This window comes from Electrophorus electricus, chromosome 6, assembly GCF_013358815.1.
Source record: "Electrophorus electricus isolate fEleEle1 chromosome 6, fEleEle1.pri, whole genome shotgun sequence".
NCBI lineage: Eukaryota > Metazoa > Chordata > Actinopteri > Gymnotiformes > Gymnotidae > Electrophorus > Electrophorus electricus.
The window spans coordinates 4204868-4333361 of record NC_049540.1 but is presented as its reverse complement, the minus strand read 5'-3'; the positions used below and the strand labels follow the sequence as shown (position 1 = coordinate 4333361).

The window sequence follows — 128494 nt, the reverse complement described above, 5'->3', positions numbered from 1 at the left end:
ACAGGGCTCAAGAACTGCTAATGGCTGTTCTTTCTCCATGCCAGTCACAGGTTACTGGGAACTTCAAGTTTGCACGTTGCTAGCCAAGATAGAGCATAGATTTAAATCTACTTTAAATAAATCTAAAGACAAATTACTAACAACTAACATGTCAACCAAATTAGACAATTCTCAAATATTTTTTTGTAGTAGTAAAACATAGATTATGTAGAGATTCTATATAGTTTCTATAATTCAGAATATATAAAATGTATGCATAGACAAATAGATTATGTATTCTGAATATTCCACCTGCTCGGCAACTACCTAAGAAATCCTTAGATGCTCCTCATCCTTGTCCTCACACCCTCTGCTCCTCAATCGGCCATAATATCCTATTAATGAACACTCTAAATTCAAAGTCAGCCGCTCATTTTCGTGGGTGGTGGCAGAGTTAAGGGGGGGAATTGGCCCGTCTTTATTAATACTCAGATGAATGAGAGAAGCCGGAGGCCAAGGGCGGACCACCCCTCAACCAGCCGGGGAATTTTATGTACGATTTCTGCACTCCCTTCTGCCTATGTGTGTCACTTCTCTTAAGAAACGCAGTTTTAGGGGTCACAGCCGTTTTCTTCTGCGGTGGCGCTGGCTGTCAGCGCCGGCTTCTCCTTCTCCTTCAGTGCTGGCTTTCCTTTTACGCCCTGTCAGATCTGATTGAGATGGACACTTTCTCATGGCCTTTTAATCAGGGGTGATAATGGGCTCATTATGGATCATGGAACTGCTGTTTACTGTTGGGGAAACTGGTAGCTTAGTCCGACGGGCTGCCTGATGTCTGCATATGAGTGGCTGGAATGAGCTTACCGTCATGCCGAGAGGTGATATCACTGTTGGTCACTATGATAATCTTCTAATACAGTACTTTTCCTCAACAGTCTCTGTCATCTGTGATTGCTATGCCTACCAAAATTATCATGGATTTACCAAAACAGAAAAAAACTGAACTGAACTGAAAAAAAAAAAATTTAATGTGGGTTTCAACTTAATTTATCAAGAAAGTATATAAATGAATTGCTAATTGCTGCTTTCTGACAAAGAACCTAACGGGGCAAATCTTTACACACACACACACACACACACACACACTCCTTATCCTCATCCGGCATTGTCCCTGTCACTCTCCCTGGGGGAGCAGGGGCTGTTCTCCCTGCAGCGGTGGCGTGAAGGAGGGGAAGAGCAGCTCCCTTATCTGACCCATCTCCAGAGTGCAGTATCAGCTCTGTACAACACACACACACACACACACACACACACACCCTGAGCACCATCCTGCCAGTCAGCACAGACCAGCGACACAATCTGTGTTTGGTGAATCAGCTCTCATTCACCGCCCCCCCCCACACACACACACACAGTCTCTGTCCCTCTTCTCTCTCTGCCTCTGCTCTCTTTCTCACTCTCTGGCAGGAAGCCCCCAGAGAAGCCTCAGGGTCTGCAGCTAATCAATGCCGTGCAAATAGTTTTATTGACATGACAAATGTTACATCTGCATTGCCAGGGAAGATTTGGACAAACTGTGTACCTAGGGCGAGAATGCCAGAATATAACTGCTTCGGTGAGAGCTGTCTAAAGAAGTTTGGCTTTTGGGGTGGGGGGTGTGTGTGATGTCACCAAATGGCAGAGGATCTCTTAGTCATTGCCTGGTATTCTGTGTAACCATGAGAGTTTAGAAACATACCTGCGACTAGCAACTTAGGAGAGATCTACTAGCAGTACGCCTCTCATAAGTTACTCTCCTGGGACTGTGGTGTGCCTATGCAGTTTAACTCGAACAGCAAAAGGTTTCTGTTTGTAATACCGCTGATGTGAACTTCTCCCAAGTCTGCACAGCCTCTAAGTTCCACATCTTGGAGAAAGATGGCTTCCTTGTTTGGTGTTTCTGCAAGTCGGTCTCGACTTTCTCAATAGGAGACTTGAGATCGATCTGCGCCAACATGCGTAGTGGTCAGTTCTATACCACTATATGACATTATATGACTGAAACAAAAGTGAACCGATCGAGGGGCCCTCTTTCGTGGAGCCAGTGCGTCTGTAACTATGCATCTGTATTTGAAGGGCACAAATTGAGCTTCCGAGCTTTGCGTCTGTGTGTGTGTGTGTGTGTGTGTGTCTGGGGTTCCAGTTCCTGCCTCTTCTGTTGCCTCTCCAGAGTGTGAGTGCTGAATCGAGGAGTGATGTGCGGGCAGACAAGGCGTTTGCCACTCATCTGAAGTGCCCCCTCTCCGATCTTTCATTTGTATGTGTATGTGTGTGTGTGTGCGCACATGTGTGTATATGTGTGTTAGCAGGAACTTGTTGCACCTGTCTTGGTCTTGGATTCAGTCTGTTAAGGTGCAGTAAGGACTTAGTCCTATATCAAATGTTGTAAAGCAATTATAGAGTTGGATCTGTCCTCTTTTGACCTGTTATCACTGTACATTTAGTAATAATGAGTCAAAGTCAGTATACATTGTACATCTGTAACGATGAGCGGTAAGGAGGCGGACGCATGTGCGGAGAAGAGCGAGATTTATTATTGGCAAATCCAAAATCAGAGTCCTTAGGGCGATCCATATAGCCTATACAGAGCGTACGAGGATACATTATCAAGCGAACAAAAAACACGAAGGCAAACAGGGGAAGCAGGATATAACAGAGGCTAGGAAACACGAAGGCTATGATAACAAAACAGGCTAACAAACGAAGGCTTGGAAACAGACCAGCTTTCAAACATCCAGACATTAAACCAAACACACCTAATACAAAGGCAACCATCAAACAAACAATGATCAGCCCAGACACAGGGCACACGACAGGGTTTAAATACATTAACATAAGGTAGAAACGAAGGACAGGTGTGGAAAATCAAACGAGGGGCGGAGAAAATGAAACTATGGCATGGAACTAAAATACACAAGACAGGGAAAACACGGAAGCTGGGAGGAACTATCGTGACAACATCAGTGAAGTTCTGTGTTAACAGTAAGTCTGATACATCCATGGTCATGTCTGTTATATATACTGGTTATCCTATGCATTACGTGTCTGTCCTGTGTCTTTCTCTTCATCTCTCTTCCTCATCATTCATGTTGCAAATGCACTCTGATGGTCTGGAATAATTCAATTAACAAATGACCATCCATATTTGATTAAGGCCTTAATAATCGCTGGCCCCGGCCAGATAACTTTCGATAACTGCCCTGTAAAAGATAATTCACTTTTGAAAGTAATTACACAGTGCTATTAGGGTACCAGTGATAGACTTCTACCATTCATTTGTAAGCAATTTGTAGAATCTTTAACTATAAGTTACTTTAGCTTATGAGATTAAGCCCCCCTCCACCAGATAAATGGTGATTTAATTAACACTGTATTAACTTCTTGTTTCAGTACATGAATATATTTATATGAATGTCTGTATGGATAGTTCTATTGTGAGAATTCTTTTGATGGGCCTACACCCATCAAGAAATTATGGATATTATTTAGAATGAATATTTATTCAGAGATGTCCACATAATATCTAATGTTTATATTTTTGCCATTCTACGATCTGCTCAGAACAAATATGAGAGGAACGACCAGAACACTCTTCCGTTTCAGCACTCCTCTGTCATGACTTTAGTAGCTCACTAGTGCTAATCCAGGGAACATTCAACACTGGAGGCCCAAGAACGTCAGAGAAAAACTGGAGATGGCCATGTGGCTGACAGCCGTGGTGCCCGGCAGAGCCTGTGTCACTCAGCCCGTCTCTTCTGGGGCCGTGAGTCTTGGGAGCTCGGTGGGACACCCGAGCTGCTGTGGACCGGCAGAGTCGGGCTGGTCGAGTTTCCCCCTCTGCACGTTCCAGTCCCACACCGAGAGACTGGAGCACCCAAACAAAGCCCTTGGTCGGCTGGGGTCCAGTCGGAGGATCAGCTGGGCTATTAACACTAGCCCTGGCTCTCCTCACACCTCCACCCTGGCATAGCTGGGCTGCCACTTGCTCTGCACCTACCCCATCATATTTTCTACATAATGTGTGGTTCTAATGCTATTTTTTTCCACCCATTAGATGCAATATTTATTTTAATTGGAGAAGACAATAGATCTTGCCAACAAGGAAACATGCAAAATGCTGTCAGTATATTCCAATATCTAAGTAAAATCATTTTAATATATATTTAATATGTTATATTTTTGTATGATTCTGTACATATTAACCTCTGGGATTTATTATGTGATGCTTTTTTTTTCCTGAATGGGAATCAGTGATTATCATCGATTATGTCTTTTATAGGAAGAAAATTGAGTGGTTTGGGTGTTCCTTTCTCTGTGATTATTAGGAGCTTGACATGAACTCCCACTGGCATGAGCAGCAGTCTGCCTCTCTCAGTGACTGTGCAGTAGTCCTATTAGTGCCCAGAGTGATCAGACGGTTCCGGATCCTCGAGGATCAAGGTGCAACTGCGTTGACGTTCCCTCTCAAACTGGCCAGTTAATGATGGACAGCTACGCAATTGTTCCGTTAGGCTTCTTCACCCATGCATCATAACAGATTAGGACATTACCTCCTGAAAGGGCTGGAGATGCTGTGGGGATAGGTCCCGAGAAAGGACATGTCCTGGATGAGCGTGTGCAGGTGTTCACTTGTGTCTCAGATACTTTGGTTTAAGTGTGCATGATGAACCTTTAAAATGCTGACTGCATCTTTTAAAAAAAAAACCTCCCTCCCCCAGACTTCCCCACCCCCTGAGCATCCGAGCATGCTCCAGTCTCAGTCGTTTTGCTCCTGACCCAAGCGACTGTACTTGGCTCACTGAACCATGCCTGTTTGAGGTGAATGGAGGTGGAGGGTTGGGGGGTTCAACATTAGGCAACTTGATTTCCCCATCATCCTTTCGATGAGAGCAAGAGCCAGAGTGAGAGAAAGAGAGAGAGTGTGTGTGTGTGTGTGTGTGTGTGTGTGTGTGTGTGAGAGAGAGAGAGAGAGAGCTGGGGCAAGAGAGACACTGTCAAGGGAGTGGGAGGAAAGGCACTGATATCACTTGTCATAGTGACTCAGATGACATGAAAGCAATGTCCAGTGTGGTAGATAAGGCTGTTGATGAATGACTCGAAGGAGGCTCACTGGCCAGCTGAGGGCCCATGCACTTCCAAAAGGAGTGGGAGAGGAGCAGGAGAGGAGTGGGAGGCAGAATTTGGGGGTCTGGGAGATGGGGGAGGCATGGAGGGATGGAAATGAAAAAAGCCACTGAAGTGTTGGGAAATACACTTCGGTGTGTATTTGTTCATCTGTGTGTGTGTGTGTGTGTGTGTGTGTGTGTGTGTGTGTGTGTGTGTGTGTGTGTGTGTGTGTGTGTGTATGATAAAGTTATATATTTGTTATTACAAGAAAATGAAATAAAAACAATATGGCTCATTGACATAATCTTCAAAAATTATATGGCAACCTAATGATACAAATAAATGTTTGTAATAATCCCACTATATAAAAAATGAAGCATAAAAGTACTTCAAAAATAACATTTCAGCTCTAAACTTCATTGTCTCCTCACATTCTCGCTTTCAAGTTTGAGTGTGCTTATACAGGTGCAAGTATGTTTATGCATATGCATATGTGTGTATAAGTGTGAGTGTGTGTCTGTGCATGCCAGCGTGAGTTTATGCTAATGGCCTTGAGGGGGCATTCTGGGAGGGTGGGGTAGTGGCTCTCCTAACGGCTTTTTGAATGAGATGAATGGCTTACAGATGGCCCACTCAATATATTGAAATGAGACATGCAAAGACAGGGCGGGGCATACGCAAGAAGGGGGCTGGCCCAGCAGCTGGGCACCTGTCTGTCTTGCGTCAGACATACGCAAGCACATAATACACAAACACCACACGCACACAGTCACAACCTAATGGCATAATACATAAGAACCTGCAGCCAAATATCAACCAGCAAACAGAAGCACATAATCGGTCTATTAACCCAACAAGCTGCTGTGTGCAGGCCAGAGTCTTTAGCTTGTGTTTAGCTCTGTGTAGTCTTGCAGTGGTTAATGCTAGTCAGTGCAGACAGCCGTTTTATGAAACAAACAGCTACTGCAGACCACTGCAGTACAGTGCAGGTAACCAGTCCATATCTGATATTATGAAACGTTGGTTGCTGACTTTGCGGTGTTGAAGTCACAGTTCACTTAGCAAACAGCTACCACTGAACTTGCCATTTGTATATTAAACCTGTTTGAGGACAAAAATGTCATTTTCATTCTTTCTTATAGGCTTTCTGTCTTTATCATTCAAAAATTGGAGCACACGGAGTCTGGCTGCCCAGGTGAACCTCCTCTGCTGTCATTGGCGAGGTCACCTTCTGAGGTCAAAGGTCAGGCAAGGGTCAGGGCAGGGGTTAGAGGTCAGAGAGTGGCCGTCGATGAGGGGAATGGAAGGGGTATCCTTGCAGGGTTGAGACAGTGAACTGCTCACTTTGCCATCAGGGTGATAGATGCATTCTGTCGGGTGCCGTGCCCCTGACCCTGTACCTGTGCCCAGCTCAGACCAGAAAAAAATGAATGACGGGCAGATGATGAGACCATGTGCAGGGGGAGGTGAAGCTCAAACATGGATAGAGACTTTCTCCTTCTGTCCTTTTTAATAATGGGATGGAAGCCATCCCTCTCTCTTTCTCTCTCTTTCTCTCTCTTTCTTTCTCTTGTCTGTCATCTTGGCCTTGCTTATCTTCTGTGGGCACCTTCTTTCGCGCACACACACAAACATGAATGCACATACACACACTTTCTCCTGTCAGAAAGTTTTTTTTGTTTGTTTTTATTAATATAAGGACACACTGTCTTTGCTAGGTTCCATAAATGTGATAAAACCTTTTGGAATAGAGTACAAGATTTAAGAAGAATAAAATAATAATTGTAATAGTAATAGAAAGGTGGTAGTAATAGTAAATGTAATAATACTTTTAACAGTTAACAAAACCTGTTATTGCACAGCCTTTGAATTTGTACAGTTTGTGATTTTATGGCAGCCTTCTGTGGGTTTTATATTCATCTTTTCAAAATTCCTGTCCAACTCATGAGTGGAATAATCCACGTAATCCGTTCGTATGCTGTTAACGCATTCCAGCCCTCTGATATTCAATCAGTGTAGATTATATTTACCCAAGGTCCAGGATCTCCATTCATGGGATGAAAAACATCCCAAATGTGATTATGGAGATGAGGGATTAGCACAGAGATGAGTCGAGGGTAATGCATGGTAATGACCTGACAGGAATATGCCGTCCCCCTCATTAGCATATCTTAAAGAGCAGACAGGTGTGGCAGGGCAGAGCGCAAAAAGGAAGACCAGCGGACAGTGATAAGAGGCTGTAGGGCTTCAGCATGCCAGTGGATGCTGGTGATAATATGGACATGATCTCCCACTCACACACTCCCTCCCCCCTTCTCTCTCTCTCCTTCCCTCTCTCTCTCTGTCACTCTCTCTGTTTTTTGTTCCTCTTCCTTCTTATCTCCCAGGGGCACACATGTACACACAGGCACGCTCAGAAACACACACACACACACACACACATGCACGTGCATGCACATGCATGCACGCACGCTCACTGGGAACACTGGTGACATTCATCATTGATTATAAAGATACACACACACACACGTGCACGTGCACACACATTCAGAATATGATGTACTGCGTTGGTAGTTCAACAGTGCTGTGTAGAAACTGGTGAGGGAAACAGATAAATCACAGCATGAGTATTATGTTACAGTTTCTCTGTCTCACACACAAACACACACACATGCACATAGACCCATGAATATCCCTTGCACATAATGCATCATTTTATCTGCTTCCGACACTTTCTGTCAATTTGCTGGCCACAGACCGGTCTTATTTGGCAAGCCTGGTTGCCCAGGAGTTTATGCCACGGCATATACGATCATTATATCGACTGACAGCGTGGCCCGAAACGCTCCAATCGACTCACTTTCAGGCCATCATCAGTATGAATCACAACACTGGAGGCTCCTTATAGGAACACCAGTCCTTTATTATGGCAATTGATCAGTATAAACGTATGCTATTTGCAACTTATAGCCGAATCATTACAGACCCCCCTGTGCGTTTGTTTCACAGGTTAGAACTCACTTGGCCGGGGCTATTAAGTAGATGAGTGACATTTGACATTTCTTATGACATCAGACCACAAACATGTGCTATCTGGGCGTTACTTATTGGCAAGTGTTTCCTTAGGTTCCTTATTAACATTCTATCATCCTAGAAGCTAATAAACGTTAAGGGGCAGTTAGCATTGATAACAAAGAACGTCGGCTGATGAGCCCGTCTGTATGAGCACGTTTTGGGCAAACGCCCACTTTAATGAACACATACGTGTCTCCTTTATGCTGGCTGCCAAACTGCACCTGAGGAACTGCCAAAGCCCTGGAGAACTTTACTTGACTCACAGACCCCTGACGGGTGATCAAAAGGGGGGAAGCTTTCGGGCCACCTTGCTCACTCCCACTGCTGACTGCCTGCGTGGCCCCCACCCCAGGGGCCACCGTATCAATAGTGGCACTGGTATTGGGGGTTAATCGGGCGTGAGACGGCCCAGCTTGCATAAGGTCTGGGCGGAGGGGAAGCCTTTGTGTGGGCCCCATCTGGGGGCTCTGCTGGGGGCCAGGGCGACGGACCGTTGGCCCCCGGCACATGTCGCGTGTTGTGGGTGTGAGAGTGGACAGTGGTGGGGGCCAGCTGATAAACCCCCAGCCAGCGGCGAGGGGAGATGCTTAGTTCCTCCTTTAAGTGGCTGCTTTTTTGCTCTATTTTTGACTAATCTGATTACAGCTACAATTTTGTATAATGTTATTTTCCAGTTATTTTGCTATGCATTAAAATCAAATAATCACCTGGTAAAGCAAGTAGAGCAAAGTGCTAGCAGCACCAAGGTCATGGTACTGATTCTCAGAGAACACACAAACCATCATACTGATATATGGAAGACACTCTGCATAAAATCCTGTACCTAATGCTGAAAATGTCAAAGCAACCAACACTGTTGAAAAGCCTTCAGCCACCAATTACTAATAGATCACCACAACATATGTTGTGTTCCATTCTAGAATAATAATGCTAGTAATTATATTGCTTAAATGCTAATGAAGCGTAACTTTTAACTTGGTCTTGTGCCATTTTTACCACATAAATCCTAATGCTCTTCCCATCACTAAAGTGATTGAGCTAGAGGTTGAGCTGTAATACACTTGACCCCTCCAACAAAAGACTGTTTTCATTGTGTGATGCTGCCTACAGTATAGTATGTGCACTTCAGAGAATGTGGGATTTTTTTGGGGGGGGGGGTTGCAGGCTGACCAAGGTCCACGGCGCTCTGACTTCATGTGCTGTGCTACGGACCATTACAGCAGGAATGAGGTTGGCTGATTCCTCGGTCACTCTCTCTCACCTGCTCTCCACACTGGGATAGTGGGGGATGGCAGAAGAGAGAGAAAGAGAAAGGGCAGGGGCTATCTCTGCCATGGAGGTCACGACCCCTCGGTGAATGGCTCTTATCGCTGCTGCTGCTCCTGGCTGTGGGAGGTGGGAGCTGGACAGTGGTGGCTCTGATCTGGTCTGAGTACAACTCTGAATGCCGTTTATGTTCCATTGCCTTTATGGATGGGGAATTGATGAGTGACGAGTAACGGGGAGGGTGTGTAAAGGTTCGGTAGGTAAAGTGGGGGTGTGTAGCCTGAGGCACATGCATCTTTGAGCTCACACACACATACACACACACACACACACACAAACACACACACACACACAGATGCACTTGTGATGACTGTTAGCCTTACACAAAGCAACTCAGCTGGCCGCCACTCCCTGCTTCACAAAGGTCTGACCTCCGTATCCATGCACGTGTGTATGTGTGGGTGCGCACACACATGTGCACGTGTGTGTCTCTGGTGCCCCTCCTCCGCACAGTCTGCCAGTCTGTTCCCATTCTTCGCCAACTGCTCGGAGGCAGGGCTCTGCTCCAGGGTCCCAGGTCCACACTCAGGCCTCCCGGTCAATTAAATTCAGATTGAGAATAAATGATCTGCAAATTATGTCCCAATAAGTAGAGTGTAGTTAGAGACTAGCCAGTCACAGTCAGAGGAGGCCACGTCTGCTACCACACTCTCTGCGGGCTTCAAGGGGTGGATGTGAAATGGGTGTAGAGGCCAGTGTCTGAGATGGCTCATGATTCGTTGGTGCGATTGGTTGTTGAGCAGCTTCCTTGTTTCTGTCAAAATATGTTAGTATACTGATTATGTTTACTCTCTCTTTCTCTCTCTCACTCTTTAATGTGGAAGGTGAATTAGCTTTGTGATAGTGTTCATTTGGCAGCATTTTTTTCATACTACCTCACAATGTGTGTGTGACCATGCGGATAGAGAGAGTGTGAGCGAGAGTGAGAGAGAGAGAGAGAGAGAGAGAGAGAGAGAGAGAGAGAGAGTGAAAGGCATGTAACGGCTCTTGTCCCTGAAGGTTTGATGACACTAAAGAGGTACATGGGGGGCAGAGGGGTGGGATGGGGGGTGGATACGAGGGGTGCACCTCCTCCTGCACCATTCTGTTCTTTTACAACGCGACAAAATAGGCTTTTAATTTCACCCTGTGTCTGGCCCGCCTGCAACTCTGCATGCATCAATCTCCATCATCAACATGCTCTAGGCGCTAGCTCCCTCGGGATCTCTCTCTCTCTCCTTTCTCTCTCCCTCTATCTGTCTCTCTTTCATTCGCTTTCACTCCCTCACTCCTGTCACTGAACTGAGGCGGGCCTGGGCTCAGTGGGATTGTTCCGTAAAGAGGTTTTGGTTTGTTTGTTCTTTTGTTTCCGCCGGAATTCCAGTTCCCGTTCCTGCTCTCACCGCTTGCTGGTTGGCAACACAGAGCTCCAGAATGGTGCACAAGCGCTGGCACAAGCTGCCGCCGAACGGACCTTAAGATGCGGCGCTGACCGTGGGCACGTGACGAACGAGGTGTGGGCCGTGAGTGGCCTGAAGGCAGCCCGAGAGGGAGCCTGACAATGGACGTTCCGGCTGAGTCTCCCGCCCTTAACATGGCCACGCCCCCACTCGCATGGCCACGCCCCCCTCTCCCCCACATGGCGGGACAACACATGAAGATGTTGAGAATTCCAAACCAGGAGATACTAAATACTGAAATACTAAAGTGCATTTAAGTATGAAAGCAGTGCTGAAGCTCACAGTTATCTGGGGTCTTCCTGCAATTCTTCTCTCCTGCGGAGAGAGCGTAGTGCGGGAACAGGTGGGCAAACGCGAGCTGCATTCACTCCATTTCACCCTGCAGAGGTTTGCTCTGGAAATAACCACAACATTTTGGCTCAAAAACACAGTGTGGGAGCAGTCCTGAAAAGAGCGACCATCGGCGGCATCAGTGTTCCAGCTGCCCTGCAGAAGATGGTGGGGGTTGTTTGCCCTTAGACAGACCCTGAGCTGACTAACAAGCAGCCACTCGAACAAGACGTGGTAAGAGAGTGATGGATGCTTGTTTGATGCCTGAGGCTAGAACCGAACACCTTCATCCTCTTGTGCTCTTCAGTCTCCTCTTCCTCAAAGGTTCCGTGGTATTCTTCAGGGCTTACTTGACACATAGTTGTGTGTCTCTCTCTTTCTCTGTCTCTCTAATTCACTCACTGCCACGCATTAATTCACTCACTGCCACGTTTACAAACCTTATAACAGTAAATCTAACCTATGATCATAGTAATACCATATAGCTGACATGCAGAAAACTAGTTATATGGAACAGTACCTAATTTAAATATGCATTTGGAGGTGTATGACTCATCACAAAAGTAATTGTGGACAATGGACTGTCTATTAATTAGACCTTAAACCAAATTACACATGCACACACACGCCCACCCAATGCTGAATGGTTTATTTGGCAAATGATAATCAATTGTGTTTTCCACAAATGAGATCGGTCCCGCTGGGTTCTCATCTCATCTCGTTAAGACCAATTAGCAGCAATTAACACGTGTTAATGAGCTGAAGGGAGATCCAAAAACAAACAGTAGGAAGCTTCCGTTTGATTACTGCCCGCTGAATAAGCGCTGCGCGGGCACAGCACGACATAACGCATTTGCAGAACTGAGCGATGTATGTACGAGTAATGTATATGGGAAATCCGCAAGGAGGGTCGCGGTGTCTGTCGAAGCTAGCTAGGCTGCGTGACCTTGCTAATGAGTCTTCCGTCCTAACAAGGATGCTTTGAAGTGGAATCAGATGTTAGGTGTATGGCTGGAATAAATACATATTTAGCAGTAACAGTCGGTGAGAAACAAAAGCATGAGGAGACAGTAGCCAACTCGGGTTTTAGTGCGCTAGGCCTCTGCAAAGAGAGCGCGCGCGCCTGTGTGTGTGTGTGTGTGTGTGAGTGAGTGAGTGAGCGAGAGCGAGATTGTAACTCACACCATTTATTTACATCCACTCAAGCGCAAAAGACATAATGAAGTGCCACCATCCGTGTTGTATTCTCTGTCTCTTTGTATGTCTACGTGCTCCACAGCCCAACCGCGAGCCCTGCTTACGCATTAGCCGTACATTTCATCCGGTCCACGGACCGCGAACATAAAAGCGCGTGACTGGCGCGGGTGAGCCATCACTCTCCGGGCGAAAATACAGCGTCGCCTTTCACCTGATCTATGGGCTATAAAATGAACTACGTCCTTCGGCGCTGCGATGAAGCCAAAGTGGACCAGATTGGCAAACTAATATTTCACACCGTGTGCCCCACTCGTGAACTCTTTTTTTTTTGTCCATTATAATATCTTATGTGAAATCTCTGTGCTATGCAAACATGTTTAGAACTGAATAGTTTTTGCTAGACGCATTTGTGTGCCGTGACACCCGTATGTTCATTACAACACTGCAAGAGAAATCTTAGGTTTTTTAGTAAATAATAAATTAGTATTCTGTAGTAGATCTCACTCATATTAGAGACATATTTGTGTATTTAAATTAAACTTACAATCCTTCATAAATTAAGTTCAGAACTCCTGTTCAAAAGGCTGTTCTGATAAAAATATTTTTTACGTCTCTGAGTGCTTTAATTTCCCGAACGTTAAGCACATATGAGCAGTCTAAATTGCCATTGTTTGACTGTTTTTGTAACACGAATGAGCTATTTTAATGTGGTTGAGGTTCCTAACCCTTGGTTTGTCATATCTGCGACAAACAGGGCCGATGCCAGTTGTAGGTTTCCTATTCTGTGGCGCAGAAAATTCGCTATCTCGCTGTTCCCAGCACCGCAGATTTATCCCTGTGCGCTGCCTATTGCGCGATAACATCGCCCGGCCGGGGAGTGTCTATCACCAGACTATATTACAATCATTAGTGATACTTGCTCTCCCTCCCGTAGTGTGGAATAATCGCGCTGAGGCGTTCATCTGCCGTGGAAACTATCGCACTTTACTTTTCCCACGAGATGAGCGTAGCCCATGTCATAATTTAGAATATCCTTTAAGATCGACTGGGTTAAATTAATATGCAAAGGGAACACACTTTCTTGATCGCTTTACTGGCATATTCTGCACCTTTCATTTCTCTCTTATTCTACTTACATAAAACATATTTCAGCTATGAAAATAATAATCTTATATATAATTTTGAGTGTATTAAGGTAAAAAAAAATGCAGTTGATTGTGCAGTAGGCCAAATCCTAATGTTTACATGAAAATATATGTATGATAAAATACGTCTTCTTCTCGTTCTCAAATGTGTCTAACCATTAATTCTTAAATGAAGCCTAAGTAATAAACCATTAAGCTTTAGTGTATTAACAGCACTCTCTTTTGTCCGACGTAAGCATATTTTCTGCTTATTTGGTCATTTGGTCCTAATATAGCTCGCTTTTATAGACCCTAAAAAAGTTGTATAATTTATAACGTGTTAAAGGCGAATGCGACTAAAATATATATTGTCTTCCGACTAAAAGTAGTGGATCACCGTTACCAACAGAATAATAGAACCCGATAGATGCCAGCCGGTGCAAATCATTTAATAGCCTAAACAGCCACCTCTTCGATCGCCAGCTTTCCAGGAAACGCCGTATTTTTGTTCATGGATTTTTTAACATTTATCTCTACATATCCGTTTTTTCAAAATAAGATTAGTTTAATCACAGTGGCACAGATCAAAATGAACTGAAAAGGACGATCCTAAAACAAGCAACATATAATGAGCCCAGCCTCTTCCCGTAACTCCTGAACGTAGGCTACTAAAAGGTAACGCCAAAGGGATAACGTTGTCGTCTGGAGGACTCAACACTGATTGGTTCTGATCCAGCATGACGTCATTTCGTCGAGGGGATAGGGATTGTGGCACCTCACCCGCTAACCAACGCGTGCCAGTTATTGACGCTTGGCCACGGACTGTGGCGTATGTTATACTTATAAGTCAGCTGAAGAAATGTTATAGGTTTCATGACCCGGGAATATTCAGTGGTTTTGGTTGAAATGATCGGCTGTCACTTTGCCATCCACCAAAGTACGCCTAGAGTTGAGCACGTTCATTTCACATTTGCATTTTGTATTTTGGAGATTTGGTGCGACCTCTTCAACTCAAAGCGATTTTTGTAATTCAAGATAAATTACAAATAGAGAATCTGAAGAATAGCAAACATACAAAACTATATAAATATGTTTATTATTTTACATTTTCTTACGACCAGTATGTTTTGTATCAGTCTGTCTAATCGGAACAGTTTTACGTCGGCGGTGTTTGCAAATTCATTTTGATGGAAGAGGACTTGGAATGCTACGACGGATTCGACTCTCGTGCTTCTCGAGGACACCTGACTTCCCTGGACTGAAGAATCGAACAATTAGACTGCGAACCATTTTTTCTACGCATTAAAGCAGTTATTTGCCTCTCTGCAAGGACGTCGACGTGGTGCCTCGGGTTTAAAATGATCCACTGTGCTGGATGCGACAGGCCTATACTGGACCGCTTTCTTCTTAACGTGTTGGATAGAGCGTGGCATGCCAAATGCGTTCAGTGCTGTGACTGTAAATGCAATTTAACAGAAAAGTGTTTTTCCAGAGAGGGAAGACTGTATTGCAAAACAGACTTTTTAAGGTAAGCTTTCAAACTTTGAGAGGGAGTAACGCTCCCAAACACATGCGAACATTTTAATTCGTCTGTGTGAATTAAAATGATGTTTTAATGCTGTAACGAATAAACAGACAAGCACACAAAATAATAACGGCGTACAATCTAAAAGCAGGTCCGGTTCTTTTTATCAGTCGTCATATGAACATGTAGACTAGTTTATTCAGAAGACATCCTGCGCTGAATTAAAAGCTACGGTACAAATGTATTTTTCATTAGCGTGTGCAATAAGATGATATTATTTAAAAGACTTATCAACTTGTTCCGAGGCATTAGCGGAATAGCTTTCTCTTTGTTTACAAGGTATGACTGTCAGGCAGACCCCGGGATGAGACTTACGGCGATACCTGGCGGGAGATTCCCCCGCCTCGACTCAATCTCCCCGCTCACACGCATTTGTTTGCCAAAGCGCGAGGGAAACTGTGATAAGTGGATTAGAATTATAAATCAGCTTGAAGAGGAATCCCGCAGACAGTGCAATCGCAGACATCCAGTCCACACGCATTTGTTCTAAATAAAAAATAAATACTAAGTGCGCTTTGGGGTGTGTATTTTAAAGGATTTTTTAGGTAAATCCTTAAGAACAATAGGGAATTTTCCGGATACCCAAATGACAATAAATATGTCTCATTAAATAGGTCTCAATATATTATGAATATTTGTAAATAAACTGGGGCTACATTTTAGTCATAGGCCAAGGCAAATAAAAATGAGTGTAATTCAATAAATGGGTAAATACATTAACTCAAAGTGTTAGGCCTATATCCCGTGCACTCTTCTGCGAATTTAAAACTACATAGAATCAAAACGAATGTGAATTTATAAACTGATAAAAATAAGCCGGGTTTACTGAAGACATCAGTTCAAGAAAATCGTTTTTCTGTAAGTGTAGGTTTTTAAAACGACATAGTAACTGATCAGTGAAACATCATAATGTTTAGTGCAAGTTATGTCAATTAAAATTTTTCTTGTACTTATAGTCATTCGACAGTAAGATACTGATAACGACAATTTAATTCATTCCTTGTGCAGACGGTATGGCACCAAGTGCGGAGGCTGCGCTCAAGTCATCTCCCCAAACGATCTAGTTCGCAAAGCAAGAAGTAAAGTCTTTCACCTGAACTGTTTCACATGTATCATGTGTAACAAGCAACTGTCCACCGGCGAAGAACTCTACATACTGGATGAGTATAAATTCGTTTGCAAAGAGGATTACCTGAGCAACAACAACGGGAAAGACACGAACCTTCTCTCAAGTGCGTAGACTGTGGCATTACAATGCATATATAGCAAGTTTTAGCTTTAGTCTTTTTTAAGCAAATCGAAACGTTTTTTTGCCAGTAAGGTATATTAGTTTATTTCTGTACAACTTTAAAAGCACTTTCGGACCACCAAATTTATTAGCACTTTTTAATTAAATTAATGTTAACACTTATTGTTGGCAAAATTTAATTTTTGTTAATAATATAAATATTGAAATACGCTATCGAAATACTATTGACTTTCATTTTTTTTAATGCTTTTTAAAATGTTCTATTTAACAGTAACAACGTGCAGTGACCCGAGCTTATCTCCAGATTCTCAAGACCCCCATGAAGACTGTAAGGATTCTGAAACGGGCCACCTCTCCGATAAAGAGACTTGCGGCAACGAAAACGACGAGCAGAATTTGGGGGCCAAGCGTCGCGGTCCACGAACCACGATTAAAGCAAAGCAACTGGAGACGCTCAAGGCAGCTTTTGCTGCGACCCCGAAGCCCACGAGACACATACGAGAACAACTCGCGCAGGAAACAGGCCTCAATATGCGGGTCATTCAGGCAGGTCAAATTTACGCAGACGATTCGTAATTTGAAAGGAATGAAAACACCCTTCCATTAAAAAAACTGTTGAGGAATTACCGCTATTTGGACTATCTGGTTTCAAAATGATTTTCATAGTCTCGATTTATGAGACGCTGATTAGGTATATTATATTCACTGGAACGTCACGTGAGATGAATATCTTAAATAGCATCTCGGAATTGCTTTTAGTCGCCAATAAATTCGCCACTTTATTCCAATGTGAGAACTCATACACAATACAATGATTTAATAATATCAATAGTACTGCCTGGGGAAAAAAGGCAAAAACAAGATGACCCATGGCTATAGCGAATGCGACATTTAAATATTATTAGGGTCAGTTTAAGGGAGCAGTGAAGGTTCCCTTCTCTAGCTCCCAAAACTGCTTTACTCCGGCCTAAAAGAACAAACAATGCCTACATCCAGTTTTTTTCTTCCTAAAATGCAAAGACAAATCTCGATTTTGAAAAAAACTGTAAAAATCTTGTTTATAATTTAGGCTACCAACCACTATTTCCAGCAGTAACGTAAAGGAAGAAAGTATGTCTATTCGTCAAATAAATGGATTCGTCTAACTCATAATACCATAGAAGCTAATTAGACGATGGGGTTAATTTATTTGCTTTCAAATTTGTGAGTTCTCATTTGGTTGGTTTATTTTTATTTATCGTTTCTTCTGATCAGGTGTGGTTCCAGAATCGGCGCTCTAAGGAAAGGCGAATGAAACAGCTGAGCGCTTTAGGGGCCAGAAGGCACGTGTTTTTCCGCAGTCCGAGAAGAATGAGGGCGCTGGGGGATCGCATGGAGCCTGGAGAATTAATGGCAAACGGCCACTTTTCCTATTACGGAGGTGAGCTAATGTTTGATTACACTGTCCATAAGGAGGAAATAAGTGCACTGAATAATATATGCGTCATCGGTTCAAGCAGCGGCCTTTGTTAAACTAATTAGGCCTAATGCATTAATTTAATATTAGCGTCATTTCCAAATTACATTTGTGCTGTGAGATATTTTAAGTTAAGGAACACTAATTATTGCTTTCATACTCATTTTGTTTTCAAATTAAATAAATAGGCCTATTTCGATTTTTATTGATTATTATTTTTGTCGTATTACTTTTGTCGCATAATTCTAAAGGTCCATAATTCTTAAGGCTATTAAAGCGATTTCTTAAAGTTGTTTATATATATATATATATATATATATATATATATATATATATATATATATATATATATATATATATATATATATATATATGCACACACACACACACACACACACACTTACCTTTTTTAAGCAGATTTTCTATTTTCTAAATATTTAGAATGTTTATGTTTTATTGAAATGCAATCATCAGCAATCAAAGAACTTTAGCTACAACAAATATATTTTGTGGGCTACATTTATGCCAAGTCAAAAGTACATCTTGATACCTTATCTTCAACCACAACTGTCTCCATATCTCTAGATTATCAAGGTGAATTCTATGGACCAGGAAGCAACTATGACTACTTCCCCCAGGGCCCTCCATCCTCCCAGGCCCAGACTCCTGGGGACCTGGGCTATGTGTCCTCCTCTGGGCCGGCGGGCACCCCTCTGGGGAGCATGGACCATCATCATACGGCACACCATCCCTCCAGCGAGGGCCAGTGCTTCGGGGAAATGGTATCCCAGCGTCCAGGTGACACCCCCAGCCCGGAGCCTGGTGCCCCTGCCTCCGTTCATGGCATCTCTGCGGACATGGTTGGCCCGATGGGCCCCTTCACCTCCGTGAACGCCCTCGGTGGCAATGGCTATAGCAGCCAGCTCTCACAGCCGTCCTCAGAAATGAGCGAAGGGGCTGTGTGGTAGCCCAGCGATTGCACGAGGACAGCCCTGTGGTAGCCAGGGCATTGACACGAGGACAGCCGTGTGGTAGCCCAGGTGTGTACACGAGGACAGCCGTGCTGTAGCCCGGGCGATTGCAGGAGGACATCCATGTGGTAGCCCGGGCATTTGCACGAGGACAGCCAGGCCACGAGCTGCCACCCAACAGACTCAGGTTTAAGACAGCCTGGAAATGAACCCTTTTCGGTTGTGGTCTTAATATGGATATTTCAATGAGTTAATCTATCTATGTATTTATCTATTTATTTATTCCTTTTTGAATCTATTTATTTAATGTATCTATTTATGTCAACAAATACAAGCTGGCCATGTATCCACTACTTTCATTGGTTTACTGCTAATTTATATTTGTGTAATTAAGAAATGAATGTCAAAAACATGCTATGATTGACTTATGCCAGTGGTATTGATTGTCGAGGCATGTAGTAGATGGGGAATATTCTCAACAGCTCTCTGGAGTAATCGCTAACTGTCTTTATGTTTATAATGTATCAGTTTTTTCTACGTATCATAATCAACCGTCTTGAACTTCTTTGCATCTTAAGGCCTTGTCATATAGACACTTAAATGAAATCCCTCATACTCACTGGAGTGTGCAGAAACCTCTCCCCACTGAGTCTCATAGTTTGCCTTCCAAAGGGAAACTTAAAATATAGTACTTAACCCTTTATTTGAAATAAGACACTAACTTGAATTTTGTGTTTGTAGGCTACATACTGAAAGTTTCCCAGCAGTGATCTGTAGTGAACAAAGAGCAGTCAGTTGTTTACGACTATTTCCTTCAGGGGTTTGGATATCAGTATTATTAAACAAAAAACAAAAAAACACGGTGCAGATACAGAAAGTGTTATTTTCCCTGCCCTGAAGCAAACAACCAAACTTTTGTATTCATTCTTTTTAGTTGTGATCTGTTGTACTAATTTGTATGATATTGTGTTTGCACAAAGAATAAAGAAAATGAAAACAGAAGTGTGCATGAGTTTAAGTGTTTGAAATTGGTACCATGAATGCAGTAAATATTCATTTAAATATGTTTACATATTATTTACATCTCTAAGAAATACAAATATCCAGAATTCTATTAAACATTTTTGAACATAACTACATTTCTAATAAAAGCAGCCTATTCTGCACCCACGTGATGTATTTTGGTGTACGGAAGTTTATTTTAACTCGCAGCCATTCAATTCTTTATTTTAGTTCAACTCTTTTCAAATCTTCAAAATTTTCACTAGAATGTCTAAACGCTAGATAATGCACTCAGATTTTTGGGGTAATTATTTGATTAACTATTAGCTATTTACTACACGTAGGCCTTCAAGAGGATATCAAAATCAGTGCTCACGTCCAATACCCACGTGTTATGTAGTCATATGCATAATAAGTCATTTACTGAATTCAAAATCTGAATCTTTTCAGTAATTGGAAATAAAAAGGAGCTATTAAATTGCAATATGTTTGAATAAGTTTTCTCCATCCATCTTGCTTTTAGCTAAACCTAGGCGATGATGATTTTCTTTGGTATCTCTGTCAACGGACTCAACCAAGACTATTGCACATGCAAATGTGTTTTTGTTTCTGTTCGACTAAATGGAGTCATGTTTTGTTCATGTTCTTAGTCTCCAAAATGAACGGACAAGCACCTTTCACCTGAGACTACTGCCCAGTTAAGCCCCATCTCCTACATCTACTGCCCAGTTAAGCCCCATCTCCTACATCTACTGCCCAGTTAAGCCCATCTCCTACATCTACTGCCCAGTTAAGCCCATCTCTTACATCTACTGCCCAGTTAAACTCATCTCCTACATCTACTACCCAGTTAAACTCATCTCCTACATCTACTGCCCAGTTAAGCCCCATCTCCTACATCTACTGCCCAGTTAAGCCCATCTCTTACATCTACTGCCCAGTTAAACTCATCTCCTACATCTACTACCCAGTTAAACTCATCTCCTACATCTACTGCCCAGTTAAACTCATCTCCTACATCTACTACCCAGTTAAACTCATCTCCTACATCTACTGCCCAGTTAAACTCATCTCCTACATCTACTACCCAGTTAAACTCATCTCCTACATCTAGTTCCCAGTTAAACTCATCGCCTACATCGTGCAACATTCCGCGTGTCTGAGCGCCAGGTCGCACGTAGATGACGTAGCGAGAGCGCTCGGACAGCGTGGGGAGAAACATGTCTGCTTCGATATCGCAGCAGCTTTCCGATTTGTTGAATCCCTTGCCAAATTTCGTAGATCCTGAGGACGACCAAGATGAAGGTATCATTGTCTGCCACTTTAATGGCAGTTGTGTTGTGGCTAAACGAAGCATACTATTTAGATATAAACTGCATAGCCGGCATGCCTTCACCCTGGGAACACGAAGCCAACATTAGTCGATAACTTCAGCGATGTTTAAGAGGCATGGCTAGATATCTAAAGATTGTTTGTCAGCATGTAACACATTTCAAGGTCTGTAGCTATGTTCGCTTTTATGTGTAATGATCTATTTCTGTTTTATACCACAAGGATTAGTTACACCATCTCGCTAACAGCTTTAATACCTAGCTGTGGCTAGCGTTAAGTATCATAAGTTAAAAGTCGAACTTATTCCTGCTCGCTTGAAAACACAATCGCTGTGCGATGATTTCTGGAGTAACCGGTTAGACATCGAAACTGCTAACTGTGTATATAGGCTTTGTTTCTTCACGGTGACTGATTCGTTATGGTTGTGGCATGTAATGCACTGATGCCGTACCGCTTCTGCCTTTGTAGAGACCAAAGCTAGAGTCATAGACCGTTTTGACGAAGACGATGAAGAAGAGGACCTGCCGTGCGCTGGTCTGCGGAAGCGCACCACAGCTTTACTGGAGGACACGGACACGCGCTATCGTGGCCAGCGGACGTCGCGCAGAGATCTACGGAAAGAAATGGACGCTTCCTGTATGTAAAACACTGATGATCATGTCTCCTAATATTTGGAAAATTGATTCCTGATTGATTTTATTCTTTTTTTTTTCTGAAATGATTGCTTGACTGATGTTACAGCTGAGGAAGATGATGAGGGTGATGAGGAAGAAGATAGTAATAATGGAGATGTGAATAAAGAAGTGGGAGATGAGGAAGAAGATGAAGGTGATGATAATAGTGGGGAAGAGGAGGAAGACCTTAACAGCGATGACATTTCACAAATATCTCACTCAGTCTCCAAAATGAAAGCAAGTGACATGATCCTCCCTAAAGTAACGGACTTCCACAAACTCACTGAAGGCATGGATGACCTGGGAGAGAGTGAGGATGAGGAGAACGGTGACACGGATGAAGAAGGAGACAGTGAAGAAGGCTCAGAAGAGGAAAATGGCACTGAGGGTGAGGTGGATGAAGACGACTCTGGAGCTTTGATGACATTTTCAAAGGAGAAAGTGGATGAAGAGGTGAAAAAGGGGGAAGCAGTGAGAAATCAGCTTGGTATGTGTCTAAAGCAACTTATTGTGCTTTAAACAATTAAATAAATGTATTCTGCTCCCTGTTAGCAAAAATTACACTTTGTTTTTGTCCTGTCTTTTTAACAACTATATCGCTGTCTGTCAGGAGGCTAGTGTTTTTTTAATGTGTTCTTGCTCATCCCTTTACAGCTCTTTGGGACCTGTTACTTGAAGGACGAATCAAAATGCAGAAAGCCCTTCTGATGGCCAATCAGCTTCCACAGCCAGACACCTTCCCAGAGTTCAAGAGCAAGGGTGGGCCAGAGTATGCCGGAGCATTACAGAACAGTGAGTGGAATGGATGTTTCAGCTTATGAAAGCGTGAAACTTTAGGCCATTTTCTTGTTAGATTTGCTTTCTCTTTGATTGCTTACAGTACTGCAAGTTGGACTAATATGGAAAAAGATGTCAGTAGTAGCCAGTATCTTGGCTATAAGCTGTGTAGTGTATAAAATATATTTTCAAAACAGAGTTAGGTACCCAGTGATTAGCTGTGGTCCCCAGGTGACAATATCTGGACAGTGAATTTTGGGAAAGCGTGACTGTGATCCACGGAGATGATGATGATGGTATATTTTTCCCTTAGCAAATCAAATGGTCATGTCAGATGTTGAGGTGGAATTTACTGCCTTTTTTCTTTCATGTGTGGCACTCACAGCCAATCAGATTTGCTCCCTTCTTGACTACTTCCCTTTTGTGGTAAAGTATTATTGGACCTATTTATTATTACCAGACTTGCAACACATGGTACCCGTCCTCCTGATAATTGTTTTTTAGTAAACACTGTGAACTCTTTATGTTCATCAAACCATTCCTGAGCAGTTTGTCCTCATGATGTGAAAGAAAATGTGATAGATCAAACTAGTCCATGTGCTATCCTTGATGCATGATCCAGTTCTGCTGCTCCCGTAGCCATTGTAAGCAATTTGGCAGCGGACAGGAGTTAGCATGGGCCTTCTGACCAGTCTGTGGCTACACAGCCCCGTACACAGCAAGATCCCATGCGCTGTGTTCTGGCATCTTCTATCAAAGCATTTTAGCAGTCTGTGCTACAGTAGCTCTTCTGTGGGATCAGGCCAGATGGATTAGCCTTCATTTCACATGGGTATCGTTGAGCCTTGGGCACCCGTGACCCTGTTGCTTGTCTATCCGTTGTCCTTCCTCGGGGCGATTTTGGTAGGTACTAACCACTGCATGCACAACCCCTGACGGTCTAGAGATGCTGTGAACCACTCGTCTAGCCATCATGGCCCTTGTCAGAGTCACTCAGATCTTAGGCATGCCGTTTTTCCTGCTTTCAAATCATCAACTTCAAGAACTGACTGTCCACTTGCTGCCTAATATATCCCAGCCCTTGACAGGCGCCACTGTAACGAGACGCTCAGTGGCATGTGTTTCACCTGTATAAATTGCATAAACATTTTTTGGTGTCTGCAATGTCAGCACAGTAATTTTTGCCTTGTTTTTGAATCCAGCTCTCCGGAGTAATGGAGAGGAAACCGCCGCAGGGTCTCCAGATGCGATTGCTCACTGTCATCTTGCGGTACTCTCAGTCCGGGACCGGTGGGTTTCAGGAGCCCCAAAAGCCCCCCTGTTACCTTTACGATCAGAGGCCTCACTCACAGGATTCTTTTGGCTATGGGCAATTAATACATTTGTATGCCTCCTTTCTTAGCACAGCGCCCTGCTTTCCGAAAGCGCCTGCTTCTCATTTGCATATTTATTGCCTGACTCTTCGCGCTGGCGAATGATTGATGCGGGGCCGTCCTCCTGAATTGTGAGCAGCACATCGCTATGGGAGAGAGGGCGGCGGCTTTTGCCGGGCTCCGTGTACTTTTGATTAGCGCTGAAGATGATGGGATCTGTGCGAGCCCCCCCCCCCCCCCCCCCCCCCCCCCTTCTCCCCCTCTTTCTCTCTCCCTCCATAATAATGGATTACAGGATTTTTTTTTCTTTTTTTCCTCTGGATTTAAGATGTGAATTAATAACCACTGGCATATGGACAAGCGAAAGCCTGTGTGGCAGGTTTGTTTGTGCAGATCTTCGAGGCGTGGCTGAGGGGGATGAATTGTCACTTCATGGCCACAGAGGGAGGCTTGCTAGATAGGCTCGAATATTTCTTTACCACCCCCCACCCCAACCCCAGACCCCTCCGTACGTGATCTCGGCTGCGAGTGTGCAGGCGAACGTCTTTAGCCTCTTGTCCATCCCCATCTCCTTCAGGTCACAAGGCCCTGAAGGCGCTGCAGCGCTCCCTGCTGGAGCTCCAGGACCTGCTGCTGTATCAGAGCCCCGACACCAGAGGCATCGCGCAGGGCAAGAACTGGCCAGGCCACAGGTACCCCACCCCCACCATGCTGGCCCCACCCACCTCAGCTCGCTGTAGGTTTTTCTTGATGGTAGAACACAGGCAGTAATTGAGTTCTGCTGTTTTCCTAAATAAAAGTGTTTATAACCCCATAAATATTTCTGCCTGATAAAAGGTGCTGTTAACTATTGATTAATCTCAGCACGTATAACAGGAGTTCTGTGCAGCTGCTAAGCATAGTTCAGTACATCATTCGAAAAACGTTCCTCATGCAGAAAGGCCAAAGATGACGAGGAGGTTAATAGCAGTGACGAACCGATCGAGGATGACGACGGTCAAGACACGGCCGCGGCTCCGAGCGGACCCCCCAAACGGAAGCTGGACGTGGCGGAATATCCGGACTTCATGGCCAAGCGCTTTGCAGCCTTCCAGCCGTACTGCGATGACACCCTGCAGAAATGGTACGACAAGACGCGGCTCACCACAGGAAAAGCCAAGGTAACGGCAGCCCCGCACCTATCATTCCACATGCCCTGCTGTCTCTCATCTGCTTGGTAACAACTGAAGTATACCGAGGTGTGTGTTTTTTCATACCCTTCTGTTCTTTTTTTCTTCCCCCGTGTTTCTCTCCACACACACACACACACACACACACACACACACACACACACACACACACAGGGCTTTGGGGCGTTTGACAGGAATATCCTGACGCAAGTACAGCAGGTGCTGGCGGATAAGGAGCGTTTACTGAGGCGCACGCAGACACGCCGCTCTGACTACAGAGTTCTGGGAAAAGCACAGGCTGTCCTCAGCGCCCCCACAGACCCTGAGGCAAGACCCCGCCTGGAAAACGCAGGCGCTCACACACTGCTCACACCCACAGCCTAGCGGTCCCACATTTCCTCAGATCTGGGCTTCAGGTGGAGTTCCTCTTCAAAGTCAGCCTGGCTCACCGGCGTCCACATCCCCTGGCGGATAAGTGCATGCACGCTCCCACGCCAGCTGACCTTCACTAATCACGCAGTCTTCTTCAGCGTGTCGGCGTGTCACGGCCCCGGCGCTCTTTCGGCGATGGAGATAATGTCATCGTGGCTTTTTGTTGTGGGGGCATTCTCTGCCTCAGTAGCAATGAGTCCCTTAAAGGATCCTTAAAATGCCAAATGCATTCATAATAAATGAAACTGATTGGACTTATGCAAATGAGATGATGATATATTAATTGTAGGGACCAGTCAGCATGATTGGCATATTACCTCCTAATATTGTTATCTACATTAACACACAATATGTGTACTAGATCAGTTAAATGTGTATATCTGTCGTTCATGTTGTGCCTTTTGTCTCATATAGGCAGCAGACTTGGCCCTCAAAGCTAATGTGCACCTCAAAGATCTGGATGAGGAGATCTTCGATGATGACGACTTCTACCACCAGGTAGGAGGAGAAGCCTAGATGGCCCTTGGCTGCTATTAAGTCCTAGACGTTTTGTTTTCCTGTGTATCTTGATTAAGGTTTACAGTAGAGATGTCTCCATAACTGGCATATGATGCCTACGACATCACGATGAACAGTGACATCCCAGGCGTGGGGGGTGTCTAAGTATTTATAAACTTTCTTTTGCACTTTTTGTCCTTGCAACAACAACAACAAAAAAAAAAAGCGTATATGACCTTTTTTTGTTGTAAAAATCATGTAAACCTGGTGGGGGCAGAGGGTGCAGGCTACGGCAGGGCCAGCCCAGGGGCGGGAGATCCAAGCAGCACCTCTGCTCCCCGTGCGGCCAGATGAAAAGCTAGCGTGCCCGTGTACAGAAACTAAACATGCCTCCATCCTCTCTTCTCCACTCGTTTTCTCCCCGCAGCTCCTCCGGGAACTAATCGAACGCAAGACGAGTGCGGCAGACCCCAATGACCAAGTAGCCATGGGCAGGTGTGTGTGTGTGTGTGTGTGTGTGTGTGCGCGCACTCTGTGGTTGCTGTATCACCACTTACATACACTCTCTCTCTCTCCATAGACAGTGGCTGGCTATCCAGAAGCTTCGCAGTAAGATAAAAAAGAAGGTTGACACCAAAGCCAGCAAAGGCCGAAAAGTCAGGTACGCCACTCCGTTCTTCCCTCACTTACTCATTTACTCTTTCACTCACTCATTTATTCAAATGTGTGCAGGATACTTTGTCTAATGATTGTGAATGACCCTTTGACACTGAATGCAATAATCATTCAGAGTGCCAATAAAACATCACCCGTTCCAGTCTTCACTCGAATCCGTTTAGCTGCCTGCACAGAGAGAGTTGAGTGCAGGTCGTGCTGCAGCTGCGTCTGATCCCACGGTTCTGCCCAGTAACAAACAAACCGCGGCGTGTCTGATGCGGCCGCGCTGCTCTGGGCTGGTCTCCGGTGCCGTAGTAACGCCCATCCTCACGATGGAACGCTGGACTGTCTTGTACTTCAGCCGCTAGTTTCTGTCTCTTCCCACGGCATGTTCGAATTTCTAACGCCATTTAATCTGGCTTGTTTTGGTTTTCAGGTCTGCCAAGGTTTAACGCTGTGTGTGTGTGTGTGTGTGTGTGTGTGTGTGTGTGTGTGTGTGTGTGTGTTTCCGGCAGGTTCCACATTCACAGTAAGTTGGTGAATTTCATGGCTCCCATGGACCACAGCAGCATGGGCGATGAGGCTCGGTGAGTGGTGCAGCTGTCGGCTCACTGGGTGGTTGTGGAGGGTGGAGCAGGCAGGGCGTGGTGGGTGGAGCAGGCAACATGCGGGCGTGGGGTGGGGGGGCAGGCAGCACGCGGGCATTCTGGGCCACGCGTCTAGCACAGCACTGCTGTGCGGTGGGTGGGTGTATAGAGGGATCTCCCCGGAGAGGTCGAGGGGTGTGAGGGAGTGTGTGTGTGTGTTTGTGAGGATGTGTTTGTAGGTGGAGGTATGTGTGCGCATGTGGAGGTGCATGTGTACGCATGTGCGTGCGTGCGTGCGTGCGTGTGTGTTTAATTAATGGTGCTCTGTCTCTCTCTGTCTTTCTTTAGCGCCTGCCTGTCAGCTAACCCTAATCCCCTCTCAAACAGAGCGGAGGCAAATCAAACACCCTCTCCCTCTCTGTAGATATGCATTCATTAACTAACACACACACAGTCACTCGCTCACTCTCTCGCAGTTTTGAGATTTGGGTTTTAATTTGATTTTGCAGACCACAAAGAAAGTAATTGAAGTCCTTTTTTTTTTTTTGGCTTTTCACTTTTGTGGTTTTGTTGCCGTCACTCCGCCGTGACGGACGAAGAGGAAACAATAAAAATGAAACAAACAACCAAGCTGCTGAATCTCTCCAGAACTCAGCCCTCATTTTTCGCTTCTGCGGCCTGACACGCACGACAAGAACCCCGACCCCGAGCGCCTTTGATATGAATACGTTCCTGTGTGTGCGCGTCCTTTGTTTTAGCCGCACTCCTTTCGTTGTCGTCTTTCTGCCCCGAGTGGGTCCATATGGAATGGCTACTGGTGTTGTCACAGTGGGCCTGTCCCAGAGCTGAGCAGACCAGTTGTACCATGTAGGAGGAGACTCCTGATATCCAGTAGAGCTCCCAAAGCCCACCGTGTTGCTCTTAGCAGAGCTCAGAGCAGCACTATAGCCGAGTTCTCATGACGGTCTCACTGGCATCGGGATGCAGGAACCGCAGGAGGAACTCTGGCCGAGCCTGCTGTCTATTGCTCCTGAATGGTTCTCCATGGAAACATGGCTGAGGCGGAAAAATCGGCTCCTCGGGACACGTCAGCGAGGCCGCTGGGGTTGGTTGGCATCTCGGCGGAGAACGGTGAACGGACTCGGCCCGTTCTGTCTGCAGGGGCATGAACGCAACCCCTCCACCCACGGTTTAAGACCAAAAACATGGAGTTGCTTCTTCAGTCTAGACCTCTCTCTCTCTCTCTCTCTCTCTTGCTTTCCCACTTTGCCCGTCTCTCTCCAGGTGCAGCTCTAATCGTAGCAAAGGCCGTTCTCTGGGGCCACGCAGCTCCGCCGGTACGGCGTGGGGGGGCGGGAGGTGGGTAAGGAGCGACTGAGAAGGCAGCGGCGCGAGCTGAGTGATCAGAAGAGGCCAGAGAGTTTCTGAAGAGGCTCTCCTCTCTGTTCCAACGAAGGAAAGAGGTTCTGCAGCCAAGGCAGGCTTTGGCGAGGGTTGTGCTTTCTGCCATACATCCGTCCCAGTGGAGAACCTGGTTCTAGTTCCCAGATATGGGAGGGAAGACACCTTCTCATACCGGTTTGCCTTTGATGCAGATGGGTGGATAGCTGCTTAATGGTGTGTACGTGTGTGTGTGGGGGAGGGTTTTGCCGTTTGAAAAACAGCAACGCGCAGGCTGACCTTCTGCATTCACTCACTCTCCTGCACTCGCTCTCTCTCTCTATTTCATTTACATAGCTATCAGTGAACTACAGTAATAATAATGATGTATGGCAATTGCATCAGCTAGCTGACCACTGACCTTTGCAGGAGTGGGATTCTGGGTGACCTTTTACTCACACTCTCTCTCACTCACACACACACGTCTTTTCTGCCTCTCTCCCTTCACGACACCTTGCTCACACACCCCCCATATCTGAACGGTGGCTGTGTAGCCCCCGACACGCACTGCTGGGCCCATGAATGTTAATGTTGGCGGGGAGGGGAGGTTTACACACACGCACGCTATAGGTATTCCATAGGGACTTGAGATGATGACCGTGCGTTTAGTACTGATGGAGAGAGGTGATTGTTGGAGTAGGGGAGGCTTTGGCTGGGTGTTGAGGTGAAGGGAGTCATGGGGCTAATCCGTTTCTTCTTTCCTTTTTGACTTTTTGATCATAGCGTGCTCTCTCTCTCTCCCTCTCTCTGTATGAGACACTCTCTCTCTCTGTTTGCTGTGCCCTGCTGGAATAAGAATGTATGCATTATATGATAATCAGAGGGTGCTGTAATCCTTGCCACTTGCTGGCGCATTTCAAACAGGGATTGAGGATTAAACGTTCCCCCCTCGCCACTGTCTGATAGCCTGCCCCAAGACCCTCGGGATGTTGCATCCCATCTGTGTGTGTGTGTGTGTGTGTGTGTGTGAGACAGAGACTCAAGAGGAAGCAGCATGTTGGTCTTTGCTGGGGGGGACTGAGAACAGCGTGCAGTTTGAAAAGAATTCTGTGGCCATAGCTTCCTGTATTTAAGAATCAAAGGATTTTGTAACCAGAAAGTCCAGACACATTTAAGAACCGACGCATGGTTTTGCCACACCACGATCACATGATGCAAGGCCTCTGTCATCTGATGGCTTTGTTTTGAACACATTCAGAATGCAGTGAGCTGCAGACGACTGTCAGAGATGTAACAGAATGTTACCGTCCTTTACAGTGTGACAAACATACCATACAACATGGTTCAAACCTACAATAAGAGGTGACATTCTGTTGCCCCCCCGTTTTAAAATGTGTGTGAGAGAGAGAGAGAGAGATATGAAGGTGTGGCATGTTGAGATTAGCCTTTTGAGCTTTGGTCAGTCTTATTCAATACAGCTTGAATTGAAATGAAGTTGGGCCAGATTATGATTGAAAGAGGTGATATCCCAACAAAGCCCTGCTTTCCTTAAATCTGGTTGGCAAATCGGATCAAAAGGTGGGAGGCATTTAGTATTCAAATCTTCAAGTTTCCCTTCTTCTTGTAAAATTGTTGAATACCCTCACTCTCCTGCCCCTGTGATAAAATGCCCCGTGCCGTTTTATTACTGGGTTTATTCTAGGACTGCACGATCAAGATATTGTATTGTGATGAATCTGCTACATACTGAGATTGTAATATTGATCGTCACCTGAAAGGAGACTTGGGTGAAGTTTATTTGACATAGATGTGTTTGAATACCTGTAGTTCACTTTAATGGTTTTACTATATTCATCAGTGAGGACCTGAATCAGAGATTTTAATAGGAGTCTTGTGTGTTGGGCCAGCACACAATCTACTTAATGACACTGTTAAAACTAGATTTCTGTGTTTTTATGCATACTCCTCAATAGAATGCTTGTATTACCATCTCTTGCACCGAAGTACTGCCTTGGTGGTCAGTGAGAACGTACACTATACTGTAGAACGCTGTTGTCATGTAATAGTTAACCTCAGCTTGTAGTCATCTCTCTTCTCTGAACTGTGTTCAGGTCAGAGCTGTACCGCTCTCTATTTGGATCCCAGCTGCTCCACTAAAGGATCCCACGTCAACAGACGGACGAGCGTCCTTGCCGATCCCACGTCAACAGACGGACGAGCGTCCTTGCCGATCCCACGTCAACAGACGGACGAGCGTCCTTGCCGATCCCACGTCAACAGACGGACGAGCGTCCTTGCCGATCCCACGTCAACAGACGGACGAGCGTCCTTGCCGATCCCAAATAATCAACAGACGGACGAGCGTCCTTGCCGATCCCAAATAATCAACAGACGGACGAGCGTCCTTACCGATCCCATAATCAACAGATGAAGTATGCTGACATACTGCAACAGCCAGGACCAGAACGCCACTTTCTGTAAAGACGTGTGTGCAGTGGTTTGGATTCTGATTTTAGGAATATTAGGAATCCAAAATTGTTTTGTATGTTAAAGTTAAATCCAATAATCCATATGCACTTTATTACTAGACAGAACGCCACTTTTGAATGTGTCTGTATTAAAGTACCATTTTGTCGGCCACTGTGGGAGCGCTTAAATCTTTATGGGAAACTGGAACCTGATGAACCAGCCAGAGCAGAGCTGTTCTGTTCCCTTCTCCACACGTGCGGTGAGGCCTCCTTAGATGATGCTGCAGCACTGTGGGAAACCCGTGGCTCCAATGACTCCACCAAAATTACTAGAATACTTATTTGGCAGCAATTATTGGAGGAGGGGGGGAATTCAATTTGGTATCTGGGTTCATCAGCAGGTCCAAATCAGTGACACGCAGGTGCAGAACAAGAGGGACGTGACCCCTCTACACCAGTGTGGCTTAAACTAAAGAACGGATTGTCCTTTTTGTGTAGAGGCATGACGGCCATTTTTTAAAATTGGCTACTCCAAGTATTATTTGACAATTTTCTCCCTCATCTGTCAGTTATAGGGTGTGAGTGGACCACACTATCAATCCACCAGCAACTACCAAAACCAAAAAAAAAAAAAAAAAAAGCAAACAACTCGGATGAGGTTGAACATACTGCTTTTATTCAGTTGCATTACCCACATAAGCACATTCTCCTCTTTTTACGCCGACGTAACCAGTAGCCTGTTCGCTGTAGTGTCTGGCAATGGAAAAGATGGGTCCTGAGGGCTTGCCGCTGATCATGGATCAGAGCAGGTGACCTTTCACACAGTCGGGCAGGCCAGCCAGAGAGGTCTCCCTGTGCTGCTCTACTCCTTCGCACTCCCACTCAGTGCCGTGGTCTGGACCCGACCCCCCACCCCCACCCCATAAGCCCTCTTTCCTACAAATGTTTTTTTCCTTTTCTGTTTTTTTCCCCCTCTCCATTTGTTATAGTCAGCTTCATAAAAATAATGACCCAAGATTTGGTCCTAAACTTGAAGGTCATAGCACACTTGTCAATTATAAGCACATTAGCATAAACTGGAACGTCGTCTTTTAGCCGTAATTACTATTAATAAATTAGGGAGACACATTATCTGTTACAAAAAATAATAGTAATAAATGAACATCTTATTGTGCGTGTAACATCAGCTTCAACATAGAAAAGGAGGGGAAAAAATGGTTTGTGGTAGTGCTACCAAAAGTGAAAAAAAATGGGTGTTAAATTTTTTTGTTAAATGGTATTAAAAGCCACTGCAGGGGGCAGGAAGGTACACTATTATTACAAGGATAGGTAATGATCATGTTGGCTGTAAATGGCATACAGTGTGTGCGTGTCGTTACAACATGCTTAGTAACTGTAAGCTGGAAACTTTTTTCTGATCTGCAGCAACATTTTTTGCCTTGATCCTGGATCAGTTTTCTTTCCATAGCAAGCTTCCCAGCTGTACTCGGCTCAGCACAAAAGACGGCAGTGCGTTCTTCTGCGGGGGTCATGCTTTAAGGGCTAGCTTCAGAAGTGTGCACGGCGTCCTGCGGCCAATAGCAACGTGAAACAGGAAACAAGCCAACCAATCAGTTCACCTCTGACGGGCTTTTTTTCCTTCTGTCTGTGTGTCTATAACGGGAACATGAAACTCGGCTGTCACGCTGTGTCCTGTAACGACTCCTTTTCTCTGTCAGCAAATGACAGTTGCATACAAAATTCATATTGGTCTCATCTATTTTCCTTTCTGAAATTGCACTTACCTAGATTAATAAGTGCAAAGCCCATCACATAATTTATACTCAAGTCTACCCCTTCCCCCCCAAATGTGCACAGTAGTTTACATCTTAAAGTCTCACCACTGAGAGAAAGGTTCCACAGAGGTGTTATATGCAGCTGTTCAGATCAGAATCACTGCCAACAGTCAAGTCCCCTGGCCGTGGGCCGCCACGTTGGCTCCTCTGGCCCAGGTTTCCGCCGGCCGTTCTGTTAGAGAGGGGGCGTCTAGGAGGAGGCGGGCGCGTCCATGGTGGAGAGGATGCGCACCACCTCGGCTCGCTGCGTGGGCGTGATGTGCTGCGTCATGTGCACGATGGAGTCCATGGCGACCTCGGGGTTGGCCTGCACCAGACTTCATTGGGTGGAGGGATGGAAAGAGAGAGAGAAAAAGAGACTTCCACATTACTATAGCTCACTGCACGATTACATTACCACAAGCAGGACCGAGGTTTGTACTGCCCATCACACCCTTGTCTGCTAAACGCCTTTGCTGATCCAGGCCGGTTCAAGCAGTGTGTGTCCAGCATCACCAAGTGTCCAGCACTGGAGCTGGATCCCAATGGGGTGTTGTAAAAGGAAAAGCGGCAGGGATAGGAAAAGGAAAAACAACATGGACCAGAACAGGGACAACCTGACACACATTAAACAAAACCCAATAAAGCTAAATAAATAAAAAGATGAAAACAGTAGTGAATTGAAGTGTGATTTAGAAAGGCAATGGTGAAGTACACACGGGGGCGCAGGCCTTAGCGGGGCATGGTACCTGCGGATCTGCTTCAGAATGTGGTCCCGGCGGATGTACTTAATGTTCTCATCAATGACAGACCTGGCACCTTCCTCATCCATCAGCTGTTTCTCCAACCACTCTACCAGGTCCTCATTACTGTCCCATAAATAAGCCTGAGAGGGGAGCGGTTAAGAAAACCACCAGGTCAAGAAAATGCATTAGCTGGAGCTCCTTAAAACGCACGATTATTCCAAACTAAACAAACCTCTTTCCCTTTTGGAGAGTGCTTGAAAAATCTATTCTAATCTCAATAAAAAAAACAAAACAAAAGACCATAAATAAATAAATTAAATAAACAAACAAACGCCCCCTTGATTAACACTCCATAGATAGAATCCGAGCAGATCTGAAACAAAGCTGGACCTGGGAAGATTTGTCAGTCCTTTAATGGTCCCCCGTGGGGAGGGGGGAGGGGTGGCCCTCGTAGTCCGCGGGAACATTTAACGGCCTTTATTAATCATTTTTAATCCGTTTGCTTTTAATTAAGAAACAGCATGTTGCTTCGCTATCTGTGCGTGGCAGGGAGGAGATTAATGGTGGCTTAAGATGGCCGGTCGTGATCGGCGGCTCGCCTGCTCCGGCCCGCCCTCTGGCGTCTGGCAGCGTGCCAGGACCTCTCGCCGCGTCCCCCGGCGCGTCCCTGTCCGGGGGCCTGGCCGGACACGACGCCGCCCTTTACGGCGGCCTATTAGAGCCCCGTGCAGGACACGTACTCCGGTCGGTTCAATGAAGCGAGCTTAGGAGGACGCAGAGAAGGGAGATAATTTCCTCTCCATCAGCTTCACTAACGTACGTGAAACCCAGACGAGAGCACTTTTTATGCTGCCATTATTTCGCGCAGGGTGATGCTTCTTGATAAAATGCATAGTCTTTTTTAAGGGCATTTAGTTCTGTGCCAGCGCGGAGAGTAGACATCAGACGAAGCCCAAAGAACAGAAGCTTTCCCCGTACTCAAAGCATGTTCAGTTAGCATCGCACACGCACAACTGAATCGCCACTGGCACTCGGGGTTTTTGCGCGCACCTTCACGGCTCCCTCGGCTTCCACGAACCAGCGGCGCAGCATGGCCTGCACCTGGCCGTCCGTCAGCTCACCGTTGGCCTCCTGAATCTTGCGCTTCACCGTGTCCTCCAGCAGGAGGCGCCGTAGGCGCCAGTAGAAGAACTGCCGTGACGTGCGCCACTCCAGCACGTCCTGCGAACGACACACGTGGAGTCAGAGACATGGGAGGCTAGCCTACGGGACAGGAAGTTTCGTCCGCCCGTCAGGTCTGCCTGTGCGTGATCATTCTAGATTTAGTCATGCATTTAGTGACATTAGAAATGATTAGACATTGTTTGGGTTAACCAGATATGACAAGCTGTGTCAACATAACGATAGAATGTAGTGGAACATGGTCGACATGGAGGCTTACGGTGATGACTCCCTTCTCCTGCATGCGTCCTGGTGTGTCGTGGAGGTCGGCAAACTGCACCGCCACCTGATGGTAGATGGGGATCAGGAACTCCTCCCTCTCCTTCAGTTTGGTCTCCAGCTCCTTACGCTCTGTTGGGCTTAGCTCAGGGGTGCCTGGATACGCACGCACACACGCACGCGCACGCACACGCAATCCCGATATCAACAATCTAATATTCGCAGTAGCTGCTGCTGCAGTGTTGTGACTGACATGCCGTCAGTGTGAGAATTGCACTCCAAGCATTAAGAGGCGCTGTGGACTGAGATGACGGCGCCACACCACCAGGCAAGCATCCTCTCGTGTCTTCTGGGCTCTTGGCTCTGGAGCAAGCCACGGGATCGATCCGTGTCGGGGCTGATCATTCCAGCGGCCTGCAGGTCAATGGGGTTGCTCTGGTTTTTCACAGAGCTGACGGGTGAGCGAGTGCGGGGATGAGCGAAAACAAAAGCACCGAGCAGAGCGGAGATGAGATGATATGGACCCGGTGAGAACCTGATTGACATGTGTCTCGAGGGACAGCTGGGCTTGGAGCCAATCCCGAGGAGCTTCGGTGAAGAGGCATCGCACGCACGGACAACCACCGATAACCACCCGTGGTCGTTGAAGGCAGGACGAGAGTGTGTGTTTGTGCTTAAGTGGGAGGAGACAGGAGATTGGCTAAGAGGAAGCTGTAATAACTCTGCCCGGAACGGCCTTCGTTTGCCGTGCTGTGGGAGCTCTCCTAACCATCGGGCCTTCGTCACGCTTGGATTTACTGCACTCATGTCCGGTCTCTGACTCAGCCATGACTAGTGTAAGCCAATCGGAAAAGGTCGATTTGCAACAATACACCATGTGTCCGTCGCACATGCACAGGTGTCTCTCCTGACTCACCCAGTCTTTCAGCCAGGCCCATGTACACAGGGTCCACGCGTCTCATGGTCTTCACCAGGTCCTTCTTGCGGAACTTGATCTCCACTGTGCCCTCTGGCTCCAGCACTCCACCCCTGCACACACCGCAGGTATCAAACAAGACAAAGAAATTCACATGTTACTAGTAAAAAGCCAGCAAAATATTAAAACCATGGCTTTTTCGCATTTATTATGCATTCAGACAAAAATGGACAGATGAATTTTGATGTAGTTCACACCTTTCACACACACACACACACACACACACACACAGTTCTTACCTGCTTTCCTTGTCTGCATACATCTCCATGTGGCGTGGGTTGATGGTGGGGTCAATCACTACCCATGAACCCCCGCGCAGCTCGGCCTGTGGCGGGACGTAGACGAGCACGGGCTGCTGGTACTCCCTCAGCCCGTCCACGATATAGGCGCCGAACTTCAGCACCTGGTCATACATGTCTGCGGGCCAGACGAGCGGTGGGGTGGGGGATTAGGAGGACGGTGGCATGGCTGTGTGGACGCACTGGAGGGGTGACCGAGCCTTTATGCAAGTCAAGCCAGCCTGGGGATTCTTACTTTCTCTTTCTTTAGACGGAAATGGTTTGTGGAGGCTTTGGGTGAGAATTTGTGCAATTGCATGATTAATGATGATTTGTTTTTTTTATTTTATTTTGATCGTCACTGACCCTTCATGCCTCCAGAGAAACCTCTCCAGTTGGCGAACACCATGAGTGGAAGGCCCTCCCGGTTCAGGTCCTTAATGGCCTGGGCAGTCTTAAACGCAGAATCAGGGAACCACACCTGCCCGGCTTGCTGGATGCTCTATAGAGGACAAGCGATAAAGACACACGGGCCATCGGTTTTTGTGCGAGTGTGAGGGTGAGAGAGAGAGATGCTTGCAGAGGTAGAAGTGAGATTGTAAGGCAAGGGGATTTATTGTGATGTCTAAATAATTAACAGCACAGACGTAAAGCAGACAGACAAAGCAGACAAAAAGAACAGGAATAAAAAGACTAAAAAGGACAGAATAAGCACCTTGGGTTATTATAGTCCAGCAAGAGGCGTGGCTAAAGCCCAGCATCCAATCACAGCATAAGCACCCTGGGTTATTATAGTCCAGCAAGAGGCGTGGCTAAAGCCCAGCATCCAATCACAGCATAAGCACCCTGGGTTATTATAGTCCAGCAAGAGGCGTGGCTAAAGCCCAGCATCCAATCACAGCATAAGCACCCTGGGTTATTTTAGTTGAGTCAGAGGGTTATAATAGTTGAGTAAAAGGTGTTAAACTTTTTTCTTAAACTTGCCACCCAATCAAAAGGCCGCAGTAAACAGTGTGATCACGATTCCTGGAGAAATGCTACTAAAATATAAACGGCACTGACACAAGGAAAGCAAGAGAATGAAGTGTGTGAATGAACACACGGTCTGAGTAGGTTTTCCAGCTCACTACGTGGAGAGAGCATCCGACCCTCCCAGCTCCACAGGTCAGCAGAACCGAGCAGCATGCACATGCTGAGGTAGGGCTTTCGCGGGCAGTGTGGGGGTGGGGGGTGGATATATCACCTTGGCCTCCGAGTCCAGATTGGCTGGGTCTGCTGGGATGGACAGCTCCACAGTTCTGGTCTCCACAGCAACCACTCCGGTCGGGATCCCACCCAACCTGAAAGGCAAGCAGGAAAAACGGAGAGAGAGAGAGAGAGAGAGAGAAAAACAATGTTAATAGTGTGTAACAGTATAATAACTGGTGCCAAATAGCATACACACAGGTCCCTGTACACATCGCATGGACTCTAGTCCTGGCAGAAGTGCGCACATTGCACAGAAATCAAACCTCACTAAGCTGCAAAGCCTACAACCAGACGGCATCTGCCAAGAAGCTCCACAGTACGCGACGGCAGAATTAGGGCAGAGCCCCAAAACGTGGGAGTACCATAACGGTACAACCCTGTAGGTAAACGATATGTTACCAAGGCAACGATGTGTAAAAAGGTACATGTGAATTATGATATAAAAGCATTAACACACCCACACACACACCCCCCTTGGCTGTATGTGGAAAGTGTTGTGGGCTCACCTGGCTCTGCCCACTACCACACTCTGTGCCCATGGCTGCATTATCTCCATGAAGGAGCCGTGGTCGAAGAAGCCGCTCACCCACGCCCCCTTGGGGTCTGGAGGTGAAAAGATAGAGGCCGTGTTACAAAGGAGTTATGGAGGTTGGAGCTGAGCTAGAAAGATGCAGTCAGAGAGAGAGAGAGAGAGAGAGAGAGAGAGAGAGAGAGAGAGAGAGAGAGAGAGAGAGAGAGAGAGAGAGAGAGAGAGAGAGAGAGAGAGAGAGAGAGAGAGAGAGAGAGAGAGAGAGAGAGAGAGAGAGAGCATTTTAATTTCTCATTCATTTAGTTAAAATATCAGTTAGTTATTAGATTTTTAAATTTAACATTTTTAATAATTTAACAAACAAACAAACTTGCAAAAAACAAGATAACCCTCTGGCCTCTCCATTAGGTGGCCCTGCTTTTAAGCTGTGCCCAGTAAGCAGACATCCCCTGTACAGTCGAGTGTAAACTGTAATCCACTTTCCTGGCATTCCTGTTGCACGCAGACACAGGCTGACTGCAGCCGAGCCCTGCACCCTGGATAACCCTCAGCCTTTCCTAGCCTCATTTCATTAGTGACCCGCTTTGCCGGTGGCATGTAACTACCATTCACACAAACATTTACAAAAGCTAGTTATGCTATGAACAGGACAGCTCTGTCGTCAGAAATCGTGTCCGTGACGGCATCTTCCATCACCGTTGCCATCGAGTAAATGAGCTCATGCTGGTACGCGCGGTTACTGCTCCATTACGCTGCACCGCTGAGCTCAATTCTGAGGCGAAGCCCCCCCCCCCCAGAACCGCCAACCCCCTCCACCCCAATGTAATTACAGAGATGTGGAATCTGGCCTGTCTCGCGGAACATGGCCCATCCATCGCTGGCTTATCTCCGTGAACCCTTAGCTCAGCGTGGACGGCTTACATTGAGGCTGCAGTGATCTACTGACTCCTCAACTGTGCCACAACCCCACCCCCCATTCTGCTCCTACTCCGCCCACCCTGACCCACCCCAAGGAGTGTCACTGCTTTGGTCCCACTTCAAACCAAAGCACAAATGCTTTCAGAGCAGCTGAAGAAAACTGGTACAGTCCGTCTGTAAAGAGTGCCGGTGAGTAGGTGTGTATGCGCTCACTCTGGCTGGGCCGTCCTGCCAGCATCCACCGGGGGTCGTAGGGCGCTTTGGTTGGCACAAACTCCACTGGCCGGTCGATGGGGTCCTTGGCCGCCAGCAGTGGCACGGGGCTGGATGAGCTCTGAAAGGGAACAGCTCATTGGGGAACAGTTCATCGGGGAACAGCTCATAAGAGGCGTTCCATCAGACCACGGTCTACATTACAACACCGGCTAAACCTGCTACCATACAGCAATCCCCTGATGCAGTTCCAATCTCTTGATGCATGAAGCTTAGATGCATGTCTCACTCAGTGGAGCATCACGCGTGAGAACCATGGAGGGCATGTGGGGCGTGGGGAAGTGTTTACCTTGGGCATGTAGGAGAGCCACTGGAGCAGGGTGTACACACCCTCGAAGTCGTCACACACCGTGGTGTGAGTGACGCCGTTGTTGTGCATGATCTGCACTCCCCCCAGCTGGTTGTTGGAGGTGTAGACCTCGCGGCCGAGCACCTGCAACGGAGCACGAGAGGTCAGGACAGACGGCAGGTCACGGTACGCCCATCTCCGCCCTACAGCGGGGGCACTTCCTGTAGCTCGCTGACCAGCAGAGGGCCTAGAAAGTGCATCTTATGATTGGGTTAAACAGAAGACTGTTGCACTGGGATTTCTGGAAACATTTTTACATTTACACCATTTAGCTGACGCTTTTATCCAAAGCGACTTACAATTATGTGCGAGTACACATGTGAGTACAACTTGCGCAATTGAGGGTTAAGGGTCTTGTTCAGGGGCCCAACAGTGGCAGCTTGGCAGTGGTGGGACTTGAACCAGCAACCTTCCAATTACAAGTACCTTAACCACTGAACTATCACTGCCCCTCGTGGAAACGTTCACAGATCAACAAAAAGGTGCAAATTAGAGCACAAGCAAGTCTACTCTGATGAGCTAAATGAATTGAAAACACCTCAAGTCCGATTTGGAAATATTCATGACCAAATACTAACGTGAGCGATATTCAATTTGCAGCCTAATCGAGTGTACAGGCCATAGTCATCACTGCACTGTGTGAACACGCAGGGAGGGGGAGACGAGCAGGCTGAAATGTCTAACATTTGTGTTGTGCTTAATAGTGTGTTCTCTCTCCAGTCTTCATGTCTGAGAATGAAGAGTAGCTGTTTTATGTACATGTTGCCTTTCAACACAGAGGTGAGTGTGTTTGCGTTTATGTTTGTGTGTGTGTGTGTGTGTGTGTGTGAGTGAGGGAGAGAGAGATGCTGAAGCTGTGTCACAGCTGTCAGTCTCAGTGTTGCCTGCCTGTGGATCAATACCTTCAGTTAGCTGTTGGAGTCTGGGGAGAGCCTGTCCAAGGCTCAGTAAGCATGCGTCTGTGTGTGTGTGTGTGTGTGTGTGTGTGTGTGTGTGTGTGTCACAGACTGGTGAGGAGAACATTAAAACTTCTCTCTGATTGCTGTCTTTTAGCCCATAATGTAGATAACCAATTCACTACATTAAGTTGGCATGGCTACCTTTAAATGTTTGTGTGCATGTGTGTGTGCGTGCGTGCGTGTAGGGCCAGCGCAAGGCCAGTGCACTCAAATTACAGCGCTCTGGTGCTGCAGGATCCACCTCATTAGCAGGCGCCTCTGCTGCAGTGCTGCGGTTTTCGCAGGCTCACTGTTTATCTGGGATACACTATCTGGACGCATGTAGGAGGTGGCGTGCTGCATATTGAAGTATATTGTCTCTGCCTGTCCAGGGTTTATGCTGGACAAGTGGGATTAGTGATCATCTCAGCACTGTTCACAATGGACTGGATTAGGAATTGTCTCCGTTTGTTCAGTGTTATGCTGGACTGAGCACTTGGCATTACGATCTTCTCTGCATATCCAGGATTCATGCTGGACTACACACTTTGAATTAGCCACCAGTGCCTTTAGGTTGAATATCCACTTGTGCACATGTATGCCGACAAATGAACTGAAGCGAAATATTTGCCGTGTGGTTTCTGAATAGCTCGGCTGCACAAGCAATCAAGAGAGCTGATCCAGGTTCAGCTACCTATTTTTGACACAACTGCATACATTGTGATGAAAAATCTAAGAAAACCGATCACAGATCAACAAACTATTCGAAGAGACTTAACCCACAGGATCCCAGGCGCTAGCCATGACATGGCAGACTCCATTAATGGATCCCAGATAAGCTTCTCAGCGAAGCTAAGTCCACAATTGAAAACATAATCCAATATCAAAGTAAAGGTGAAATATGCCTGAACACATGTCAGTGATTTCAACTGGTACATTAAACAAGTAAGGACCGCATAGGTTTTAGTGCGGTGAAGGAACCCAGTAGATACGAGATAAATTATGCAAAATATCTTTTACATTTGTTATGGGTGTGTAAGCACCGGGCACAGTGTATTACCAGCAGAGAGGGAGAAAGCTCCAACATCACCTGCATTAAATAGAAAAGGCTCTTGCCTTGTACGCACCGGGCACAGAGCAGGATAAGAGAGCAAAAATGGGCTGTGACAGAGCGGAACAATTGCTGCAATATTAGGATTTTAACCCCGATGCGGGGGTAGGGGGAAACCGCACGCACGCACGCACAACAGGGACAGCAAGACGGCGCGTGCGAGAGATTTCAGACGAATGACATGGGTGTCCTTTTCCCCAGCCGCAGGCATCAAGCTATTTCTATGCAAATAGCGATGCCACATTCTCCTTCTATTAACTGGACCTGCAGGACTCACGGCGGGAGTGGGGTGGGGGGCTTGCGCTGATCACTGGGACACGAATGATACGAAGCAAAAACACAAAATATGTGCCCTGGTGCGCCATACGCAGCTTTCATCGTAACCAGCTGCTTTCTGGAGCTGCCGTTGGCCGATGGACCCTGAACGTCCGACCTGCCAAACTGCCCGTGTTGGTCTCTTATGGTGGCCCAAAATATGCAAGCACAAAATGTCTCCACACGAAAGAAATTAGGCACGCAAACCCAAACGAACACCAGCCGCCGTCCAACCAAAAAAAACCAAAACAACAATGTGGGGAGGGTGGGGGGAAATAAAGCTTCCTGTCCGATTTGATTGAATAAGTTTCCTGTCCGGCTTGGAATAATCCTGGATGTTCGTGTCAAAATGCAGACACACTAATTGCATAAATTAAATAGCAATCTATCTGGGACATAGATGAGAGAGTCTGAGGCAAAAGAAAGGAGGGGAAAAGCTCAACGCTGTCACCATGCTGCACTCCCACTGAATTTACTGACACAATTAAAACAGGAGCAAATTAAACTGTCCTTATCAACTGAACAGCGGGGAAATTTATGCATGCATGCGCTCTTTCAGAGCAAACAGTTATGAGGCCATTTGGGAGAAGAGTAAATGGGAAAATGATTTTGCCATGTCAATTGCTATGCAGTAGATCCTAGACCATAACCAATTAGCATACATTTTCTAATACGTTTCAGCTGTCTCCCTTACTCTCCAGTGCATCGCAGTGGTGGTTAGAAAGCTTCGACGTATAGACCTGTTTTGCAGTTTCAAATCCATCGGCGGTTACGCGACTCGGACCTCGTCCCTCCCAGCCTGTGATGTGCTTTCCGCTGCTTCACACCACGGAAGCTCCGAGACCGCTACTTAGCTGGAAACGGCTTGGGCCAAGACCAGGGGTGGGTACTCGCACTGACCTTGTTGAGGGCTCCAGCTCCCGTCAGGATGATGTGGGAGTTTTCCACCTGGATGGTCCGCTGGCCAAGGCGCACCAGGTAAGCGCCGATGCCGATAGCTCGGCACGTCACCTGTGTGGCAGCGGGGAGCGCCGTGATGAGCGAACACAAGCTCCATACGTGTTGCATTAATGGCTAATCCCACTCAACTCAAGTATGCCAAAGACTTGATGGCACAGTAAGCAGCACTGAGTGTTGGATGTGAAGCTAAGGCTACCGATGGCCGGTTGAAATTCAAAAAGGATTATGACGATTTACTGTTGAATTTTAGAAAGCGGACATCCCGAGGCAAAAACGTGACGTGCCAGTGCTGTATCGACACAGCACAACTTTCGCTGACCTAACTCTGTGTGTGTGTGTGTCATTTTACCAGATTCATGGTGATGATATTTTCATAAGCCAGTGAGGATTCTCCAGCAATCATCCCAGAGCCCCTCAGATTCTCCACCCCTAAACCTTCCTCCTTCCCAATGATATCTGTGATCTTATACCTACACATGAACACACACACGCCGATTCTTAGTATCATTTATAAACAAGTAGTTTTTTCACAAATAAATAACTCTTTATAAACATGTACTATGCACTACGCCAAGTTACCAAAGCTTATTACACCTAATATGGTCTTCATAAAATAATACATGGAACTAGAAGTGGCAGTTCTACAGCACAGAACCTCACCTAGACTCTCCCTCATCCTCCACGTGCTCACAATGCACAGAGTTCAATGCTGATACCTTTTTGTAGTCCTGAGGTGTGAGGTAGAGGTACTTAAATCCCTGGGAGACAAAAAGCAAATCACAACCCATGAGCGAACCATGGTGTACTCCTAACAAAATAAATAAATCAAAAGTTACAAGGTAGAACAGTGAATTCATCCAGTAATGAGGTGAAGAACACACATAACAGCGGACTGCAGACTAGCTAGTATCGTATTAAGCTGAAAGGCTTGTGTTAAAGTTCTCCTGTAGCTTTTATTCACAGTTAGCTAGCTGAACCTTTTCCTGTTTGCATTTGGCATTTGTGATCCGTGGTTCCGTTAGCGTAAGGAGCGGAGTTCCAATCGGACACTCGGTGCCCCACATGCCCACCTTGTACAGGTCGGCTGGGTCCTGCCAGGCTACGTGGAACATGTGCCGGATCTCCTCGGCCAGGCCGATGCGGGCGCCACTGTTGGCGGCGATGTAGACGCGTGGGATGCCGCTCTCGCGTGCCATCTCCGAAGCCTGCTGGAAGAGCACGTCCTCTTGCGGCCCGAACGAGCCGATCTTGTGTGTGATGTCATTGCTAATGACGATGATCTCACGCCCCGCGGGGTACTCAGGCGTGCGGAGCGTCATGCGCCATGCCACCATGCCGATCTGCAATGCAAATATCACATGACTAAATGATCTCTTTGGAGCCAAACCACATAGGAGTGCCAGTCAGTACATTAAATCAAAGAACATTGACTTTTTTTCAAATTAGCACTATTGGTATTCTCAGTCATTTATTAGAAAATTGTTCTGAGCCAGTACTGAATGATTCTAAGATACTAGAATACACAAATTCTAGGTTGAATCTCCGACTCTAACAAACATGACTCTAAAGCCATCACAACCTCATTGCCCCCAGGCAGGCGATTCATCTGCACCAACTGGCCCTGTGGATCCAACACCAGCTCCGTGAACGTGAGCAGCTCGGAGGGCAGAGGACACTTAGGTAGGTGGGCATACGAGTCCATGGATTGCCACAGTTTCTTCAGGGCCTGCACAAGCAAAGGAAGTGGGTCGTGAACACCACCACTCAACAGCAGAAAAACACACAAAAACCCCAAAAACTCTCATTTAAAAATACATGAGAAATGCGAGTCTCGGACAAAAATGGGCAGCGAGGACAGTGGCCTCCTTGCTGCAAGGTTTTCTGAGGCTGGCGTACCTGGCGGAACATCTCAGGGAAGTCGTAGACGTAGGTGGTACCCAGGCTCTGGGCCTGGAAGCGCTTGGACTGCAGCAGGTCTTTGGTGACGTAGGGCGTGTTGATCAGCATACCGTGCAGAGGGCCCTGCTTGTCGCCGTAGGCCTGGAACATGATCTGGAACAAACAGGGCGGAGTCTTGAAGAAGCGGCACCAACGGAAGGCATGAAGGCACGGTTCCTCCGTTTTTAGTCCCTGCCCTCTCAACAGTAGCGAGGGGCTTCAGCGCTGCGGCACCGAGGGGCTTCCGGGATGCGATTAGTCCGTCATGTATGCATTGGGCAGATACAGGGTCAAAGAAACTCATCTTTTCTGGATGAGGTAGAAGTTGACACATCAGTAGATTTTATTTAGTTTAACAAGGTACAACAAGGTACAGTCTAACCAAGATGAGACTCATGGAATGACATCTCAACAGGATGATGAAACTCCTGCAGAAAAAGAAACATGAAGATGCCCACTCTGACATCGGACCGAGGGACAGTAACTCAGCAACCCCTACTACACCAGGCAATTCTGCACTACATCCTCACATCATTGAATGTGTCAAACTAAAATGGTACCAGCACTGGGCAGTCGCTTGCTGCCACATGTCCATCGTGATATGGCCAAAAGTATTTGGACACCCCTCCTAATTACTGAGTTCAGGTGTTTCAGCTACACCCACTGCCAACAGTTGTATAAAATTAGGCACATAGCCACGCAGTCTCCACAGAGAAACACTGGCAGTAGGCTTTCCAGTGACACCCACAGAGACTTAACTCCATAGCAACATGCATGGTTTTGGAACGGGACGTCCAGCATGTTTATACAGGCGGGATTGTGTGGTGTCCATGTACTTTTGGAGGAACTGGGTTTATTCCAGAGTCTCTACTGGATGCTGGAGGTGTGTGTGTGTGTGTGTGTAGAGGAATGGCATGAGAGATGCACGAGCCCCCACCTGGCGGTCTTTGGGCCCCACCTGTCCCGTGCGGGAGTCGGTGACCTCCTTGTACAGGCTGATGTCCAGGTAGTAGCCGCTCTCATTGGTGAGGAAGAGGCGAATGGGGATCTGCTTGCCCGTGGGGGTCAGGCGGATGTTGATCTTCAGCTCTGCCTGCAGCACGCGCAGCTTCCATAGACGGCTGCCGTAGCGCATCACCATGGAGCGCACGGACTCCTCGATCTGACGCGCACACACATACATACACGTATGCACACACACAGGCAGATGCAGAGACACATAAATAAGAAATACAGAACTCGCGCACACAAAAATACAGTTTAGGTGTGCAACCATTTTGTGATTCACACTTTAAATACTATGTAATTTACTTGAACAAAACAGACCCTCTTGAAAATATAATAGCTACTCGCCATTGCCCTAGGTGCTGCAAAAACTGAATTATGAAAAGAGGGTAGGTTTGTTTGCGTTTGTGTGTGTGTGTGTGTGTGTGTGTGTGTGTGTGTGTGTGTGTGTGTGTGTGTGTCTGACCTTCGAGGGATCCATGATGACGGTGGGAACGAAGTTGAGGAAGATGTGGTTGCAGTCTGTGCGCACCGTGGTGTTGTTGAAGGCCACCTCCAGCTCATCCATGGCCTCCAGCAGGAGGCGCTCTGCCTCATTGTGCAGGTACTCGAACGAAGCCTCCTGCACAACACAGCACAGTCGTCTACATAATAGTTCTACAGAACTCCTAACATACATCAAGTAAACAATTTGTGATGACTTCCCATTAATGTACTGGTGAATATATTTGTTATTGTACTTGAGAAGAACAGCAGTACATATGGCAATTAAAGCAATTACAAAGACACGCACGCACACACACTTCCGTCGCACTCACCTTGGTGACGAGGTCCGAGTGGCGGATAATGGCACGCACGAAGAAGCGGTAGTCAGTAACCTCTGTGCCCACCTCCACACGGGCAGCCCCAAGGTACAGGTGCATCTTGTGGTTGGCGCACGGAATGGCTGTCAGCGCAAAGTTCCGCATGCGGTTCAGCTCCAGCTGGAAGGCTAGGGCAGGCTCCAGGTGGCGATAGATGCGGTCCTCCTCGAACTGGACACACACACACACACACACACACACACACACACACACACACACACACACACACACACACACACACACACACACACACACACACACACACAGTCAATCAAAGCGATTGGATACATTTAACTCTAATCAAAACATGAGGGGAAGGGACAGAATATGAAAACTGGAGCAAAATGGTGAAATTGGTTGTGTTAAAATGTGGAGAGACTACAGGAGCAGAAACTGGCCCCCAGCACTAATAGCAGGCTAGATTTAGTAAATGTAGGTAATCACAGCCAGCTAATGGATGTCATATCTCTCAAATGGGCAAAATAATTAAAAAGTTCATTAAAGTAATGAGCTTTGGTGGAACCATTTTAGAAAACTATCAGGGCCGGGAGAGGAGAGAGAGAACAGTCATTGCTCATGATCGAGGGGCCATCAGAGATGGTACAAATGTTCAACGAACGCGACAGTCTTTTCTCACGTCTTCTAGAGCGTTTTTTCTTTCTGAATGAATGAAGAGCTGCTGTATAGGCCCTTTTGAGAAATATGTACATCACACACACAGTCTTAACCAGATGTTAAGCATGAGAATCTGAGGATGCTTTCGAGTGCTACTTGAACCAAAACAAAACGTTTACTCACCTTGTCTCTTGAACGGAAGGTGAAAAATTTGGGGAACTCCCTCTGTGTGAGTGAGGAGAAAAAAAATAAATAAATAAAATTACAAGCCAATTCAATGCCACGTTCCCCAGAAACACACCAAATTAGCCGGCTTCTCTGACTTTCCTACACATCTCGCGAATGAGCCCGATTTGGGTTCCACTTGTAGCCTGGCGGGAGAGGTCAATATCTGTCACAACACCCGACCCCCACCCACTCCACTTCAGAGGTACTTACATGGAACCTCTGGTCGACCTCACAGTTGACCTGTTTCCTGAAATCCTGTTAGTAATGGCATTGAGAGAGCAAAGGGATGGAGCAGAGAGAGACAGACATGCAATCGAACAGATAGATTTTAGAATTGGTCAGAATCAAGACTGAGCTGAACTCTTGTGGTTTGAATCATTTGTTTCGCAATTGTTGGATTATTTTGGCAAAAGGTCAGACACTGGTCAGAGAAACGAACAGTGAGGGTGTGAGAACACGATAGAACAGCCGCGCGCTCAAATGACGCCGTACCTTCTGCGCCACGAGGAACGTTAGTCTCCGGATGCCATGCTCAAACAGCAGGGATTTCTGAGGGATACAAGGCAGAATTCTGGTCAGAGAAACTCCTTACCCACAAAGCCCCTTTAAAATCGTGTCAGAGAAGACCCATGTGGCAGAGAGGAAGTAGTGGCACCTTAGACTGGGTGAACTCCCGGAACATTGCGGCAAGACCGTCGTCGTCGATGTCGCTGTCGGTCTTGATGGCGATGTTTAGGATGTGGACAGGCTCGTCCTGGATGCTCTGTAAACACACGGAGCACCACACCTCGCTCAACACGGCAGCATGAATCACGGGCGTCACGCTCACAAGTCAGCGAGGCAAGAAGGGCGTCTGACCTTGTTGTCTTCCTCGCCATACAGTACAGGGTTTCCCCCCTCAGGGAAGGAAGGGCTAGTGGGTGGAGAGTCTGAGAAACAGCTTAGCACATCTTTAATGTTCCTGAAGGAAACACACACACACGCAGTAAGTAAAGAATGACACCTGCTATGACCTGTTACATATAAAATTCTTCCAGCGGAACGTAAACGTATCAGACACAAACACACACATATACTATCTTGTATTACTATGTTTTTCAAGTGCCTTGTTGACTCTGATAGTGTAGCCAATTAATCCTACACCTAATCACCAACATGTCAATAATATGGCTCTCATTTAATGTTACTAAACATTTGTTACTCATTATATAGCCACTCACACACACACACACACACACACACACACACACACACGTGCTCACACATACGCACCTGGTGAACTCCTGGAAGGAGCGGAAGGACACCATGGCCCCCGTGCGCTGGCAGGGTGGCGTGAAGGAACTGTCCAGCAGAACATCACTCACGCTGGCCACGTGCATCATGCCATAATGGTTCAGGTTGGATGAGAAGGACATTCTGAGAGCCCAACGCGCGCGCGCGCGCACACACACACACACACACACACACACACACACACACACACACACACACACACACACACACACACACACACACGCGCACAGCCATCAAACCCATACACCTGGCTGGAAGTACAATTGCGCCTGGAGAAGCAGAGGATGCAGTATTGCGTCCAGACAAACTGCTTCAGCTGGGGACGTGGCCGGCCTTAAAGGTTCTCAAAGCTTACTTCTGCCAGTTTGTACAGAGTCAATAAAAAGGTTAATACAAGTAGGTTAAGTTGAGAAGGTATTAAATGCTGAGTTTATCAGAATTTACCCGAGTCAAAATCTCACCCAAGCACACAAAGTCTTTGTAAACTAGTAATTATTTACTAGTAACTATACAGAGGAAAAAAAAACCCCTTCATAACAGAAACAGACAACTCAGATGAGTTAAACTTGAGAAATTCCATCCATGTTTCACCAAAGACCCCCGTCCCAACACCCATTCCTTACCCATTCACGTTACTGTTTTAGTAAACGACTGCCCCGGAGGTTAAAGGAATACTTCACCCAAATAATGAATGCTAACCGCTCCTTGGCAAGTGTTAGCATTCCTGAGTGCAGTGTCCCTTTAAGCCAGACAGACACTGTAAAGTGCTGTAGTCCAGTGGCCAGCTATCATGCTCCCTGACCTCATTCACAGCCAGGTGGCCAGCAACACCAGCCAAGGACGCGTTAGGGTTAACTCTGCTACGGTTAGCTGGGCTAGCTGGAGCCATGGTGTCGTGAGAGGATATTGGCACACGGTCACACTCAGCAGGGAACACTTCACAATTAAACACAATAATTAGACACTTAATTCAAAACCAGCGTGATGTCTAAACCGTATTACGTTGCGCTAAATTAACATGCGCGCACTCTCTCTCTCTCTCAGATTGCGAATGGTGCAATAAGACCTGCTATTGCAAATTAGGTTTGGATTCCTGAAATCAACCTGCTACAGCACCTTCACTTTGAAGAAGTCACACTACAGGTAGGCCAAGCAGCAGCGCAGACAAACCCTGCTCTGGGCATGAAGAGCTTGACCAACAACTGCCAGCTGATTTTTGAATCACAAATGGACCACAAGACCAATCAAAATATTTTCTGTGCACATGTCTAGGCAGTTATTTAGTATTTTGTTCAGAGAATTCTGCTAATCGCACATAAATATTCTGTACATATTACAGCCTAGGCTGCATTAGCACTTAACACATTCAAGTCAACCTAGATGTACCACTACAAGTCTTTGACCCCCCCCCCCCGTCTACTTTCTATCCATACATGTTACTCATTATAGACTGCTAGATATTTGGTGACAGTAGAAAGAATGTGTACTATACCTGTTTAGAGTGGGGATGTTCCCTCTGCAAGCAAACAACATTGATTACTGATTGGTTAGTGTCAGGCCAACAGCGGAAGAGAGCGGTCTTAAACGCTGCATGGTGTGTGGCTGTTTCTTGTGACTGGCAGCTAGATAGCAAAAATGGTAAATATTTAACCATATTCAGTGAGGCAGTATGGTAGGGTGGTGTGGAAGTTTAAAAAAAATAATAAAAATTTAATTTCCTTTTCTGGTTGAAGGAAGAGTGTCAACACTGCTATTTCTGAATGTGAAACAATATAACCTTGATTAAAAAAAAAAAAAAAAAGGCTGATGGAAAAAAGGTGAGATTGCACACCAAGACTTTACCTTAATGCGATTCTTGGATGTTACTAATCCAAGTGATTAAATGTGATTTTCAAACCAGCCAATAAAGTTGCTTGAAAGCATAAAATAATAAATTATTGTTTTTAAAAATTTCCTACACTGTGCAGACAATCTCATAACACGTTCAGATCCCCACACGGCTTTATTTTAAGCTTTGCTAATATTTATTGTTTGTCTATCTTTTTCCTGTTTCTCCTTTATGGTGGATGCTTCCACCATACATTACTGAGAGAAACTGCACTGCGTTTGTACGTGTGAAACATCGCTTTGACACCTCGGTTTACACCCCCACTGTTCAGCACTGAGAAAACAGACCAAACCAATCAAATTCAGCAGCGTTCCGCCCCCCCGCTGTCCAGGTTAGCGGCGCTCTGCTAACAGTGTCCAGCCCACACACACGTGCCTCACTGAAGACCGCTTCTTCCCACACTCGCATGCAACAACAGCATGGGTCACTGGCAGCGCGCGGACAGGCAGAACAGGCGCGCGTGCTCCAGGCAGACGACGGGGCAGTGGATCAAAAACGTTGACAATGTGGCAGGCAAAAAACGAAGACAGGGCTTTGGTTAGTGCTAAAGGGCATCTTAGCAAGTGGAGCGGGTTTGCCTAAAAGATCAATTTTTGGTTTTGTTTCAGGGAAAGTAAATACACTGATGGAGAGAAAGCAAGAAAGGGAGTGGTTAAGCAGGCAGTCAGGGCCAACATGCTGAGCATGCACAATTTCTATTGCCACAATTACTTTTTGTTTATCGATTTTATTGTTTTTGTTTTAGTGCCGTTAAGGTTCAGATGCAAAATCTACCAGAGGCAAAGCTAGACTAGTCTTACTGAATCAAGAGCCTTTAGTTCTGAATCGAACACCACTCTTAAAGTGTTTCCCATTCATTGTAAGAACCCTATTATAAAGACCAGACAATCAGTGGCAGTGACAATTTACATTGTGTAGGTCTACATGTAGAGGAGTTCAGGAGAGAGAGAACATCAGCATGTGTTTCAGAACAATGGAGGAGCTTTCTATTGGAGCTCAGCTTTTATTCATGCAAAGCTGGTGATGAATATTTAAATTCACTGGTCTGTCGCCCATCCCCTTTATGCAAATCCTCCTCCACAGTTCTACTAGCTTGGTGAGGGGGCGGGGGTATGTGTGTGGGGGTGGGATGTGGGCAGTGCTTTGCAGAGACACAGCGATTCCTGGGCACCTGTTGGGATGCGAGGTCGGCAGCATGAACTGGAACTCCACGATGCAGGTGTTGTCCTTCAGCTGCCGGTGCTGGACACTGTTGAGTTCGTACGCAATGTAGGCCCTACGAACATACACCTGGGGGTGCAGAAGGATGGCGTTTTGAGCCAAGGTGTCCTTTCCAGGATTTCAGGGACACACCCACCCCAGGATCCCCACCCTTACCTCCAGAGCAGCCATTCTGACCACCTGGTTACTATGGTAGAAGAAATTGGGCAGGACGTCAAAGATGGAGGTCTCAGACAGGATAAGTTTCTGGACAGGTGCCAAGGAAAGAAAGCGAAGGGAGGGCAGAGGAAGACAGTTATCGGTTAATCAAGCCTCAGGACGCCACTCAGTGAATTAATCAACAGCGTAAATCAACAAGCCTTTACTCAAAGCCTGTGGCTTTTGGTTGACCATAAAACCACCAAGTTCCAAGAGCGACTCCAGATAGCACCACCGCTCAGTGGTATTGGCCAAAGCTGGGGTGCTGAAGACTTGGCCCGCCCACCTGCAGGTTCTCGATGCAGAACTGGTGGCCGTACATGTCAATGGCCGAGAGGAAGATGGACTCCACCTGGTTGTGGCGCAGTTCGTATGAGGGAAGGTGAGATGCGATCAGCACCTGCGCAGAGACGAGGACAAGAGAGAGCATAAACCAGAGATACCGCTGCTAGTCATTATGCCTCCCACCTGAATTTACTCTCTGGAAACCCCAGAGTGTTGTGGGGATAACTGACTCCAGACAGTCAGTGTCTGCATGTCTAGAAACATTTCATTTCTAATCGTAATGTGCAAAACCCATGGCTAAAAGTGTGTGTGTGTGTGTGTGTGTGTGTGTGTGTGTGTGTGTGTGTGTGTGAGAGAGAGTGTGAGAGAGAGAGAATACCTGGCGTGCACGCAGTGCCACTTTTGCGTTGGTGGTTTTGCTGAGCTGCGTGAGCTCAGTTAAGATGGCCATGAGCTCGTCGGTCAGTGTGGGGTCCCGCCCACACAGCTGATCCTGCAGAGAGAAAGACAGGTCAGTCCCGTCAGCTGATCCTGCAGAGAGAAAGACAGGTCAGTCCTGTCAGCTGATCCTGCAGAGGGAGAGAGAGACAAGCCTATCCCATCTTTCCTAAGATGATCATCCTTCTACCATTACAAAAGTCATTAGAAAAGTGCGTTTCCTAAAACTCTCATTCAAGATCCAAATTGATTAAGTGAACCTCTTTCTAACCATTTTCTGTGTGCGCGCACATGCATGTGTGTGTGTGTATACATACATATATATACACACTCACAATCAGCATGGTGACCAGAGAGTTCTTCTTGGTGACCTGTGCGTGGGAGAAAATGTAGTTGAGCACATTGGCCATCTCGTCTTTGTACTCTTCACGGAGTGCAAACACACACTTGTCGTAGTGTCCTAAGCAGGTAGACACACACACACACACACACACACACACACACACACACACACACACGCGCGCGCGCACACACGCACAAATTAAATGATTAATAAAACAGAGAATCAACAATTGAGAAGCAGGCATTGAAATTGTGGTGATACTAGAGTGGCCCCGATTGGACAGACTAGGAACTGCACCTCAAAGCCAAAAAACAAGCAGCAAAGAAATGTGTGTTGACAGAGTTGCTGTGTGGTGTGCACACACTTTGAAGTCAAGGGTAAGTGTGTGTGTGTGTGTGTGTGTGTGTGTGTGTGTGGGGGGGGGGGGGGGGGGGGGGGGTCAGCTCACCCTGCTGAAACTGCACCTCCACCTTCAGGTACTGCCTGAGCAAGTCCATCACCACTGCCCTCATATGGCCCCGGATCCCGCTGCGGTACCTTGAGAAAAGACATGGAGGTCAGTGCCAAGCAAGTGTGTGGTGTGTGTGTGTGTGTGTGTGTGTGTGTGTGTATATACACTTGTCTTTCTATACCAGACCTCCTCACAAATCCCTGCATACAAATATACATGCGCATGCACTCGCGCGCGCACACACACACACACACACACACACACACACACACACACACACACACACACACACAGTGAATGGTTCCAGCTCCGACTGACTTTTGGACGAGCTGCACAATGCTCTGAGTGTTCATGAAGAAGACCTCCCGCTCCGACTTCCTGTTGAGGGTGGCTGCATGGCTGTCCAGAATGTTGGCAATCTGGTGCAAAAAGGGGGGGGGTACAGAAAAGAGCGTGAGAGTAGGGCACCCCCAAAACAGCACCCACTCAACCCACGTTTATCCGCACGGTATCTCCGAATCGACTCCAAATCCATTAACTTGGTGGTGTTAAACATACGACGGCATCCTGTGGTGTCGTTACAGGGTGACAGTGTCTCGGAGATGAAAGCGTGAGGGGAGATGGCAGAGAGGTGGCGGTTAAATTAACCGACTGGGTGACGGATTGGACCACGGCTCTTACTTCAAACGCAGCAATGACTCATCTTGCCGCCTAAATGGAACTCAGCCTGCTTTTAACGGCTTACTGGGAGGTTACACGTCAGGCTGACAGCGCGGGGTGTGTACCTGCTGGCTGGGGAATTGGCAGAGCACAGAGGTGATGTTGCTGGCGTACTGGGCCATCTCTTTCTTGATGGCCTTCTCCACGGCAGGCGGAATGCGTCCTGACACGCTGGTCATGATGTCCTGCAGCTCCAGCAGGGGCAGGGAGGGGTCACGCAGGGTCTTCATCAGCCGCTCCACCCACTCCTTTAGCTGGGGGAGCACGCATGCAAAACACCACCTCACGATGCAGTAGTGCGAGGAGTGTTCTCTACACTAGAAGGCCTCAATAGCCAAAGGCTTTTACACGCTCAACTCCTTTAGTATTCTTTGTTCGCTTAATAAATGGAGATAGGTGTGTGTATGTGTGTGTGTGTGTGTGTGTGTGTGTGTGTGTGTGTGTGTGTGTGTGACCTTGGCACTGAAGAAGGGCTCTGGCAGGCAGAAGCCATTCATGATGTGCACCAGGTGGTCCAGAGTGCTGTGGAAGACACGGTGCAGCTTCTCTCCACGAAGAGCCACCGCCTGAATTCTGGGAAGTGCCCCTGTATGCAGCTCCGCCTGCAGACACGCACACGCAGTCAACAGTAGATTAGACCATCTTTCTTTCCCAGTGCTAGCACACACTTATTTATGGACATGTCCATGCTCGCACGCACACGTGCACGCGTACATGCACGCACGCACCCTTACCTGCTGCACTCTGCTGGGGTCGTCCAGCTGCAGTTTGGCTATGATGCAGCCAGGCTCCAGAACTGCACCTGCTCTCTTCACATAGTGGATGCAGCCTGACTCCCCTGCGGTCAGGGTCATCACCATCTTCATCACCTGCAACACACACACACACACACACACACACACACACACACACACACACACACACACACACACACACACACACACACACACAGTGTATAGCCAAACCTGATACCAACAAGATGCATATATTCATAAAACATCCCATACGTACACAAACGTACTCTACCTCACACAGACACACACACAGACCTCGATCTCAGCATAGCACTGCCCAGCAAACATGTGCCCGCCGTCCTCCACTGTGTACTGGATGAGTTTGCCTGCCGATGGCGAGCGCAGCACGGACGGGTCGTTCTCCTTCTCAAACACACACGTCTTGTTGCCGATGGTGATGCGGTACCTATGGCGCCAGGAAGCACAGGCTGAAAACATACTGAAAACTGTAATGCATCCAAGCATGCATTACATAAACCTGGCCGGAAGGTTCCAGGCTTTTGGGATCTTTCTGCTGCTCTGAGTGGGGACTGGTTCGGGTGGGGCTGGGCACACACCTGTCTACCTCCTCCTTCATGTAGGTGGTGTAGCTGCTGCCGTCGTAGGAGAGGAGCAGGCCTCCGTCACTCAGTCGGTGCACATCCACCTCGGCCAACGAGCTGTTCATGATGACCACGTAGGAGTTGGGCGACTGGCGTGTCACCTTCAGCACGTACTTGGTGCCCTCGTAGATCAGCTCCACGTCCACCGTGTTGAGCAGCGTGCTGGCGGGAAGCACCTGGCCCCTGGTCGACGGGCCCAGGGACGGACCGGCAGTGAGGATGGGAGAATTCGGATCATTCAGAACCAAAAGTGGCAGTGGAAGTCTGAAGAGACGATCCGAGCTGGGCTCGAAACAAGGCTACGCCATCACGGTCCTTTTACGTCCGCAGGCAGACATTTTTTTTTTTTTAAAATCAACAATTGTCGTTTTGTTTTTGTTTTGTTTTTTTAAAATCACCTCTCCAGAGAGTGCAGGAAGTTGGACACGCTGTTCCTGAAGTTCACATCCGCGACGTGCAGCGCCCCGCTCACTATTCCCAGAATCGTGTCCGGACGCTCCGCCTTGTGCCAAGAAGGGGAACGAGGAGAGAGAATGAGGGGTGAGAACGGGGAAGAGGGAAACCCAGCGAGCTTCTCAGCCATCCTGTTAAAATCACAAACTCTACACGCCACACATCTACTGGGATGCAGAATTCTGCCATCGCCGGGACAACCTTAGTAGCGAGCCCTCGGACCCTCAAAACTCAAAAATGTATTTTGACCAAAAATCTCCAGGACGCCACCAGCGGGAAAGGTGGCGCTTTTAAAAAGCAGGTTGCTCAGAGTAGTCGGAAGGTGGGTCATCACCTGCATCTTCTCGGAGATGAGCCGGTCCAGCCAGCCCGTGTCGATGCTGTTGTGCTGGAAGCTCTCTGTCTCCAACAGCTTAATCAGGTACTCCACCGTGGTGCGGAAGTCGCCGCGGATGGAGAGCTCCTTCAGTGCCACTACCATGTTTCTGCAGAGCACAGGGTCACGGGTCACAGGGCGTGGGGGTGGGACTTAAGCACAGAAGAGTCATCCAAACTCCTGATGTTTCGGGTCTTCTACGGGTTTTAAATACTTTCAAGTCTGAAGGAGTGTGGAGGTGGCGGAGGAGGAGGAGGAGGAGTAAAGTGGAGGGGGACTCACGAGATGGCCTCCTCGCGGTTCTCGCCCCAGGAGAAGCAGTGCCCGAACTGGGAGTCGGCGAACTCGTGCAGGCCACCGGCGGCCGCCACGCTGAAGTAGCCCCACACGTTCTTGTTACTGCGGAAGTTCAGCTCCTGCACTGTGCCCGAGCTGGGCTTGAACCCCTGCGGCCGACCACGTCCGTTAGTCCGCGTACCACCCTCGCACCATCCCGAAGACCCAGTTTCATAACCCAGTTCTTCCTGCTACTTGCGAATTCCAGGTTTTTTTCTCGCAGGTAATACAATGACGATTAACAAAGTATTTGCGGCAATTGCACAGGCATGTTCACATAATCTATACACCAAAACAGCAGGATGTCACATGTGCGCACCTCGTCGGGGTTCTCGCTGGTAATGCGGGCTGCAATGACATGCCCTCGTGGACAGGGGGCGGTAGAGAGCGCCTCGAAGTCAATGGGGGCGTCTCCCCAGGGCTGCAGGCCGTGCAGCATGCGGATGTCTTTGATGCGGTGCAGAGGGATGCCCATGGCGATCTGCACCACACACACACACACACACACACACACACACACACACACACACACACACACACACACACACACACACACACACACACACACACACACACACACACAGGCTTTAATGCCACTCACAGCTCAGGTGGTACCAACGTAGATACAGAGACACGTTCCAGACAGGTTTTCAGAAAATGTTCATTATGTAACCTAGTAACATTTAGGAAAATATTCTACATATAATAATAATTATAGGAAAAGAATTTGGTATTTTTCAATTGTTAACTTCTGCTCACTTTCCCTTACTGTCTCTACAGTACTGCATTAATCTTCTGGCGTGTTGCCAAAAAGGATTAATCCTTCCACCACACAGTCGAGCCATTCAGGACACTGAGTGACCTACATACAGTGCTTGAAGTGTGTGTGTTTGGGGGAAAGTTCTTGTGGTTTCTGTGGAGACTGGCATTTAAAGCTAATACTAAGTGACAGGACTGATAAAGTCTAAAGTCTGAGCAGCTAGGTGTGACACTATATAAAAGACAGACAGGTCCATGCGTGCGCGCGCGCGCACACACACACACACACACACACACACACACACACACACACACACACACACACACACACACACACACACACACACAATAAATTGCACCACTGTACTTACAATAAGTAGGTCTCCCTCACTCTCCTTACATACACAATAACTTCAGCTGTATTGTATTTACAGGGAACCGATCTTACACACCCATTTGCACGAGCGCGCACGCAGACACACACCTGCAGCTGGGCGGCGGGCAGGTTGACGTCAGCCACCATCTCCGTACAGGGGTGCTCCACCTGCAGACGTGGGTTCAGCTCTAAGAAGTAGAAGCTGCCATCCTGGCTGTAGAGATACTCCACCGTGCCCGCACTAACATAGCCCACCATCTTAGCCAGCTTCACCGCACACTGAGAGGATGAACAATATGTCACACACACGCAGACACACACACACACACAAATTATACAGAGACAACTCGGATAAGGACATATAGAAAATATTTCAACCCCCCCCCCCCCAAAAAAAAAGAGGTAAGTTTTTACCTCTTAATTAGGAGGGTCAGACGCGCTATTCCCCCCATAATTCAAACCATGCAAACACACAGGTACTTAAGAACAAAGACAGCAGCACTGATCAATTATTTACATTACACAACATACTGGGTCATTTTTATACACATCATTATTCGATGCGTTTTGTATTATACATTTTATACTCCTTGTTATACATTACATATTCATTTTCTATTTATACATTCACTTACTATATAAATGTCACTAACGCAAACCTTCACTATAATGAAACAATTATTCTGATAATGATATTTGTGTAAAAAGGCTATACAGTGCCATATTTGCATGATGCCAAGCACACTGTCTTATATCAAGCCTTTACCTTTAGCAAGGTCATAAGGGCTTGTAAAAAGGACATTTGTCATGGTGATGTCGACGCACTGAGAAACCCTACAAGCTTGCTTGCAGAAGAAAATGCATAGGTGGAGGTGATCAATTAATCTTCTCAGCCAATCGTATTACCCGTCTGATATGACACGAGAAAATCTTTCGACCCCGATAATGCATTCCATTACCCTGTTGTACCACAATACACCACGCAGCATTAGACAAACTTCCCTACAAATTAGCAATCAGAATTCAGTGTTCGAGGGAAAAAGAAAAAAAAAAATTCGATTCAAGGACTGTGGTTTTACACCCCGTGTACCTAGACTCATTACACATGACTCAGATTAAATAGGCTATTCAGTTATATCACAAGGGAGGTCACTCCTGTAAATTTTAGTGACCGTTTCATTTACTGCTCTAACCATGTTTGTCAAGGACATTATTCCACAACACCGTGGATTTAATGCACACGTCTGCTATGCATTTACCACCCTCTGCCCCTTTGAGTGCTAACAGCTCCCCCTTGTGGAGAATTAGTGTGCTAAACATGCATGCACATGGGTTAAAAGTGAAATCCGTGAGGTGCATTGCTTAAAGGGGGCATTTACCCCCCCCCCAAAAAAAAGACACTGTCATCCATACCCTCTCCATATTCTCGAACACATCTGGGGTGGCAATGGTGGCAGGTGCCTCTTCGATGATCTTCTGGTGGCGACGCTGAACAGAGCAGTCCCTGCCGAACAGTGAGATGGCGTTGCCATATTGGTCAGCCAGAATCTGCACCTCAAGGTGCCGTGCATGTTTGGCCAGGAGCATGACGAAGATGGGTGAGCCGGGAACCTCCGTCTGCACCTGTGGGGCCCAAATGGCGCAGGTTCAACTTCGGCACGCGTCGCATTCGTGCAAACACGTTAGCAACTGCTGTGCCCGCTGACCTGTCTGAAGAGGTTGGGGAAGTCGTCCGCACTGTTGACCTTGCGAATGCCCTTACCTCCACCGCCCTCCGAAGCCTTGATCATCACAGGGTAGCCCACCTTCTCGGCAACCTGCCGGACAAAGCACGCTGTCGAGTCATGCTAGCGGACAGCGGCGGATCGCCACAAAGCCAGCAGGTGCGCGCGGGCGCGACAGCCAGGGCCGTCGGTACCTTGAGGCCGGCCTCCACGTCCTGGATGCAGCCCAGCTCGTAGAGATCGTTGGGAACGCTGACAATGCCCTTCTTCTGGTCGCTTTCAGACCACCTGATGCTCAGCCCTGCAGAAACAATCACTTAACCTTGATTCCAGAAAAGGGTTTCTCAAATCCAGTACAATGCAATAATGAACAACAATACTTACTAGGGAAGTCCAAATAGTTTCAAATGTCAGCAAACCCATTCTCCTCCCCTTATCATTTGCTATATTATTTGCTAATACTGAAAGGATGCTAGTTGCCAGCAAGTCTCCTCGGGCCAGTGTAACTATGGTAATCACAGCCCAATCCCTTCATTAACCATATTAACATTCTGTGGTCCAGGGCGAGTACGAACCCGTTCCGCTCCATGGCAGGGTGGGAATTCCAGCGGTCTGCGCCACGATGGAGGAAGCGATCTTGTCTCCCAGGGCCCACATCGCCTGGCTGGGGGGACCTGCCGACAGGAAGAGGTAAGCACCGTGTTACCGAGCTTGACAGAATCTCCTTCGCATCATGCTGTGGAAGGCAGGCAGGGGACGTTTTGAGGGGGACGGACCCATGAAGGCGATGCTGTTCTTGTGCAGTAGCTCGGGGAGCTTCGGGTTCTCCGACGCGTGACCCCAACCTGCCCACACTGCCTGTAGGAAAGGAAGGGTTAAATAAACAATGATAGCTTATTTTTTTATGAGTAGATACAAACTATGAAAAATACATTAGCAAAAAAAATTAAAATTAAAAAAAATCCAACTGTAATGAAGTAGTATCATCAAAGTCCCATTAGCCATTACTGTAAATAAGCTGCTACTTAATGATGCTTACTGAATGGCGGGTCAAGGAACTACCTGAACTGGAATGCGCTTGGCAATGTCCACAATGAGCTCTACATTGGCATAGTTGTTGTTGTTCGTTCCACCAGGAACAGGTACATAATGGTCTGCCATTTTTATGTACTCTGTAGCGATCACAAAAAGAATGAGATACATTAAAATGCCGAAATTTATACCTGATGCATACAAGATCGTACGTAGTCAGTGTGTTTGAACTGAATGTAACAGCGTGAGAAGCTCTGAAAAGACGGCGTCCTCTCATCCATGGGGGCACACCCAACCACCTCGCAGCATGTCGCCTTCACCTGGGAAGACCGTACAGCCAGATTCCTCCTCCGATGGCTCCTGTTACTCACCCGCATTGGCCTTCAGGTCCTCCGGAGTAACCATGACAACGAAACGGAGGGCACGCTCATTTCGGAACATCTCGTATGCCCAGCGCCGGATGGAGCGCATACACTTGACTGCGGCGATGCCGTTGTTGGCGATGAGCACCTGCAATGTTGCAATGTATTTACTAGGAGTAAAAGGACTGATCTGGAGTCAGTTTTAAACTTGCCCAAGACAGCCAATCCTAGATCTGTAAATTAAGTCCTAGTATGATTGGTAACGCCAAACATGCTAACGTTACCAGCAATGGATAAAAAAAAGAGATAACAGTTGCAAGTTAGCATCGTGCAGCCAAGCTCATGCTTACTGGAGCTCACCACCTTCCATCATTTGCAAGTCACAACAGCATTTTTCAAATAGATCATTGGTTTGTTGAGTTGATTAAAGGCGATTAGCATGTTCTTCTAAAGAGTGCAATTCGTAACCGAACCAGGTTACCTTCTCGATGACCTTGTTTCCTCCGAAGCGGGTGACGAACTCGGCGGGAGAGGCCACGGTGAAATCCCTCTGCTGATCGATGCGGCGCCGGTCGCGGCCTTGCTTGACCAGGTGCAGCCCTGACATGCTGGGCCTTGAGGAAGAGGCGGTTGCCATGGTTAAAGAGGCGTTGGGCCATAGAGCATGATCAGAATAATTGAAGCAGTTATCACATTGTCAAAGACAATTGGTTACATCACATCGAACTGAATTTAGGATTTGCTAAACTATGAAGCATTTTCAACTGTCAAAACTCTAAAGATTACTTACTTCTCTACAAAGAAGTTACTTTCTTTGTGTGGTTTACAACTGACACGGGTCTAATCTTAAAAGCATCCTTAGATTCATGCCTATTATTTTATTGGAGGATTTCGTCCATAGAGAAAACCAAACACTTTTGTAATCACTCCTGACTAGGGCTGGGTATTGCAAGTAACTTCACGATACAATATGTATCATCATATGGACAACATATGATGCCTAATAGTCTGTTATACAAACAAATGTTACCAAGGTAAATATTATGATTATTGCTGCCACTGCTTTTGTTGTTGTTTAACAATGACACAATGATAAATAACAAATAAAGACCAATAACAGTCAATGGGTTGAGTAAATAATATAGAGAATCAATATAGAGAAAACAATTCCTGAATACAGACAATAGTTTCCAACCTCACACCAACATGATGAGACTTAATTCTGATTATTATTAGAATGTTGAAACACTCGCAGTTATTTCAATGAATATTTGTCCACTGATGTTCCACCGAAGTCAGCTTTACATTCGGAAGGGGCTGACTGCATGGTTTTTCCTAGAGGAGTGCACTCATTTCTCCTAAAGCAGCCCATTTTCCCCACTTTTTGAGATACCTGGAAGTTGTAATTACTGCTGGAAGTTAGTTATAATTACTGCACTGAAACTTGAAGGCATATATTTCACACTGGACATAGAATATAAACGTTCATAAATTTAGATACGTGGTGTCAGTAGGCGTGCGTTATATTGCCATATCGATATTTCGGCCAGAGCAGGCATGTGTAGAGAACGTCTACTAAATGCTGTAAATGTAAATGTCTGATGCTTGTCAGATAACAAGCCGTTATCTTGCTTAGATAATGTTTCTATGTTTTCTGTACATCTTGACACTTTTCCATGGGCATACATTTCTGAGAGTCAAGGAGATCTCCAAAGCATTTAAACTACACTTTAAGAAAACATAAAGAGGCTCGGCCAGTTTAAACACCCTGAATCGTGTTAATAATCGTATAGTCAACATAGTCTGCACACACCCATATAACCCATACTGCTATTACTGCAGCCGTAAACATATATGAACAGAAATCATTGCAAGCATTGATCTGCAGGCAATAACTAAACCTTTTCTTCATATTCAAGGCTTCATTTCACAACATGTCTGGCTACTGTTACTATAACAGGCTACGCACCTACATTGTAGGTGACACTTCAAGGTTTATAACCACATGATCCCTCTCATGTTATTAAAACAGATGGCTTCCTGCTTGGAGACAGAGAGTACCCCTGCCTACTGTCTCTTACAACACCTTACACTGACCCAGCTACAATCTGACCCAGTGCAGGACTAGAGCCAGGATCAAGATAGCAACATGCATGTAAACAAACATTCATTTTAAATTCCAACAGGGTGAAAAACACTCCACTGGAACCTGAATGTGCTTCAGTGAGGTTCACTCTACTCTGAACTTGCTGAGTTTGGGCGCTGAAATTCTAACAGGTTCTTCTGGAACAGATAACTGGGCATGCTGGGTTGACTTGGGTCAAGTCAGAGTTCAAGGCGTCGATTCACATTTTCTCTACTAGCCCAATGCTGCTACACTCCATCTTGAGGAAACCTGCAGGATCCAAGGACAAGCTGAATGCCATCCTTCAGCTAGACACTGATCAAATAACCGTACTCAATGCTGCCAGCAAAGCTTTTTCTCCGAGGGCCACATGGCATGCGATCCATAAAGGGCTATAAAGGCTGAGGACATGCCTGGAGTCCTCCATTGCAGCTGGGTTTGCAACAGACCTCATTAGGATTAGTACTGGTGGGCACAAGAATGTTACAGTCAATACACAGGACTCCACTGAGGTAATTAACTGACTTCTGAAGCCATATGTTGTGACAACAGAAAGACTATCCTGCCCAGCTCTGTTCAATAGGCAGGTGAGTTCATTTTACATTCAAGCAGGATCCAAAGATGAGAACTTCAGGGTATCAATTGACCTTCATGGCATCCATTGTAAAGAACAAATTGGGAACCGTTAAATTACAAGCTCGCACATTGTAGGGTACTGGATGTTTTGGTGTAGTGTGGCCGGCCTGATGCAGCTGCAATGGCAATGACTGCAGATCCAACTACTGTTCCTAAAGAGCCGTTTCCTGGAAAGTGGTTTACAGGGAGATTAGGGTCTATACCATGTGAATGAAAAAGAGGGGTGTCAAAGGAGAAAAAGAATGTCTCCTCCAGGAAAGTCAGCCAGAGGGGTGGTAGGGGTGCTATTTGTGTCTGTGTGTCTGTGGCTGCATTCATTGGCCAGACTCTGTGCCGTTACCTCACCACCAGCATACTGGCACATGCAAGGGGCCACTAAAATAGGGGCATGGAGTGCAACCCTCCTCCCCCCGCCCTCGGAACATACCACCTTGCTTTTTTGGAAGGAACTCTTCATGCTTGTCCTCTGATTACTCAACGTGGCTCCTCCTCCTGACCAATAGGCAACTGGTACAGAAGGGGGTGGACCTCTCAAGGGCAGTATCAGCACCATGCCCTGGTCCCTTTCAGTGCAATAATGGCCTAAATGTGCTCTTGTGATAACCAGACAAGGTATCAATATTACCACCTAACAAACAATACCACTTTGTGCTACCATTCATACAGATAATATATTTGTCAATACTACTAAATTTACAAATAAAAAAAAAAAAGATTTATTAATAGAAAATCTATTCATTATTGATTAGAAGATGAATGCAAATGACAGCTTGCAAAGTATACATATATAAATAAGTAAACTGCATTTCCATAGTCATGAAAAGCAGATTTTCCTTAAATGAATGGAGACAGGTCTTTGCAAGTGTAAACTCCAGAGTTATATATTGCATACCCATGAAAAGCAAGCCTAAATTTTCTCAGCAGACAACAGGATGTATGAACTTCAAACTGCCCCATTACGCTACTGCCTTTGCTTTCTGCAGAGTGGGTTTCTTGGGTCTATATATATTATATATATATATATATATATACACACACACATATACATACACACACACATATAAATATATATATATATACACACACACATACACACACACATACATACACACACACACACACACACACACACACACACAAATATATATATGCATGCATATTATATACACATATACATACACACACACACACATTGTATTCTCTCTGACTGGGTTCTTTCATAATAGTATTCTAGATGCTGGCTTATGCACTGCATTTCTTCCATGGAGACAACAAAGCACTTATGTAAGTCTCTCTGGACAAGAGCATCTGCTAAATGCTACAAATGTAAATGCAAGTGGCTAAACAGAAGACAGCACCAAGAACCCTACACATGCATTCAACAGAGGACAGAGATTGGTGGCTGTCCCACTTGTAAGATTCTGAGGGCTGGCTCTGGATCAGGAGGTTTCTCATTTAAAATCTTGGAGTGCAATCTCATGGTCTAATAAACTGAACCCCAGATGAGTACTCTTAAAGGGATGGTTTAGAGGAAAACAACAACAACAACAACAACAACAACAACAACAACAACAACCCCCCCCCCCCCAAATATCTCCATTTTCCGCTCTTGCCCCAGGTGTGCCTAATAACGCTCTCTGTGGCAAGTGTTTAGTTTTAGATGCTAAGTGGTTGTTGCATTTTACCACTGAGAACTAGTGTTGCAGTACCAACAGAACAGAAAACTAACATTTTTTTGTAATTAAAGCAAGTAAAAATCTGTCCACCCCAACCCCTGGTTTATCATAAGTCCAGTCTTTTGTATCCAACCTACAGAAAGATTACTGTACACCAGTTATTCAGCACAGTTTCACTAATGACGTGAAATGTAAAAGTGAACATTTTACTGCCACCCAGCAAACCTTTTAGTCACAGCTCTGACCCTGAAGGAGCGGTGGCGGTGCGAGCTTTTCACACATACTAGCGAGTAGACATGTGGTTACGAAGTAGGACTCGACTCAGCATAGCGTTATTTAAGCTAGCTACACATTTCGGTGCTCAGGAATTCAGCTGTTCAAAAATGTCATTTAAAAAATTGGTCTAATTTCCAAACGAGTTACCTAATAAATGGGTCTAAATCAAGACGGACGGAGAGACGTCTACCTCCTAACAAGCGACAAATAACCAACAAATAGCCGCCGACCTCATGTTGTGCAGGTTCCCGTCGATGCTGTCGAAGCCCATCTCGTAGGTGCTGTCCGAGCTGACAGAGGAAGGGGACAAGGAGCGCTCCTTCTCCGCCGCCAGCTCCGGCCTGCCCGCATTCTCATCCTCCGAGTTGTCCTCAGACACAGAGCCGATGATAAAGTGCGAGGCCGTGGCGGACGGAGGCTTGTCTACGGGAGGTACCTGCTCTGCCATGGCGGGACGACACTGGCAGGCTCCAAACACTGTGGGAAAGAAGACTTTATGGACACCTGCGCTCCTCGCGTTTTATTAAATGTGGGAAAAGTTGCGGGGTTTGTGTCAAAGGGGTTGACGGCGCCGCACAATGTGCGCCACCCTACTGGTCAAATTACAGCGTGAATGCCGATGTGACAGTTAAATGCCCTTTCTAACTTTCAAGCGAAATCTCGTTGCTGTCTTAACTTCTTGTCTGCCGACCACATTTCTGCCTCGGCTAGCCAGCTAGGACAGCAGCAATGGAGCTAGATGTACAGAAAATATTAATGAACATGGACAGACACACCTTACACTAGCTCTCTAGCTAGCCAGACAGCTAGCTTGCTCAACCTGACTAACTAGTCCACGGCAGGAACATCACACGTGTATCTCGGCTCCGGTAAATCTTACGGTAAAACATAGTTGTATCTAGTTGGCCCAGCCGTATGCTAACTACAGAACAACGGCAACACCTTATTTTTTTAGTGTTGTGTCAAATAGGTAGAATAGCGACCGGTGTGTCTGGGTAATCGAGGAGCACAGTTCTCCTTTCTCACGGTCAGTACCAGGACCACTACAGACCTGTACCTTCTGTATCCGCTATCGTCTTCCCGTGATCAGATAAATATATACATTAATCAGCCTTTACTCTGACAGCGGGCCGGCTGAGTCAAAGGATGCCGACATGCCGGAGATGGTCAGATCGTGTTATCAGCTAGCAAAGCGCCCTGGTGTTATCCACTTACCGTGCAAAAGAAGTCGGCAAGCAATTCTGATTAGCTGATCCTAACGGATCCTGATTCGCTGTTTTGTTTAGTCTCCCCGATTACAACCATATCTTTTCTCCTCCGGTGCTGACTAGTGCATTATCAGGCTCCGCAACAGCCCCTTTGACAGCAGCATCACGGTGGTGTGACGCGTAAGGGTTACTTCCGGCCGTCGACCTCTGAACTTCCCTGCTCAACAACCCACGCAGCGTGAGTGAGCCAATCAGGTTCTGCGCCCTGGCAGGGGGCGGGTGTCAGCAATGCAAGTATGAAAGAAGGTGTGTCAAGTGAATGAAAGGATCACGTGTTTTACCACAGTATGGCCTGATCCGTTCATCATGTAAGATGGGGGTAGGGGTATGTTTAAATGGCGTTTAAAAAGACGTGCTTAAAAATGGCATAAATATATATGCAGTTCAAACAAAACATGTCGATTGAGTTTTTACATGATTAAAATCTACAGTAGCCTTTTCTGATTGTTTCATTTTGTTCCTAAGCCAAACTTTTTTACAATTAGACCTAACCTTGTTGACAGCTGTTAACACAAAAGTACATGTTCATTTAGGCACCTGTTTTGAAAGCCCGGCCTGTAGATCAAATCTAACAAATATACATTTATATGCAAAAAACATGTTATTTAGTCTATTGCAAGATAAATGTTTAAAGCATGATAATGTATTAGGGGCCATAGTTAGGTATTAGGTTCCACACTGAGATACAGAACAGTTTGCATGATGGTACATGGCAATGGTAAAGTACTGGAAACAAAAGACCCATCACCCTTTTGTTTCTTTATAATGCATTTTAAACATAGTCTTAAGATTGTATTTCCTCTTAAAATTACAGTGCATTTGCTGTCAGCATCTTTCATGCAAATCTAAAAACACTCTACTACTGGAGGAAATAATTTAATTAGTCTACCAAAGCTTCAGGAAACTTTGACCTGAGTCTACTCAACCCAGCCATGCAGACAGTACAGTCAGATCCAACGATTGAGCAAACAGCTTGATTAGTGAGAACAGTGAAATATCAGCCTGCTTTTGTGCAACTTCAAGTACAAGTTCTGTCCAGTGCAAAGTTCAGAAGCTGAGTAGACACCACCTGTCCCACAGATAAAAAAGTTATCAGATAAAATATACAATTCTTATTTTCCATAGATCAGACTGTCTGTCTGTCTGTCTGTCTCTCTCTCTCTCTCTCTCTCTCTCTCTCTCTCTCTCTCTCTCTCTCTCTCTCTCTCTCTCTCTCTCTCTCTCTCTCTCTCTCTCTGTGTGTGTGTGTGTGTGCACAAGCACGTGCACACGTGTGTGTGATGGCGGAGGGGGGATATTATTTAGGAAGGGGGTGTTTGTGAAGAGTGCTTTTGAAATCCAGTCTGTGCAACCAGAACATGGTTCAGTTCACATTCACATTACATTTTTAATCACATTCCTGCACACTGCATGACTGATAAGTGCCACACTGAAACAGCCGGGAGTGGAGAGAGGAAACACTCAATACAAACGATGACGCTGGACAGATCCTGTATATTCCACATAATCATACTGTCTTTGGCACACAGTGCACCTGTTGCAAAGATTGTTTTTAGGGGCAGCAAAAGCCATAAGTCAGAGGCCTGTATTTTTGCTGTCCTTAGACTGTGTTCTTTTGAACTGAGAATGATGTTATGGGACAACCTTGATGTTAACCTTCCACATTCTGATTTTTTTTCTTTCAGTCTCTGGCATTTTTCCAAGTTCTTATATTCTTCCTTTGGATGTTTCCATCACTTGGGATGCTGCTATTACCACTGTGGGACTTGGGTGAGTCCAGCTCATATGCCTTGCATATGATCCTGTATATGATCCCTGCCACTTGGTCATGCCACTCAGTGTATGCTGTCCTTGCCAGCATTTTATATCCTGGTACTAAGTGGTGGATTATCTCAGAGGCACCTTTGCATAGTCTGCATCTCTGGTGTGATACATCCCTGCTTTGATTGATCTAGTGATCTAGTGCCTTATGCTGCCATGATTTGTGACTCTGTGGTGTCCTTCAGTCTTGTGCTGTTATTGGTACATTCCAAGGAGGGGCTTTTTCCTGCCAGTGGTACATTCCAAGGAGAATCAGAATCAGGCTTTGTTGGTCAAGTATGCTCACGCATACAAGGAGTTTGTTCTTGGTTACAGTAGGTCGCCCCACACAGTTGCTTGTACACAGTAAAACAAGAGACATTTCCACCACTCACAACACACACATACACTTTCACACACACACACACACACACACACACACACACACACACACACACACACACACACACACACACACAGTCGTACTTGGAACCTTACATGTGCATCAATTCTTAAGAGTGTTGAGTTCAGCGGAGATGCCATTGTAGAATGAGGGGATTATACTGCACCTCCCTCTGCTTCCATGGTGACAATGTCCGCCCTCTGACCAATGCTCTCCCTCATCAGCTCATCCTTCCAGGCCACTGCTTAGATGTATTCATGAATGTTTTCCATCTCACAGTGGATTTTCCTATTCTCTTCTTCCAGCTGGCCTTTGGATGTTGGATCTTGGGTGGAGGGTCCCATGCATTGTGAGGAGTTTTCAGCAGCTTCCAGTTCTTCTCTTGACCAGCTTCTTGTGCCTGCTGGGTATCTGATGATCTGAAGTCCAGAATATTCCACTCCATCATTTAGCATCAAGAACAAACAGTTTAAAAGATCTTTTCAGACATGTCTTTTAATGAACACATGTAAGTATACAGATTTTATATATACAAATTGTGCATATGCAATGTTTCTGTCATTACAGGTTGCCCTGTCTCCAAGGATGGCTGAGCTATCACTCAGCCTCCTAAATGGAGTGCACTCATGGGTGTGTCTCTTTTCTCTGGCCACCTAGGTAAGTTTACATCTCACCATGTGTCTTTACACAGCCTCAGGGTGTTTTGTATTGTCCTGGCAGTGTGACTGGTCACCTGTCCTCATCACACACCCTTACCCTATAGAGGTGCTTAGATGGTGCCATCTTTCTCATTTCTGATTGGTTCTCATGTGATTGGAGAATCCATTTGCATTTGTGTCTTTGCTCCAGGTCTGTTATATGGCCTTGTGTAAATTCAGTCTCCTCTGTCCTGATCAGTTCCTGTTTTTACTCTAAGCTGACCACTCTTCTCCAGCCCGAATGATATTCTTATATCCTTGCTGTCGATCTAGGTCAAGTGGCTCAGTAAGTCAACGTCCCTTTCCTTCTTGGTTTACAACATTGCAAATTGTTCTGTGCTTGCAAAACGTAAAATCTTAGATCTGGAAATCAAGATGAATTATCTTGTTTTGATAGTTATTTAATCTATCTTTGAATTCATGGTATATTCTTAAGTTTATCATGAATATCTTTTATGCCTCAGTTATACAGTAAATCTAGTATTAAGTACATTCCACTTAGTGATTTTTTTTTTGTTCCTTGATCTTCATTTTTTCCAGTGCGCTAAAAATAAGAATGAATTCTTTTTTGCTAATGTTCAGTGTATTTCACTCATTACTGTGCTGTGGCATGACTGATCTTAAGTAATATCATCAAAAATCCAGCAGTCTACTAATGCTCATACAGTTCTGATCACTGCCCAGACAGAACATCTACTGCATCTAGGTAATTTCCAAACACTCTTCCAGGAAGGTCTTATTTCTTATCCATATTTATGCGAGTCACAGACAGTTGCTTATCATGTCTAAAATTATTTTAAAGTATGGTCTCAAAGCCATAGATGGCCAGCTATCTCGTGGACTGCTCTGCTAACAGTAACAGTAATAGCAATACCATTGAGATTCATTGATAATGGCTATATGAGCGAAAAATAACAATATGATCTGTGTCTGAAATTGTACCGTATTCATTTTCCCCTCCATGCTAAATGTTTATCACTACGTAGAGCACTTTTACAGGAAACAGAATTCATCATAGTCAACCATTTCAGACACTACATTACGCATATTAGCTCATTACCGTGAAACAGCAGAATGCATCACATAATCTGAATACCACACCACAGCTCATGTTTAGCAACATGCCAGGTACATGAGATACGAGGGTACACTCGTGTTTTCTCAAAGTTGAGCCACAATGACGGCACATCTGTACCTGAGGTACTGTAAACAATCCGCTGGCTCAGAAGCTAACTGGCTAGTTCGCGTGTAAAAAAGTCACAAATACAAAAGGATTTGACCCAAAATCTAGTTAACTATAAACTCAAACTATGTAATTAGAGAAAGAACTTCAAAAATGAAAACATTTATTTAGTTAACCCGCTAATTACATTTGTAACACGCCTGTGGTGTCGTCACCATCACGCCTCGGTTCTCGTTAGATCTTCTAAACGATGAGGGAAGCTACATTATGGAGATCCCTTTCTCTGTAGGGTACATCATCTCTCCGCCACTTACTGAAGTGCATCATTGGATTGTTATAGAGTACTGGATATCCTGCCCTTTTTCAGACACAACAAGAACCCCAAAGTAGTGCATAAGGCACAGTTTCGAACATAGCAACCAGTCTCTTTTTTGTTTTTTGTGTTGTTGGAGGTTGATTTCATTGCTTTATTTGGAAACAAAAATGCTTTCACAGTTTTTCACATTTTTCCTTTTAATCCCCCCGTTTTAAAATTAAAATACAATGGCCAAAAAGTACATGGACCATACACGAACCACCATGAAGATTCTATTGTATTGCTAAAATCAATGAATAAAAGGCAGTGATCCTTTAACAAATGTAACTAAACTGTGTGCATAAAATATAATAAAAAAATGTTTAAACAAAAGTATATTTATATTTATATCGCAACATTTAAGTTATTGAAACAATGCAAAAGAACAAAGTACAAGTTACTGTTAAAACTACCCACTATTCAGTAGAGTAAAATCCAATGAATTTCTTTTCTTTTGATGAAACTCCTATTCTGAGAAGCAATACTCTGAGTGAAAAGACACTGGTATCCTGTTATTAGAATGTTGGATAAAATTAAATTTATTCACTTGCATAGAGTGGACAGAATGTTGTCAGAATTTTGAACCACTGCTTGAGTAATATTTCATCAGCATAGAGAGCATTAGTTTACTTTGCGAAGCCCTCAGTTTAATAACACTCTTTGGCACACTCCTTTTATCTGACAGTAGTCTGGCAGTGATGATCATTTTTACTCCTGAATCCAAAAGAAAATAGACTATTGCTGACATCCCATGGCCACTTATGATGCTGCAACAGTTTAGGTAGGCTACTAACAAACCTGTCACATTCACAATCAGTCTGCTTTCATTATTTTTTCAGGCTTTATGACGAAATGTGTTAATACAATAATGCTTGTTTATAGAATTATCAATACCCAGTTTCAATATAGTATCAAATACAATTACCACGTTTTATAGTGTAAAGGACACTGTATCCATTGCTGGCAGTAACTAACTTTGACCAGTAGAGGTCAGCAGGGTCCACTGCTTCTGAGCCAATGTCTGGTTATGTTGTCTAGGTAAGGTAATCTATCCTGTTCAAACCTGTTCATTTATCAGAAGATTGCTGTACTAGCTTCAAATGTTACAGAAAATCATTACACATTTGTATATATTATAAGTGATCTAGCACAAGTTATGCCTGTTGCTAGGTCTCTTATAATGAAACCTGTTTTGCCACCCTACACCACATTCCATTGCTTAACTATGTGGCCATGTAGAAACAGGTGTTATCTTTTCATTTATGGATCAGTGATTTTCTGATGCTTTGTAATGTAAGCGCCATGCTAGACACAGTGGTCTATCTAGTGGCAGAAAAACACTACTGAAAGCTCCTTCATAACCGTTGCCCAGTGCCGACCACTGAGTCTTGATTTACAATCAGAGTTGGGATTAGTGGGATTATGCAAGGGTAACGGCAGTCAGGCATCCTCATGGCCTTGGCACAGCCAGGAAAGTGGGCGAACGTGTTGCTTACGACAGGTGCCATGCTTCCAGCCGTGACTCCGGTTCTGGTTTAGAGGGGGCGGAGTTCGCTGGTCATGTCATGCAGTGATAAGGAGATTGGGGGGGGGGTCCAATTTCAGCCCTTGTCCTGGAGACTTGATGCGTGGCCCCAGTTTAATTAAAGCGCTTGGAATACTCCGAACACTCCCGAACACTCAGCGGCAAGGTGGGGGAGGGGGGGGGGGGGCAGGGGGGTGATTGATAAATAGGCGGAATTATAGACAGGTGCTGTGAAGAATTGTGCTGGCAGTTGATAAAGGATGTCCCATACAGGGGTTCTCACGCTCTTCTGGGGTCAGTTTTGTGGTGCCTCCCTCGAAACGCGATTCAGGTTTGGGCACAACAAGTCAACTATGGGGTCTAAGTGTGAGGGCAAAACATGGCTCACACTCCCTGGTGTTGCCACGCTGGCGTTCAGAGCAGCGGAAGAGAGGGAGCGAGGCAGAGGGGGGCACTGATCAGATATCTATCCTCTTGGGCTGACAGTGGGGTGTCGGGCTACCGGTGCAGCCTGGGGAGCATGCGATAACTTCAGCCTGCGTCCACCCGGCCAGTCAGGGCCCCGTAACTGAGCTGGGCCCCTGCGCTCTGAAGCTGGGCGATCCCGCAAAATGTTGCACCCAGTCCGGCATGTTTGCGAAGGAACCCGACTCCCTGGAGCGGGGGCAGGTGGGGCGGGGCATGTTGGGTTTTGGGTGGGGGAAGAGGGGGCACGACGATGCATTCTAGGTCTATGCGCCGCTCCAGGCTTCGGCATTTCAGCCAGTGGAGAGGCCCCGGGGCTCGCTGAGCAGGCGGGTAATAGATACCCTTATGTCAGCTGCAGCTCGCACCGCCAACGACAACAACGACCTGCATTCACAATGCCACCCCCCCCCCCCCATCCCCTCTCCCTCACTGCTGCTCTCCATGAATAAGTCATCATCACGGAGGCAGGCAGGGCAATTGGACAGGACCATTTCATATGGCAGTCGTAGGTAACGCAATCCCCTCCCCCACCTGCGGGGTGGAGAGGTTGGGGAGGGGACACGGAACCGGAGCCGCAGGTCAGTCTGCCTTCGTCAGGGCTGTAACCTTAGCCGCGGTTCTTGCTCCCTGTGTTCACCAGGCATGCTGGGCCCCTGGTGGCTCTTCTCCAGTTGTGCTCACGTATATTCAGGCCCGAGGAGGAGTGCCGGCCTTCCACCGGCAAACACAGGCTATGGATGCAACAGGATTCTTGCCTGCTGTAGTCCTAGCAACGTTCTTCAGCCGCTATAGGCTTTTGGTTCTGTGATAGAATAATGGTAGGGGGCTTAATGGGGGATATGCTATAACAATTTTTACCTTTCCGGAGGCTTTGTTAGCATTGTGTAACAAAGACAGACTTCGTTATGGCTCACTACTCAGAGTGGATCATCAGGCTATGATGAGGAGTCACAGTCAAATAGCTTGTTTTTTGTGGCAAAGGTGTCAGAAATAACTTGATGGCAGCAGTGGACAGTTTATGGTCCATTACAAAGATTTGTACTGAGTTAACAGATGAATGGAAAAGCTTGGTATGTGTGCACAAGTATGTTTTTGGATTTGTGTACAAGTATCCAAGTTTCTAGGACAGACAAGCTCTGGCTAATTCTGTAATATTGTCCCTACAATTATATTATTAATCACAAACAGTAATGCTTTAGTACCCTAAACTTCAAGTTTTTATTCAGAGTAGTTTACACTAGATGAAAATAGATCTAAACCAGGTCTGGTGGTTTAATTTTTAGCAAGCTCAGTTACCCATAGAAAATAAATAAGCCCTTTAAAAATGTTTTGATTGAAAACAAGACGCAGTCCTCGACATGTCCACTGGTGGGCAGCTCTGTGACCTTTGACATTTCCCCCTGGTTGCTCGTCAGGCCATCTGTTCAGTCCATGACCGGCATACCTCCAGAGATGCTGAGACCTCCCCCATGTGAGACCGCCGAATGGCCGCCATGCTCTTGCCCACAGATCCACCTTCTGCAAGCTTGGCTGCGAACCCCATGCTGATAAATACTGCATCCTGTGATGTTCGCCATCAATAATTCACCTTCTTTCCAGCCACCACTCTCTCGCTACAAAATTCCCTCTTGCGCTTAGGTATCTCTTGGTTTCAGGTGTCAAGGCTGGTGAAGTAACGGAACGAAAGGTAACGCTTCTTACGCACTTTTCCTGTGGCAACTACGAAGAGTGACACTAAATGATCAAAAGATGCACACATGAAACAATAAACTTCTCCCAAGCTGCATATCTCAGACATGGAGTTCTCAAGAAGAACAGAGAAAGATATTAATCCCACAGAGATTAAGTGGGGGTCCAGATATGGTAACCCCTTAAAATTTACATCTCTGCACTGAGGACCTGATTGGTTTCTAAACTCCTTCACCCTGCGGCTTCTATGCCTCCCTCTTGGGAACTTTTATGCTCACTGGTGTTCCACCTCTCCAGCCCGTTTCTGAGCTGGTGAAGACGGCTCTGGGATTGTGACCGCATTTAGTGGAAGGGAGCTTTTAGATCGATGCCAGCCCTTGGAGCTCCGCTACTTCTTGGCCATCTCCATCAAGGGGCAAAACCACAGGGATTTTATTAAAGAGAGAGTGTAGGCTGCCCTGCACCCGGCAGTGGAGACATGGATGGCTGAGAGCCAGAGCTGCAAGACGCAGGGAGAAGGGTGGGCGGGACAGTAAGTGGGATGCAGGGACAGACTGTCTGTCATTATGCTGACATGGGGTTAGTGCCAGTGGTTATTAGGCTCTTGAGGTATATATAAAGTTCAGCTGGTGTGTTTGAGCAGATACGTCACAAAACCTTGCTGGTATCTGGTCTTCTAGGACCAGAGTTGGGTACCTCTGGCACTGGAGAGACTCAATAGATTAATGTGGGCAAAATTTTGATTGTTATCAAATGCAAAAACCTTACCTCACTGGAAACCCCCCCCCAAAAAACATTACCCTTTGCCATATGTGTAGTACACCTTTATAGAGCTTGCTGAATATGATCTCTTTACCAGAGATACACACACACCTCAGTCAGAGTAGGAACTCCAGGTCTCCTGCTTTCCCTTGTGAAGTTTACTGAACATGACAGGCGGACCTGAGGGGGAACACCCTGCTCCTCCACCCCAGCAGGAGGACCTGAGGGGGAACACTCTGCTCCCAGCAGGAGGCTTGGACACACTGGCTTTTTCATGTTTTCATTTCAAACCACCACCCCACCCCCCACCCCCAAAAAAAGAAAAAATTGGAGATGTTGTCCAGTGCCATGTTCAAGAGGGCAGCTAGTAAAAGGCAAGCATGCATTCAGAGCTGTCATCTTAGCATTCCAAAGAGGACCGGGCTGTGACCGAGAATCCCCTCTACTCCGACATACTTCATTGCTCCATGGAGGGAGACGTAAGGGACAGCATTTCCTAGAAACCCAAATCCATTCTGGACCCGACCTGGCCATTCTGACCATGACGATCCGTTTGTAAAGCGGTGCAGTACACACACACACACACACACACACACACACACACACACACACACACACACACACACACACACACACACACCTCTCGCTGGTTCAGCATCACGGTGACCTTAAACCTCCAGTGGACAAAGGCATTATTGACTAGGGGCTTTCAAGGGGATTTCGCTATCACGTCACACTTTGTCACTACTGCACATTTTAGGATCTCATAAAATTCAGAAAATGATCATCAATCAGAAATCAACAGTATGTGGGACAGTTTCCTAACACTAATGTCGTCCATGCAATAACCACTGATGCTGTCTAAATGTAAAATTATCTTAAATAAGAGAGAGAGTGTGTTCAGTATAATACTTGCGCTAGTGCTTAAAGAAGATCTTTGTGTTGTTTGGTGCTAATGGAGAACCTGCTTGTCACACTTACGCCCACACGTGCCTCCTGTCCTGGCTGTGTGATTGTGGAGTACCTCTCAGCAGTTTTTTTTAGGTCTGTCAGGCCTTTCGGGCTGTCTGCCTGAAAGGTTCATGGTGTGAGGCCGCTGCACAGGCTTCAAGCACGCCACTTCTTGGCTGCTGATTGAAAAGCTGCCTGTGTTAGTGTAACACCCCCCCACACTCCACACTCCATTTGTTTGTCCTCCAGGAGGGGCATCCTCGCTGAAGACATGCCCAGTCCTGTCATGACCTTCATTTCTCCCCGCAGGTCCTTTCTTGCAGTCCAGGGACGTAGTTTGGATTCCACCCAGGTAACACGGTGCTAATACAGCTGCCTTTTCCATTTCCACAGTGCCTTACTGGCATCTTAAACTGACAAGTCTAAAAAAAGAAAAGAATAAATAATTGTACAAATAAAAGGTCAAAGCTGATTGCTCTGCATTTCTGACATGAAACCACTGGTGTGAGTGATGTGTGCACCGGTGTATTTGCATTTTAAGTACCCTATAGTTCATTTGATCTGCCGGGGCAATGAGCAGCAGTGACAGAGCTGTTTGACATTTGACAGTCTAATTGGGCTTTCAGAAATCTGAAGTGAAAAGGCAGAAGGTTTGTGAGTGGGTCGCTGGAAGAGCTAATTGAATCCACCCAGACACTAACATTAGGCCCCCATCCCCAACAGATATAGTCTGTGCTTTTTATGATATTGTCACAAAAACATTCTTTTCTCAAATTACATTTGCACTGCAGGATTCAGTAATGACACAAGTTGGGCCATGGTTGTCTAGGAGCACATTCCAGATCCTTTAACTTGCTTCCATTACACAAATGTTCTACACACATCTTTGTCACCTGTGGTGACTAGATCTTGGGAGCCTTATCTTCTACCTTGGTTTGTTTGGTTCAGGGATTGTTTTGGTTTTGTCTTTGTTTTAAGCGGCTCATGAGCCCTAAATTGACAGGAAATGGTTCCAACAACCAGGTAAATGCATACACTTATTTCAAATGATGATCATTATGTATCTTTATTGATAATGAATATTGCTTTATACAAAATCATTTTCTTCTTCTTCTTTTACTCCTTTGAGTTTTCTCTCATGTCTGGCCTGGTGATGTCCTTGTGTCATGATTAATGTGTTCTTTATCATTACAGGAAGTACTTGGCATCACCAACACTCAGCTGACAGCCCTGTTTCAGTCATGTTTCGTCCCCTCACAGTGTCTGCCATGTTTCAGCACCAGTAAAAATAAAAGCATGCCAGCTTTTATGGCTGTTGTGTTTTGGGTGGCTTCCAGTTGTACACATAGCTCTGTGATCAGCGAAGAACTATTTTCATTGTTTACAGCAGGCTGCCCGTGTTTGAAAGCTAGTGTGGACTTTGAAAGGTGATATTTGCAGTGCAAAGCTTCCTCTAAGGTTGGAAGCGCCGCATTGTCTAACATTTAGTGAATAGTGACTAAGCTGTCTATTTGTATTATCTCAATGTGGGTGATTGTTCAGATCAAAAGATGCTGGATTTGGGCTACAGATGATGGCCATCAGAATGGGATGGTGACAGGCTTTTGATACATTTATTTGAAATCGTATGCACAGAATAACAATTTTAAATTTATACAAAGCATTTTCAGGAAAAAAAAAAATCTCACTTTCTTCACACCGAGGCATCCACCACTGGCTGGAGGGGGCACGGTAAGGACTCCCAGTATGCCGTAGGTCTCCCTGCAGACTGTAAGTAGACTAAATTTAACATTTAAAAAAGTAATTTTGTATTATTCAAAGCAGCTGAATTGTGCGTATTTGTTTATTTTGCTTAGTTGTGCCTCTTGGAGTCAGTGGTGGTTCCTCAGTGGTTAGGGTGTTTGATTTGTGATTGGGAGGTTGCTGGTTCAAGCCCTGCTGCTGCCAAGTTGCTGCTGCTGCGCCCCTGAGCAAAGCCCTTTGCCCTCGGTTGCTCCTGTCTAGGTTTGGGCTGCCTGGCAGTATCCTTGCCTGTCACTGGTGTTGATAGTGTGGCAGCCAGCAGTGGTGTTCTGTACCTCTGTTCTACTGTGTGGTGGTGCCTCTTATTAGTTTAATTAATAATGAATCCGTGCTGACACTACAATAATATCCAATACCGAGACATTTTCCAGCACGATAATGTTCTGTGAGTTTTTTTGTGGATTTGATATCTTTCTCTGAAGACTATAAGGCAGCCTTTGAGAGTATGAATCGACTCATCTGTGCTATTCCCTAATTATTCAGACAATTATTCCAGTGCAGTTATGCTGCAAAAATCTGAGGCCATGCCAAAACTATCCAGATACAGATTAAGGGGGAAAAATCCTGCTTTTGGCACCATTATGAACAATCTTACCTGACACAGGGCTCTGCTCGAGTGGTATCCCTTGTGTACCACGACCCAGTCCTAACAATGACCTAGGACTGGCCCAAAGCTGCCAGGGCCCTTGTGTAAACACTACAGGCCGGCTGGTAAGGATTATGTCCCAGATGATAACAGACTGTCTCGCTTCAGTGTGCTGTCTGAGAAGATCTGATGTGTAGAGTACAGTGAGCTGTAGAAGGGTCGTTCAGAAACACGCTGGATGGAGGTCTGGGTGGCTGTTGGGATTGCACGAGCTGCTCAGACAAAGTTTGCCAATGCAGCCCTCTGGAATCCGGCCTACTGATTACTGCTCTGATTTTCAATGAATATTTTTATGTTTTTAAAATGTATTTTGTATGAAGCTTTATTTATTAATTATTGTTGTAATTGATTATCTTTGCAAGAGTACAGACATCTTATTTCGTTAAAGCTGTTATTAGAAATGTAAAGATGTGATTTAGAAAACAAGTTCTAGTGCAGCTCGCAGGGAATAATAAGAATATAAATTGATCTGCTTGGTTTATTTATTTATTTATACCACTAAATCCCTGACCAAACAGTGAGTTTTAAACAGGTAGCAGTTCCAGTGTCTTCCACTAGTGTGAAGGGTTCTTCAGAATGGGCTTATATCAGTCCTTCCCCATTGTCGAAGATGGCACTTCGAGCAGTTAATTCTTCATTGAAATCTGAGGATCTAACTGCCAGCTTTTGGCTCAACCTGGAGATTTCACCCAGGCACTTAAACTTAAAGGTTAGTTAACAGTTAAAGGAGGTCTGTAACAGTGAGCTGAGTAACATTGAACTTTCCTGTAGTTCATAAGCAGATGCTAAATTTATATTTTATGACATTGTCTAATTGTGTGTGTGTGTGTGTGTGTGTGTGTGTGTGTGTGTGTGTGTGTGTGTGCTTTCAACATTTAAAATGCAACCCCCTTCTTCCATTAACCAACAGCAGAATTTTGTATGGTAAAGTACTAAATAGAGATCAGATGAAGGAAACATCTGTGCTACAAACTGTGTGAAGTATTCAGAAGTATTCTTATCTTTTCTGTTGTTTTAGTTTTCAGACTGCTCACTTCAGTTTGTCCTTGAAAATGTATGCATTATGCTACACACTTTCAGCATTCTTTCTATGTAATATTTCTATGTAAGAAAACAAATAAACACAAAATAAACACATTCTGTGTGTGTTTAGTCTTTCAACTTCATTCCTTTCTTTCACTTTGTTTTCCTGTAAATATTAAAGTCCCATTTGCATAGTCATTAGGGGCCCAACAGCTTCAGTCTCCCTTTGTTTGGGCTGGTGTCACCCTAGTTTAAGTCATGTGTGGGTCTATGCCTTCGCCCACTCAGATCTGAGGTCATGGTGGTGAGTAGAACTCTCCTTAACCCCCTGTTGGTCCTAGATTAGGTTAACACCATTAACATTTCACACAGACTGTGTGGAGGTATAAGGAACATTTCCTTCCTGATATGGCCACACTAGTGGAGCTGCCTCTCAGCGAAGTGCTGCCGCTGACTCATACGCCTGGCTGTTGATGTCCACTTGCACAGGGAGGCAGTATTTAGCATCTTTATGTGGCCAAACCACTGGGAATCAATTGTGCCTTTCCTCCAAAACCGGGGACTTTTGTGGACTGTGGGATTGTCTGGAGTCCACCGAGCGTCTTTTTAACAGTAAGAGTCACAGTTTCATCCTGTACCTAAAAAATGTGAATCCACTCAAAGCACAGACAGTGGTTCAAGTGTTTCGGTGTCGCCTCTCACTGTCACAAATGATTGTGAAGCATTACAGCTATGTGTCAGGACACACTCAACCCCAGTGCCTCTGTAGATGAAGGAGACAACTTAGACATTTAAAGGTCACAGAGACTCTCATACTGACATCTTTATTTTTTATCGCTTTTGTGCTTCTAAAATGTTAGAAAGGAATGGTCAAATCAAAACCAAATTACAATTTGCATTGCTAGTAGAGGAACATGTCTGAATAAAAGAAAAGTGCATTTGTAGCAACTCTATGTCCTAACAATCTTCTTCTTCACTTGTGTAGTTCATCTCTATATGGCAAGATGTAACAAGTGATGTATATGCATTTCCTGTTAAATCAGACCTCAGCTTGTCACACCAGTAGATGTCAGGGTCCGTTGTTCTCTGTAGAGCATTGGTCTTTCCATTCACCTGATTTGTATGAGGTTTCATGCAAATGGATGATTAAACATCATTGCAAGGTCTGCCCTGCATGCCCTGGCCTGAACTGACAGATGACGTGTCTCCCAGAAGCCTCTGTGAAGCCCTGTGCAATGTTTCACAGCTTCTGGGAGTGTGAGGTGAATGTCCTTCAGGCAGACTTAGGGCAATTGCTCTTCTTATGTTATACGCAGCCGTTCCACATTATGTTCCATAGCAGAGTTCTAATCTTTGGCTTGTGCAAGATAGAATAAAATCATGGGCTGATCAGTGCAGGTTACAGTGTTCTGGATTTGACTTTATTATTGTCTCCTAAACACTCCTGGAGTTTAGCACAAGGGTAAAGCAAGTGCCAGAGTTTACAAGTTAAATATTTGAAGTTTGTGATATGAACCTCACACACACACAGAGACACACGTCAGTCAGTGTACTCTCGTGGACATGACGGCTTTCATCACCTTGTAGGTTGTCTGTCTCAGCTCTGTTGGCTAGTTTGACGTCCTGATAAGTGTGTCTTCACAGGATAACAACGGTGAGCTCAGTTTGCCCACCCTGTCAATGTAATCTAAAAGATAAGGGTTAACTCTAATCTCTATAACAAGCAAGTAAATACATCCTAAAAGCATGTTCCGCCATTACACACACACACACACAAACATCAGCCTTTCCTTCCTTTTAAGTTTCAGTGTCATGCTGAACTAATTTCTATTTAATTGTGGTGTAAGGTCTGGTGTAGTGGACAAGTAGAAGTTGATATGTTTAAAGTGTTTGTGTGTGTGTGTGTGTGTGTGTGTGTGTGTGTGTGTGTGTTTGTTTGTGCGTGCGTGCGTGTTCGTGTGTGTGTGTATGCGAGCTCAAAACTGAGCTCCAGGAGACAAAGTTTCCTTTTCAACTTTCTGCTGAGGGCTGAGGTCCATCACCAGCAACTGTCACACTGACATGGACCTACATGCTTTTACACACTATACAAACAAAGAAACACACACATTTACACTGTGTATTTAACCTGTTTTCAGTGTCACAAGGCAGGTCGAGTAGTCTGAACTCACACACACACTCATAGCAAGCCGAGGCATGTCTAGCTGTCTGGACTGGGGTTATCTGATCGTGACACCCTTAACCACTGTCTTATCAAGATGCGGGAGAAAGCTCAACTCCCCTCAGAGGCATGACCCAGCATAGCTCCCATTCCTGCCACAGAAACCCCCAGCCTAGTCTGACGGCGTCCACCTGGAAATGGAGTGGCTTCCCCTGGCTCCCTCTCCCGGTCTTGGAGCGAGCCCTGGGCTAAGGCCTGCTGATAGCCATCAGCTTCAGCCTCTGCTCCCCAAACCCACTGGAGGTATGCCAGTGCTGGAAAATCTGAGTTCCTCATCCTGGGCCCACGAGAAGCCCTTGAACCAGCCATATGATTGACTCTTATCTTATCTATGGTGATGGACAGCAGCTCTCTCCGATTGGCTGAGAACTCTTGAAGTGTGAGGGGAGCGTGAGGGTAGAGGGGGGGAGGAGATGGAGGGGTCCTTAAGAGCTGGTAGCTGACTGTCCTTGGCATGTCTCAGGATCAAGGGGTTGCATTAACACAGCAGTGTTCTCCGGAGCTGTGAGGTTTCTATATGGCTTATGGTTTGGGCGACCTTCTGGGCAATGCTCATCGTTATATATAGAAAATTATACTGCAAATGAAGTGCAAACGAAGACATTGACTGAATCAACTTCTCTTAAGTAAAACCTGAATTCATACTATCTCTTATTTGCCCAATATTTTAAAATAAAATTTTACATTTGTTTCAGCTCCAGAGGAACCATGATCATCACTGGTCCTGCCTACTGGACCCTTCACTAAAATCCACTTTATTTTGAACAAATCTCAAAAGACATATTACTGAGAAAACTTGGTCCTTTGAGAATACAAGCGTATATATTCTCTTGGTCCTTTGAGAATGCAAGCGTATATATTCTCTTGGTCCTTTGAGAATGCAAGCGTATATATTCTCTTGGTCCTTTGAGAATGCAAGCGTATATATTCGCTTGGTCCTTTGAGAATGCAAGCGTATATATTCTCTTGGTCCTTTGAGAATACAAGTGTATATATTCTCTTGGTCCTTTGAGAATGCAAGCGTATATATTCTCTTGGTCCTTTGAGAATGCAAGCGTATATATTCTCTTGGTCCTTTGAGAATGCAAGCGTATATATTCTCTTGGTCCTTTGAGAATGCAAGCGTATATATTCTCTTGGTCCTTTGAGAATGCAAGCGTATATATTCGCTTGGTCCTTTGAGAATGCAAGCGTATATATTCTCTTGGTCCTTTGAGAATGCAAGCGTATATATTCGCTTGGTCCTTTGAGAATGCAAGCGTATATATTCGCTTGGTCCTTTGAGAATACAAGCGTATATGTTATTTTGTTTTTTCAGCAGTCTGTTGTATTCCAGCAAAAGCCTCTTTTCTGTAGTGTAGACAGGCGCAGCACCGCCAACACGATCAGTTTAAGTAACAGTGCTCACAGGTTCTGCAATGCTTACTGTGCTCCACCCACCTCTTCCACCCCTCTCCTCTATCCTTACACCTCGCCACCTCACCTGTTCTTGGGAACTGGCCTGGGGTTTGCCGTAGCAAATACATACGAGTTGTGGGGTTACGAGTGGAGTGTGCAGAGGCGGCAGGAAAGAATCTGGTAAGAGACGGTGCAGCAGCACTGTGTCATGTGCTGCCCTAAGTCTTTTACATGATGTGATGTTTTTGAAATAGTAACCAGTGGTCACTAACTGGCTTGCCATAGGAATAGCCTCAGTCTCAACTGTTCCTTGCGTCATCTGACATCGTCATCATGACCATCATCATAAATCATCATCTGACATCATCTTCATCACTGCAATCATCATCATCATCATCATCATCATCAAAGCACTGCAGTAGTGGATCCACATGGAATCTGCCTAGCCTGTCACGCAACCTTCTGTGAGCTTCTGAGGCAGACTTGTGGCAGGCTTGTGAGTCAGGTTGTTTTTATACGGAACACATGTCCATTAATGTCAGACACAGATCATGCACGGTATTAGCGACCCGACGGCACCGTGAGAATGATTACAGAGGACGGATATGGAGGAACAGCTCAGGCCGCTTCAGGCCCGCCCAGGCTGGGGCGGGGTGCGGTGCCTGGACCTCAACGCCGCTTTTGATCAAGCTGCTCGCTGAGGTGGCGCTGAGGAAACTCAGAGCTGAGTGATGGTGACAGGCCCCGGGGCTTAAAGGTACTACACAAAAGGGAACCAAAGGCTCTCGTGTGAAGCTCTTTGCCCAGCTGACCAGCCAGAGGCTGCTTTCATGAAGTGGGCTACTGAATGAGCTGCTTCTCTAGGGCCACACACCACTGGTCACGAAAGTCAGGTCACAATTAAACCTTTTCAACCACGTTTGTATATATAAACATTACTACGTTTGGAAATGAGACTTTTTGTGCATGACATCCCTGACAGTTGTGTGGTTTTATGTGAGTTTGTTTTCTGGCCAAACATTTTATTTGTTCTTAGCTCTTTGAAAAACTAAACGTTTTTTGAGAAATCCTATGCACCTATGGAATGGGCTGCATTACATCAATCTAAACATGACTAGTGACTGATGGTGATTTTCTTTACTGACTGTTACAGAGAAGTATCCGAATAAGTTCTTATTACAGTGTTTGAAACTGTTAAACTCCAAGCCTGGCACTTGCGAGCTAGACTTATTTCCCCTGTTTCTCTGCTGCTGGAACGTTGCTCTGCGCAGTTGTCCATAAACCTCAACCTCAATCTGCTACGAATTTAAACAAAAAAAAAGTAGAACATGTGCTTTTGAGTCTAGCTTAAGATGCTGAAGACCTCTACTTGGCTAAAATATGGTATCACTCAGTAAATGTTGCACTTAAAAGGCTCGGATAACAGCCTATCAGATTATAATGATGAAATGCAGGGGCGGCGATATCTGTTGCACTCTCGGCGAATAAACTGTCCTGTGGCTTCTGCAACACCTGGCCGGCGTGTGGTAGAGAAATGCGGCTTACTACAAACTTGGGCTGTGAACCCCAGAAGACCAAGACAGATTATCCTTGGGCTCCCCTCTTTCTTGTCTTCTGTTGCTCTTCTTTCTTCGTGGCGAACGCCATTCTTTCCTCGGAAACATCATCCCCCTGCTGGTTTAGGTTTGGACGAGGCCCCCTTTAAGTGGCCGTCGCAAGCACGCGAGGGCACTCCAACTGATCCTCCTCCATCCTGCATGCTTAGTTGGGGATCATTGCAGCGTGGCTTTAGTGGCAGGCTGCGTGCATCTTTTTCCAAGCTCCAAGCTTTTTTATTTTCAAACTAAAAAAGACCCTTAAGAGAGGATGGGGTACAGTCCACTCTGGCAGTCCACTCTGACAAAGCTTGCTCTGCTCACTTGCGTCTTTATGAGCCGCAACTGTATATCAGTGACCGTGTAGCCTGTGCTACAAAGTCCAGTGCGCAGTGTGTTATGTGCACGGTGCGATGATATATTGGGTTGCAGGTAGCTGATGGATGCCTTGTTGCATGTGTGCTCTGAGAAGACAAACTATAGGAATACAGGCTTCTAAGCAGCACGGACTATAATCTTCTTATGGACTTTTACATAACATTTTGCAATGAACACAGTAAAGGTACATGCAACAGGGATTTTTTAAATCTCCGTTTAACCTCACTAAAAGGTAACTATTTCAGTAGCCCAGTTATTCTCTTATTCAATGTGTAAAGAAATATTAATGTATTCTCACACAGGAGTATATATACTTCAGCAACGATTAACACATAACACCTCTAGCCAACAGATGGCGATAGAATCCATAAACTCGGAAAAACATTGAAAAAGGTACGAAACTTCATTCGCTGGCAAATGCAAAAGTCAAGCCAAAGATATCAAGCTAATATAACGTCTGCTTGTTATCCTTTCGGTAGCTTACAGCGGTCTCGTGTGTCTAACGTCGCATAGCCCGCTAACGGAGTAAGAGGAAGGTAACTCCCCCTCATATCTCAGTGCAGACAACCTGTGAGCTAAGGAGGCACGGAGAAAATGATTTTCTTCCACGTAGCCTATTTCGTCCCTATAGTGTGAACCAAGCGAACCAACTTGCTAATAACGCTAACATTCTTAGTAGGCAGTGCAGAGAAGCACCTGGGTGCGCTTAAAGGACACGATTTTGTGGAATTCTCACTCATTTATTAGCTATATATGAATATTGGTCGGCTTTGACACATTCCATTAATAGGTTATCTACAAAATCAGTAAATAGATATTTTACAATTAATAATAATAATAATAATAATAATAATAATAATAATAATGATAATAATAATAATAATAATAATAATAATAATAGTAATAATAATGATGATGATGATGATGATGATGATGATGATGATGATGATGATGATGATGATTATGATTATGATGATGATATGACATTCAGAGATATTATTGTTATTATTATATTTCAGTTCAAATAGGCCTATGTGTGTACTATATAGGCTTGTTACCCTAAAGTGTTTGCTTTTTTATTTCTTTTATTAATTATTGGAATGTGTCCTGAATTTGTCTATCATCTACCATCATCTCACTGAGCATCTGCTCTTTTAACGGCGTAGGCTACTGAAATCAATACGAATTCACTCATGAGCCATTCGACTCTCTCCATGAGGTTGCCGCTTGAGTCGATTGATCAGTCATTGACTAATTGTTTTAGACAAACATTTTTTCTCTTCTAGTGAGAGGTCGGGAATTTCGCTCTGTTAATTGGATATAACAGAATTTAACAATGGCCTCTTAATAAAATGAATTTTGGGACTATCGTTATAGAAAGAGAAGAAAAGAGGCGAGGGGTTCTCTAATTAGGAACCCCGACTCTCGAGATCCCCGTTAACCTTTGTGCGCGGCTGAGCAGCGGCTGTGTGGCCGGCAGCCTGGCGACAGGCGCCGGTTTCTGGACAAAGGACTGTCTGCTTCTGAGGCTGTGAGGCGTCCCATGTTCTCGTCCCTGCGAAACTCCCTGTCGCGGCGCTTAACCCCTTCACTAGGACAGTGACAGTTTTGTCAACTCTCTCTCTCTCTCTCTCTCTCTCTCTCAATAAACTATGTATATAAACTCTACACACAAAGGCGCACATGTACTCTCTCTCGCTTTCTCTCTCTCTACACACACACACACACACACACACACATAAACACACACACAAACAAACACATACAGACCGACAAATACCATACTTAAACGTTTTGGTGGTGTTTCGTAGTGCGCGCTTTTTTTTCCACCTGGAAATAAATTTATTTTGTTTTTTATATGACTCCACGAGTTTGCTTGTAACATAAAAAACAAAACATAAACGAACAACGAATATAATAGTTTATACATGTCATCTAGGTAAATTTTCCACAAATGCTAAATAATTTCTAACCAACAAAGCCTAAAATAAATAGATCTATAGCAAATAACTCCTTTTCCAAGTGGTTCCATATTTGTTAGGCATGTGTTATTTTCTTTGTTAAATAAATATTACACTAAAGTGTAGGCTCTTAGCTTATAAAATGTTTATTCAATTTCCAAGCCACAAGTATCCTACTCATACAAACCCACAAGATCACAGTTAAGTTGCCATTGTAGATTTTAATACAGACGAAGCAGGAAAACTGCAAATACATGACTGTGAGTATTCGTTCAGGGAAATTCACCGAAACTGATCAACAGATGGCGCAGGTGTATCATCTTACGCCGGTATAAGGTAGAGAACCGTTCACGTTAAGCGTTGCGCGATAAATCCTATAATCCATACCAGACCGACATAAGACAAATACTGTAATTAGGAACCAACACTTTAATTATCAGGCCCAACAAATGTAGGCGTTTACGGAGATGTTCAACTTTCTGACATAACCGGCCACCTCGATGACATTAAACGGTAAAAAGAGAGAATGTTAATAGAAATATAGCGCAACTAAAATAATGCGGCATATCTGGTTATATAGGCCAATCGATAACAACCGCTTGCGAAAAAAAAGGCCAATCAAGTGTGCAACACTTTTATTTTATTGAAATGTAAAGAATGCAACAAAACCATGGTAATTTACCCGAATATCCAGCCCAAAGAGGATGTCAGAATAACATCTCTTGGATGAGGAACGTTTTTTGTTTGTTTTTTAAAGACTCTTTCCGGGACAGACTGAAAAAAGGAAACCTGAGATGTCCCTGCCTATCACTGTATTAAAACTTGCAACGCAATAAATTGCATTTAGGACTACGAAATGAAACCTAGCATCAGAAAGCAAGATTTGCAGTGTCGCGCCTTTCCTTCACACGTCGCAAAACATAAACTGCAATGCATGACAAACATCGAAACACATTCAGTTTCATACAAACAAGCGCTACGTAATATTCATATACAGTCAGGTAACTGGGAAAATATAAATGTAACAAATTGAAAACTAAATAGTATTTACACACCAATGTACAGTTCGAATAAATTAAAATGTATCTTCTTGGATCAATTCAACGTATTTACATAATTTCTGTTTTAATATTACATATAAATAATTAGAAAAACAGGTCCCAGACACAAGCAATATGTTGACCATCCCATCCTGTAGATACGTTGTCAGTCCCTTTTGAAATGTAGTAGGCTACTTATGGACAAGCTCAGGCGAGAAAGCAAAACCATATGATTCGGCGTCAGTTGAGTTATCTTACTGATTGAGAAATCATCAATGAGGACAGTTCAACGAGGACACTTTGGGTTCTGAATTCGTCATTCGTTCATCGCTGGGTTAAAACTCTCGAAAACACAATGACAAACCCACATTTTCCCCAGATTCCAGGTGTATAGGCATGGGACCCACATTCTTATGACCCGAGCTTTCTCAATTTTTTTATGAAATACGAACTTTGATGGAGATTGTGAATGCGGCTTTCAAACACCACAAAGTGCCCAACTGAGAAAGGACGGAAATGTTTAATGTGTCATGATCGGTCACTTAGGAGAATCTCTACCTGGGGACATGTCTCTTTGTTTTTCTAATCCGCTGACCAGCCTTTGTATGTTCTGCAGTTCGTTAATGGAATCTTTCATGGACATTTTGGGGGATCCAGCCCTCTGGTTGGCACAGGCCTTGTGACTATGGGGCTCAGACACGGGACTGCTCTCCCTACTGCCCGATTTGGAGGATCCAGATTCCACACTCAGAGCGCTTGGGAGTCCGGTGGCGAGCAGGCCAGAGCCCTGAGGGATCTGATAAGGGCTGAATCGCAATCTCGGTCGCGCACTGCTCAGGAAAGGGTTCCGGTGGAGCGAGGAGGCCACGCTGCCGGCGGGGAGAGACGAGGCTGCGGCGGCCGCTGCCGCCATGTAGGTGTACGGGTACGGCAGTAGGCTACCGAATGGCGGCATCGAGATACCCTGGAAAATAGGATTTTGGTTACTACATTAAGTATACAAATAATTACATGTTGAAAGTAACAACAACAATAATGTATTTACGTGTCAAAGGTGGTCGTTTTATAGTAGGCCTAATTGCTTAAACTATTTGCAAAGACGCGGCGAAATAGTATGACTAAATGCACAGACTACTATTTGACGCATACTAGTACGAAAACACAACGTCCTGCTTCTTGTTTAGAAATAAAGGATGTGATTTTTCTTAGTTCAAACGTTACGCCCTCTTTCAACTGTAGCTGCTGAGCTACTAGCCTATAACAATTCTCCAGTTTGCTGAATACAATTTGTGAGAATGGTAGATCTTGTTTGTAGTGACGGTTAAATTGTCCAAATTAAATAGGCCTACAGGAAAATGCACAGTCCAGGCTACTTAAAAATACATTTGCTAAACAACGAATACATACTTATTGTATTTCTATGGTAGATATAAAATAAATATCCATAGTCGCTTCTTTTACCTGAGAAGCAAGCATGTGCTGTGATAGGTGAAACGGGAAAGAACCAGATGCCCCCGTGCCTTGAGGTGACAGGCCTCCATTCTCTAATCCACTCGTCCCCGACATAGATGCAAACAAGTGTCCCATGCCCATGGTGGAGAATGCGCCAGGAGCCATTGCAAACTGACTCGGGTGAAACAGCACTGGTTGCCCCGCGGTCAAAGGGTTAAAGAAGTGCTGGCCGTGCAAACCGGACAGCGCCAGGCTTTGCAGGTGGCTGAAGTGCGACGGGCTCTCCGTTTGAACCACGAGCGGAGAAAAGCTCTCTTTGATCCCGCTTAGACCCGAATCCTTCTTGGTGCTTTCCGATGCTTTGTTACTCTTGCCGTCTGACCTGTCTTTCTCCAGGTTTCTGATGCGGAAGGCGGAGTCGCTTTCTTTGCTCGCATCCAGGTAGTCCGCTTTGTTGTCGAGGCCAGGCCTCTCCTTGACCCTGTCCTCACTGCTTGTCCTGAAGGGAGATTGCTGTTGCGGACCTGGACTGTTTTCAGTCATAGACTGCTCCTCGTGCTGGTCAAGTTCTTGGTCGCTCTCGATGCAATTTTTCTCATCTATAAAATAAAACACGAGCAAACGATAAATGCGCGTAGCGGACATATAGACCCATCTCTGGGCCCACGTGTAATTTATGAATTATATTCTAAAGTCATGTGGAAATTATTTAACCATTTCCTCCCTGGGTTAAATCTTTGACATGTTTATGTCAAACTCATTTATTACTCGTGTGTTAACATTCCTCCGATCCTGTGTGTGTGTGTGTGTGTGTGTGTGTGTGTGTATGTGTGTGTATGTGTGTGTATATAAAATATATATATATATATATATATATATATATATATATATATATATATATATATATATATATATATATATATATATATAAAGATGCTCTATAACGCATTGTAGGCCTGAGGCAGAAGACTAACTTAATTTGGAATTTAATTTTAGAATATTGGCCAGGATATATTTTCTTCTTCCGTTTTTAACAGTTCCAACATATGACTGGCGGCTTATGAGTGTTCCATCTTAATGATTCACGTGTTTTTGAAGCCTGATATTGTATTACCCGGTTAAAATGACCAATAAAACTACTAAATAAAGCAGAATTAAAATAAAACAATCAAGTAAGAAGAATGCAAATAAATACCTTGATTGGTCTTGTTGAATTTTAGCGGACTTGTTACTGTTTCGAGAGGAGACTTAACCGATTCCCTCCCGGTATTTTGTTCACAAGATGAAGCGTCTGAATCTCCTCCGTCGCGATCCATTTTGCATTGCTCGTCGTACACTCGCAACGATGGAAGGGTTAACTGTTTCCTAAAGATCGAACTGAAATTAGTTTAGTATGTTCATCAAAGACAGCACGGACTGTTCATTAAATGGCATCTTAACGTTGCAAACGCAATCTACCTTTTTTCTCTTCTTCCGTTTCCTGTGTCTCGGAATCCCTTGGCAAAAGGATTGTTATCAATTTTCAGCTGTGTAATCTGCGGACAACAATGGGTATTTTGGTCGAATTAAAACCATCCAACTTGCCAGTTAGTGTGTTTTTGTCAACGTACATTATAGTTGGGCTCCATGCAATAATATATGCTAAATATTATAAAATTGCTATAGTGTATTTAAAAATATAACAGTTCACATTTATTTAGTGTGTAGAACCCATACACAATACTGAAAAGGTATTCATACCATGCCTGTTTTTTTTAAATTTTTTTATTATTATTATTTTTTTTTATACAGTAGTAAGTTAAACTATTTGCTCTAGCCTACATTATGTCCATTAGACGTTTTCATATTTTTATTATGTTTGTCCTTGGAACGTGATGCTTTGGTCCCTCGATGGATTTGCGATTGTTTTAACCATCTGAGAGTTGGAACCTCCTGAAAACCTTATTCCAGCTAAGTACAACACAGCTAAACCTGTGGCGATTTACAAAATGCGGAGCTTTACAATAATGGTTTACCCCTGATTGTTTTTGTTAATATAGGCCTACCGATAAAATCTTCATTCCTTCATAAACCATTTAGATAATATTTAATCATAACGTACAAGAAATTGCAATGGACTTAGCTGGAATTTCGAGGATTCAAAAAAACTGTTAACCTGGCAACATTTAGCAGGCTACTTCGAGGCTGCAACTTACCTTGTCGTTTTGATATGCAGTGACGGCTATAAAATCAGTCTCCGGAAATACATATGTCCTGAAAGTGCTGTACGGCAGCTTGAGGATGTCATTGGCTCTAACGATATGAAACCTGGGCTGGTATTTATGCATTGAATTCAGTATGGTCTGGAAGATAAAATGCAGTAGTTATTAGTTCATTAGAAATGTCCAACTTGCTATAAGGTATACAATAAGGTATACATTCGGATATACTGCAGCATGTGGTTGGATTTATTGACTTATGCAGACTCCCGAAATGCGTGTTAAATTTGTGATTCGCAGCATCAGTAGTGGAAAACCTAGATGGCCTAATAGTAAATGTTGGGTTAAGGTCGTAGTGGCAGTATATATTACATTAATAATGACAACTTTAAATAAGCCATAATTCATTTATTTATTCACATTATTTATTATTGAATGGTTTAATGATATGGAGGGAAATGGCAATTAGGCTATGTGATTGTTATTGGATAAAGGCTAGGCCAGGCCTACCCTATAGCCAAAGCGGGGAGAAACACCTTAGCTCACAGCCTCAATCCACAACAGTAGGCATGTGGAACTTGTTTTTTCCCTACAACCCAGTAGCATTTATTTTTAAAGCTTTCCTCGCTAAATTGCACTTAAGGGCCAGTCAGAACACTTTGGGGAGCTGACATCCGCACAGTTCCCTCTCGTGTCTTAGTAATGAGATCCAGCAAGACGTCAAAGGTCGCTTTAAGAGTTCCTCGAAACTCGAGTTAAGACCAGCCTTTCGTCTAAGTCCTTGACCTGGATTTCTACGACAGCGCATTTTTTGTTGTTTAATCCACAGCATATAAATCGTTAATAACTGCGGGGCTGCTGATGCCTGAGGGTACGTTTAAAGCCTGTGCTAGTCTACTGTATGTGATGACGAATGGGACACATTATACTAACATACAGATTAGTAACTTTGCTCACTGAATAAATGCAAAATATGAAAGCCTAGTGCTATTAATTTCGGTATAGGCCAAGAACTACAGCCTACATTTTCCCTTGCTGCTGTTATAGCCTATAGCCAAATTCACCAGACACAGGCTATAAAAGTAAAATAAATAAATAGAAAAGTTAAAGTGAAAAGGTTATTTAATTCATTTAATTTATTTCAAGACAATCTAGACCCAAAACAACCTTCAATAGGAACTCCATTTTGCTATACACGCAATGATATAAACATCGAACAAATGCATAGTCAGGATACTTACAAATCCGTGTTTGTCCGAAATATTGTTCGTCAGTTTCAGTTTGTGGAAGGTAACAGGCTTCGCCATCCACTGTTCTCCTGTTGCAGGACTGTCCGGGTGAATGTACATTCGTTTGGGCATCTCGGGGTCGGCCTTTCCCGCTACCATCCAGCGGGAGTTGTGGAATTTGTAGCGACAGTCATCCGCCGCAACAATATCCATCAACAGGATATATTTCGCTTTTTTGTCGAGACCATTTACACGAACTTTGTAAGGGGGAAACATTCTCCTATGGACAGGGAGCAAATGTGGAAACGTTTGATATTTTGCTAGTAAGCATTTTAAAATAGCGTGTCGCTTGAATATAATATAATGAATATAATATAATGAATATAATAGTTTAATCTATTTTTGAGTTAAAATAACGATTTGCCAACAAATAATCTTTAGTTGTAAGCCCTGCAAATTCTGTCCAAAAAATCGACAGGCAAACCTTAACCTAATTCTAATGCTTAGGCCATTAATGCACATGGATTATAACCTGCTGTTATAATCCATGTGCATTATAACGCCAAATATAAAAAAACATACTAGTCGGAGGAACCACGAAACAATAGACTTTTTTATGTTCAATTTATAGTCAGATCCGAAGCATTGCAAAAGGAAAGGGCGCAATGGCTCTGTGTACTTACAGAATAGGCTGCATTTTAATTTCCGATTATAAAGGAAAAAAACAGACATAACTGTTGCGAAATATTGCTTTTAATTCTGCCGCCCATAATTTTCCATAATTTTATTTTGAAATAAATATATTTGATTCAGATACAGACGTGATTCGTGGTTTCCTAATTGACACTACGCATTGTATGTTCTAGGATCCATAGACTACTTCTGAAACTAAGGGCTTTGCCACTCATCATTTTACAATCGATTTGATTTTAAACATTCAAAGACCTATTCATAGTTTACCCATTTTAATGTAGAAACACGCTGCTTTAGTATTAAGGGTATTATCTTATATTCTTATTACTAAAGATCTGTTCAAAAGGCTACTTTCTACAAAGCTTTTAAGTGCCTTAAATTAAAACAAAACTAAACGAATTGTTACCTTCCCGATTTCGTGATGACCATTTCAGTTCCAAGTTTGTGAAATTGGTCCCAAAGTTCCTTAGCCTCTAATGTAACTTTAGGATCGTCCTCGACGTCTTCCTCCGGTTCCAGACTTTTGAGAGAGCGAAGATGAGCCGTCTGGTGGTGATGCCCCAGCGCCGCGTGTAAGCCAGCTTCCGCGGCCCCCGAAAGAGCGTGGTCCGCCAGAGGTTTGGTGAGACCCGGAGGCAGACTGAGAGTCGGAAAGAACGAGGGCTGAGCCGCAGCAAGAAATGCTGACATGGGGAAGTCAGCCGGCCGATGCGCGTGAAAAGGGTGATAAGCCATAGTGGTCCGCGTGAGAACTGGATCTCTCATCGGTGCATCCAAAAAGTAAGATGAAATGATTATATTCGAAAATGTGCGCCCACAACTCGTATATGTCCAGTAGACAAAAAATAATAATCGCCTTCTCAACGACTGATAAAATCAGTGACGAATTTTGGGAACCAGTGCCAAGAATAAAATCATTGACGTTTCCAATGAAGGTAAACGGGAAAATGACTGGTAGGCTACGGTTACTCCCGATTCTGAAGATCCGGTGTGGCAGAGTAATAACATCCGTCAGGACAACATTCACACTTCAGTATGGGACGACGATTTCCATTCTTCGCCCAAAGACACACTGCAGAAAACGAAGCTACTTCGAAAACGTCGATGCGAAAATCATGGGAACTCGGTCTGAGTCTTGCCCTGACCACTGTAGATTCGTGGCTATCTTACATGTCCCTCCTCTTCGGTTCCCTCCACTAATGAACCAAACAGTCTTGATTGCCGATTTTACGCATTCTGGACCAATTGTGGAGCTCCATAGGCGTGGTTTTGACAGCTCCAGCCAGGCTCTGGAAAGGAGGAGGAGGGGGGGGGGGGGGGGCTAGAAGGTGTCGGAAGCGTTTGCAGTAAGAAAACATGTCAACAGAATAAAATATTAACCAATGACAGAGTAAAGATCTGGAAATCCCTCCCCCCAAACGCGCAGTCCAACTGCAGAGCAGTGCTCTGTGTACATCTACGGCCGGCAGAGAGAGCGCGTATTCCGGCTGAAATTTCGTCATTTTGAATAAGATTTTTCCCTCTCCACAACTAAAAAAGAGAGGTTTTTTGCTCACGCGGGACACGGAACAGAATCAGTGAATGGACGCATTGTTGAAAATCAGTTGACTTGCATGTGTTTTAAGCTAAATAAAGCATTGCGACTGGAGCTTGATGCTTTGAGTAATAGAAGCTTAAGAATAGACTAGGCAACTAGACAAACACTTTCTTGCTTGTTTAAGGAGGTATCCACATAATTCATATCAAGAGTCAGGTCAAGCTTTATATAATTTGACTGCATAAAAATATTTTAGCACTAGGGCGTTTAAGATCGCCTGTTTGTGTAGACTACTGTACATTCGGTTTAACCGCGATACAAAGACGAGCGACACAAGTTCGACAATTATCTCATAGCACAAAACAGTGCACGATTAATTATAAAGTAAAACAAAGAAAAACAAAATGCTAAAACCCCAATGCCTATATAATTTCGCGAAAAATATGGTGGATCCTATTTTGTCAGTTTAGTCATTTTAAGCTAATCGTTTGGTCATCGGTTACATTACTTCCAGATACTTAGCAAATAATATAATTTATCACGGGCTACATTTTATCTTCTTTAATCGAAGGGTGGTTTTTTTTTGTGGAAGTCAGCCAACACACAGAATTCTGTGTTCTGAACGATACAGGCATTTCTTCATGTTAAAGTCATGTAGTCACGTTGCAACGAAGCAGTGCACCAAAGTTTTGAATGTTTTGCTTAAAAGCAGTCGTATACCTTTAAGGGCCTCCGCGCGCAGATCCTTGATTAAGTGGGACTCCGTATGTTAAAGGGCGCTTGGCGCCAGGCGGCTGGAGTCCTACAATAAGAACCTACTCCTGTCACTTCATATTTACCCCCGAATCCTCAAACAGCGTGCACCCATCCGCTCACTGTTCCTTTCAACTTGCAGGTTAAACGAAACGCAAAGCACTTTTTTGCCCCTTTGAAATATTTCTGTATGCCGCAATTAATCGATAACCTCAAATGTAAAAAGCGATGAGTGTAAGATGTCCCCTGAAGCTTTATGCGTTAAAAACAGTAATAATGAATCGTGCATGTTTTGCTAACCTCTTGTCGAGTGTTGTGAGCAAACAACTTTCCACACAGAAGGAGTTGCGCTTCAACAATGTCTTAAGATGTTCGTCTGTTTGGATCTGAGAAGCGTATGATGATTGCTTATTCCTTGATAGGCTACTCCACACTACATGCATTAAACAAACGTTCATACCTTCAGCGCAACAACAAATATGAACAGAGGAAATCCAAGATGCCGCCGCAGGTCCTTGGTGCGTTTCTTCTCATCAAACTTTGAAGTCGGTTGACGAGTCTCAGCCTTTCCAAGTGAAAGGGCTACGTGAAAGTTTATGCCGCTACAGTTACGAGCCTTCGGTTCTGTTTTGCTTCGATGTATGGATGCCACATCTCGTGGATGAAAAAAAGAGAACATCAGCTGACCGTTTGGATAATCCCTCGACATTAGGAACCAGCATGCTCTTCAGTTATGGTAAGGTAAAGAATAGGCATCTCATGATCTGTTTGACCGTAACAGGCATCACTACTAAACAGATGTCAGGTGGAAAACTTTGTGGAACGATTCCATTATCACAAAACAAACAGAAAACAAGACAGTTGACTCCAGTGGCTACATATGTTTCCAATAAAACCTGATAGATCATTCATAGAATCAAGTCACTTTTATAGCTTGCTGAAGTGATTAATGTAGAGTGTAAAATCTTCGCTACGGATCTCTAAACGTTTGTTATTAGTAATTAGTTGCGAACGATTCATACAAAATAAATATAATATTCAAGTTAATAACTGTTTGTGATTTTTTTTTACAGTAATTCATAAATATAACAATGTATACTTTTCCTATAACCTGATTTTTTCCTGATGTTTTTGCGTAGGCTGAAGCAATGGACATGTGTCTTATAATAAACAGATACAGAGAAATGGATCACGATAATCAAGAATTCAAAATATACATTGCGACTTTGCTTGGAAGACGGATTGCCATATCCGTTTATTAATAATACATTATTTATTTTACAATTGCTGTGAGAAAGCATCACAAATGTGTCTACAGTGCATTTTCTGAAGTAGCCTACTTTAAAAGCCTCATTGAAAGAAAACACATTAACCCCACACGAAGGAAGTTAATGATTTGCCATGTATATACTCGTCGAGCTAATTATATAAACAAAAGTCAACATAACGCTCGAGCCTATTTATTTCTACTAGGTAGTGCGCGCTCTTAAGTCCTAACTGCTCTGGCAGGGTCTAGCGTCATACGTGTTAGGCTGGCTAAACCTGTATATCTCCTTCAAGAAACGTTTAATTTTCAAATGACTAAATACTGAGTCACAGCTAATAGCCTGGTGACATTCGGCGTAGCCAAATTCTTTAGACCGTTAACTTAATAAAAAGGCGTGATTGTGCTGAAGAAAGCATGATAATAACGTATTTGTTTCCTTGCCGAGGTTTTTGTATTAAGTCGAATTATGCTCCTTGAAATTGAGTTACCATCTCCATGCAAACACTTCTCTGCTGTGTTTATCTTGTGTACAAAGTCCTTGGCGCCAGGCCGCTTAAGACCTGTCAAAATTCTCCATATTTTCCCCATGAACACTCCAAGCATCTGACATGCCAAACCTACCTCTTTCTCCTCTCTCGCCTGTCGTATTTTTCTTTTGTTACAGGTTATTTATGTGTCCGGCCTAGCTACTTGTCTTAAGTTCTGCCAACGGAATCCACCATTTGAAAGTTGCATACTTCGCGACTGTTTAAAGAGATTTAGTTAATGCTGCCCCTTTGACATCTCTATGATTGCAGACAGCGCGAAAGAGGCTCCGCACCCTTACAGGAAGACTGATCCCAACCCATCACCGCGGCTACTGTACTGTGGGAAGAGGATAAAATGTAGTTTCGTCAGATGCGTTGATTAGAAAAGAACAAAACAAAATTGTTCTCAGCAAGTATTTGATTGCCCACGTTTTCAGTCATTCTTCAAAGCATTATCAGCTAGTCCTTTTGGTCATGTCAAAGGTAAGGAACAAAAACAACAGAGCCAACAGGTTATGTATGCATCCGACAACAGTAAAAAAAAAAAAAAATCTAAAACGTATTCTCAAGCAAGGTAAGATAGGCAATAACAATTCTCATTAATAGTGGAGAAACAGTCATTTTATTAAAATGGTTTTAATTGCAATGACGCGCCTTCATGTGTGATTACGTTTCCGCCCACCGAGATAAGAGAAGCATACACAGCGATCCATTCTTTTCAGTGAGGCTGGGTGAACAGAGAGCGGGTCTCTGAGCAAGGGTTGAACATTAAGCTCTCGATTTCGCTCCGATATGTCGCTTCAAGTTGGGCCTACCCAAATAAGCCTTCTTTGATCACCAGAGGTTAGCGTGTAGTTAGTCGGCTCACTGATGCGGCAGGTGGAATGAGCTCTCAATTTAATTTTGCAGAAAAATAAACAGTGATAAACAGTGATATATATAGGCTATTGCATTCGTCAAGTTACATAGTAAAGCATGTTTTAGGGCGTTTTCAGCACAGTCTATTATTATTATTATTTATTTATTTATTTATTTATTTATTTTTTACATTTATTTCCCTGAAAGAAAGTTTCGAGGTCGCTATAAATTGGTCTATCTTGGAACTGTAGGACAAATAGTTCACATAAAATATAGCTAACATTTCTAATATCTAATATCACAAATATCTGAAATAAGAGTCTCAAAACAACTAATGTGAAACGAATGATTAATTAAACCAGCAAACGTTTAATTAAGTAATTAGACGTACGAAAGAAGTATGCAGTACAGGGCTATTGAAGCGTATTTGCATACCATGGCCAGCGGTATCTAAGAAATCCATGTGATAATTCTCCGAAAAACCACGCAAAATACCAGTAATTAAAAGGACAGAGTTGACAAGGTTTTTAAATGGTCTGGTCTGCGCCTCACCGCCACTAGTCATAAACAACAAACAACCTCCATTTCGCAGCATAGCCAAACATATTTATTGTGTCACGCTAAGCAAAGGCTTTTAATTTTATTAAGATAGTTTTAAATTCTGTTTGTTATGTTGTAATCTCGTGGGATAGCGCAAAAATTAAAAAACGCCAGGTCAAGGTTTCGTGGGTTAGTTTAACCTAAATTTAACTGAACCTGAAAAACCTCAAGAGTTAGAAATTTCATCGCAGTAACAGTAAATATCAAGAAATAACAGAATGATTTCCTTATTTATTCGAAAACCGCTTTACTAAATTTAGTTTTTGGTTCGCGTTTCAGGCTGTTGTGTAAATGCATGCGAACGTCTTATGTGTATATTTTTTCAGCTAAACCTGAATTTAACAAACAAACAAACAAAAAACCCAATTCCTCTAATTAAATAATTACTTTTTTGGAAATAATATACTGACCGACTGGATACCTTTAGCGACTGACTGTCTTATGGAAACCAGTCAGCCGTAACAAATGAGGAAACAAACAGACAGTCACTTTAAATGCTAGATCGAATATTACACATCTCGCTCTCATTGAAGACGATCTTAATACTACTAATAATTTTGGGAAAAGGCGCCCCGTCCAGTAACCGCTTTCGAATATTGATAAGAAAACATTTAATATTTCTGTCTGTTTAAAAAAAATAAATAAAATAAAATATACGTGCCAAATTTAGTCTTTTACCTTTTTATATATCCTTTTTTGTTTGTATATTACACTGAACTTGCAAGTAGCCGTAAGGTTAAGTCTAGTTATCTACGTTCTATAGGCAAACGTGTGACACACCTGTTTAGACTTGCAGAAAACGCATCCTTCATTAGCTGACTGTGAAAATGACCTTTGGAAGAGAATACGTGTGAATACGTGAAGGTTACGAGACTGGATTACAACACAATGAAGATAAATAATGTGAAAATGAAATTAAAGGAAGGCCCATGGTGTCTTTTTATACGTGCTCACAGTATCAGTAGTTTCTAACGTATCTTACAATATCTGGCGGCTTTATACCTATAGGCATAAGTTTTATTGTTTGTGTCAATCTCTATATGTATGTTTACAGTAATTCACAATAAATGAAGGACGTGAAGGCAGCTTTGTTTTGTTTGGTTACTGGTTCTAAATAATGTATAATCTTCAAAAGACCAGTTAATGGGATTTATCTTGTCTAATGTTTTGGCTTTGAATACATTTTTTTTTTTCCAAATTGAGAAACGATCCCTTTCATTTAAACGAGCAGTAAATAAAATTAAAACGCAAAAGCTTAATTAATCAAGAGATCCTATGCTAATAGTCTAGTCTACATTTTAATTTCATTTTACCAACGTGAAAACAGGATACAGGCTTCTAATGTCGAAGATTATTACGATTTAAATGACGATCTTTGGGAACGAAGATTTTTCTAAACTTCAGTAGCCACATATTTACATAAGGTTACATATTTCAACACTATAGCCTAATGCATCCTTTTAATTAAGCAGAGAGAAAAGATGTGAGCCCAATTAAATGCATTTATGCCATGTTTTTATGCATAGCCTTTGCTTTCACATACAGGCGTTATAATCATCATTAACGTTTGTGGCCAGTGTTTTATGACAGTCAATTACATTTTGGGTCAATACATATCTGCAAGTCATGTATATACAAATCATGCTTCCATAACATCTGCTGAGAAAAACAAATTAAAAAAAATACTGCCATATCATTTTGGGGAAATTAATTGTATAATTTCATGCACTATTTCCATTTGACGCAGCAGGTGACCAAAATAATCACTTCAAATTCATCATGTTCATCATAACAAACACTGCACATGTGTTGGTCTAAGCTGAGGCCAGTAATGGTATCAAATCCTTACAGAATCAAACCTTGCCTTTCACACTCCTGGTCTGTCTGGATGTGGCCCAAAATGTTTGAGATGCCTTAAAAGGTTCATGCGGCCAGCCTCCTCGACTGAGGCGATCCTCGGCTGATCAAAGGCAGACCGTGGGGCCATGAATGCGTGGAGGGGTGCAGGGGTCATCTTGTCTTGGGTTTGGATTGAAAGGTGAGTGTATTAACTTCGGAGGTCAATCTCTCAACACATCAACACGGCACTTCTTGGAGGAATGTCCAAGACTGTAGATCTTAGAGATTGGCATGTATGTGTGTGAGTAGGGGGGTGTAATTAGAGTTGATAATTCTGTAATTTTGCCTGTGGGTCAGTGTTGAGACAGGTTGGAAAACATAATGTTTTTAGTCTGTATGTAGAGTGACTACAGATATTATGATCTTATGATAATCTTTTTTCAGGCCTGCATGAACAAAATAAATAAGACTACCAGGTATCTAGCCATCACTTTCATACTCTTACCTTGCCTTTCCGATGCTTTCATCAGGAAAACATTATTTCAAACTCTCACTCTAATATTCTCCCTCTCTCTCTTTCTCTTTCTATGCCCATGTCTCTAAAATAGGACCCCAGCCCCATTAAAGGAAACCAGGCAGTGATGAAGTTATGAGGGTCTCTCCTGCCGGATGCTCAAACAAAGAGAGAGGGGAGGAGTGTGTGTGTGTGTGTGTGGGGGGGGGGGGGGTAGGGGGTTAGTTGGGGGTTGCACCCATATGACAGTGCAGGCCAGAGCTAGGAAGTGAGCTCAGTACTCCCACACAAGACGAATGGCTCCCTGGCTAACAGGGGTAATAACTTGTAATCAAAGCCATAAGACGGGCCAAGTCTGGGGTTAGGCTGGACGGGTCGGGGGGGGGGGGGGGGGGGTAATACTTGCACCTCTTCTCTTCTCTTCTCTTCTCTTCTCTTCTCTTCTCTTCTCTTCTCTTCTCTCAGCACCCCATGCAAGACCAAAACATATGCTCTTTGTTTGTTTTCTTGACTCAGCTGCGACACATAACTCTGACCTCCTTCCCTGCTGCTCCCTCTAACATGTACAGTGCAGATCTGAAACAAGGGTATAAGACAGAAAGGGGGGGGGGCTAATATGGGAAGGGGCTTCTGCTTTTCCTCAGTCACCACACCCCAAAACCACCCCCCCACACTCCGCCTTGCCTCTGCCGCAGCGGCTCAGCCCGGCAGCCTAACAAAGCGCCCGGCGACATCAGAGGGAGCCGGGCAGGCAGGAAGGAGGCCATCAATCTCGGGCCGGCGATGGCGCTTTCACCTCGCCGCTCGCGCTCCACACCTGGGACACATTCGACATCATGTTAGGTCAGCCGGGCCGCCAGCGGAGTCAACACCGGGTCGAAGCCGGGTCGAAGCCGTAAAGCAGCAGGGCCCGTCCCTAACTTTCCCGGTAATAAACAGGCATGGGACACAAGGAACAGCGCACAGCCGGCCTGAAGAGCTTTACTCCCCTGGCTCGGGTTGCAGGGATGGACGCGGCACCGAGACACACAGTTAACCTGTAACAATGTGATAGTGGGGTGAAACGCAGAACAGGGACAATGCAAGTGTCTGGACATAGGGCGGAGTGAGTGCAGTTCACGAGCCCAGGCAGTGAAGTTAAGCAATGGGCTTTTTAGATGCAATATCTTTGAAATGTTGTATGTTGTTGTGATATATCAATAACACACTGCAATTTATTTATACTTTAATTACTGTACCAACCCGAGTCCTTAAAGGGGTAGGGTGCATTCAATTATTAGAGTTGCAGGGCAGAATGAATGAATGGTAAATCAGCATAGCTTATGATAACATTCTTGCATTCTTGCTCTTTTCTCTGTATCACATTCCTTAACACACACACATGCACACGCACACTAGCATACACACAATCCGGATGCAGTGAAGGGCTTTATCAGGGCTTAATCTGTAATGATATCACTTTCCCGGTCAGAGCTTGGGCCCCAGTACCATTCCGAGCCTCAGCTCCCATAGGAATGCAAGTGTGCCTCATTACTCTGAAGGTCCTGTGATGATGAAGACCACTAAAGACCTAAAAGCCTTTCTTCTGTGGACTAATGGACCCAGATTCTAGCACTTCTCAGACACTGAACTGAACTGCTTACAGGCAACTCTGAAAAGTCCCAGCAGCCTGTGCATGGGATGTGGGGCACTTCCAGTCAAAACCCTTGTTCAAGCAGTTATGAACCATATTGCTTTTAACATGGCATTGTTGCTTGCCAAGTGCCAGCTAAATAATCCAAGTAAACTTGACCAGACAGTTTATCCTATTCATGTTTTCTGGCCTAAAGTCACCTTGTAGACCAGATGTAAAACCAGCTGGTTGACCCAAAGCCTGAGCTCAGGCAATGTAAGAGAACTGGCAAAACTGGTCTCAGGTCAGGTTCCTGGTGTCTCCCATGGGCACACTCGTCTCGACACGGCCAGGGAAATATTCCCTCTGATTCAGAACACATTGGCCCAAATGAAAGACTTGCGGTGACAGAGATACATGGAGGGCAGTGTTAGACTGCAACAATGAACCAGGGATCAAAGGGAACTGTAATCAGGGAGCTGTGTGCCAGCGTCAAGCCTGGGCCAGGGGGAGCGAACCCCCCCCAACTGCTGACTCCTGACTCGCCTCCTCCATGAGCCCAAGTGGGGCACTGGGCCAGTAACCCACACCCGCCTTCCACTCCACAGTTTACCCCCTACCTCCTCCTCTGATTTGTTATGTCGTCCGGAGCTTAATCCAGCTGTCTCCGGTTAACGCTCCCACGTTAAGATGTCCCTTGGAGGAGGCGGCCTCAGGAAGGAGGCCGAGGAGCTGGAGCCAGCAGACGACTCCATCTTCATCTACCCCAATCAGCCTTCATTAGGGCCCGGCCAGTCTGCGAGACATCCTTACCTCCGCAAGGCACGTCACATGGAAGTCACTATCATGTTACATGGTGAATGCTGATGCAAAATGCTGTCTGGCCAAGTCGATATTTCTCTGGTAGCCAGCATAGCAGGCTGAGTTTATTTGTTCTTGTTGAATGTGTATGGTTCATATATTACATTCTGTTAAAAAAGGCAGTGAAGAGCTTCATGCCGTGTTGGCACTACAAGCCAAACTATAATTTAGGTGAGTAGATGTGTCAGCCATGCCCGATGACAACAACTGATAAGGCTTAGAAATTTTTACATGGTAGGAGTGCCAGTAGAGGGGGTCCTTTGGCACTGGGTGATTTTAATAAATGTGACATTTTTCCACCTCTCCAATCGCATGACGGATATAAAAACCAGCCTCTCCACTGCTATCACATTGGCTTGGCCTTCTTGTCAGAAACCCACCAATCACGAAGAGAAAAGGAGCACTCTTGTGCCATCAGCCGAGGGATAGCGAGTCATTAATGGAGCTGGTGGCATGGAGCATGGGCATTGTTAGCATTAAATATGGTCTCAGGCACTGCAGGTGCAAGGGGAGGCAGCCTGGGCTCCGCTTTCAATTACTCTTTAATGAAAACCCCGCTGCTGCTCGGCTGCAGCCTGGGGCACTGGAGCCTGTCCCTGCCAAGTTCGGAGTTAACCCAGAGACCCTGTCTGCATATCTGCCTTCCACATCAGAACTAACAGCTGACCCAAGATCAGAATCTGGCCCTCCAAGTTCACATCCAAAATCCTCTAGAGAGGGAAGTGTAATGTGATCCGGTTGAGGAAGGGGCATTGTTGAATGTGGACTGATTTGATGAATGAATCTTGATCTTAGACAACATTCAGACAGGTGTAGGGACTGACGGTGGGCCAAGCACTCAGAGAAAGTTCTGAAAAAGAAAGTGACCTTTGCCCTGTCATTCAGTGATGTTAGGCTACTATTCCCATGTGAAAATCCTCTCGCATGATGTTCCTCCCACAGAACATTCATGCTGGAAAACATCGTAATCCAACCTTTGGTTTAGTACCACTGATACCTTCCTTATTTGGCAAAAACTGGTTATCCAGTTCCCAAATCTGTCCGTTTAATTATGTCAGTCCTAGCGCAGGACCTGGAGGGTGAGGAGAATGTTCTGTTAGTGTGGGGAGGCTAGCTGAACTGGGTCTCCATCAGGCTAACATGGCTCAGAACACAGGCCAGGAAAGCACTGAGCTACAGCTGCAGCGGAGATGCACACCCGGTCGTCGATGCAGTACGGACACTGCACTCGCTAATCCATTTCATCCTGAAACGGGGAAACGTGAGCTGAACTCTTGGTGAAAGGGCCTAGCACAAACCAAAAATATTACTTCAGTATTATTCCATTCGTAACAAGAGAAGGTTTCATTTTGGAACACAGCAACACCATCTCGCAAAGGGGCAACTGGACATCAAATCCATTTTTTTTTTATTCTACAGTGAGTTTGTGCCTGGATAATAACTAAAAGTAAACCCTACAACATCTGACATGGTTGCTCAGAGCTTCAAAATTGCAACACAATAACAACACCTGCATTACCCTAGTTATGAATTAAAATAAATGTGAGGCTTGTTTTAGCTGTGCAATGTTCTAACAATTTTACCCTGGAGATAAAGATCTCACAAAGAAGGAGCACGTCCAAGATCCACAGTCTGGAACCTCACCAATCAATTTGGTCAGTTATGCATGAGTGCGAGCCCACATTTGCCGTAATTTGCTCCATCATAAAGCCATTAAGAAATGCATGCAGATGATTCCCACCGAAAACTATACTGCTGGAATTAGTTGAGGATTAGGACCCTTGCATACTGTGCGGAGAGGCTCGCAGCAGTATTTGACGACACTGGGAGAAAACAGCAAGGCTCACTGGATTCAGTTTAATCGAATTTCATTCCTCCAGGGATATTTGGAGGGCATTTACAGTAGGTTGAAGGAACACACTGAGCATGTTTGTGTAGTGTCTGTGTGGACCATGAAAGAAACGTGTGCATCCTTGTGAGTGCAAGCAACGAACGTGCCCGCTCTCTAACTGTCAAGTCACTTTTTGAACAAATTCACCAATGAACAGAAACACACTAAAGGCAGAGTTATTACTCGCTGTATCTAGTGAACAAACTGGTCATGAACAAACTGATAAGGAAAGCAACCTAAGTGCATCTAATCATGTGAGGGGTAACCAGGCTGTCTGCATAACTGGGAGAATGGAATTTGTCTTGGATTAATACCAAGGAGGGAAACTCAGTTGGCATCAGTGTAGTGGGCCTTAAGAAATCTGATTACAGCCGAAGAACATTGTGGTCATGTCTGGGAAAGGATCTGCTCTGCTCAGACATTCTCTCGCCCGCGCCGGTCCAGACGACTTAAAGGAAACCTCAGACCTGGCACCTATATCGGATTCAGCGTACAGATCTCATGGGCAAACCTCATGGACCTGAGGCACTACTGGTGAACACATGGCCTTAAGACCTATATACTATTACAGTTCATGAATGAAAATGGTGCAGTGAGATTTGGGAGGAAGTAACAAATCTTTCCCAGCTTAAACAGAAATACTAGAGACTTTGTATGACTCACAGTATCAGCAACCTGTTCTAAAACCAGCAGAAATCATTTACAAAACCAGACAACTAGAGAATAGGCCATATATTTCTGTATAAAGAGGTCATATATTTGTATGTATTTTTGTAGTAGTAATTGACAATTCTTTTGATCAATGAAGGAAAGTTTATACAAATGAATGAGCAGTTTTATGTTTCAATGACCAAAGTGTATAGTTGGGCACAATCTCTCTTTGCTGTTTGTAACAGCTAATACCCAACACCTAAACGGCACCTTTGAACAGGAAGTTTTTGTAAAAGTGATGTCACTATATGCAGGAAGCTGAACATGGGTGTCCAGTGTCTTCATATGAAAGTGCCGGGTGTCACAAGGTTACAATGGCAAACTAGCAGCCTCTCACATCCTAGAAGCAGATGGGCCTGAAGCCAGTTTCACCAAAGGCATCTTCAGAAAAGAATGCGGCACGCTATATGGGAAGCCTCCAGTGCCTCCTGCTTCTTTTGAGCAGAGATGAACCATTTGCGGCCACGCCCCCCAGTCCACAGCCAGGAGCTGCCTGCTACAACTCTCTGGATGACAGGAATACAGGATTGAACCATATGGGCGATGCCCATAATAATAACACTACCATACAACAAGGGATTCTCTGTTTGGAGTATATGTGGGGTAGGTTTTACAAAAACAAACAAAAAAGTAGGATGTTTTCTTTTTGTTTGAATGAAAAATAAATTCACATGTTCCAATGTATCTATATATCTGGAGCCAAATCCAGTCTGGAGTCAAATCCATTCTTGCTTTTTGCTAAAATCTCCATCTCCTTTCCACATTTTCTCCTCTGCCCTCCATCCTTTGTTGCCCTAATTTGAGTTCTGCTCGTGTCAGAGAACGCAGCCCTAATGTGAATTTTGCGTTACATTAGGTGCCCGAAATTGGAGGCAGAAACATGCAGCCCATGATTGTCCATGAGCCGGCCCCCAACCTAATGCAGGCGGAGCAGGGGCGGGGCCACGTGGCAGGAGGGCCGGCGCAGTTCACCCCCACTGCCTACGCCTGCAAATGAATAGGCCCAAATCAAATCAGCGGCTAATAGATGTACAGCGCGGGATGGTGGTGGGTGGGGCCGCAGGGATGCGTGGGGGGGGGGGCACCATCGATGCTAAACACATTAAAGCCTTCTGACCTTCCAGCTTTCTGCATCCTCTCCTCCTGTCTGAAAAAAAAGAGAACAAAACAGCACAGTGAAGCCAAAAGAGTCAAAGCTTCAGCATGCTTGTCCACAGAGGACAGGAGACAGGCTGCTTCCAGAAGGCCAGGTTGCCAAAAGATGGAGCCTCTTTGACAGCTTTTCTTAGTGATGGGAATGACTTTAAGAAATGGTTAAGAATAGAAAGGTTTAGTATTTGAAAGAAGGAAAAAATGAATTGAAAGTCAGATAAAAAATTGAGAACAAGTGCATGATGAGCATGTGAGTTAAGTGAGTTAACTCACTTAACTCACTTATCTTAGTTGTGTGTGTGTTGGATTGAAACGGTAAATCTTGACTGTTTGATTTCATATGTAGTGGCGCACAAAGAAACAGATTAAATTGTCGGCATGGCAGAAACACAGCTGTGATATGATAATAACATACTAAGCAGTGTTTCGTTTCTCAAAAGCAACGAACCCTGTGGAGTTGAAGTGATGGAGAGCTGGAGCACTACAGCACGACCGTTACTCTGTCCAACACACCACCACTTTAAAACCTGCCAGTGCTGAAATAACACCTACAGTGTGTAAGCACGTCTGATGGCAAAGTGGGTGTTCATTCAACTCTGGGGTGTTTGCTGGACTGATAATTAGCTGATGACTGGAACCAGTGTGATAGGACAGTGAAAATAGTCAATACTGAAGTGCAGTACCTCTCCAGACCAGAGGTGTCACTGTAACTGTAGGCAGCTACGCATCTATCGGTCTTACATACTCTCTAGACATCTCTCTGCTGCTTTCGGGAAAACAGCCCTTGTCTGTTCTGTTAAATCTGCTTGGCTGGATGGAAACATTATCTGTAGAGCGGTAGCTATGGTTATCAAGAGATGTGGCTGGTGTCTGCAGGATCTGAAGTCCCTAAGCCCAAGTGTCCTTACTGCTGTGTTGGCAAGATCTCTGCTTCACATGATCCAGGTCACCCATTCTAACCTTTGGTCGAGGAGAAGGGGGCTTGTTGTATGATAAAAGGAGGGAAAAACACAGTGAGGTAGAGAAAAGAGAGAGAAGGAAGTCGTCTGGTCTACAGAACCATGGACCCAAAAGGCAGGCAGCAGAGATAGCGTTGAGCGGGCGGCGGATGTCGGGGGAGGAGAGCGAGGTGTGCTGCTCTCGGCACACAGATACCTTGCACATGACACAGCGTGGGGTTATCAGCAGGGCCTTTGATGTGGAGCCCAGTGGCTATCTGCCCGCGTGCCTGGACCCTGCTCTCCTTCAGCCACACGCCAGAGCCTCTGACAGCTGCTAATACACAGGCGAGAGACCCCTCCACCGCAGCCCACCCCAGCCACCAAAGCCTCCGACCCCGCAGCGAGGGGGGAGGGGGCACTGGGTCCGGGTCTCGGCTGAGGCTCGGGGTGGCCATGGTCGGCTGGATGTCCAGAGGAGGCGAAGCGGACGTGGCTATCTTTTGGTAAACACTCGGCCAGGCGCATGCATGGTGGACAACAGATAAAGGCTGTGCTGCCTCAGAAAGAGCTGACTGAGTGCAGGGTCCCATTGATCTTCCCGGCGGTGAGGGTTGGGACCTGGGCCATCGAAACCATGAAGAGATGAGCAGGGGAGTGGTGGGGAGGACTCCACAGACACTCAGATACACGAGGAAGGAGCCTTTGATGATTCTGATAAAAATGTCAAGTACAATGCGCTTTTTTTTTTTTTTGCAGGGCTGTGATGGGGTGCTGTAAGAATATTTTGTAAAGTTGGCATTTTAGAGTTGGCCTGACGTAGTGGAAAAAGAAGACTCTGAAATACCGCACTTGTTAATGGGAACAGTGTTGTAACCCTATCTGAGTGTGGTGAAAAAGAACTTTTGTATGGAATGTGGTATGCCATACCATATCCTGTTGTGTGCTGCCAGGAAGTCCATTTAAAACAGAGAGTTCAATCCCAGTCACCATAGTAGCAGGCTTTTACAATCACAGGCCTAAACTCTATCTGCTCAAGCTATTTTCAGGCCCAGTGTTCAGATTCAAGGCAATAAATTGTCCAGATCTTGGTCAAGAGGGGCTCTTCCCCCCAGCTGTCTGGCAGCCTACATCCTGGAGCTTTCCCACCTAGCTTTGAAAATGGCACCATGAAATAGCATCTCTCTTGGGAGTGATCATGGAAGGAGAGAGAAAGAAGAGAAAAGGGAGAGACAGCGAGCGATGGTGAGGGTGAGATTGAGAGAGAGAGAGAGAGAGAGATAGAGAGAAGGAGTAGAGCCTGTCCATTCCTGTGCTGATAGACATGTCGAAGGCCACCACACCTCGTGTGCAGGCTTTTGAAAGCAGAACAGTGATTCTGCAAAACGAAAATGAGCAAGGGGAGATTTTGGCGAGTGCAGCTGTGGGCCAAGAACCTGGAGCTTATCGTGCAGCACTCCAGCCTCCCAGACCTTAGCAGCTGTTCGCTCGCGACAGAGGAATGTTTCAGGAACGTTTGGGGAGCATTTTGAGAGTGTGCGCTGCCCTCGGGGGACACTGTTTTCCCACTCGAGACGCTGGAATGCGGACGAGGAGAAGCGGCGGTGATCCGGGTCAGCCCCTGCTCCGGTGGCACAAATCATATGGGATGACGGAGGCTATTTGCTCTTGTGAAAGAGCGTTTAGTGTCTCCAGCCCATTAGTGGCAAAAGGTGGCATGTGTGCGAGTGTGTGGTGTTGTAGGGTTACACACCACTTCTACATACACTCTATGGAGACAGTGAGAGTAAAACACATGTATAGGCTGGTGATGCATATATTATACCAGGATGATACGTATAACATGCTGTGTTTGTAGGTTAATGTAGGAACGATCCGTTGGATTCTGGAGGACACCTGGATGCCTCTTATATCTTGGGATGGTTGCCACACAACAATATCTTGTTGGAGAAACACAATCTTGGAAGGGATTACGGTTATGAGGGTGTGGGTGAAGTGTCAGCCTGAGCTAATACCTTTATTGCCAGTTTTTTTGTGTTCTGCTCACATCACTTGTCCCAGAAGTCCCACACTACTCCATCAATCATCGTCATCATCATCATCAATCATCGTCATCATCATCATCATCATCATCATCATCATCATCACTCTCAGGTGAGGCATGTGGCCACCCAGCTACCATTGTCATGCATGTTTCAGTAACACTGGGTCGTTCATGGAGATATAAGCCCCACGGATTAGCCAGTTGTGTCTCACCTTGTCTCCCCGTCCGCTTACTGCATTAGGAGAGTCAGCTGCTAAATCACTTATTTTTTCTCCCTCTCGTCTCATGCCATTACTAGGTCTCTGAGTTGAGAAAATATGTGCAAGTCCATCAGTAGAGCAATGGAGAAGGGCTCTTTATTCATGCTCCCATTCCCACCACACGCATGCACACACTACACGTGCCTGCAAACACCTCTTTCGCATGCACACACTACACATGAATACACACACCATACACTCATACACACACCACACACGCGTGCACACATCACACACTCATACACACCTCACAGGCATGCACACACCTCACACTTACGCACACACCTCACCTGCTGATGCGTCAAAGGACTGGGGGGAAAAAGCACACACTTCATCCATCTGGCCAACACAACACGCCTGTGTGCTACAGTAATAACACAGCTATAACACACCTGCGTGCTACAGTAATAACACAGCTATAACACGCCTGTGTGCTACAGTAATAACACAGCTATAACACGCCTGCGTGCTACAGTAATAACACAGCTATAACATGCCTGCGGGCTACAGTAATAACACAGCTATAACACGCCTGCGTGCTACAGTAATAACACAGCTATAACACGCCTGCGTGCTACAGTAATAACACAGCTATAACATGCCTGCGGGCTACAGTAATAACACAGCTATAACACGCCTGTGGGCTACAGTAATAACACAGCTATAACACGCCTGTGGGCTAAAATAGAAACATAGCTGTAACATGCCTGTGTGCTACAGTAATAACACAGCTATAACATGCCTGTGTGCTACAGTAATAACACAGCTATAACATGCCTGTGGGCTAAAATAGAAACATAGCTGTAACACGCCTGTGTGCTACAATAATAACACAGCTATAACATACCTGTGGGCTAAAATAGAAACATAGCTGTAACATGCCTGTGTGCTACAAGAGTAAGACAGCCATAACATGCCTGTGCGCTAAAACTTTAAATTAGCTTTGACGTGCATGTGCTAAGCTGCAGCATATGTGTCCATGAGTAAGATCCTAGACGTTGTTCGTGCTAAGGACATCTTCTGACTCCGTCCCGCAAAGTGATCCCACCAAACGAGTCTCCCTCTCCGCTCCCTCGCTGTTATGAATGGGGTGGTCGGGACGTGTGTAAACAGAATATTAGCCAGCCTCATTCATAACTCGCTGCCCAAAGCCTGGCCCCATGGCTCTTCATCTTGCTTTGGCAGGCACTAATGGCTCGTAACGGGAGTAGTGTTACACCCAACGCTAACGATGCAACACGGTGTTTATGCCGGATTTGTTAATCGAGCCACCCCGACCCACCACCTCCCCAAACACACACACACACACACACACACACACACACACACACAAACACACACACGACACACACAAACACATGCACACACACATGCATGTGCACCCAACACACACACACACACACACACGTGCACCCACCCAGCCACCCACACACACGCACACACACACATGCACACACACACGACACACACAAACACATGCACACACACGCATGTGAAACATACACACACACACACACAAACACATACACACACACATGCATGTGCACCCACTCACCCACACACACGCGCACACACACACACACACACACACACACACACACACACACACACACACACACACACACACAAAAACACAGACACACACACACACACAAACATGGTCACCTCGCCTGTTTAGGCGAACAATCATTAGTAGGGGATCCATCGCCCTCCACCCAACAACCAATAACCATGATTTGTTCACTGGCACTATAAACAAGAGGTTTCTGTGCACTAAGGGTGACCACATATGGTGGTGTGTGAGTGTGTATGCATGTGTGTGGGAAAGCTTCCATCTGTATCCACATTTCAGTCTCTAAAAGCATCATTTAGGAGACGTGTGTAGGACACTGCAGGTGGTGTTAAAGAGAAGCGAGCCACACTTGTGTGTGTATCATTCAGGCCATCGCTGCTGCTCCACTTTGTAATGCCGGCACCTGGCTTCAGCCCCTTGTGCACGATTAATGCTTGACTTTGTTTACCTCTGTGCCACCGGGTCTGATTTTGGCTGTTTATATCCTGTCAACACGACAGATCATAACAAACGTTCGATTCTAGCAGACCAAAGCCTGCTAGGGACTTGGGGCTGACTCGGCTCAGAAGAGGCCCAGGTTTACAAGAGTGGCGCGTGATGTCCGTACTTACAGCTGGAGTCTCAGTTCCTGGTTTCCATAGAGCACCATACTGCCAGTGTGTGTGTGCGTGTGTGTGTGTGTGCTGGGTGTGGGGAAGAATGGGGGTGGAGATGGGGGCGGAGCCTTGTTTACTGCCTCTTTGCCTCAAACATCCTCACGCCTCCAATAGGAGGGAAGTCGGAGGGCATTAAGCTCATGGCCCATGAGTGCATTTCTGCGTGCACGTGCACTGGAGGAAAGGGCAGAGGAGGACACAAAGTGCAGAAACGTGCATCATTAGTGCCAGCATTAATGGATTCCAGCATGTTTGTGTACTGTTCTGGCAATACCAGACAGACACGGCATGATGTAATACGCAGTGCAGGCAGCACAATGAGAGAGAGAGGGAGGCAGAGGGGGCAGACTCATTTCTGTGTGTAAGTGAGGAGGACGAGGCACTCTCTGTCTCCCACACCATGGCCGCCATGGTAACAGAAAAAACGAAGGAAAAGAAAGGTCAGGCATCCTCTGGTCATCAACGAACTAAGCTTAGTCTCTCACTCACACGGACATCTGCACATCCAAATGCTTACTCACATGCACACACATCTGCACACACTCAAATCTATCCACCAAGCCACACACACACCTGCATACACATTTAATCATACAAAGAGCTTTGAGTAGATACCACTACTCATGTAGATACCACATTACTGACACACTCACCACACTTCAGCTCACTACCCCTCAGACAGAGACCCCAGCCGGGCCCACCCTCTTTACATCAGCATACCGCAGGGCAGGAGTCTGTTGGGCATGCAGAGACCACCGCAGTGGGGGGCATGGAAGCAGGGAGTGGCTCACCAGCTAGCCACACTCACTGCTCTCGGAAGGCAGATGCAGGTCCAGCTCCAATCAATCATATCAAATTATATTACTTTCCGCCCAGCACAGCCATGGCAACTAAACCACCAAAACAGTAGCAGGACAAGTGTGTGTGTGTGTGTGCGCGTGTGTGTGTGTGTGTGTGTGTGTGTGTGAGTGATTGACTATGAGTGAATGTGTGTGTATGAGTGTGTATGTGTGTGAGAGTGTAAGTGTGAGTATGAGTCTGTGTGAGAGAGAGCAAGAGAGAAAGTGTGTGGGTTTTTTTTTTGTTTGTTTGTTTTGTGTGTGTGTGTGTGTGTGTGTGTGTGTGTGTGTGTGTGTGTGTGTGTGTGTGTGTGTTGTCCTTCAAATGCAACAGTTTTAGCAACTTAAGCCATCCTTAGGTATAAGTTAGGGCTGGAGCCACATCTCAATATAGCATTCAAAGCACAGTGGGTTTTTACAAGTATTCTTTTCATACAAATATTTTTGTAATTATAAATGTCATTATAGTTGGTGTTCCTCATAACTGTGAGGTAGTTTATATTGTTGTCTTTTGTTTTGGTACTGGACCTGTAATATGAAGTAGTATCTGGTTGACAGGGGAGAAGATTAGTCTGCGTTAGCTCTGGCAGATTAGTTACTAGCTAGTTCACCATGTGCTGTTAGCCGAGTACCATAGCCTGTATCGTTCACCTGTTAGCCCAGTACCGTTGCCTGTATCGTTCACCTGTTAGCCCAGTACTGTTGCCTGTATTGTTGGCAAGGTAGAAGCAGGTCTAACTCTTGTGTTATTATTTTGAGTCTACACTTCACAAGGACTGAGATATTTGCATAGCCTCTTAGGCTACTCTGCTTTTTGCAGAAAGCAAAATCTATAGGTGACAATTTACAACTTTTGTAAGCTCCATTGTTCTACTAGTTACGTTGCCTCCATATTAGCAGGGTATTTTTGATAACCTGTTTGCTGTCCACCAACCCTTACCAACATGTATGCTCTTTTGCTCAAATACATAGCCAAATCATTTTGCCGCTGCAACAAATAAAGATACAAACCCAAATACTGGGCTTCTTCCACAAGCCTACTTTAAGTATACGTATGTATAACTATGAACATTTGCAAAAAATTCTGTTTAATTAAAATTTTGGTGGACTATCTGAAAACTATTGATGACTCACCGTGTCAGTGTGAAGAAACCTCAGTACAATCTGACATAATGGTCTCAGGATCTGCACATGCTGTTTTTGCTTGCTGCATGGCATGCAATGCTCAGCAGATATCAACACATCACATCCGAATCCTGTTAGAACTTGTCCCAGCCCACATACCTTTGGGTTAGCCGCAGCTAAGCATACGAACTTTGGGCACACTGATATCAAAGCGTGCCGTCACCTCCCATGGTGTTCCTTTGATCTCTGCCTGTAAAGGTAAGGTTATGGGTTCAAGTCCCATGGCACAGCCTTTTGATAAAAGTACTTAACCTCAATTACTGGCATAAAAAAACGTCAAGGCATCTCAGCGGCACAGGCCAAATAACAACGACGGAAAATGTGAAGAAGATGAAAACGAAAACAGAGCTTTAAGGCTGTCTAAAAGAGATAGAGGCACATAAGCTGAGCATTATGGAAGCGCGATCTTGTTTATAAGACAAACAATAGCAGACTAGCCCTGCGGCATCAAACGCGGAGCAGGGCAAAATCTCTCAAACGGAATCATGCTGTAGAGGGGAAAAGTGCCTCTCAGTGACCAAAGAGCAGTAAAGGGATGGACAATGTGGAGTCGCAGGATTCCCTGGAGGCTGATATGATGGCTGTTATATCTTATTTGGAGCTTGGAGCATTTTGTCGGAGCAGGCGCCCGAGGATCGCTAGCGCCTGCGCTAGCCTTCCATGGGGCCATGCTAACAGCGCTGATTGCGTCGGTTCAAAAAGCTTTCGGAGACAAAACAACTTGCGTTTTATCTGCGGGGTCCGGGGACAAGATAATCCCTGGGTGGGTTCCATCTCTTTTCTCCCTATCTGAGAAGTCCCTGGCCATTACAACTCCAGACTAGCATTCGGGCTCCCAGTTGGATTTCGTTGATTTCACTGCAGCAGTTGCCAGGTTTCCAGCCACTGTGGATTCTCTCTATCTAGCCAAAAGATAAGCAGGCCTGTTCTATGGTCACCTGTCCTATCAGTACATTTATCCATTACTGGGTGTCATGGTGTCCCTGTAGTTATACGTACACCCGCTAGCACAGAAGCTAGGAGTGAGGCCGCTTCAAATAAAAGGACAAGTGTGTGAGTCAAATGGCATAAACTTTAAATACGTGTTGACAGAGGCAATAAGCCCTCGGCCCTGGATAGTCTCACCTTGGACATGGAGAAAACAACTACTATAAATCTTTGCAAATGTGTCTTGCCATAAATGTGTCAGGAGGTCATTTTTATTTGGCCACACAGTCAGACAGGGAGGGAGGGCCCCATGATGGAGCTCCGTCGAGAAGCCTAGAGTTCCAGGCCATGGAGGAATGGCAACGATGAGGTAGGCTTCAGTTTCAATGTGGTCAGTCTCTCGCTTTCTCCCATTCTCTTCCTGTTTCTCTCTCTCTCTCTCTCTCTCGCTCACACACACACACACACACACACACACACATACATACACACACACACACACACACACACACACACACACACACACACACACACACACACACAAACTCACACACACACAGTTTGGCACATCTTTGGTTTTAGTGAACTCATTTTTAATCTCCTCCATCAACAAGTTTTCATCCTGTTCTGGGTACATTTATTCACACAGCTGGTTATGGTATGCATAGTGTGGCATAGTATGGCACAGGTTATGCATTTATAGCTCTTAGGTTATGCATTTACAGAGGAAATGTCTATTATAAACCAGGTTTAATTATAGTCTTTTTATAGTTCATTTAGCTCTGGACCACAGTGTTTGACTGAACAGAAGTCATGCTTTTAGTCAAACCAAGAAGAGCACTCAAGAAGAGCATTCAAATACAAGCAGAGTTCCATTTCTGTCTTGAGTTGCTCTGCTCGGCATATGCCAGTAGAAGAAGAGAAACCCGGAGAAGCCAGGGTACAGGCGCGGTGTGCAACTTGTTATGGTCAACACACAGGCTGTTGAACGGTGTCCAGAGATTGGTAGACATGGATATGCTGTGGAAACAAACATCTACATAGTGGCCCATGATGTGACTGAAAATGAACACATACGTCTCTCTGTGTGTGTGTGCGCGTGTGTGGGTTTGTTCACTCATGTGTGTGCCTGCACCATAGACATCTGGGGCGGTAATCAGTGGGCCACTCTCAAGAGTTGCCAAGCCAAACAAGGCAATAACAAATCCACTTTGCAGATCATGGATCTGCCTCGACCGGGCCAACGTAAACACTCCTGGCCGCCAGTTTGCTTTTCAAAGCAGGGCTCGGGGATCCAGAGAGAGGCCCGTGCCCCCAACGCCTGTCCAGCTGGTTCCGTCTTTCTGTTATCTGTCTCTCTCTCCCACTTTATGTCTTGCTCATAATCTCGAAACATTTCAGTTAACTCTGCTAAAGATTTACTGAGCATCTCTCTCCAGAAGACACACGGTCCCTTTGGAATGCTTCGTTACAGCGTGTGACCCACATCCACTGCAGCGGGAGTAGGATTTATGCCTGGCAGGCCGCAGCAGATGGGGTGGAGTTCGCCAGGGTGGAGCAACGGGCAGAAGGCCATTGATTTTTTGGGGATGGGGGATTTGCATGAGAGGGTTGTGGTGTGGCTGGAGGAATGAGTGCCAGCTCGGTTGGACTCACTGCCCGATTCCCAGGCCTCAACTTGCATGAGCTTATGGCCTGAGCGAAACCTGGCCCACTGAGGCAGGCAATGGATCTCCCTCTTCTCTCTCTCAGCATGGAAAGTGAGTTTTTAGCTCCTCACAGAGGCTGAGTGGTGAGGCCCAGGCAGGGAGACAGCCTCCATTGAGCAAGTAAATGAAGCCTGCCACCCCGGAGACCACAGCTTACTGCGCGGAAGCGCCTGCCCTGCCTTCTCTCGCACTGGCCGCTACCCCAGCCCTGCGTCTGGCCCCTGGCCCTGCCTCTGGCTCCCAGGCCTGCCTCTGGCCCCTGGCCCCACGTCAGGCACCCATGCACGGCGGGAGGGTGGGGTCTGTGTGGCCATATCGCCCGGGTCGGGCACCACGGTGGTGTGTTTGCGGGGCGGGGGGAAGGTCAGCATTGCTGCAGTGCAGGACATGTACATATCTGTGTTTTTTGGTTTGTGTGTGTGAAGGTGTGCGTTTATGTGAAAGAGTGAGAGAAAGAAAAGAGACAGCGTGAGAGTCAACCATGGAGAAAGACAGAAGGTAAAGCAGTAAAACATAAAAAGATGAAAAGCATATGGGAGTAAAACCATCGACGCACTGCAATATTGCTCTTGCATTTTAACTTTAAATCTTAGTTTTAAAAAATATGTGCTATTTTTACTTTTTTCTTTATGTACAGAAGGAGGGAAGGATCCAATAGTGATGACCCTGCTTAAGACCTACAAAAGTCTGCTAGTATTGTTACCAGCCATTGTGCACAGCGTCTTTCTGATCTGTCATTGGGACAAACTCATATCCTGATTACATTACAGCCCTGTGTCTTTGGCTTCCCAACACTTTTCCACATATTTATTAGCAGGAAGTTTTCATCACTCCATACAGGAGCTAAGACGCTTTCCTCTCCAGCAAACACCAGGCCGGGGGAGGCCGACGACGTCGCGACCTCCTTGGCCCTGTTTCCTGAATGATGGAGAGAGAGAGAAAGAAAGAGGTCTTCTAGTGGTCTTCTATGGGTGTATTTTGTTTTCTTCTTCATTGACTTTTGTAATGTTATAAATCTTTATCATGCACGTTTATGTGTATGTATGTGTGTGTGTGTGTGTGTGTGTGTGTGTGTGTGTGTGTGTCTGTCTGTCTCAACCTGTTTCAATGCAGCTCATTCATTATACCCAAAACACACACACACTCACAAACACACACACACACACACACACACACACACACACACACACACACACACACACACACACACACACACACACACACAAACACACATCAGTAATTGATGTCCAAATATATGAACTGACCAGTGGACAGCTGAAGTAACACAATAACACACACATACACACTCACACACTCACACTCAGACACACACACAAACAAAATCCTTCTGTATTATAGCTCTCATCGGTCATGACCGACATGAGGAAATGAAATGAAGGACCATAGGAAGTGTATGGGTGGCCTGACAATATGGCTCACCCTGACAGACTCAGAGCTGCCGTGTGTGTGTGTGTATGTGTGTGTGTGTGTGTGTGTGTGTGTGAGAGAGAGAGAGATTGAGAGAGAGAGAGAGAGTGTGAGTGTGTGTTATGATAGCCTTCTGGGTCATTAGCTGTAATCAGAGAGACCTCTCCCTGCCTACAGCCCCATAAGGCCATGTCAACCGGGTCCTAATCAGCTACTCCACATGCACACGCACACACACACACACACACACGCACACGCATACACACACACACACACACGCACACACGCACGCACGCACGCACGCACACACACACACACACACACGCACGCACACACACACACACACACACACACACACACACACAAACAAACAAACTGGAGCCACAGACAACCAGCACAAAGTGGTCAATACAATGGGAAAGCCTCAGAAAATGACCATTCTGCTTATCTGGTCAGCCAAGCTGTCCGTCAGAGAACAAAAACCATATTTTCACATTCAGAAGGACATTTGGTGGTTAGCACATGTAATCAGAGCAATGGGGTGCAGTTTGAATTTTTCAACTGTTGAGGGCCCTGACCTGGACTAGCCAGGCCTGTGGCCCTCTGCCTGTGAGTCCTCCCCTGTTGGGTCAATTTGCCAAATTAGACACGGCCCACTGGGGGGTTGGGGGCGGAGCTCTTTGTTGTGAAAAGCAGTGACGGATTGAGAAACAGACACGCTGAGTTAGCTGGTCATTACAGGGCATACAGCGTCTTCTTTGTAAAACTTTAAGATGTCTACTTTCAGATGACTTCATGACCTTAAAACATCACGTACATAAAGTTAAATGTAACATATAGACAGTTATATGTGCTTATATTAACAAATGCAGGTAGTGTTACCATATCCATAAAGTGATGTTGTTATGCACATGTTGTATGTATGATGCCTACTTATGTTATATTATGTATATATATTATGAATGCTGACACACACACACACACACATACACACACACACACACACACATGCACTCCCCTCCTCATCAACAGGTCAAGGTAGCAGGGCTGCCTCATGCCATTGCTGTCTTGTCACCGCTCTGGGCTGACTGCAGGTGCACTAAGAGACTTATGGGTGTCAGCGGAGGGCAGGTGCCAGTTTCGATGCACCTTAACACCCGACTGACTACAAAAATACATTACCCTGACCCCTATTAGCAGGGCGATCCGTGGGGGGAGGGGCCCTCCATTCCCTGCAGTTGGGGCAGATGGACCGGGGATGGCAGAGGGGATAGAAAAACACAAAGAAACATGGAGGAGATGAAGGAGGTGGTGTGCCAAAGCCGACCTGATCAGGAGCCCTCCCATGCGGAAGCCTTCCAGACCGCACGCGAGGTCTAAGGATCTTTCGCTGCCACAGGTGGGCTGCATGGCCAAAGGACCGGCCCCGGGCCTATCCCTCAGGCTTTGTGATATTCATTCCATTACAGTTCTGATCTCTCAATGTGGTGCTGCACCGGCGCCCTGCATGCAGCTCCCTTTGACACAGCATCTGACTCCAACAGCTCATGTGCCCGGAAGAAGGAAGTTCCATCAAGATAACTGGAGCCTCATCTGGTTTGCCACTCCCCTGCATTACAGAGAAGCAAATGGCTCTCGGGGCATGTGATTGGCCAGCACCGGAGCCAATAAAAAACGTTTCCAGCAGCTGCCCTCCTGCGGCAGTACACACATGCGCTAGTGCATAGCGATGGAGTCGGCATGTTACCTGATCAACCCTGCACGTCATAAATGCGAACTCCGTTAGACGGGGTTGCGGAGCATAGTGCTCCCGCAAAATACAACTGGACACTGGCATAAATGGATCGCCTGGGGTCAGGGGGCCACGTGTGGGTGGACAAACAGATTTTATCATCCCTCCCTCTCTCTCTCTCTCTCTCTCTCTCTCTCTCTTGCTGTCTTATCACACCTCTTTCTGAGTCCCCACTGGATGGTTCGTGTGGTCGGACAGGGGCGAGACAGCAAGTTAGCGAGTGAGTTAAATCGGGCTAAACCTGGCACTAGTGTCTTTGGAGGTGAAAAAGATTTAATGGCTCCGAAGGGCTTTGGGGTGGCTAAGACTCTTAACCCATTTAAACTTCTTTTATACCATCATCAATGAGGGCATCACTCTCCTCATTGTAATCCTTTCACCCACACTCTGTTTTTGACATGTTGTCACACTGTGACGGCATGACGGCCACTACCACCATGCAGTCTGGCTCATGAGACCACATCATGTAGAAAGTAATAATTCGCTGACCAGGGTACAGATTACCTCTCAGATTGCCAACCTATATGCCCTGCACTTTGTCATCTGATGTTCAGAATACAGACTTAACTTATATCTGAGGACTCAGCAGTTCTTTTTTATTATATTTGTCCTGTTTATATATTTGTTTATATAAAGGCCACTGCACCTTTAAGCCACAAACCGGAAGACAACTATACATTACGCATATTATGTTGTGAGATTACATAGCCAGCATCATCACCGAGCACATGGTCGAAACTGTTCCTGTTATAAGACTGTTACGCTGGTGAGAATAGCTCACGCCCTGCACGACCTTACGCCAAACAACCTTGCCTGCTCTCCCCAGACGTCTTCTGACCCTTATGATGTAGATAGAAATGGATGTGTTATACATTCATGCACTCGCTGATAACACAAAGGAAATGAATATTAGATAGATGAGAGGGAGAGGACAGAAGAGTGCTCCAGAGACAGGGACTAGTCAGCGGACCTAATTGATTGTGACTACACTTCCCCCCGTTTTTGACATGTAAATGGATCGAGCCGTCCCCTCCTTAACTACTGCCTCTAATGTTTCTTTAATGTAATGGAGTTTGATCGGGGGTGTCCTATGTCCAATATTTTGCCATGATGTTGGAGTAAAGAGGTCTCCAGGGCCTATTGGGTTTGCATAAAGACACGTGCACACACACTCACACACCCACTCACACTCACACAGCAGAACATTGTCCGAACAGCCTCAGAAACAGATGAAACTTTGGTCAGAGCTTAGATTGCAAACTAATACACTCTAGTATGTGATAGACCTGCCAGCAAACCAGACATACACATGCACACACACACACACACACACACACACACATACACACCCTCCAGACTTCCAAATCTCTAAATTAATGAGGCACTGCGCGGTATCTCTGTGAGGCCTTTCTCTAACTGAGTCTCTAACAGAGCCTTTAACAGAGCCTTTAACAGAGCCTCTAACAGAGCCTTTAACAGAACTGCTACACTGTATTAGATTTAAGCAGACTAGATTTAATTGCACACAAGGTGACAATGTCTACCAGTGAGTTTTAGTCCTTTAGTTACAGGTCAGTCACGTTCATATTGAAAAGAAAATCTATCATCGCTATAGATGTAAGTTCTGCTTTTCTCCTCAGAAATATGCAGGAGATGGCCTGCAGAAAGTGAAATGGATGTGTTCTGTTTATGGCTCCGCCCACTTCCAGGGTCACGTTCCTGGTCACGTAATGTTGCAACAGCTGGACTGTGGGATTTAGTTGCATATGGAACGCCTAGCTGGTTGACCCCAACAGGGTCAGCGCGGCCTCAGAGTGGCTTAGCACATGCCACCATTCCGCCCCGACATGCAATTGTAATATCTGTATGCTGTGCACCTTGTTCCCTCCTGTCTCTTTCCACTGAGTCAGGAGGGTCCTGACTGCGTGCCTTCACTTTTGAAACATTTATGCATATGGAAATGCCACTAGCTACCCAAGTGCTGCTTAATGCACCCGTGTGCTATGGAAGTCTTTGTGCTGGAATCTGGGCATGGCGGTAATAGAGAGATTAGCGCATTCTGCTAATGGACATGGAGGGTAGAGGGATTAGCACGCTCTGCTAATGGCGCTTATCCGTGCATGTGAATGCAAACAGCTTGGCCATTTTGCCAGCTAATCGGCACAGAGCGTAGCAAATTCCGACCTGAGTCGTCAACCATGGTGTCGCTGCCAACGCGTGCACACACACACACACACACACACACACACACACACACACACACACACACACACACACACAAAGCAGAGTAAAATCATTGGCACTCATGTTCCGATGCAGAATTACACTTCAGGGCTCCAAATACAGATGGAGCTGATCGGAATTCAATTGCAAGTATATCTGGTAAGGAGAAATGATTGCACAAATGGTACTGGACATCTGTATAGGAAAATACTCCATTCTAATCAGTACAGTCAATGTTAAGGCTTCCAGGTATGGTTCTGTTCAAAAAAGCAGTTTCACAGTGCAACACACAGGTCTGCTGTATGTTAGTGATGTTATCACTTGTGTCATGAATGAGATTTAGCTGTTAATTTGCGACCCGTTTACATGAGTGCCATGTAAGACTATGGGAGGACCAGCAAAGGAAAAACAGACTGCATATAAAGGAGAGAAAAGATGTCAACAGGGAATTGATCTTGGATTGACTGTGCTGCCTTTGTCGTCTGGATCTCTGTGTGTGTGTGTGTGTGTGTGTGTGTGTGTGTGTGTGTTTTGTTTGGGTAGAATGAATGAGCTCCATTGCAGGTTGAGACAGACACAGACACATACACACATACACATACACACATGCGCAAGCGAGTGCATGCTGTCATCTACATACAGGCAAGGGGGCAGGACAAGTCTCCTAGAAAAACAAACTCCAGTAGATGTAAGTCTTTACCCGCTCTGACAAGCACTGCAGGCATAGACAAACAGAGGGAGGGGTGATGACGCGTCAGATATACGAGTGTTTTCTTTGTTTGGGAATGGATGGAGGGAGGGAGGAGGAGAGTGAGGGAGGGAGAAACAGGGAGAGAAGCAGAGGGAAGGAAGAGAAGTGAGCTAGAGATAGAGAAGGAGGGAGGGAGGGGAGAGGAGAGATGAAGATAGGGAGGGAGGAGAGGAGAGGACGGATGGAGGGAGGAGAGAGTGAGACAGAGTAGGAGGGAGGGAGAGGTAATTGGTTAACTTAAGATTCCCCACGACCAAGGGGAGCAAGGGCTTCTACCCCTTCCAAAACACACACATACACACACACACACACACACACACACATACACACACGCAATCATCTTCCTTCTCTTCTCCTCTCTATCAGTGCCGACTGATTTGGAGAGATTACGCCACCAGCGTCCTGCGTCTCGTCTGAGTATATGAAGGTCTGAGGGGAAGAGAGAGCCAAACCGATTTCCTTCATCACCTCGGTGATGCTCATGCTGTAAGGCCCCCAATTTCCACATCCAGAGACACACCACCTGCAGCTGAAAGCCATCCAAACTACTGAAATATCAGGATGGTCCAGAGTGAGACCCATTTTCAGGCTGACACACTAACGCTGCCATCTGTTCTGGACGCACGCCCCAGCCGCTCTGAGGGACTGAAAAGACCTTGTAGATCTCAGCCTCACGAGATTTTTTTTATGCATGGGAACCCATGTCCTGCATGGGAACCCACGTCCTTGCCACACACACGCACTCACGCACGCGCACACACACACACACACACACACACACACACACACACACACACACACACACACACACACACACACACACACACACACACACTCTTCACTGACGAATTCCCTCCAGTACCCTCTCGTTGTCTGGTCTTCCCTGAGTGTCTGTCTCTCTCTGTGGATCGCACAGCTGGGTTTGATCCTACCACTGTAAGATTATATAACCAAGGCCGACTGCTGCGTGTGGGTGTCCTTCGGCGCGACTGACCGATTGCATCTGTCGGCACATCAGCACGGTCTCCAACGGAAACCTCCTGGTGGGTCACCTGGAGCGCACCGAAATAATGTTCGCCAGGCATTTCTGTCCACTAATTTGGCTAAATCAGTATAAAGCAACAAATTCAGTACTATAATAAGACGGGAACGTATCATAGTTGACGTTTCCCAGGAGGGGAGCAAAGTTTACATGTCTCCAGGTTTGGCTAGCTTGGCGGGGGGGATGGAGTGGAGGAGAGGTGAAGAGAGGAGGAGGGAGTCTTTTTTCTTTCTTCCCCTACAGTCAGACGAGGCCACCGAACATTAGGCAGACCACCATGAAACAGAGGAGCAGTGCAGTAAACTGTTTGATTATTGTGCCTCCCCTCCTTGCCAGGGCTATATTTAACAGCGCCCATAAAGAGTGATCCAAAGCTGGGTTTGGGAACGGCCTGCCCCCAGAGCACCCCCTGCCAGGAGGGAAACGCCACTTCACCCCTGGGCTAGTCCGAACACCCCTGGGCTAGTCCGAACACCCCTGGGCTGATACGAAAACCCCTGGGCTGGCCTGAAGACATGCGTGTCTTTTTCAGCTGATCCCAAGCCGGATTTGTACCTTGCCAATCAAAAGCCGTTCCCACGAATCTGATCACTGATCAGCGGTAAAGTCAAGCTGGTCATGTGAAATGCTGTCCTCCACTCTTGGCATTCCCCCATTCCCTGTATCTTCTTTAATTTAAAAAACAAAACAAAACTGCTTTTCATCAGTGAATGCGATATGGGTGAATAGAACTGAGGGCCCCCTCTTTTTCATCATTGAAAATAACTTTAAATAGTGTCAGATCTAGGAAATGGGGCAGCCCCTCTGTGTCCGGCATTGGTTCCCACCAGAGGCCAAGGGAGTTCAACCGTTTCTCACAAATCCCTCTCATTAGTGCATCCAATTACAACAGCCGATGGACTACCGCTTACGGAGAACAGCAGTGAAACACAGCAAAGTCCAGCATCTGATCACAGTCTCATCTAGTGTCTGATCATGAGTCTGATCACGGCTGCTGCAGCTAGAGCTGACACCGCAAAAATTACGATGCCTAAGGAATTACTTTATGCTGCCACCGGGCTCAGTGCAACACAATTATTGATAGTGAATGGCAAAGTGCTAAAATGGATTAGCACTATGCAGTAACTTCCTGGACCATAATTCAAAAACATATAGCTAAACTATGTCTGGACACCGAGTCCCGAGTGTTACAACAGCCTGGTACACTTTTTCCCATCCAAAACTCAAATCATCAGGAGTAATACCAATTTTTATGCACGTTCAACAGCTGCAGAATTTGTCATTGCAACCATTGTGGAGGCTCCTGAGATGCTATGAAGAAGCACTTAGGTTTTTAACATCCTGATTATAGCTTCCTCTAAAACTCCTGGGCTGGGTCAACGCGTGAACCAATAAACCTTCTAATATAAGGGAACTGGGGTAATAACAAGTGTGAGGACAGAAGGTCATTGAAATAAATTCAGTACAGGAAATGTGTCTCAACAGAAGGCCCAAGTCCAACCTGAGTCAGCCAACCTGCAGGGAACATGTGTATTCAGCAGACCTGGGACAGCTTGCACCTGACTCAAATTACCACTGGGCTTGGCAAAGGAAGAATAACATCCGAATGGCCACCTCTTTCTCTAATCTCAGATGATTTATGGCTCCATCGTCTTGCCCCAGCATAAAGCCGGCTTAGCGTCATCTCGTTACACACACATACTCGCACGCACACACACGCACACACACACGCACACACACACACACACACACACACACATACACACAGATAGATAAACTAATAGATAGAAAGAGAGCTGCTTTTCCACATGCCGCCACTCGCCAGCTATAGGAATACCACCCATAGGAATACCACCTATAGAAATACCACAGTAATAACGTGAGGTACCATTAACGTTCCTTCATGTTCATGAATCATCACCATTCTGTTACTGTATCAGAGCTGACGGGGAAGTTAACAATCCTGTGCGTTCATCTTACTGGAGAGTGTTAGTTTGTGCTTGCCACACTGATATTTCAGACTGGGCAACTGTTAGGTGTATGGTCATTAGTCATTAATTGTATGTGTATGTGTGTGTGTGTGTGTGTGTGTGTGTGTGTGTGTGTGTGTGTGTGTGTGTGTGTGTGTGTGTG

The 128494-nt window shown here is 45.4% G+C and overlaps 4 protein-coding genes across 10 annotated transcripts; 2 read left to right on the top strand and 2 right to left on the bottom strand.

The window, feature by feature from the left end:
• The first annotated feature begins 14714 nt into the window (after positions 1 to 14714).
• lhx1b (LIM homeobox 1b) lies at positions 14715 to 19844 on the top strand. The gene is made up of 5 exons (XM_027023760.2): positions 14715 to 15143; positions 16209 to 16432; positions 16721 to 16995; positions 17704 to 17869; positions 18491 to 19844. The coding sequence occupies exons 1-5, from the start codon at positions 14974 to 14976 to the stop codon at positions 18871 to 18873; spliced, it is 1218 nt and encodes a 405-aa protein (XP_026879561.1). The 5' UTR covers positions 14715 to 14973; the 3' UTR covers positions 18874 to 19844.
• A 1225-nt stretch (positions 19845 to 21069) lies between these two features.
• aatf (apoptosis antagonizing transcription factor) lies at positions 21070 to 31397 on the top strand. The gene is made up of 12 exons (XM_027023763.2): positions 21070 to 21183; positions 21679 to 21846; positions 21952 to 22371; positions 22539 to 22676; positions 24612 to 24726; positions 24972 to 25194; positions 25378 to 25530; positions 26050 to 26133; positions 26561 to 26628; positions 26714 to 26794; positions 27306 to 27377; positions 30869 to 31397. The coding sequence occupies exons 1-12, from the start codon at positions 21099 to 21101 to the stop codon at positions 30912 to 30914; spliced, it is 1653 nt and encodes a 550-aa protein (XP_026879564.2). The 5' UTR covers positions 21070 to 21098; the 3' UTR covers positions 30915 to 31397.
• A 482-nt stretch (positions 31398 to 31879) lies between these two features.
• acaca (acetyl-CoA carboxylase alpha) lies at positions 31880 to 67532 on the bottom strand. 6 transcript variants are annotated; one of them, XR_004776246.1, is made up of 55 exons: positions 67349 to 67532; positions 66364 to 66610; positions 61902 to 62034; positions 61430 to 61568; positions 61089 to 61198; positions 60803 to 60884; positions 60602 to 60700; positions 60221 to 60327; positions 60009 to 60119; positions 59716 to 59925; positions 58411 to 58581; positions 57487 to 57648; positions 57114 to 57277; positions 56790 to 56940; positions 56401 to 56504; positions 55958 to 56185; positions 55656 to 55806; positions 55341 to 55475; positions 55062 to 55208; positions 54672 to 54860; positions 54205 to 54305; positions 53884 to 53972; positions 53428 to 53552; positions 53034 to 53147; positions 52656 to 52769; positions 52328 to 52417; positions 52122 to 52240; positions 50555 to 50578; positions 49042 to 49185; positions 48628 to 48730; positions 48425 to 48532; positions 48262 to 48318; positions 47980 to 48024; positions 47725 to 47766; positions 46882 to 47097; positions 46530 to 46685; positions 45996 to 46220; positions 45017 to 45172; positions 44700 to 44846; positions 44191 to 44460; positions 43781 to 43878; positions 43470 to 43590; positions 43061 to 43171; positions 39737 to 39880; positions 39388 to 39508; positions 38234 to 38330; positions 37723 to 37819; positions 36846 to 36981; positions 36441 to 36618; positions 36142 to 36254; positions 35227 to 35381; positions 34836 to 35006; positions 33789 to 33925; positions 33106 to 33377; positions 31880 to 32878 (listed from the first exon to the last, which is right to left on the bottom strand). XR_004776246.1 is itself a non-coding variant. In XM_035527700.1 (54 exons), the coding sequence occupies exons 2-54, from the start codon at positions 66579 to 66581 to the stop codon at positions 33251 to 33253; spliced, it is 7062 nt and encodes a 2353-aa protein (XP_035383593.1). In that variant the 5' UTR covers positions 66582 to 66610; positions 67349 to 67532; the 3' UTR covers positions 31880 to 33250. The 6 variants fall into 6 exon arrangements, 5 of the variants coding, with proteins under 5 accessions (XP_035383593.1, XP_035383594.1, XP_035383596.1 ...); XM_035527700.1 differs by having other exon boundaries at positions 31880 to 33377; XM_035527701.1 differs by having other exon boundaries at positions 31880 to 33377; positions 46017 to 46220.
• A 21351-nt stretch (positions 67533 to 88883) lies between these two features.
• On the bottom strand, positions 88884 to 96094 carry tbx2a (T-box transcription factor 2a). 2 transcript variants are annotated; one of them, XM_027023766.2, is made up of 7 exons: positions 95279 to 96094; positions 94192 to 94459; positions 92948 to 93094; positions 92211 to 92287; positions 91948 to 92129; positions 90762 to 91351; positions 88884 to 90264 (listed from the first exon to the last, which is right to left on the bottom strand). In XM_027023766.2, exons 1-7 carry the CDS (start codon positions 95635 to 95637, stop codon positions 89839 to 89841), a joined length of 2049 nt encoding a protein of 682 aa, XP_026879567.2. In that variant the 5' UTR covers positions 95638 to 96094; the 3' UTR covers positions 88884 to 89838. The 2 variants fall into 2 exon arrangements, with proteins under 2 accessions (XP_026879567.2, XP_026879568.2); XM_027023767.2 differs by having other exon boundaries at positions 91948 to 92117.
• Positions 96095 to 128494: the final 32400 nt, after the last annotated feature.

Excerpts from the sequence above, each read along its gene's own strand:
- lhx1b (XM_027023760.2), top strand. The coding sequence starts at position 14,974 with ATGATCCACTGTGCTGGATGCGACAGGCCTATACTGGACCGCTTTCTT. Across the intron at positions 16,433-16,720 it reads AGACACGAACCTTCTCTCAA|TAACAACGTGCAGTGACCCG; the intron begins GTGCGTAGACTG and ends TCTATTTAACAG. Across the intron at positions 17,870-18,490 it reads CCACTTTTCCTATTACGGAG|ATTATCAAGGTGAATTCTAT; the intron begins GTGAGCTAATGT and ends CCATATCTCTAG.
- aatf (XM_027023763.2), top strand. The coding sequence starts at position 21,099 with ATGTCTGCTTCGATATCGCAGCAGCTTTCCGATTTGTTGAATCCCTTG. Across the intron at positions 21,184-21,678 it reads TGAGGACGACCAAGATGAAG|AGACCAAAGCTAGAGTCATA; the intron begins GTATCATTGTCT and ends CTGCCTTTGTAG. Across the intron at positions 22,372-22,538 it reads AGCAGTGAGAAATCAGCTTG|CTCTTTGGGACCTGTTACTT; the intron begins GTATGTGTCTAA and ends ATCCCTTTACAG.
- acaca (XM_035527700.1), bottom strand. The coding sequence starts at position 66,581 with ATGGCAGAGCAGGTACCTCCCGTAGACAAGCCTCCGTCCGCCACGGCC. Across the intron at positions 60,120-60,220 it reads ACGTGGAGGCCGGCCTCAAG|GTTGCCGAGAAGGTGGGCTA; the intron begins GTACCGACGGCC and ends TTTGTCCGGCAG. Across the intron at positions 50,579-52,121 it reads CCGACCTCGCATCCCAACAG|AGGGAACATCCCCACTCTAA; the intron begins GTGCCCAGGAAT and ends GTTTGCTTGCAG.
- tbx2a (XM_027023766.2), bottom strand. The coding sequence starts at position 95,637 with ATGAGAGATCCAGTTCTCACGCGGACCACTATGGCTTATCACCCTTTT. Across the intron at positions 94,460-95,278 it reads GTCATCACGAAATCGGGAAG|GAGAATGTTTCCCCCTTACA; the intron begins GTAACAATTCGT and ends CCCTGTCCATAG. Across the intron at positions 92,288-92,947 it reads CTGCATATCAAAACGACAAG|ATTACACAGCTGAAAATTGA; the intron begins GTAAGTTGCAGC and ends TGTTGTCCGCAG.